The sequence below is a fragment of the Symphalangus syndactylus genome, chromosome 1, assembly GCF_028878055.3.
Source record: "Symphalangus syndactylus isolate Jambi chromosome 1, NHGRI_mSymSyn1-v2.1_pri, whole genome shotgun sequence".
Lineage (NCBI taxonomy): Eukaryota > Metazoa > Chordata > Mammalia > Primates > Hylobatidae > Symphalangus > Symphalangus syndactylus.
In genome coordinates, this window is record NC_072423.2 from 66,376,753 (window position 1) to 66,497,764 (window position 121,012).

General features: G+C 43.9%; 3 protein-coding genes and 2 long non-coding RNA genes across 14 annotated transcripts; 2 read left to right on the top strand and 3 right to left on the bottom strand.

Annotated features, from left to right (window-relative positions):
* Positions 1-22,246: 22,246 nt before the first annotated feature.
* Positions 22,247-54,950, top strand: CLUL1 (clusterin like 1). The gene is made up of 8 exons (XM_055236795.2): positions 22,247-22,369; positions 27,116-27,234; positions 28,345-28,493; positions 34,010-34,177; positions 36,277-36,709; positions 42,642-42,779; positions 50,916-51,130; positions 54,759-54,950. The coding sequence occupies exons 2-8, from the start codon at positions 27,129-27,131 to the stop codon at positions 54,948-54,950; spliced, it is 1,401 nt and encodes a 466-aa protein (XP_055092770.2). The 5' UTR covers positions 22,247-22,369; positions 27,116-27,128.
* Positions 40,449-51,037, bottom strand: LOC134736856 (uncharacterized). Its single transcript, XR_010121248.1, has 3 exons — positions 50,864-51,037; positions 41,842-41,895; positions 40,449-40,520 (listed from the first exon to the last, which is right to left on the bottom strand). It is a non-coding gene; the product is annotated as an uncharacterized lncRNA (long non-coding RNA).
* Positions 54,951-66,486: 11,536 nt separating the features above from the next.
* TYMS (thymidylate synthetase) lies at positions 66,487-78,964 on the top strand. Of its 3 annotated transcripts, XM_055236869.2 has the most exons (7): positions 66,487-67,567; positions 69,272-69,345; positions 72,006-72,180; positions 74,542-74,643; positions 76,174-76,349; positions 76,861-76,932; positions 78,341-78,964. In XM_055236869.2, exons 1-7 carry the CDS (start codon positions 67,363-67,365, stop codon positions 78,476-78,478), a joined length of 942 nt encoding a protein of 313 aa, XP_055092844.2. In that variant the 5' UTR covers positions 66,487-67,362; the 3' UTR covers positions 78,479-78,964. The 3 variants fall into 3 exon arrangements, with proteins under 3 accessions (XP_055092844.2, XP_055092848.2, XP_055092857.2); XM_055236873.2 differs by lacking the exon at positions 74,542-74,643 and having other exon boundaries at positions 67,251-67,567; XM_055236882.2 differs by lacking the exons at positions 69,272-69,345; positions 72,006-72,180 and having other exon boundaries at positions 67,251-67,567.
* Positions 68,861-72,074, bottom strand: LOC129459748 (uncharacterized). The gene is made up of 3 exons (XR_008650051.2): positions 71,971-72,074; positions 70,889-70,949; positions 68,861-69,671 (listed from the first exon to the last, which is right to left on the bottom strand). It is a non-coding gene; the product is annotated as an uncharacterized lncRNA (long non-coding RNA).
* Positions 78,965-79,380: 416 nt separating the features above from the next.
* Positions 79,381-118,795, bottom strand: ENOSF1 (enolase superfamily member 1). 8 transcript variants are annotated; one of them, XM_055236828.2, is made up of 16 exons: positions 118,473-118,795; positions 112,671-112,779; positions 103,410-103,525; positions 100,434-100,520; positions 100,069-100,095; positions 97,397-97,469; positions 97,261-97,299; positions 96,708-96,790; positions 94,741-94,775; positions 92,085-92,172; positions 89,064-89,198; positions 84,177-84,218; positions 83,225-83,354; positions 82,827-82,926; positions 80,794-80,875; positions 79,381-79,867 (listed from the first exon to the last, which is right to left on the bottom strand). In XM_055236828.2, the coding sequence occupies exons 1-16, from the start codon at positions 118,488-118,490 to the stop codon at positions 79,766-79,768; spliced, it is 1,266 nt and encodes a 421-aa protein (XP_055092803.2). In that variant the 5' UTR covers positions 118,491-118,795; the 3' UTR covers positions 79,381-79,765. The 8 variants fall into 8 exon arrangements, with proteins under 8 accessions (XP_055092803.2, XP_055092784.2, XP_055092793.2 ...); XM_055236809.2 differs by having other exon boundaries at positions 118,624-118,784; XM_055236818.2 differs by lacking the exon at positions 84,177-84,218 and having other exon boundaries at positions 118,624-118,780.
* Positions 118,796-121,012: the final 2,217 nt, after the last annotated feature.

A 121,012-nucleotide genomic window follows, 5' to 3' on the forward strand; every position in this document is an offset into this window, starting at 1 on the left:
CCTGCTCTTTCCAGGATTGATGGAGTTTAGTGTAGATCACTTGACATCAAGAGACTGGCTGGTCTCCTTGAGGGATGGTGCTGTTCTGCATTCATCATCCTTGATGAATGAGGGACCCTGCTATTGGACTCATGCACAGCCCCCATCTCTGCCACAATGAGCGCTCCATTCACGTTCTTATTGTGCCAACACTAGGGTGTCTGTAATCACTGAAAACGTTATTGCTATCATTGTTATTATTTTTTGAGACAGAGCCTTGCTCTGTTGCCAAGGCTGGAGTGCAGTGGCACGATCTCAGCTCCCTGCAACCTCTGCCTCCCGGCTTCAAGCGATTCTCCTGCCTCAGCCTCCAGAGTAGCTGGGATTATAGGCGTGCGCCACCACACCTGGCTAATTTTTGTATTTTTAGTAGAGACAGTCTTTTGCCATGTTAGCCCTGCTGGTCTCGACCTCCTGACTTCAGGTTATCTGCCCGCCTTGGCCTCCCGAAGTGCTGGGATTACAGGTATGAGTCACCACTTGCTATTATTATGTTGAGCAAACTGTTTTCAATTATAAATAAGAAAAAATAAAAGATTATATTTTGCCTTTATTCCTTCTCTAATGCTATTCTTTATGTAGGTGTGAATTTCTGAACTACATACTTTTTCTTTACTCTTGAGAGCTTGTTTGGAGGTTCCAGCAGGGGACCACAGCTACTCGTATACCCTTGACCAAAGACTGGTCCTCCTCTATCAAGGATGGTCGTCCTCTTCCACCAAGCAAGCAGCTTCTGGAGGGATGCACATGGAGTGGTGAGGGAGGAAGGGGACACCCGCCTAGCCAGCCAGATCAGCCAAGCAGAATCAACCCTGGTGGTCAATGGGGTGACAGTGTTGCAGCCAGATTGCCCTCACATCCAACTCTTAAAGATCTTCTTTTAACATTTCTTGCAAGGCAGGTCTACTGGTACAAATTCTCTAATTTTGGTTGTTTGAGAAAGTCTTTGTTTCTTCTTCGCTTTTTTTTTTTTTTTTTTTTTGGAGACAGAGTCTCCGTCTGTCGTCCAGGCTGGAGTGCAGTGGCCTGATCTTGGCTCACTGCAACCTCTACCTCCCAGGTTCAAGTGATCTTCATTCCTCAGCCATCTGAGTAGCTGGGGTTACAGGCATGTGCCACCATGCCCAGCTAATTTTTGTATTTTTAGTAGAGACGAGGTTTTACCATGTTGGCCAGGACAGTCTCAAACCTTCTTAAGTTTTAAAGGATAATTTCATGGGGAGAATTCTAGGTTAGTGTATTTTTCTTTCAATACTTTAAATATTTCACTCCACTTTCTTCTTGCTTGTGTGGTTTCTGAAGAGAATGATATAATTCTTATTCTTGTTTCTCTACAGGTAAGGTGGTTTCATACCTCTGGCTTCTTTCAAGAATTTCTCTTTGTCTTTGATTTCCTACAGTCTGAATATGATATAATTATGTATAGACTTGGGGCTGTTTATCCTGTCTGGTGTAGTCTGAGCTCCCTAGGTCTGTGGTATGGTGTCTTTTAATTGATTTGGGAAAATTCTCAGTCATATTACTTCAAATATTTTTTCTGTTCCTTTGTGTTTTTTTAACTTGTGCCAACTTTTTAATTGATACATAATATTTTACATATTTATGGGGTACATGTGATACTTCATTACCTGCATAGAATGTGTAAATGATCCTGTCAAGGTGTTTGGACTATTACCTTGAGTATGTATCGTTTCTATGTGTTGGGAGCTTTTCAAGTCCTCTCTTGTAGCAATTTTGAAATATACAATGCTTTGTTGTTAACTAGTCACCCTGCTGTGCTCTCAAACACTAGGATTTATTCCTTCTAACTGGGGGTTTGTACCCATTAACCAACCTGTCTTCATCCCCTCTACCCACATACCTTTCCCAGCCTTGGGTATCTATCATTCTACTCTTTACCTCCATGAGATCAGCCTTTTTAACTCCCACATATGAGTGAGAACATGTGGTATTTGTTTTGCTGTGTCTGGCTTATTTCACTTAAGATAATGACCTTTTGTTCCATCCAGGTCACTGCAAATAACAAGATTTCATTGCTTTTTCTTTTTATGGCCTAATAGTGTTCCATTGTTTATATAGACCACATTTTCTTTATCCATTTGTGCATTGATGAACACTGAGGTTGATCCACATCTTGTGTGTTTTGAATAGTACTGCAGTAAACATGGGGGTGCAGGTATCCCTTTAATATACCAATTTCTTTTCCTTTGGATAAATACCCAGTAATGGGATTGCTGGATCATGTGGTAGATGTATTTTTAGTTTTTTGAGAAACCTCCATACTCTTCCATCATGGCTGTATTAATTTACATTCCCATCAACAGTATATGAGTTCCCTTTTTTTTCAGCATCTTCACCAGCCTCTATTATTTTTGTCTTTGTAATAATGGCCTTTCTAACCAGGGTAAGATGATATCTCATTGTGGTTTTGATTTGCATCTCCCTGATGATTAGTGATGTCAACCGTTTTTCCATATGCCCGTTGGTCATTTGTATGTCTTCTTTTGATGAAGTCTGTTTGTGTCCTTTGCCCACTGTTTATGCTCCTTTTTTTCTTCTCTCTCTGATATCCCCCTCACACATATATCAGACCTTATGTAATTGTCCCACAATTCTTGCATTTCCTGTTCTTTTTCATTCTTTCTTCTCTTTGTATTTCAGTTTTGGAAGTTTCTATTGATATTCAAGCTCACTGATTCTTCCTCTGTCTCTGTTCAGTCTATTAATAAGCCCTTCAAAGCCTTTCTCTTTCTTTCTTTCTTTCTTTCTTTCTTTCTTTCTTTCTTTCTTTCTTTCTTTCTTTCTCTCTCCTTCTTTCTTTCTCTCTTTCGTTCTTTCTTTCTCTATTTCCTTCCTCCCTTCCTTCCTCCCTCCCTCCCTCCCTTTCTTTTTCTTTCTTTCTTTCTTTCTTTCTTTCTTTCTTGCTTTCTTGCTTTCTTGCTTTCTTGCTTTCTTGCTTCTTGCTTTCCTTCTTTCTTTCCTTCTTTCTTTCTTTCTTTCCTTCCTTCCTTTCTTCCTTTCCTTCTTTCTTTCCTTCCTTCCTTTCTTCCTCTTTCTTTCTTTCCTTTCTTCCTTTCTCTTTTCTTTCTTTCTTTCTTTCTCTCTCTTTCTTTCTCTCTTTCGTTCTTTCTTTCTCTATTTCCTTCCTCCCTTCCTCCTCCCTCCCTCCCTTCCTTTCTTTTTCTTTCTTTCTTTCTTTCTTTCTTTCTTTCTTTCTTTCTTTCTTTTTCTTTCTTGCTTTCCTTCTTTCTTTCTTTCTTTCTTTCCTTCTTTCTTTCTTTCCTTCCTTCCTTTCTTCCTCTTTCTTTCTTTCCTTTCTTCCTTTCTCTTTTCTTTCTCTTTCTTTCTTTCTTTCTTTCTTTCTTTCTTTTTCTTTCTTTCTTTCTTTCTTTCTTTCTTTCTTTCTTTCTTTCTTTCTTTCTGCAATATTACATACCGAGTAAGTGGTAAAGGAAAGATTGGAACCCATTCTGGCTCCATAATCCAGGCTCAAAGCCAATATACTATCAACCACCCTAACTCTTTAGTTTAATCAACTTGTCAGGAATGATTCAAAAATTATTTTACAGTTATTTATCTGTAAATTAAGGGGATAATTGCCCAGTCAATAAATGTGTCCCCTTCAAAGGTCACATACTTAACCAATGGTGCTACTGTGCTCAGAACATTTTTGGAACTACGATTTTGGTGACAACCAAAAAACCTCCAGTACATTCCTCTGAACATTCTCCAGAGGCAAATCTTTCTCCATGGAGACTGGGCTTCATTTTTTGAATTAGCCTGAAGTTGTTTGAGGTCAAATCTGATGAAAAGAGCGGCTAGGGAAGCTGGATATTTTCGTCTGTGAATTAAAACAGTAAATGCCACCTAAATGAGGAGGCTACTTTCTTAGAATGTTTTATAAACTGGCTTTGAAGGTACTTCTTTAAAAAAGAAGCACAAGAAAGATGGTGACTGGCAACAGCATCACTGGAATACATCTCTAATCATCAAGGCAACCCACACTCATTTGGATGTGTGCATCTGGTGATGTTATTATTTTTGAAGTTATGTGCCACAAAGATGCATTCTTTGCTATATAAAAGAGCTGTTGTTACATTTATAAAGATATAAAAAGGGGAAAAGAGAAGGCACCAAATGGAAGATTCCTAGGCATTAAGTGCTCAGACAGCATAGATCTTCATTAGGTGACAACAGGGAGAAAAGACACAAACTTTGCCATCTCAGGTAGAAGTAACAAAGTCATCAGCCTCCTAGTAAGACAGACCTGGATTTGAAGCTCTGCACAGCCATTTCCTAGCTGGTCTGGGAGAAAATTACTTCTTCAAGCCTCAGTGTCTTTATCTGTAAAATAAGGGGAATTATATTACCTTGTCAGGATGTTGTCAGAATTAGAAATAATTTAAAAAGGTCCAACACAAGTAGATCAATCAAGAGAAGATGTTAAAAATAACAACAGGTGAAATGTACTCCCAAAAGATAAAGTGGATACATAGATGCATCTTTCTCACACACAGAGTACAATAACCTCAGAAAAATATTGCCTAGAGTAAACATGCCTGCCAAGCCAACGTTCACCATCCAGGAATACGGAGAGGATGTTTGGGATATGGGGGGCGTGAAATTTTACAATTGTATGGCCCTTTAGCAAGGGTAGACTTGCAAGTTGCACTGCCTTTCCTGCCCTCCGGCTACCTGTTCCAGCATCCAGAGTTTGTGAACCTGGGGCCCAAGGACAGCATCTGGCATGGGCAGGCCCAATTGGCGGCTCTCTCAGGGCTGCTGCAGCTGTGTCAGTGTCCCCACAAGGAGGCTGACATCCAGCCATGACCATCGCATTAAGCTCAGCAGTCGGGCAGGGGAGCAACTGCTCAGAGGCACCTTTGACCCACCACTTTTTTCCCCTCCTGCTTTATCTGCCCAGAGCGAGGCTCTCTTTCTAATGTGTACAAGGGGTTGTACCTACGACTCGTGGTCCTGCCATAGAAATGCTTTTTTTATAAATAACTGAATTAGGTTGCCAAGTTTGAAAAATCAGGAATTTCACATAAGCATCCCTATTTCTGGCTTCTTTTGAAAAACTGAATGTTCTTTCCACAGTGAGCCCACATTCCTTCCTGACAACCATCACCGTTCAGCTGGAGCAGAGAGGGCTCTGCTGGCTTCAGATCCGGACTCGCAGGTCCTCTGCAGGCCCCGCCCACCTGGTGTCACCTGCAGGCCCGGGCCGCGGGGTTGGTTTCCACCTTGGAGGTTGCTGACACCCTGTGCCCTCGGCTTTGACTTCCAGCCGGTGGCACAGACGCCTCCAGGGGGCAGCACTCAAGTGCATCTTAGGAATGACAGGTGAGAACATCCTCCGGGCCCCAAATTTCTCTCCTCGCCGCTCTTGCCCGTTTCTCCGGAGAGCCAGAGAAAGCCGCTCCCAAGTCCAAGGCCGGGCTCCGCAGATGCCCGGCCTCTCCGACGCGGACAGAACAAAGCCACTGTTCTTGCCAGGGAAGGTAGAAATACTGTGGGCTGCTTCAGAGGCTGCCAGCAAAACTCAGGCAATCTCCTGGGCTGTTCCAATCCATTTATTCTCTTTTTCAAAACAGGAGGAGGTAGAGGCGGGGAGACACACCATCCCTGCAAAACTACTGGCAAAAACTAAGCGGAGCCGGGTGCGGTGGCTCATGCCTGTAATCTCAACACTTTGGGAGGCCGAGGGAGGCCGATCACTTGAGGTCAGGAGTTGGAGGCCAGCCTGGCAGGCATGATGAAATACAAAAATTAGCCGATTGTGGTGGTGCATGCTTGTAATCCCAGATACTTGGGAGGCTGAGGCAGGAGAATCGCTTGAACCCGGGAGGCGGAGGTTGCAGTGAGCCAAGATTGCACCACTGCACTGCAGCCTGGACAACACAGTGAGATTCTGTCTCAAAATAAATAAATAAATAAATAAACCCAAGCAGAAAAAGAATCACTCTGAAAACGATCACATCCAGGGATCAATGCTCGTACAGTTTATGGAATTATCAGCCCAACTTGATAAAATCAGTATTTGAGGAAACTGTGGATGAGCCCCCTGATTTCAATCCCCATTCTGCCAGGTCCTGGTTAACTGAGGTTAATGAAGTAAAGAGCTGTAGACACTATTAACTGCTACCTTAAACCGATTACTCTAGCTTAGCCTACTTTCCACGTACAGATTTTACCAGTGGACAACATGATGCTTTATCTTGTTTTTCTCTCCCTGGGACTTTTCTCCAGACATTGAAAACAGAAATACTAATAAGGCCACTTTTACCTGTCTGATGCAAGAACAGAATTTTCAAACTCAACATTAATGCAACTCCTCAGTCCCTGACAATGGTGGGTGGGAAAGTTTCTAAAAATATGCAGCAGCACAATTATCAGGAAGAGATGAGATACTGTTACCTAATAAAAATGCCATAAATAGAGAAGGATGAACTACCATGGGAACTGAATCCATAGAAGAGGACATGCTGGAATGTGGGACAGTAAAAATCACTTAAACTTTGTGTGACCTTGAAGAAAGTCACGACGATCTGTTTTTCCAGGTCCCTCAAACAGCATGGTGAGATGTGGCTGTTTCCCAAGTCTTCCTCTCCAGTGCACTGAATTTAGACCCTTTGTGAGTCTTCCTTCTTTCGACAGCCTGGAGTCTCTCTTGAGTCTAAAGGCTGCCTCAGTTCCTCTCTAACATCCTCTAGGCAGTATCAGCTAATGAGACAATGAATTCCATGGAGGCAGCAGTGGGAACAGAAGTACCTCTCTTGGATAATTTAGAACACTGGTGAGCAGAGGGTCAGATCACCCTGGGGTTGGTGTCACAACCAAAAAAGTGGCTGTGGCACTGAGTTCTTGGATGGTTTTCTACAGCTGGTCCAGATTTTCCATGGGCTCACCTTTAAATTAAAAAAATTTCTGCACTTTGAAGAATTTGAAAACAAAGCCATGTGTGAGAATATGAGATCCACTCATATGCCCTTTCAAGAAATAGGTTGCATTCCTTTTTCTGGACTTAAAAAAAAAAGCACCTCCTCTTTTTTTTTAGAAGGCATATATGTAAATGATTCCAAATTAATCTTTAGCATGTGCCCATATTGTTCTGATTTACTGAACTTCAAGAATATGTTCATTGTTCTCTGTTAACAGCTTTTGGCAACTTTTTCAGAGATTGAAATATGTGAGCGAATTAGAGAAATGAGTACGATTATTAGATAGTACCATTCAACAAGCACTAAAGATACAAATACCTCTACAATACATAAAAGGAATGATTGTAGTAGATTTTATAACGCCATATAAGGTTTCTTATTTAATTTCATTCTTAATTCTCAAAATAAAATGAAATTACATAGAAGCAAAGTAATATAGTTACCAGAATAGTGTTTTTACATGTCTTTAAGGGTTTTTTTTTGTTGTTGTTGTTGTTGTTTTTAAGGTAATTATGCGATGTTGTGGAAAGAACAGAGACCTGGGTTAGATAAAATTCCGGTTGTCTACCAGTTTGTGATAGTGAGCAAATTACTTAACTTCTATGATCCTTATCTTATTTATCTATGAAATAGGATTGGTAATACTCGTATCATAAGGTTGAAAGGATTAAATGAGGCGCTATGTAAAATTTCTAACATGGTGCCTGGGACAGTAGAAGATGCTTAATAAAGATAGCTTTCATTATGATTATTAGCTTTTTCAGGTGATGGTGATTTTAAATGTTTAGGTAATTTTTTAAACTTTAGAAATAGTTGATTTTCAAATGATTAAGACTGCTTATTTTAATCATTTATCACCAGATTTATTTTTATTACCCAAAATGTCAATGACTGTCATAAAGATAAAAATTAATAATAATGGGCCAGGTGCGGTGGCTCGCGCCTGTAATCCCAGCACTTTGGGAAGCTGAGGTGGGTGGATCACAAGGTCAGGAGATCGAGACCATCCTGGCTAACACGGCGAAACCCCATCTCTACTAAAAATACAAAAAATTAGCCAGGCATGTTGGCAGGCGCCTGTAGTCCCAGCTACTCGTACTCCCAGCTACTCAGGAGGCTGAGGCAGGAGAATGGTGTGAACCCGGGAGGTGGAGCTTGCAGTGAGCTGAGATCGCGCCACTGTACTCCAGCCTGGGTGACAGAGCCAGACTTCATCTCAAAAAAAAAAAAAATTAATAATAATTTAAACCCAAAGTATGAACTGAATTATTTCCCTTCATAGCACATCACATAGGCTGATGATAGTTTTGGTAACTGGTTTATCTATTCTTCCTGAAAGCAAACTGTTGTTAGATGGATGATCACTTGCATGTTGTGACTGAACTCAGCAGTTGGATTTTATTTTTTATTTTTTATTTGCTTCAGTAGCATTAGCCTTTCCTACCAAGACTCGAACAATCCATTTGCCTTTTTTTCCCTAGAATCTCTCATATATTATAAATACTATATACTGGCTAAATATTTCCTGGACAGACATAAAGGACACATAAATCAGTCTCTGTATGATGTTTCTCACTGTAAAGAAGTTTATCTGGTTCAAGACCAAGACATTTATTGCATATCAGGTTTCTACAGTTCAGGCTAAAGTTTGAGGTTAAGGACTTACTGCAAAAAGTCTTCTATTGTTCTCAACCATTTTCTTGCTTAGCATATGCAGAGATTTGAAATGGTCAGTGGTACAATAGTTGTGTCTGCATATTTCTCTTGTAGAATATTAGAACAAGGGATTTGCAGTTGACAGAGAAGAAGGCTGGCAAGGTGTTTGGAAATACACTCAGAAACCTGAGGAAATTTGTGGAAAGAGAGGCTTATTATTTCTAGAAATATGTAAGAGTACGTTTTGATTGTACACCTGAGGAATTAATAGATTAAGTAGTTTTATAAGGATTGGGGTTAATAGAATACCGGCAGTGAAGTTTGTCTTAGGACTTCTTAATTGGATAATCAGTGAAGTCACCAGATCCCAGTTAGAGACAGTTCCAAGTTTTACAGAACTCAAGATAACTGTTCAAGAGCTGTAATGGCTTAATCATCTTTGAATAATACCTCTCAATTAAGCTATATCATAAGAAATAAAAATCTACATTTTAAAAAATTGGCTGTAATCATAGGGTGACTAACTGCCCCTGTTTACCCAGGACTCAGGGTTTCCCAGGCTGAGGGACGATGGGTACTAAAACCAGGACAGTCCCAGGCAAACTGGGATGGTTGATCACCCTACCCAATGGCCTCATCTGTCTCATTAAAATATCTGGATTACTTCATGCCTCAAAAATATCCTTGGCTTACCTGACTCTAGACAGTCAAGAGGCTTTTATTAATTGCCTACGGTATGCCACTTTCTGGAGGTGATATTGTTCAACTGATAGACGAGCATCACTGATTGAAATATTTTGTGGTTTTCACGCTTTGTATCTTGTGCTGATAGCCCCACATGGATATTTCTGTTTCCAAGTTTGTGTCACTTCTGGAGATATTAGCCTGAATTCAGCAAAATAGGATGATCAAAATGAACCTTTCCAGTGAATTCTGTTCCTGTTGTGCTGTTGTCATCTGACTTAGATATACTGGCTGGGCGCGGTGGCTCATACCAGTAATCCCAGCACTTTGGGAGGCTGAGGCGGGTGGATCACTTGACATCAGGAGTTCGAGACCAGCCTGGCCAACACGGTGAATGAAGCCCTGTCTCTACCAAAAATACAAAAATTAGTTGTGCATGGTGACGTGTACCTGTAATCCCAGGTACTCAGGAGGCTGAGGCAGGAGAACTGCTTGAACCAGGGAGTCGGAGGTTGCAGTGAGCCCAGATCACACCACTGCACTCCAGCCTGGCAACAGAGTGAGACTCCATCTCGAAAAAAAAAAAATTAGCTGGACGTGGTGGCACATGCCTCTAATCCCAGCTACTCAGAAGGCTGAAGCAGGAGAATCGCTTGAACCCACGAGATGGAGGGTGCAGTGAGACGAGATCGTGCCACTGCACTCCAGCCTGGGTGTCAGAGCGAGACTCCATCTCAAAAAATAAAAATAATAAAAAATAAATAAATACATAAATAAATGAACACATAAATTAGATATACCAAGACAAGTATAAAAAAGTCTTGTGTGAACATAAATGAAAATTGGCCAAAATAGGTAACAGCCAGGGTCAGACATGGTGGCTTATGCCTGGAATCCCAGTACTTTGGGAGGCTGAGGTGGGAGGATCACTTGAGGCCAGGAGCTCAAGACCAGCTTGGGCAACAAAGCGAGACCTCATCTCTATGAAAGAAAAAAAATTTTAAAGAGGTAATGAGCAACTTGCTTGCCTTCCTGCCTGCCTTCCCTAAAATACTGTTAAATGCAATACATGCCCTGACATTGTAGTTTGCTTTCACAAAGACTTACTGAATACTTACTCTAGGCTAAACCTTGTGTTACATGTGGGGCTACAGGGATGAAAGAGAATTGGTCCTGCCCTCAGGAACCTTTCATTTAGTACAGAGATTTAGTGTGTGCTGGTTGGTCTCTGTTGTCCCCCTCTCCAGATCTATTCTCTATTTCTTCCCCTCTCCCTGCCTCCAGGAAGGGGGGCTGGATCACTGTGGCTCATTGCTCTGTGGCTTCTGATTGAGTTCAGCCAATGGGAGGCATCATTTTGGCGTGGCAGCTCTGGCGGTTCCTGTGCAATTGCAGTTCCATCCTCCAAGGCTCCGGCACTCACTGGGTTCCTGTATCCAATAACAGACTCCCTTAACTGCCCACTTCTGAAAATAATTTCTTCATAAAGCTATTTTCATAATTTCCTCTGAGTGTGCCTTCTGTTTCCTGTGCAGACCCTGATTCAATAGGAAAATAAATTATTGAAATAGAGGAAGATAAGTGTAATAATAGAGGTATACACAAGTGGAATGGGGCAATAAATGGCTCATTTTCACACCATCGAGAGTGCCCATATAACAGAGATAAGTAAATACATCTTGAGCTGAACACTGAAGGATAAGAAACAAATGGGAGAAAGACCTAGAAGGGGCAATATAGAGTAAGTAGGAAAAATAAACTATTGTGCATTCATGCAAATGTTAGCATTTAGGACATCTGGAAGCTAGAGGTGAAGTGGAAAAGGAGAGAGTGATAGGAGCTGGGGTCAGAGAGTTTCAGGGTGGGGAAGGTCTTGCAGGACCTTGTAGGTCATTGTAAATCATTTGGATTTTATTCTGAGGGTCACTGGGGTGTTGTTAGAGACTTTTGAGCAAAGAGGTGCATGCTCTGACTGAACTTTATTCTGTGAACAATGAGAATCAACTAGATGGATTTAAATATGGGTATACCCCGAAAGAAAATTACTTAAGATCCTTGCTACTCGAAGTATGATCCAGGACCAGCTACACTGGCATCAGCTGGGAGCTTGTTAGAAATGCAGAATCCCAAGTCCCTGAGACAAACCGAATCAGAACCTGCACTTTAACAAGATCCCAGGTGGCCCATTTGTATGGTAGAGTTTAAGAAGCATTGGTTTAAAAGATCCCTCTGATAGGAGGGTGGAAGATACATTTGAGACAGAATAGACAAGTCAGAGAGAGGTGGGAAGGGCCTAAAACGGGGAGCAGTAGGGAGGTAAAAGAGCGGACAAATATAAAAGAAGAAAATGCGCAGCACAACGTAGACAATTCCTAAATACTTCAAAAAAATTTTTTTGACATCCTGGCCAACACGGTGAAACCCCGTTTCTACTAAAAATACAAAAAAAATTAGCTGGGTGTGGTTGGAGGAGCCTGTAGTCCCAGCTACTCGGGAGTCTGAGGCAGGAGAATGGCGTGAACCCAGGAGGCGGAGCTTGCAGTGAGCTGAGATCACGCCGCTGCACTCCAGCCTGAGCAACACAGTGAGACTCCATCTCAAAAAAAAAAAAAATTTTTTTTGAAATAATTATAGATTCACAGGAGGTTGCAAAGAAATGTGTAGGGAAGAACAATGTACCCTTTACCCAGCCTCCTCCACCATTAACATCTTACACAACTATATTACAATATCAAAAACAATCAAATGACATTGCTACAACCCATAGAGTTTATTCAGATTTCACCAGTTATTAGATGCACTCATGTGTGTGTATGCATATAGCTCTGTATAATTTTATCACAGGTGAAGCTTTGCTACCACAATCAAGATATTCAAGCCATTAGCAGAAGACTTTCTGGTGTTACCTCCTTATAGCCACACCCATCCCTCCATCATTAACCCCTGGGAACAACTAATCTGTTCATCTCTATAATTATTCTATTTCACAGATGTTTTATAGATGGGTACGTGCAGTATGTATTTTTGGGATTGGTGACAGAGCAAGACAGGATCTCACTCTGTCACCCAGGCTGGAGTGCAGTGTCGTGATCTTGGCTCATTGCAGCCTCCATCTCCTGGGCTTAGGTGATCCTCCACCCCAGCCTCCTGAGTAGCTGGGGCTACAGACATGCGCCACCTTGCCTGGCTAATTTTTTGTATTTTTGTAATGATGGGGTTTCACCATGTTGCCCAGGCTAGTCTAGAACTCCTGGGCTCAAGTGATCCGACCGCCTTGGCCTCCCAAAATGCGGGGAGTACAGGCATGAGCCACCACCCCCACCAGCTTTTTTCATTCATAATTTCTTTGAAGTTCATCTAAGTTGTGTGTATCAATATTTCACTCCTTCCAATTGCTGAGTTGTATTCCATGGCTTGGATGTACTAGAGTTTATTCATCACATTCAACCCATTAAAGGACATTTGGTGTTTTCCAAGTTTCCAGTTTCGGGCTATTATGAACACTATGAACATTCATATACAATGAATACTTTTTGTATGAATGAATGGAATAGAATGGATAGGATATTTAGTGATCAGCTACGTGGAATGAAGAGTGGCATAAGTAGTAAAAAGTAACCCTCAATGCAATGTGCAGCCAGCAAGTACCACAAAAAGAGTTTATTTTGTTTCATACATATATTTCTATATATACATACACACAATTTATTAATAACCAAATAGTGTCCTTTTCAAATGAAAACAATAATTTAGCATAAACTATGAACTTAAAACCTAAAGTAAAACTTGACAACAGTGATGCAGGATTTTTTGCTCCTTAGCTCAGTTAGGTCTGTGTTCTTATCTTAGGACCAGGAAGAACTAGGTACCTGGACATCAAAGAATGAGTGGTGTAGAATTTATTAAGCAAAAAGGAAAGCTCTCGGGAAAGGGTGGGGTCCTGAAAGCAGGTTGCTGGTTGCCCCTTCGTAGTTGAATACAAGGGCTTTTATATAAAACCTGATGGGGCCGAGTTCCCTGTTCGTATAAGGCATGAATTCCTGGTGGCTCCACCGCACTCCCCCAGTGCGTATGTGGGCCCTTCGTCCACTAGGGACATGTTTAGGCGAGCCCCCTGTGTTCCCTTATCTGCACAAAACATGGGTTGGAGCTTCTCCGGGGACCCTTCCCTTACTTTCTGCCTAAAGCGAGCTGGCTAACTCCTTTCAACAATAATAAAGACATACAGACAATGGTTCTCAGTACAATCATTGTAAATATTTAAGTAAACTTACAATGGTGTTTGTTTTGATTTGACATTTTAAAATATATTGCTGTTCTAAAAGTTCTGTGTTTTTAGTTGTTTGGGCTCCTATTCTACAATGTGCTATTACTATTAAGCATTATTGTATCATGGCATTCCTCAAATAGTTTTTAAATTACTTTTAATTTGAAGAAGGAACATTCTATACAGTCATGGAACGTGTCAAAAATGAAAATGAGGCAGGGTGTGGTGGCTCACGCCTGTAATCCCAGCACTTTGGGAGGCCTAGGTGGGTGGATTGCTTGAACCTAGGAATTTGAGACCAGCCTGGGCAATGTGGTATAATGCTGTGTGTACAAAAAATACAAAAATTAGCCAGGTGTGGTGGCCAAGCCTGTAGTCCCAGTTACTTGGGAAGTTAAGGTGGGAAATGCTAGGTGACAGAATGAGACCCTGTCTCAAAAAAAAAGAAAAAAGAAAATGATAAAGGAAACATATCAGGAAAACATGCGTGCTATTTTGTATCATCTACTTTAGAGTAATTCCAGTATAGTGGTTTTTTTGTTGCTGTTTGTTTTATTTTTGAGAAAGGGTCTTGCGCTGTTACCCAGGCTGGAGTGCAGTGGTACGATCTTGGCTCACTGCAACCTCCGCCTACCAGGCTCAAGCCATCCTCCCAACTCAGCCTCCTGAGTAGCTGGGACTACAGGCGCGTGCCACCACACCCAGATAATTTTTGTGTTTTTTGTAGAGATGGGATTTTGCCATGTTGCCTGAATGCCTGGCCTCAAGCAGTGCACCCCCCTCAGCCTCCCAAAGTGCTGGGATTGCAGGTGTGAGCCACCATACCCGGCCCCAGTATAGTCGCTTTTTCTTTTCTGTTTTATTCTATGTTTTAATGAATTTACATGTTACCCAAATGTTCCCTAGTTTTTCTGCCTTCCAAGATCACTCTGGAAGAATATTTAAGAATATACCAAATAAGAATATTCAAGTCCTCCCCTATGGGTGGCAGGAAGAACACCCCTCCCCCAGATGGTATTTAGCGCCTCTGGCTGGGAACTGCTTCCCGATGCTCCTAGGTCAGGGTCCTCTCTTGGCATGATGCTACCACCACAGTGCAGACCCACAACAGGGAGAAGGATGGCCACAGTCCCTCAGTCCCCTGTCTCCAGGGTGTGCACCGCCTGACTCCTAACTCCCCACCACTGACTCTAGGGGAAAAACAGCACAGGGTAGGAAACAATTTTCCATGTCACCAACCTTTCTCTGAGGGAACCTACTGGCCACCTCCCTCTTAGGACCAGCCCATCATCCACAAAGTGGAAGTCCAGCTTCCCTTCAAATCAGAGTTCTTAGGCTGGGCGCGGTGGCTCACGCCTGTAATCCCAGCACTTTGGGAGGCCGAGGCGGGTGGATCACGAGGTCAGGAGATCGAGACCACGGTGAAACCACGTCTCTACTAAAAAAATACAAATAATTAGCCGGGCGCGGTGGCGGGCGCCTGTAGTCCCAGCTACTCGGGAGGCTGAGGCAGGAGAATGGCGTGAACCCGGGAGGCGGAGCTTGCAGTGAGCCAAGATCGCGCCACTGCACTCCAGACTGGGCGACAGAGCGAGACTCCGTCTCAAAAAAAAAAAAAAAAAAAAAAATCAGAGTTCTTTCTTCATGACATTTCTTTGCAAAGCCCCGGAACCCACAGCTCTGAGACTCTGGCCGTCCCCCAACCCACCCCATCTTCCTTGTCCTCACCCTTGGTCAGGAGAAGCCAAAACATCAGTCAGCCTCCCAGTAATCAAGCCTGGCTTTCTCACCCAGGGTGCGCCCCAGATCAGCCACCGCTTCTTTCAGTGTAGCCAAAAGGCTATTGGAGTCTTCTCAAATGAAAGATTTTATCAAAGGCTTGGAGAGCAAAAGAAAAAGAGGATTATATAATAAAACATAAAACAACAAACATATACACACAAACAAAAATAAATGTGAGATATGATTCTCCCAGAGTGTTTAGAGCAGGAATGTTCTTGGGCATCTCTCCTTAGCCTTCCCCCACCAGCATCCCCGCAAGGCAAGGCCAGTTCACCCTCAGTGTTCACTACTTTGCAGTGTTCATAGAATATTTGTAATAATTTTAGTAGGCTCCCTAAAATTTCTTTTCTTTTCTTTAGAGTTGCATCCCTCTCCATTGCCAGGCTGGAGTTCAGTGGCATGTTCATAGCTCACTGAAGTCTCAAATTCCTGGGTTCCAGTGATCCTCCCACCTCAGCCCCATGAGGACCTGGGACTACAGGTATGCACTGCTATGCCCATCTATATTTTATTTATTTATTTATTTAGAGACAGAGTCTAGCTCTGTCACCCAGGCCAGAGTGCAGTGACACGATCTCAGCTCACTACAACCTCTGCCTCCCAGATTCAAGTGCTTCTCCTACCTCAGCCTCCCTACTAGCTGGGATTACAGGCTTGCACCACCTACGTCTGGCTAATTTTTGTATTTTTAGTAGAGACATGGTTTCACCATATTGGCCAGGCAGGTCTTGATCTCCTGACCTCAAGTGATCCACCTGGCGCGGCCTCCCAAAGTGCTGGGATTACAGGCATGAGCCACTATGCCCAGCCTGTTTTATTTTATAATTTTGTTTTAGATAAGGTCTAGCTCTGTTGCCCAGGCTGGAGTGTGGTGGTGCAATCACGATTCACTGCAGCCTTGATCTCCTGGGTCCGAGTGATCCTCCCACCTTAGCCTCCTGATTAGCTGGTACTACAGGTGCACGCCACCACCCAGCTAATTTTTTAAAATTTTTTTGTAGAGATGGGGTCTCACCCTGGTGTCCAGGCTGGTCTCGAACTCCTGGGCTCCAGTGATGCTCCCACATTGGCATCCCAAAGTGCTGGGATTATAGGAGTGAACTACTGTGCCCAGTCTTTTAAAAAATTTTCAAGAGATTGGGCTCTTGCTATATTGCCCAGGCTGGTCTCCAGTCCTGGCGTTAAGCGATCCTCCCACCTCAGCCTCCTTGAGTAGCTGGGATGACATTACAGGCACACACTGCCACCCCTGGCTCTAAAACTTCTTTTGTTCCATTTGTACACTTCACCCAATTGCCTCTTTATAGTAATTAATTAGGATCTAGGGTGAAAAAGAAAAGTCAACAGCTGTATATAGTCCTCAAAGTTTTGTACGTATCTGAGCAGTTGTCAGTTGCACAGTGCAGAATGATGAACTGCAGTCCCTCCACCTAAAAAGCATTAGTGACCATCAGGGAACCGTCAGATGTGTGCCAGACTAAAGCAGAGTGAGGCTGTGCTGGGTGCTCTATTTGTGGCTGCCCGTGCTCTCACTTCTCTGTCTTGCTCTGTGCCTTTGGGAGGTTGACCCTAAGCTGGCATCACCAGGTCTCAGTCTGCTGGTTTCCTGGGTTCCCCTTGAAGGCTACGGCTCCCACGAGGCAACCATGGTCCCAGCTCTAGCTCTCACTGAGCTCCAGAATCATTGTTTCCTCCCCTTACCCAAGTGAGAATAATTATGTTTTATTCCAGGACCCTGACAAATGGACAGGCCAAAAAATCCCCTAGGTATTATCTGATCTTGGTGATCAGGGAGGTGTTTGTTTTGTTTTTTAATGCAGGTACATAATTTTAAAAATTATTCAGTTTCATCTACTGTAAGAAAAGCCATATTAATTCACAATTTTGATTAAAACAAACAAACAAACAACTTCTGTGACATTTTGGCGAACAAGTGGTTCAATATTAAAGCTTTGTCCGCCAGGTGCAGTGGCTCATGCCTGTAGTCTCAGTGCTTTGGGAGGCTGTGGTGGGACGATCACTTGAGGCCAGGAGGTCGAGGCTGCAGTGAACCATGATCTCACCACTACACTCCAGCCTGGGTAACAGAGTGAGACTCTGTCTCTAAACAAACAAACAAACAAATAATAAGTCAAGTTTTTTCAAGCATGGCAGACAATCTGTCTCCTTTGGCCTGGGTCTCTCACTGCCTTTTAGATAAAAATCTGGCAATAACCAAAGAGTTTTCATAAGGCCTGTTGATCTACTTATATGATATGCATATAATTTACTTCACCATTATAATATCATTATAATAATCTAAATCTATTGTCTTTATCTTCCAATAATCCACAGATTCAGCACATAAGGATTCTTTTTCCCATATATAGGCTGAGTATTCCTTATCTTATATGCGTGACACCAAAGTGTTTCAGGTTCTGGATGTTTTGAGATTTTGAAATATTTGCATATACACGAGATATCTTGGGGATAGAACCTACGTCTAAACACAAAATTCATTTATGTTTCATATACACCTTATACACTAGCCTGAAGGTAAATTTACACAATATTTTTAATAATTTTCCACATAAAACAAAGTTTGTATACATTAAACCATCAGGAAGCAAGGTGTCCCTGTCTCAGTCACCCACAAGGACAGTCTGTAGTTGTCTTTCATTCCTGATTCCGAATTTATATGCTACTGATAAGCAATCATTTGCTTACACTTATTCACACGTAAGCACTTAGTAAAAAATATGACATATATATCTGGCATGCTCAGAAAAGTTATTTTGCAGCAGAAAGGAGCTGGGAGGGTCCTTTTTTTCCCTTGGGGACACTGAATAAATTGTGTATTATGTGCCTGCATTTTGACTGCGACCCCATCACATGAGGTTAAGTGTGGAATTTTCCACTTGTCTCCCTGTGCTTAAAAAGTTTAGATTGGCCAGGCACAGTGGCTCATGTCTGCAATCCCAGCACTTTAGGAGGCCAAGGCAGGTGGGTCATTTGAGGTCAGGAGTTTGAAACCAGCCTGGCTAACATGGTGAAACCCTGTCTCTACTAAAAATAAAAAAGTTAGCCTGGCGTGTTGGTGCATGCTTGTAATCCCAGCTACTCTGGAGGCCGAGGCAGGAGGATCTCTTGAAGCTGGGAGGCAGTGATTGCAGAGAGCAGAGATCACTCCACTGCACTCCAGCCTGGGTGACAAAGCAAGACTGTCTCAGAAAAAAAAAAAGGTTAGATTTTGGAGCATTTTGGATTTTGGATTTTGCATTAAGTATGTTCAAGCTGAAAAGAAAATCCGATTTGCTCGGGACAAACTTAACAAAACAAGTGAGATATTCTGATACTATATATATGCTCCTGTTTATATTTCCTTAATTAATTTGGACTTGGAACAACTTAGCCAATTATGGATTAGAGGATGAGACTTAAATGTTACTATACAATGGATAGAACGATTCATTCCTCTATGTTATCATCAAATACTTATGGTATTTTACCCATCCTGCTGTCATGCAGATCAAGAACCAAATTAAAACACATTTGCCAGGGTCATAATAATGTGGCCAGAATTTAAAGAAAAACTTGATTTTTAATTATGTATGATTTTGCTTGTTTAGTCTACCGATTTCTATTTGCTTTAGCTTACTCAGAAATAAAACGCAGCACTTCGAAGGCTATTGACTCATGTGGGCCTTTATAATGCACGGGCCCAGATGCAATACATCTGGTGGTCTGCTTGGGTTGGCCACTGGATTGAAGGAGAGAGAGAAGTCTGGGACGATTCCCAAATGTCTGGATCTGGTGACAGGGAGATATGGCAGGGCGAGCTTGAGGGGAAAAAGCTGGGTTAGGAATTGTTGAAACTGAAATCCCTGAGGGCTGTGCTGACAGAGAGACAGCCAGTAGAAGGTTGCCTTTGCCCGTCTGTGGTTCTGGGTAACTTCATCGAAAGAGAGTTCCAGGCAGTAGAAATAAGAGTACCCAGGACAAAGCCCCAGGGAAGAGAAACATCTGATGGAGGACAGAGGAAAGAAGGGTCAGGAATGAGCCTGAGCAGGTGTCATGTGTCTGACACCAGAGCCTGACACATAGTACGTAGTAGATACTCAGCAAATACCATAACAGAGATGAATCCAAGGCTGGGGGAGGTGGCTCATGCCTGTAATCCCCACACCTTGAGAGGCCTAGGTGGGAGGATCCCTTGAGTCCAGGAGTTCGAGACCAGCCTGGGAAATATGGTGAGAACTTGCCTCTAAAAAAATAAAAATTAAACATTAAAAAAAGAGATGAATGCATAACCTGGCTGCTGGAGCCAACATGGGTTGGGTGGGCATAAAAACCCAGCCCACTCTTACCAGCAGCTAATCAAAAATTTGCCTGGAATTCTGAGGCTCCTGTCCTATGTCTTGGCTGCTCCTCTCAGATCACCTTCTGGCCGGTCCCAAGTCCACTTCCCATGCTCCTTGCTCCCTTCATCCTGGTCTCCCTCACACTTTCCTTTCCTACTCCCCTTCCCCCTGGGGCCCTGGCTCAGCCCAGCACAGGGAGAGCCCTGTGCCACCTATTATAGCTCGCCTGCACCTTTGCGTCTTTCAGAATGGAGCACCTAGGCCGGGCGCGGTGGCTCACGCTTGTAATCCCAGCACTTTGGGAGGCCGAGGCGGGCGGATCACGAGGTCAGGAGATCGAGACCACGGTGAAACCCCGTCTCTACTAAAAAATACAAAAAATTAGCCGGGCGTGGTGGCGGGCGCCTGTAGTCCCAGCTACTCGAAGAGGCTGAGGCAGGAGAATGGCGTGAACCCGGGAGGCGGAGCTTGCAGTGAGCCGAGACTGCGCCACTGCACTCCAGCCTGGGCGACAAAGCGAGACTCTGTCTCAAAAAAAAAAAAAAAAAAAGAATGGAGCACCTACAAGATAACCCTCCCCCTACTCTCCCTTTTTTTTTTTTCTTTACCAGTACAGATTGCCTCTCATAGCATAATTGGGCTTCATTATTATCCTTAAGGACTCTCTTTCTGTGGCGGATTGGAATGGATAAGATAAAGAAGATTGACAGGATGAAGAACCCATCCTGTTTTGCCAGTGAGAAAGGGGTAGAAATAAAAGGATTAGGAGGGCTCAGGCATGGTGGCTCCAGCATGTCATCCCAGCTACTCAGGAGGCTGAGGCGGGAGGATCACCTGAGCCCAGGAGTTTGAGACTACAGAGTGCTGTGATTACACCTGTGAATAGCCACTGCACTCTAGCCCGGGCAACATATCAAGACCCTGTTTCTAGGGAAAAAAAATATTTTTTAATAAATTTAAAAATTAGGGGAGAGGTAACCACATCCTGCTACAAATAAAAGAAGTTGGAGAGGTAAGAGGAGGACCAAGAGCTAATGGCATCATTTACACAAAAAGAGATGCTTTGAAATCAGTTGCTCATCCAATTCCACAAGGACAATAAGTAAGAAAGAGGATAGTGAGTCACCAGTGGATTTGATCATCATTGGCTTCTTGATGACTTTAGCAACAAAAATTCTTATTGGTAGTGAGAGTTAGACCCTGGTGGACTGGGTAGGGGGTTCCTGGAGCATGAGCCAAGGCCAGTGCCAGCCAATGGCCCCCACTACACTCTGCCCCGGCCTTTCCCATCTCAGAAAATGGCATCCCCCATCCAAACCTCAAGTCAAGAATCCAGCAGCCGCCCTTGATTCTGCACTTCCCCTCACCTCACAGTGCAGTCCCATCTCCAAAATAAGTCCCAAATCTCACCACTTCTCACTCTCCAAAGAGCCACCATTATCTCTTTCCTGGTGATTAGAACAGCTTCCTAACTGGCTTCCCTTCTACCTTACTTTCCCATAGTCCATTCTTCTCAGGACAGCAACAGTGGCCTTTTAAAACCAGCACATTATCGTTGCCCTTTGGGAAATCCTCCACAATTATCCAGTCTTACTTCAAAAAATATATGTATTTCCGACTTCTTACCCTGCCCTACTTATAGGATATGCATGTTTCTGATCTGCAGCTAATATCACACTTCTTCTCTCACTGTACTCTGCCACACTTGGCCTAGTTTGTTCCCACGTTTGTTCCCACTCCTCCTGCACTTGCTCTCAGATCTCAGAAGGGGCGTGCTCCTTGTCTTTCAGGCCAGCCGGCTTCACACATGTGCCATGTGCACCTCTCGCTCAGAAGGGATCTGTACTTGGTTTGGATCTATTGTTGCCATCTTGAAATTCTTAATACTCTTTGAACACGGGGTCCGTATTTTCATTTTGCACTGGGCCCTGAAAATCGTGAAGCTGGTTCTACTTTCAGGGATTGTATTAGAAGTCTCCTCCTCAAAGAGGCCTTGGCCACCTATCCTCAAGTAGCCCCTCCCCTTCTAAGTTACTCGCTATCCCATTATTCCCATTTAATTTTCTTTGTAACAGTTGTCATGCTTTTATACATTCTGTCTTCTATATTTATCTGTGTATTGTCCAATTCCCTCCCTTTGAAACGCAGCATGAGCACCTACAATGCAGAGACCACTCTATCCCCAGTGCAGAATGTAATGAGTGCCTGATACATTTGCTGAATAAACTATTCCAAGGATTGAACTTGCTGGAAGCAAGAGAAGCACTATTCTGGGTAAAATGGAAATTTTAAATGTACTTGATATTTATATACATCCTAATCAATAATTAAATTTGTGTAGTACTGGTCTAAACAGATAAATTCTGGCTTCATGATGAAGGTTAAGTGGAATATAATTTTCTCATTTTGTATTCAAACTAGATCTTTTTCATGAAAGGGTTTGAAGTCTAGATTCAATGCCTACTTTTGCTACTTATTTTACATGAAGCTAAAACAATTATTTTATTTTATTTTATTTTATTTATTTTTTTGAGACGGAGTCTTGCTCTTGTTGCCCAGGCTGGAGTGCACTGCTGCGATCTCAGCTCACTGCAACCTCCACCTCCCAGGTTCAAGTGATTCTCCTGCCTCAGCCTCCCAAGTAGCTGGGATTACAGGTGCGTGCCACCACACCCAGCTAATTTTTGTATTTTTAGTAAAGATGGAGTTTCACCATGTTGGCCAGGCTGGTCTCGAATTCCTGACCCAAGTGATCCGCCTGCCTCGGCCTCCCAAAGTGCTGGGATTACAGGCGTGAGCCGCCATGCCAGGCAATAATTTTAGTTTAGTCTGAACTTTTTTTTTTTTTTTTTGAGACAGAGTCTCGCTCTGTTGACCAGGCTGGAGTGCAGTGATGCGATCTCAGCTCACAGAAGCCTCTGCCTCCTGGGTTTAAGCAATCCTCCTGTCTCAGCCTCCCGAGTAGCCAGGATTACAGGTACCTGCCACCACCCCCAGCTAATTTTTGTATTTTTAGCAGAGATGGGGTTTCACCATGTTGACCAGGCTGGTCTCAAACTCCTGACTGAAGTGATCTGTCCACCTCAGCCTCCCAAAATGCTGGGATTACAGGCCTGAGCCACTGTGCCTGGCCTAGTCTGAATTTTTTTAAAAGGTTATTGGTCTACCTTCCAATGACATTGCACTCTGTGTGGCTCAATAAAACATTTTCATTTATAATAACTAATTTGACCTGCTCAGCAATCTCTAAGCGAGATAAAGTAGCTGTAATTCTTCATTTTACAGGTCACATCAAATCATTTCGTACATTCCAGCTATGTGGAAGCTTGGTGGGAATATGTGAATAATAATCACAGAACTTCAGAGCTGGGAGTAACAGTTGGAAATATTTCTTCCAATAATCGCATTTTTTATGAGAGGATGATGAGGTCGACCATGAGACAATCGTGTGGCAAGGAAGTTGATGAAACTTGACCTCTTAAGTCAGTGATCTTTATGTCCATCGGTCCTTTCCAGCAAGTGAGTTAACCAACCTTTGCCTGCAAAGGGGGAAATTTTTAATTTAGGATTTACACTCCGCTTCTAAAATTTTGCTTATTATTGTGAATCATCTTCTTTAAGTTTATTAAATGAACGGCTGAATAAATGGACATAAGGAAAGAAGGAAGGGAGAAAGGAAGGAAGGGAGGGAGGGAATGGAGGGAGGGAAGGAAGGAAGGGAGGAAGGAAGGAAGGGAGGAAGGGAGGAAGGAAGGAAGGAAGGAAGGAAGGAAGGAAGAGAGGAAGGAAAAAGAAGACAGGAAGGGAAGGAAGGATAAGTCTGATGACAGCTGCTATTATATTCTACGGATAATCTATTTAGATTTTTATACTTTATCTTTTGTTTTACTTCTCTTATGCATATTCTCCTCAACTTTTTTTCAGTGGGCCAGAGGAGGAAGACTGCCTCTTGTGACTGTGGAAGGACTTCTACCAGGCTAACACCCCTGGCCTCTCACCCTCCCATTTCTCACCCTGCAAAGCAGAGTGTTATTTGATTCATGTTCTTAGTCTGTGGATCTCAGTTGAGGAGAACTCGTTAGAGATTTGCCCTCTTTCCATCTTTTTGAGACCTTACTGGTGCAAGACAGCAAATCCTAGCTGGTGTCTACAGGACACATGCCCTCTTAGGTTACATAACTGCAGGGACCACTGTCATTATATCCTGGAGCTGGTTCTATATAAGACACAGCCTGAGTAGTATACAGGCTTCCTAGTCTGCTCACGGCCAGATGTCCCAGTTGGAAGCCCAGAGGTTGTCTGGCTATGCCAGCAGCAGGATGGGCAAGTCTAACTCAAGGGTGACATATTAGCAAGACCATTATGGCCATGCATCTAAGACGCTCTGTCCAAGCCTGAACTTAGCAACAATAAACCTGACATTTTGAAATCCACCTGATTCCTCTATTTTCCAGTTGATGCCACATGCATCCTCTTGCCATCTTTCTTAATTAAGATGACTTTGCTTCTAAATCTCCTTAATTATCAAGCAGCTATCTGTAATATTTTGTAATCCCCTTAAATCTTGAGCATAATGATGTCATAATTATGAAAGTGAGCGGATTCACATGAGGTATTGCTTAATCTTAAGAACAAAAATGGCAGCTGTGAAAACAGATGAAGTAATTAGAGGAAGAGCCTTTTTGGAAGCTTCCAGATATTTTCAAAGTAATTAGTATCAGTTAGCAATAAAGTTCTGTTCTGAGAAATCGCTCTTAAAGGAGGAACATGGATTAAAGAAAAAAACCTGCTACTAGGAAGTAAGCCACTAGACTTCCTAAAAACTGGTTCCGTTTTCAACAAAATTTGGGTCTGTTGAAAAAGAACATGCAGATGCCAGCCTTGACGTCAAACGGGCCCAAACTTGGACAGTAGTAAACTAATGAGCAACAGTGCACAGAGTCAGGGTAGAGCTGGGCAATTTCCTATGACCAACTTTTCCAGGACTCTGCTCTGCTCTTTCTGAGAAAAATACCCAAAGTGCTGCCTCTTCCATTGGCCAACCATGCATCTTTCAGGATAGGACACATCTGTTTATAGGTGTGGATTGTAGTTGCTCATAAATTACATTAGGCTGTTTAAAATAATAATAGTTCGAGTTTTGCTATGAGCTGATCTGTTTTCCAACAGAGCTAAGAGGTTTCCAGCTAAAAGAGGGAATTAGTGGGTAATCAAGGCAGCTGATATGGGGTGTGGCTGGGCCTTGAATGTGTGTCACTCTCTGTGCCCAGGCAGAGCAAAGATAAACTCCAGACTGCGTGTTGCTCAGAGACCAGGACCAACGTCATAGGGGGCCTAAAAGGCAGGTGGCCCAGTTCAGAATTGTCAAGGTCTGACCTACTTAGACAAGTGCTGAGTACATAGTAAGGATGGATTGGCTAGTCTCTCAAAACTTGCAAACAGGGCCCAGGGTGATCTTGAGATTTCAGTTGTCAGAGAGACCCATCGTGTAGATTCCAGAGCTGGCTATCATGACTAACAGCTGTCTAAGTTGTTTTTAAACGAATCATTAAGGGCTACATTTTCAGTTCAGCTAATCAAGTAGCAAATTACGGTGGGCCTAAAATACTCATCTATTGCATTGTGTATGTGCTAGGCTTTATCACTTTATTTCGTTATGTCGCTTCATATACTAATAGTTAAAAAATGCCAAACGAGAAAACAAACAAACAAACAACAAAAATGCCACATGACTGTGTAAATACACTTCTTAAACTGTTTTATCTAAGAGTTTACTCACTTTCACATTGTGGCTTATAGTATTTCCAATCTAAGAGACTTATTTTGCTTACATAGGAAACTACATATTTTAAATTGAAAATTTAAAAAATATTTTTAAGGTTTTAATGAGTCCTATCAGAACACATTTGTATAAAGGAAGGTAGCCCAAGGTCACTGTTCCCGATTGTGTATACAGCCTGCCCTCTAGTGTTTTCTTTTAAACAGTACCAAATTTTAGATCATAGTTGTAAATCTCAAAATGTTGGGTTAATAGGATTAAACACTGTGTCATCAAATTGATAGGACACAGCTAAATCCCTGACACGGATGGAAATTAAAGCAGAGAAAAACGAAGGTCCTTCCAGAAGCTGGTGGCAACTTCACTGGGGAGATATTGCAAAGTTAGTGGTAAATATACTATATTAATAAGTTTTGTTTTGTAAATAGAGTAATGATAGAAGAAGAGTTAGTTGAAATGATGTATGTAAAATGTGATAACTATATAATTAGTAGTACAGTTGCTAGTTTATGATTGTATTAAAAAGACACTCCAAATGTTGATCAAATAACAGAGGTTTCTGTGGTTGTTTTCTTTTTAAAATAGTAAATATACGTAAAGCAGATAAATATCCCCTTTGTGGGAGTTAAAATAATCTAGCTTATTTTATAGTTTTAACTTTATTAAAGCATACGGCTATTCTAACTTATTTAACTTTTCTTAGTAAAGTTTTAACCTCTGTATTTAGAATATTTGTAACTAATGTGTATCAAATTAAACTCAAAGGGAAATTCATTAACTGAGAAGAAAAAATTTTAACCCTGCACTATTCACATAGCATAATGGGTTTTATAAGGAGTATGAGAAAAATGTGTGCGGTTGGTTTTGCTTTCTTAAAAAAACATAGCGAACCACGTAGGTAAAACTCACTTGAGAACATAGAATTTTGGAGGGAAATGCTGGGTGTGGTGGCTCATGCCTGTAATCCCAGCACTTTGGGAGGCCGAGGTGGGTGGATCACCTGAGGTCAGTAGTTCGAGACCAGCCTGACCCACACGGAGAAACTCCATCTCTACTAAAAATACAAAATTAACCAGGCTTGGTGGCGCATGCCTATAATCCCAGCTACTTGGGAAGGCTGAGGCAGGAGAATCGCTTGAACCTGGGAGGTGGAGGTTGCGGTGAGCCGAGATCACGCCATCGCACTTGCATTCCAGCCTGGGCAAAAAGAGCAAAACTCCATCTCAAAAAAAAAAAAAAAAAAAAAAAAAAGACTTTTGGAGGGAAAAAAAATCCCTCTAACAGATTCGAATCCATTCTGTGTTTCAAGATGTTTACAAAATGAAGCTTGGACTCTGAGAGGATGTGATCTATCCTCTCCATTGCATTGAGTTTCAAGTACTTCACATGGCGGGCTTTTTTAACTGTCATGAAGAATTTAAACCAAATAGGGACTAGAATTTGTTTGTTTTTTTAACTTACATTTCAAGCTTCCTTATGTGTCAGGCACATTAGCATAAGTTGTCTAAAGTCATAAGGAAAAATTGACAGAAAAATGCTTTGGAGCCCCAGGTGTTTTCAACTGATGCCAACAGAAACTAACCAAATGGAAGGCATTTGATGCGGGTTTATTTTTCCTTTGCAGTAACAGCGGGAACATGAAGCCGCCACTCTTGGTGTTTATTGTGTATCTGCTATGGTTGAAAGACGGTCACTGTGCACCCACTTGGAAGGACAAAACTGCTGTCAGCGAAAACCTGAAGAGTATGTTTGGTTTCTTATCTGTGCTGTGTCCTGTTTGCATGTTGGTTGTCCTGCTGGTATTTATAGTGAGGCGCAGTTGAGAGATAACCATATTCGCTGTTTTCACGGTGAAACGTTCTCAAGGCACTTAAACCAAGTCATCATGACGCCAAACATCTGGGTAAAAATAGAAAATTCCAATCACGGCTCTGCAGGCGTTCACATTTCCAGATGTTTGTATCATGTAGATACAACTTGCCAATTTTTTCACTGCATTTTTTTGTATCATCCAGATGGTTGGTGTCATCTCAGCACAGCTCTAATGAACAGTGAAATACTTTTCTAGCATTTGAAAAATTTAAACCATTAGAGTAATCTGTGCAATTATTCTTAAACTAGTGAAAGAATGGGCTATAATTACATTGAATCTGGTTGTTCTGTGGCCATTAACTTGCAACTTTTGCTTGGTGATATATGCTTTGGGTACTTAATATTTAGAAGAACAAATTAGCTAAAATGTAGCTGATTTAGGGTCTGTAATTAAAATCCGAGTCAAGAATAAGCTCCTTAGTAGGCCACATTAGCTATTTTGAACAGGGAATGACAACGAATTTTAAACTTACTAAGGGCTTATTAAAGGTGTATAAGACATGTCCATTAGGTTACTAAGGAAGCTTGTATTACATGGGATACTTTCTAGGTCTCATGCCTCCTTATTAGGTAACTGAAGCTGAGAGAAAGAGAAATTGCTGACTGTGTTTGAGGTCCCCAGCTGGGCACTTACTATAAATTGTGAAGAAAATGCAAAATTTTCTCTAATATAAACACACTTGAGTCTTAAATGAAAGAAAAAAATGGATGAATGAAAACAGGGCCTGAGCAAGATGACAAGAATGAGGCTCAGTGAACTCTACTTGTCTAGGAGCTCACAAGTAAGGAACAGAAGGTATGGTCCGTGTGGCAGCTGGGTCCATGTGGCAGCTGACAGCTAATTCATTATGATCTGCTTTCAGAATATGAGCCTATAAAAGAACAATTAAGCCTCTCCTTAGAAGACATGAAAGGTTGGTGAACTCAGTGTTTTTGCAATCTGATCAGATCTCAAAGAAAAAATTGCCACGTGTCTTTTAGGTTTTTCTGAGGTGGGGGAGATAGATGCAGATGAAGAGGTGAAGAAGGCTTTGATTGGTATGAAGCAAATGAAAATCATGATGGAAAGAAAAAAGAAAGAACACATCAATTTAATGAGCACCCTGAAGAAATGCAGAGAAGAAAAGCAGGTACAGTCATTGAAAATAATGTCTGTTCTTACACAGATCTGGACTGGAAATATTGCACTTGTTAGTGCGATTGACGAATTACTTATTTTCCTTAATAATAAATTTTATGGATAGCTGCTTTTATTAGAGGAAAAGTTTGAGGGAAGCTTCATATTTCCTTGAAGAACATATTTCATGTAGGATAGGCTTCTGCAAGACTCCATCCCGGAATCTGGGGGATTCATCTCTGTTTAAGTGCTGCTTTCTCAAAAATAGATTATTCTTGGTCTCTTCTGAGTTAAGATATTGAGTAAAAGTATTTGAAGAATTTTTTTTTACTAGATCAGTGGTCTCCAGAGTTGGTTTTTTGTTTGTTTGTTTTTGTTTTTGAGACAGAGTCTTACTCTATCACCCAGGCTGGAGTTGATTCCAGCTCACTGCAACCTCCGCCTCCTGGGTTCAGGCAATTTCCTGTCTCAGCCTCCCTAGCAGCTGGGATTACAGGCTCCTGCCACCATGCCTGGCTAATTTTTGTATTTTTAGAAGAGATGGGGTTTCACTATGCTGGCCGGGCTGGTCCCGAACTCCGGGGCTCAAGAGATCCTCTGGCCTAACCCTCCCAAAGTGCTGGAATTACAGGCATGGGCCACCGTGCCTGGCCCAGAATTTTTTGGTCTCTCATTCCTATGACTAAAAAATCTGTTAGCACTCACTCCTAAATATATACATATTAATTTACTTACAAATTAGATACATGAATTGCTACCATTAATATCTCAAGGCACAATATGTATTTAAGGTGAGATTCATCATTAGCAAGTGTGGATATAAGTCCATATTTCAAATAATCTTCTAGATATTTTGAAACTTTTAGCCGACTTGCCAGATCTAATTAGATCACCATAGTTTTCCTTTGTCACATGGCCAATAAAGAGCTCATAATGATCAAGTGTCAGCTCTGCCATTTGCTTTTGGTCCACTTGAGCTTAAATTATTCATTTTTAAAAATCTGCCAAGTTTTTTTTCTTTTCAAGAATCTTGTTAAGCCTCCTGTCTTTAGTGAAGATTAGTTTAGTTAAAACTAGATAATAAAATCCATCAGTCTACCTGAGTTCTCTTACATGGCAACTCATTACAATTGGCTGCATGTGAATAGAGCAAGGGACTATAGTCGATTCTTCTGGAATGTAGAGGATCCCCTCTTTCCCAAGGTCATCACACACAGTTGGGCACATACGATATCTGACATATGCATCCCAAGAGAGTACCATGTATATCCAATAATGCATCAGCCTAATCACTTTTTAAAATTCAAATAGCTTTATTTAATAGCTATAGCTTGAACTACATATTTGAACTACATATTTTATCAATGGAGAATACATATTATATTCAAATGTCTTTGGAAGATGTAAAAAATTGTTTGTATGCTACAGTATAAAGTTCAGTAAATTTCTAAATTATAGACATTGAATAGCTTGCAGTTGAATGACATTAATAATTAACATCACACTCAAAACAATGCTTTTTTTTTAAAAAAAGTTTATCTTCAAACATTACCCTTAAATCAAAGAGGAAATTAAAACTGTAACAAAAATAATTTGGAAAATATTTTCAATTTTAATGTTGAGACTAAATTACTTTTTAAATTTATTTTTATTTTTTGAAAAATGTTAAGTTGTAAAATACATATAACAAAATTTACCATCATAACCATTTTTAAGTGTACCATTCAGTAGTGTTAAATACATTCATACTGTCTTGCAACCAATCTCTAGAATTCTTTTCATCTTGCAAAAACTGAAAGTCTATACATATTAAACAATGCCCCATTCCCCCCACCCCAGTCAGATTTTTAATTTAAAAATACAAGTGGAAGTTCTAATATTTTCTATCTATCCCTCTATCTATAAAGTTGGGGGCCACTGAATTCCAGATTGCTGCTTGCATCTTTTTACTTCTGAGCATCATGGCCTCTGGGAGTCCGTTAAGCAACTGGAGCCGGGTAGTGTGACAGGCTGACCCCAAAGCTGTGTGCCAGCCTGTCACCGGACTGGTTGATGTTGCAGCCCCACCTACTGCCCTGAGTCAGTCAGGGTTCTGGCAAGGAAAGGAGAATGCCTGACCAGCAGCTGCAAACCCTTCTCCCTTTTGGCAGCAATCAAAAGATTTTGAGGAAATCTAAAATAGCTCCTCATCAGGAAAATGTGGAAGCCCCTCCAGCTGGGATCTTCCCTGGTGGGCTTGTGAGCCTGGCCATCTGGGAATAGAGACACTAGATAGCACTAATACACTCTTCACAAAACACATTATCACATGGAATGCTTTGAACATCTGGGTAAACCACTACTTTCATTTTATAGCTAAGAAAACTGGGGTTTGAGATGTTTGTTAATTAACATGTTACTCCAACACTGTAATGAATGAACTGAGATAAAGTCAGCAGATGTGTGCACGGGGGACTCAGTGATTTTCCGCTTTTCTCACTTCCCTGAACCTCCTGGCAAGGAGGACAGGGTATACAGCTTTAACAAGAATATTCCACTTTGGGTGGGTCAAGTAAGCAAATGTGGATTTCACTTCTGGCCCTGAAGAATCCAAGCAACTAGTAGAATTTTTGTTTATTCTTAAAAACCTTATTGTACAAAAATTCATTGAATTAAACTCTGAAGTTTGAAGCACTCAATTAGAAAGTTAATTGGAAAAGAAAAATCTGTTTAACCCTGAGTATCCCTCCCTAAAATTACTTAAAGCCTAGAATAAAGGTCAGTTTAGACAAATTATGAATTGGCAAATATGGTGTTAGCAACCCCAGTCTCCCAGTATTGAGCCCCACCCATTCTCAAGAGTACTGCTCAGTGGTGACCCAGCAGCACCAATGCCCTCTTCCGCCACCCCTCCTTATTAATATTTAGTGAGACTATCTGAAACTTATTAAGTAGGAAACCCTAGAGAAGGTTAGAGTGACTTGACCCCCAAATCAGGTTTTATTTGTATTTGTTTTTAATGAAATGGGGTCTTGATATGTTACTCAGGCTGGTCTTGAACTCCTGGGCTCAAGGGATCCTCCTGCCTCACTTCCCGAGTAGCTGGGATCACAGGCACTGGCCACCATGCCTGGCTCAATGCTAGGTTTATATAGTACTTCTGATAAACTGTCAACTACAGGAATAGAGTTATAAGAGTGAATCTGCCAGTTGGTACAATGCCTAGCAGGAAATGGAAGGCGTCGATAGGATATTCCTTTAGGAATGTTTACCAGACAGAGGTCTACTTCTTCCACGGCAATGTTTCACTTCCAAAACTTGGGACCTGTGATTTGGTAACTGTTTTTTGTTCTGCTTCCGGGCAGTGAACGGAAGGAAGCCTGAGAGATACTAGTTATTATACTGGACTAGTTATATTAGATGTCTCGCCTATGATAATGGATACTAGGTATAATAATAGATGCCTTGCTTGTTTAGCTCATTTAATGCAAAGACCTTGAGAAGTAGATACTATTATTCCTATTACTCTTATTTGCAAATGAGGAGACTAAGGCTTATACATATTAAGTAATTTGCTCAAGGATACATAGCCACTGTAGTTTGGAATTGGGAATATTAGGATTTTGGCTTATGAGGACAATGAGCACAATATGTAAAATTGGGACTGATTGAGAAAATCCTGGAGGTATTGTTTCTTGCCTTGGAGAAATAACCTTTTTTTTTTTTTTTTGAGACAGAGTCTTACTCTTGTTGCCCAGGCTGAAGTACAACGGCATGATCTTGGCTCACTGCAACCTCCGCCTCCTGGGTTCAAACGATTCTCTTGCTTCAGCCTCCCAAGTAGCTGGGATTACAGGCACCCATAATCACGACCAGCTAATTTTTGTATTTGTAGTAGAGAAAGGGTTTTACCATGTTGGCCAGGCTGTTCTCAAACTCCTGACATCAGGTGATCCACCTGCCTCGGCCTCCCAAAGTGCTGAAATTACAGGTGTGAGTCACTGTGCCCTGCTGAAAAACAACCACTTTAAGATGTAAGATTCAGCCGGGTGCGGTGGCTCACGCCTGTAATCCCAGCACTTTGGGAGGCCAGTGTGGGTAGATCACTTGAGGCCAGGAGTTCGAAATCAGCCTGGGCAAAATGGTGAAACTCCGTCTCTACTAAAAATACAAAAATTTCTCAGGCATGGTGGCATGCACCTGTAGTGCCAGCTACTCGGGAGGCTGAGGCAGGAGAATCGCTTGAACCTGGGAGATGGAGGTTGCAGTGAGCTGAGATTGCACCACTGCACTCCAGCCTGGGCGACACAGCCAGAATCTGTTTCAAAAAAAAAAAAAAAAAAAAAAAAAAAAAAGATGTAAGATTCCAAAATTGTTCTACAAAGTCCAAGGACACACACACACTCCTGTCTGGGTCAAAATGTGTACTGGCAAGCTGGGGCCATGGCAGTTTTCTTATGTGGATCATAGCAAATGCTACCTGGCTTAGCAGCCGAACTTTACAATGAGGACAACTGACAAATCCTAGCCAGGCAGAGAAGATGTGGAAGATTGTCAGTGCCCAGGTGATTCTTTGGGCTTAATACTCCAGGAAAGGGTCATTTCCATGAGCTCTGAGGCTGTCTTCTTATGGCCAGATCCACCATACTCACTTCATTCCCCTGCATGATATCTCGGCATGGAGGGGACTGGGGTTCAGAAATCCACACTTGCAGGGAAGCCAGAGGTTTAGGCAGGGTCACAGGAAGAAAGGTCTGTTGCACCATGGTGCTGACCCGTGAGGCACTCCAGGGGCAGGGCTGAGGCTGGCAGGGACAGGTGACACTGCTGCTGGGCTCCTCACCACCCAGAGCAGGACTTGGCCAAGTACAGCAAGCACCACAAGGGGGAGTGCTGGGAATATAAACAAGAAGAACAAAGCTTGTTTACATTCCCATTTATATTTATTTAATATTACATTATATATAAATATATTTATTATATTACATTCTAATTGCAGAGATGCCATCCTGCGTCTTGGCAATTAGAATGTAACTCAACGGGAACATTTAACTTGACATACAAGAATTGCACTTTCTTGCAGTGTTTAAGGATATACAGCAATTAAAGACAGCATAAATGAAAGAAATAAAATGTGCCAGCTTTATAAACTGTAAAGCCCATTTTCCCCATGCCCCAGTGGATGAGAATTGAAGACAGACTTACCAGTAAATAGTTAAATCACAGTTCTTCCCAGATCGGGATGGCATCTTCATTGTCAGGTCACCCACACCTAGAGTAATGTCTGTCACATAGCGAACACTCACTAAATATTTATTGAACAAACGAATGAACAGATGAATAAGATTTACAGTCTTCAATAGGAATCAATCAGTGCTCTTTCCTTAAACTAAACAGAAAGCTTTGGAGGAGATCTGACAGCTGCGAGCCACCTGAAGGAGAAAGAATGAAAAAGAGGGTTAGAATGTGTACATTTCAAAGGGTGAAATCAACTAAGGCGCACATAGATCATGAAATGGAAATTGGACTTTTGTTTCTACTTTTAATTAGGAGGCCCTGAAACTTCTGAATGAAGTTCAAGAACATCTGGAGGAAGAAGAAAGGCTATGCCAGGTGTCTTTGGCAGATTCCTGGGGTGAATGCAGATCTTGCCTGGAAAATAACTGCATGAGAATTTATACAACCTGCCAACCTAGTTGGTCCTCTGTGAAAAATAAGGTAAGAGAAAAAGAGAGCTCAAGATTTCACAATTCTTAAGGCACCTATTTCAGCTTACTTTTTAATTAATTTATGTTAATATTTAGAACGGAGATGCCTGATCTGATAGAGGCCTTTTGCTTTCTAGAATCTAATACTAATGTTTACATACCATCACCTGTGTATACACGATTTATAAGGTAGAGCATCCATTCAGCGGACACTGAATGCATCTCTTAAAATATCCTGGCTTTCTGCCTTGTATTTGTTACTTGTGAACATGTTCCCATAGATAGTAAGCTCTTTGAGGGCAGGGATCATATCTTATTTGTCTTCATTTACGCATTGGTGGCATCCAGTAAATGTTTACCAAATTGCATTTGGAATCATAGCATTGCAGTCTCTGATTTCAGTCCACATTAATTTTTCCTTCTGGAGGCCAAATATTTAAAGATATTCCCTGCCTCCCAAATCTCACCTTCAACATGCTTGCCTCCTTATGCATAAAACACACACACACACACACACACACACACCCCTTCACGTCCCCTTTTGCCCTACCAATGTATGTAGGACCGGCGTGTTTTCTTTTTTGTACCCTTTGGTTATCTTCTGAGCAGAGGGATCACAGAGGGTGGTGACCTGAATAGGATGAGCTCTGCCCCACTAACGGCTCCAATTAAGCTAGATTTTCCTCCCCCTTCAAGAAGTGAGCTGAATACAAAATTGAGTGGAATTTCACGCTCCATATTAGAGCACATACTAATTAGAGCATGCTCCTGTCTTGGCAATGCCATACTCAATTACAAAGGGAGCAACTACTAAGACAATGAATGCGCCAAGTTAATTTGCCTCCACTATTAATTGCATCTGCTCTATTTTTAGAGCTACTGTCACCTGCTAATACACCAGAATATGGTGTAATGAGCACCAGCAGGAAGTCAGGAGATTTGGGGATGATTCCCATCTGGGTCAGTTGTGTGATCTTATGAACATTTCTTGGGGCTTTAAAGGTTTGTTTTTGTGGATGAAGAGTCAAGTAAACAGACGCTGGTAGAGGGAGAGGCAGACAATCAACCCAAATTCTTTTCTTTATTTTTTCATGAGACGAGGTCTGGCTCTTTTGCCCTGGCTAGAGGGCAGTGGTGCCATCTTGGCTTACTGCAGCCTCCACCTCCTGGGTTCAAGTGATTCTCCTGCCTCAGCCTCCTGAGTAGCTGGGATTATAGGTGCCTGCCACCACGCCCAGCTAATTTTTGTATTTTTAGTAGAGACAGGGTTTTACCATGTTGGCCAGCCTGGTGACCTCAGGTGATCCATACGCCTTGGCTTCCCAAAGTGAAAACTTGACCTTTTTAGGCTATTGGTGGGCAATGTAAACCAGGAGAAATTTCAGATCCTGTTTCCATAGGCAAAGGCAAAGTCAGGTATAAGAGGGTTAAGAAATTATCTTAAAGTTAATTGCCTCATCCTAGCTTGCCCAGAATTATTCTTGATTTGAAATGACTACTGTAAGTTGACTTTAAAGTTTGCAATAAGAAATGGTCCAGGGCCAGGTGCAGTGGTTCACCCCTGTTATCCTAGCACTTTGGGAGGCCAAGGCATGTGGATTACCTGAGCTCAGGAGTTCGAGACCAGCCTGGGCAACACAGTAAAACCCTGTCTCTACTAAAATACAAAAAAAAAATTAGCCAGGCATGGTGGCGTGCAACTCTAATCCCAGCTACTCGGGAGGCTGAGACAGAAGAATCACTTGAACCCAGGAGGCGGAGGTTGCAGTGAGCCGAGATGGTGCCATGGCACTCCAGCCTGAGTGACAGAGCAAGACTCCATCTCAAATAAGAAAGAAAGAAAGAGAGAGAAAGAAAGAGAAAAGAAGAAAGAGAAAGAGAGAGAGAAAGAAAGAAAGAGAGAAAGAAAGAGAGAGAGAAAGAAAGAAAGAAAGGAAGGAAGGAAGGAAGGAAGGAAGGAAGGAAGGAAGGAAGGAAGGAAGGAGAAAGAAAGAAAGAAAGAAAGAAAGAAAGAAAGAAAGAAAGAAAGAAAGAAAGAAAGAAAGAAAGAAAGGGTCGAGAAAGAAAATAATTTTTTATTCCATTTCTGTCCCCTACTCTACTCCACAGATTGAATGGTTTTTCAGGAAGATATATCAATTTCTATTTCCTTTCCATGAAGATAATGAAAAAGATCTCCCCATCAGTGAAAAGCTCATTGAGGAAGATGCACAATTGACGCAAATGGAGGATGTGTTCAGCCAGTTGACTGTGGATGTGAATTCTTTCTTTAATAGGAGTTTTAACGTCTTCAGACAGATGCAGCAAGAATTTGACCAGACTTTTCAATCACATTTCGTATCAGATACAGACCTAACTGAGCCTTACTTTTTTCCAGCTTTCTCTAAAGAGCCGATGACAAAAGCAGATCTTGAGCAACGTTGGGACATTCCCAACTTCTTCCAGCTGTTTTGTAATTTCAGTGTCTTTATTTATGAAAGTGTCAGTGAAACAATTAGTAAGACGCTGAAGGCAATAGAAGATTTACCAAAACAAGACAAAGGCAAGTATTAAAATATTACTTTTACTTAGAGGTTTACACTAAAGTCAAGTTTTGTTTAGCTTCAGAAATGGTAGACATTTCTGAGTCACATTGTATAGCGTTTCTTGAAGAGACAACTTATGGAAAATGTTTCAGAGCCTCTTAAAAGAAGCTTTGAAGTCTGCTAAACACCATCCCTCTTCCATCATTGTTGAGAACTGAACTCTTTCTAGAGCAAATTTTCAAAGCAGAAAGAAAAAATGCTAATAGGTTGAGAACTTGAAAAAAAGACAATTCTCTCATTTATTATTTCTTTATTTATTTTATTTTGTGACGGAGTCTCACTCTGTCACCCAGCCTGGAGTACAGTGGCGTGATCTTGGCTCACTGCTACCTCTGCCTCCCAGGTTCAAGCAATTCTCCTGCCTCAGCCTCTCGAGTAGCTGGAACTACAGGCGTGCACTAGCACGCCCGGCTAATTTTTTTGTATTTTTAATAGAGACGGGGGTTTCACTATCTTGGCCAGGCTGGTCTCAAACTCCTGACCTCAGGTGATCCGCCTGCCTTGGCCTCCCAAAGTGCTGGGATTGCAGGCGTGAGCCACCATGCCTGGCCATTTCCCTCATTTACTAAAGCTCATGCAGATGCTCAGCTGTATTCTGCTAAAGCATCAGAGAGCCTCTTTAAAATTAATCTGGAGTCCTCAACTCCCAGTTTGAGAAGCCCACTCTCACATATAACCAGAGCAATTTAGTGCCCTCCTCTGAATCACTACAATCATTCCTTAAATCATAAAGTGTATGCATAAAACCACAGAAAATGCTCATAAACCCCAAACTACAGAAATATTAGATTAGAATTGCCTTCTACCAACACTAATCATGCCTCATGGCATCCATGTTGGAGACACAATGCTGCTTTATGTTTTAAGGCAGCATATATCTTCTGTGGGTTTCTATGGAGTAAATTAGATGCAGCATTCGAGAAATGAGAGTTGCCATGAGGGTCAAGTGTAGGATCTGCATTTCCTTTGTTACTGTATTGACCACTAAGCCAGGTTGAAGGCTGCTTCCCTCTGAGATGAAAAATAAAATGGGCTCCTTCTATCTATTTTTCTTTTTCTTTTTTTTCTCTTTTTTTTTTTTTTTTTTTTTTTGAGATGGAGTGTTGCTCTGTTGTCCAGGCTGGAGTGTACTGGTGCAATCTCGGCTCTCTGCAACCTCTGCCTTCTGGGTTCAATCAATTCTCCTGCCTCAGCTTCCCGAGTAGCAGGGATTACAGGTGCCCACCACCACGCCTGGCTAATTTTTGTATTTTTAGTAGAGACGGGGTTTCACCATGTTGGCCAGGCTGGTCTCGAACTCCTGACCTCAGGTGATCTGCCCACCTTGGCCTCCCAAAGTGCTGGAATTACAAGCATGAGACACCACACCCAGCCAGCCACCACACCCAGCCAGCCACCACACCCAGCCAGCCACCACACCTGACCCTATCTGACTATTTTTCAATTATATTAGCTGTAGCTGGCAACATCTGAATCAGATTCTCAAAATCGCCATGACATTACATAACTGGCCTCTACATAGGAGAGGTTTACCTTTCAGAAACTGAAGCTAGGAAACAGTGCATTATATCCTTCAGGTCCCATCGTTCCATGAACAGAGAACAGCCATCATTACTGGAAGTGTTGGGTTCTATTTCAGAGTCCAGTGGACTTTTTTTATAAGTCAAGTATTTGGTCTGGTAGTCCATTCTGAGGTTCCAAATTCATCAAATATTCAGGATAAACACCAGGCGAGTAGACTAAATCTCTCCAGGCTGGGTGGTATTAAGTGATTTTAGCCTGACTGTTTAAATGGATATCAACTGTCTTGGAATAACATTGAGAATGTGTTCATTAGAACAAAAGGGCTCCTCCCTTCCATGTTGTGTAGCAGCCTTACACAAGCATTGGTTACATTCTCATGTGCACAGGACTGTCAGCAGTGATCAGACATGCCAGAATCTAGATAATTTGCCAACCACTGTAACCCTCTCCCGCACACCAGCTACGAACATGGGTTTCCACTGTCTGCCACCATTGCCTTCTCATTCACACAGCTGGGGGCCAGCCCTACTCTCAGCTGCCTCACACGCACCCTCTCCAGACCCTCCATGCCACTTCCATCTCAGTGATGACCTGGAAAGCCAAAGTCCCCTGTGAATGCAAATATTAAAGACAAAAACAAAATAGCAAACAAAAAAGTCTGTGTTACGCTATTGTACTCTTCTTTCTCCAGTATCCCTCCCCTAGCCAGACAGTACACAGAAGCTACCGCAGAGGAGACATTGTCTTCCCAGATGAGCAAATGTGGACTGTTTATCAAGAACAGTCAGGCAGGGGCTCTACAGCACTTGAATGCGGTTTCCATCACTTTTCTGGACAGGTAGTTGGTGAGGAATAAGCCTACTGCCCCTAGAAAATCTGCCTAATGACTTGACATTTTGAGTTTTGCCCCTTGTGGTAGGCAAAATGACTGCCCAAAATATCCCCACCCTAATCCCCAGAACTTGTGAATTTATGTTATGTGGCAAAGGGAAAGTAAGGTTGCAGATGGAAATCAATTTGTTAATCAACTGACTTTATTTTTATTTATTTATTTTTTGAGACAGAGTCTTGCTCTGTCACCCAGGCTGGAGTGCAGTGGAATGATCTTGGCTCACTGCAACCTCTACCTCCAGGGTTCAAGTGATTCTCCTGCCTCAGCCTCCCGAGTAGCTGGGATTACAGGCGAGAGCCACCATGCCTGGCTAATTTTTGTATTTTGAGTAGAGGCAGGGTTTTGCCATGTTGTCCAGGCTGGTCTCAAACTTCTGACCTCAAATGATCCGCCCACCTTGGCCTCCCAAAGTGCTGGGATTACAGGCATGATCCATTGTGCCCGTCCTCAACTGATTTTAAAATAGAGAGAGTATGCTGGATTATCCAGATGGATTCAACATAATCACAGGGTCCTTAAAAGTGGAAGAAGGAGGCAGAAAAGAATTAATAGCAGTGGCCACAAGAGAAGGACTTGGCTCTACCTTGATGGCCTTGAAGACAGAGGAAGGGGGCCAGGAGCCGAGGAATGTAGGTGGCTTTGAGGAACGGGAAATGGTATAGAAATGAATTCTCCTCTAGAGCCTCCGCAAAAAACTAGCCCTACTGACATCTTTTTTTTTTTTTTTTTTGAGACAGAGTCTCGCTCTGACTTCAGGCTGGAGTGCAGTGGCGCCATCTTGGCTCAGTGCAACCTCCGCCTGCCAGGTTCAAGCGATTCTCCTGCCTCAGCCACCTGAGTAGCTGGGACTACAGGCGCGTGCCACCACGCCCAGCTAATTTTTGCATTTTTTTTTTTGAGACAGATGACATCTTAATTTTAGCCCAGTGAGACCCACTTCAGACTTCTGACCTAAAAGACTAAACAGTAATGAATCTGTGCTGTTTCAAGCCACTGAATCTGTGGTAGCTGTAACAGAGCTAATAATAACAGTAACTGACCAACATTTACTGAGCAAGTTCTGTGTGGCAACCTTCATGGATGGGCCTTATTGGTCATGATTGTTTAAAGGGCCAAAATTAGAAAAATAGCTAACACTGAATTATGAACACCAGGAAAAGGAGAGCGGAAATAAAAATAATCAGAAATATCTTGATAATTAATTTTTTTTGCTTTTTTTGAGTATAGGTTCATTTTGGTCTCATATTTCTTTCCTACCTTGGTCTTTCTGGACCTCAGTTCCTGAGTCTGTTGAAAGCGAATAGGTCCAGGAAAGTAGCTCTTGGAATTGTCTTCATTTGTCTCATGAATCCCTGGAAAGAACAGATGAGATCGTGTTCTACTGTAGCTTGACCAGTGCAGGGTACCGGGAGACCTGGTTCTAATCCTGCCTTAGAGAGTGTTAGTTGACATTAATTTTTGCATGGGAGAAACAGACAGGCAGGTGGGAGAGTAGATGATTTATCTCAGTGACTGCACTGGAAGTAGCTCCCTGGAAGGGTTTTGAGGTTCTGTCAAGGCTAGACTTAAGTGAGGTGATGGATTGTGCTGTGGCTGCGGCATGGGGAATTAGTGTCATATGGGCCTAGAATTTGTCATCCTTGGTGTACATACCAGGTATTAATCTAGATGCTAGAGATAAAGTGATGATTACGACACAGCCTCTGACTTCCAGGAGCTCAGTCCAGAGAAAGGAAAGCAGATTAGTGAACAATTACATCACCATATCGTGGGTAAAATGGCAGAAGAAGGTACTGAAGAATGACAAGATTAAAATGGCAAGACCAAGTCCCTTCCCTCAAGAGGCTTAGAGTCTAATGGCAAAGATAAGAAAGCAAACACTACATAAAGCAAGAATTAATTCTACACTGGAAATTCTCACAGGGGGCTATACAGGGCAGAGAAGAGGGTCCAAGAAGGCAGCTGGGAGAAATTGACTTCCTAGTCACCAAAGGGGATGGGTACCTTACATGCCATTCCATCGAACAATGCTTCGCTGTTTTTAAACTACGGACTTTGCAATTTATCTCAAAATAAAATGTTTCATTTTTAAATGCTGAGGATTTAATCTAACAGAAAATCATCAGGTTGTAAATTAGTAATACATGTTTCCTAATGTCAAACACTCTATCAGGAACTGCCAATTTTCTGTTGGATAGACTTCTCTTTTACACATTTTTATATGGATTGTTAATTCTCCTAGGGGAAAAAACTTCTCAAAACTTGATCTGCTTTAGGTATTTTCCTAAATCTTTGACCCCTTGTTCATAACAGTATATACATCTCCACACACACATACACACATATGTGTGTGTATATATATGTGTGTGTGTGTGTATACTCATATATGAGAAATGCAAAAAAAGAATAGTAATAAAATAAACACCTATCACCCACCCACAAGAAACAGACATTTCTAATATCTTTGAAACTTCTTCCCAATTGTAGCTTAAAAAATTAATTATTAAAAGATTTTCTAAAATACAGAAAAGTCCAAGAGAAAAAGTGGTTCACAATCACCTATTTACTTACTCCTATTGAAATCAGAAATACTGATGATATAAATAAGACACACGATTTTTAAAGTAATCAAATATATAAAAGAACAAATAAATGAAAGCTGCCCTCTCCTACCTTATCAAGTCCTTATTCTAAAAGATAGTTATTAATAATTCTTCATGACTCCTCCTAGAAAATAAAATTACATGCATTAATATATGTGTGTATATACTACTAATAAATTTCTAGTAATGAGATTCTTGGATTCAAGAGTATGTGCAATTTTTAATAGATGTTCAGTTATCCTAGGAAATTATTGCACCAACATGCATTTCTGTGTCTAAATACAGGAAAAAGGGCTGGGCGTGGTAGCTCATGCCTGTAATCCCAGCACTTTGGGAGGCTGAGGCGAGTGGATCATTTGAGGTCAGGAGTTCAAGAAACCATCCTGGACAATATGGCGCACCCCCACCTCTACTAAAAGTACAAAGATTAGCTGGGCGTGGTGGCTCTCACCTGTAATCCCAGCTACTTGGGAGACTGAGGCAGGAGAATCACTTGAACCCGGGAGGCAGAGGTTGCAGCGAGCCAAGATCCTGCCACTGCACTTTAGCCTGGGCAACAGAGCAAGACTCTGTTTTCCATCTGCAACCTTACTTTCCCTTTGCCACAACAGAGCAAGACTTGATTTCCATCTGCAACCTTACTTTCCCTTTGCCACATAACATAAATTCACAGGTTCTGGGGATTAGGGTGGGGATATTTTGGGCAGTCATTTTGCCTACCACAAGGGGCAAAAATAAATCAATTAAATACATACATAAATATAGGAAAAAGATTTTGAAAGCACTGGTAAGAAAAAGCAGTGGCATTGTCTCCACTTCTTTAAAGTGAAAACTTATGACACTAACGTGTAAATGTTATGTTCCCTGTAGCCCCTGACCACGGAGGCCTGATTTCAAAGATGTTACCTGGGCAGGACAGAGGACTGTGTGGGGAACTTGACCAGAATTTGTCAAGATGTTCCAAATTTCATGAAAAATGCCAAAAATGTCAGGCTCACCTATCTGAAGGTAAATAATTGCTATTTTTTTGTATTATACTGTAAGTTCTGGGGTACATTTAATTACAAAGTTTTGGTGCCACAAAAGAAATAGCACTTGAATATAAAATTTTCTTTTTAATTCTCAGCAAGGCAAGTTACTTCTATAGGAGGGTGCGCCCTTACAGATGGAGCAATGGTGAGCGCACACTTGGACAAGGGAGGGGAAGGGGTTCTTTTCCCTGACGCACGTGGCCCCTGCTGCTGTGTCATTCCCCTATTGGCTAGGGTTAGACCGCACAGGCTAAACTAATTGCGATTGGCTAATTTAAAGAGAGTGACGGGGTGAGTGGTTTGGCAGGAAAAATGGTTATGACAGAGCAGGTAATCGGAATGAGTCAGGGCGGAGCAGGTAATTGAAAAAGGTTGCTTTACAAGGAAATTAAGTTTAAAATTAGAGGGCAAAGAATTGAATGTACTGACATATTGATTCTTTGAAAAGAAATTTAGAACCCATATCTAACTTTTTTTAGGATTTCTTTAGTATTCTGGACAGAGGACAAAATCTCATGTCACAAGCATGGTGGATTCATTTGCTTTCCTCCAAGCACTTTTCTGCAGGCTCATTTCCATCTGTGGACGCTCAATGTAGGTTTATAAACTGTTTTTTTTTTTTGAGATGGAGCCTTGCTTTGTTGCCCAGACTGGAGTGCAGTGGCGCAATCTCACCTCACTGCAACCTCCACCTCTTGGGTTCAAGAAATTCTCCTGCCTCAGACTCCTGAGTAGCTGGGACTACAGGCATGTGCCACCACGCCCTGCTAATTTTTTTGCATTTTTAGTAGAGACAGGGTTTCACCATATTGGCCAGGCTGGTCTCGAACTCCTGACCTTGTGATCCGCCCACCTCAGCCTCCCAAAGTGCTGGGATTACAGGCATGAGCCACTGTGCCCGGCCTGGTTTATAAACTTTTATTATTCCAAAGTATGTCATTCTTTCACTTTCTTTAATTCCCTAATTGTTCTTGTGATGTTTTGTTTTTTATGATTAATGACCAAACACTAATGTGTGCAAAAGAAAAACCTTGAGCAAATTAGGGCAACTCCTTCCTTCTTACCGCCAAGAAAAAGAACCCCCCCACACCCTCACCCACCCCCACCCCCTCCACCCCCACCATGAAAGAAACCTTTTCAATGAAAGAAACCTTTTCAATCAATGTTTAGACAAGTGAAATTTTTTTTTTGAAAGTGGCATTGGCTCTTTCCCATTGGTGGGTTAATTAACTAATTAGCATTTAAACAGGGAAAGTGGCTTCTTCTCCCAAGCCCCAGGAATCCTTTTCCCTCCCAGAGTGGCCTTTCTAGTCCTTCCCCAGGTAGAAAATCATTCTCCCTTTCCTCCATCCCTCCCTTCATTCCCTTTTCCTTCTCCAGACTAAAGTCACTCCTCCCACCCGACCAGGGCCAAATTACAAATTTTCTTATATAAAACAAGAGCTTTTGATTCCTATGCTTCTGCATTTTATCTCACTAAAGCCCTAAGGGAAGGAAATTTTGAAAGTGTGGCTAATGGCTTAGAGTAGGAAATTGGAAGATACAGGACGGACAGAAATCAACATGTCAGTAAATTCTACAACACTAGCTAGAGATCTGGGGCAAGTCATTTATGCTGTCTAGGCCTCAGTTGAGTAATTTGTAAATAAAGGACCCAAGATAATCTTTGGGTTCTAACACAATTCTGTAAAGCAGTGGTCCCCAGCCTTTTGGCACCAGGGACTAGATTCATGCAAGACAATTTTCCAAAGATGGTGGGGCAGAGGGCACGTTTGGGGATGATCATCAGGCATTATTCTCCTAAGCAGCGCTCAACCTAGACCCTTTGCATGCACAGTTCACAATAGGGTTCATGCTCCTCTGAGAATGGAATGCCTCCGCTGATCTGACAGGAGGTGGGGCTCAGGCAGTCATGCTTGCTCACCTGCCGCTCACCTCCTGCCGTACAGCTCTGTTCCTAAGAGGCTACAGGCTGATATGGGTCCATGGCCCAGGGGTTGGGGACCCCTGCTATAAAGGAAGTTCAGAAAAATCAGATTATAATTCATTTACTACCAAGTAATAGCTCTTGTGCCCTTAACTTCCCACAGTGAAGACCACTGGAGTAATTTATATAAACACAAAGAACAAAAAGCATAGTCAGTGGAAACTCCTGTCCCTCCCTTTGCTTTCCCTCCTCAATCTAACAGTGAGCAACTTGCAACAAATTTTGCTGTTCAGAGAAAAGGGAGAATGGAATTGTTACAATCTTTTCTGTCACCTAGGCCGGAGTGCAGTGGTGTGATCTTCGCTCACTGCAACCTCTACTTCCTGAGTTCAAGCGATTCTGCTGCCTCAGCCTCCTGAGTAGCTGGGATTACAGGCATGTGCCACCACACCTGGCTAATTTTTGTATTTTTAGTAGAGGTGGGGTTTCACCATATTGTTCAGGCTAGTCTCGAACTTCTGACCTCGTGATTGTCCACCTCAGCCTCCCAAAGTGCTGGGATTACAGGCGTGAGCCACCGAGCCGGCCAACGAATTGTTACAATGTTAAACAACATAATATCCTAAACATATTGGCTTTTAAAGTATCATTAGATACACCACAATACTAATAAAAGTTACCTTTGGGTTTTAAGATTAAAGATGATTTTTAAAAATACTTCTTTCTGTATTTTCCAAACTTTTAACCATAAACATAAGATATTCCTTGACTTAGGATAGGATTATGTCACAATTAACCCACCATAAGTTCGAAAAACCGTAAGTTGAACCATTGTAAGTTGGGGACCATATGTACATGTATGCATATATGATATTAAAAATTATTAGACATCTTTAAAATTTGACTTTTTAACATATTACTTTTATTTAATCACCTTGCTCAAGGAGCCTGTAAATTACATATTAATATTCTCCATTATGAAATAGGTCTTTCCATTGTGCAATTTAATGCACTGTAGAGGTTCTAAACATCTATATGCTTTGCAACTCAAAAGGAGTAAAGTTCCCTTTCTAATTTTTTTATTCAATTAAATAAAAAAACATGAATTTAATAGAGTCTATTAAATTAGATCATTATTCGAGTGGTTAGTAAATCTATTTAGAGTCAACAACACTCCCTTTCTCTTTTTTTTCTTTTTTGAGCTGGAGTCTCGCTCTGTCGCCCAGGCTGGAGTGCAATGGCACGATCTTAGCTCACTGCAACCTCTGCTTCCCAGGTTCAAGTGATTCTCCTGCCTCAGCCTCTCGAGTAGCTGGGATTACAGGCACCCGCCACTATGCCCAGCTACTTTGTTGTATTTTTAGTAGAGATGGGGTTTCACCATGTTGGTTAGGCTGGTGGCGAACTCCTGACCTCAAGTGATCTGCCTGCCTCCGACTCCCAAATTGCTGGGATTACAGGTGTGAGCCACCATGCCCAGCCCCTTTCTCCTTTTGAAATATCATTAGCCTGGGTTCTTTGTTTGTTTGTTTGTTTGTTTGTTTTTGAGACGGAGTCTTCCTCTGTTGCCCAGGCTGGAGTGCAGTGGCACAATCTTGGCTCACTGCAACCTCTGCCTCCCAGGTTCAAGTGATTCTCCTGCCTCAGCCTCCGAGTAGCTGGGACTACAGACGCCCACCACCACGCCCAGCTAAATTTTTGTATTTTTAGTAGAGACGGGGGTTTCACCATGTTAGCCAGGATGGTCTAGATCTCCTGACCTTGTGATCCGCCTGCCTTGGCCTCCCAAAGTGCTGGGATTACAGGCTTGAGCCACTGCGCCCGGCCTCCAGCCTGGGTTCTTTTTTTTTTTTTTTTTTTTTTTTTGAGACGGAGTCTCGCTCTGTCGCCCAGGCTGGAGTGCAGTGGCGCAATCTCGGCTCACTGCAAGCTCCGCCTCCCAGGTTCACGCCATTCTCCTGCCTCAGCCTCCCAAGTAGCTGGGACTACAGGCGCCCGCCACTACGCCCGGCTAATTTTTCTGTATTTTTAGTAGAGACGGGGTTTCACCTGTTAGCCAGGATGGTCTCGATCTCCTGACCTCGTGATCCGCCCGCCTCGGCCTCCCAAAGTGCTGGGATTACAGGCGTGAGCCACCGCGCCCGGCGCCTGGGTTCTTATTGTCACTGAATTCTCAGGTTAGTTGGGCTAGTGAGGAATTCAGGTTACACGGGCCACAGAACAAGAACAAGGATTGTTCTTTCTCTCCCTCTTCCACTTCATTCTCTCTCAGCCTCTCCCCACCTCAGTAGTTGGTCTTTTCTCCCCCTTCTTTTGAAAGCAGAGTCCATTATACAAATGGACTTGTCTACTTCTCCACATCCCTCTTGTGCCAAATTTTCTGCCATGGACACATCTACCCCACCTTAGAATGTATATTAGACAATTTTGACATCTAGAATGTCTTGTTGGGCAGGAAAGGGTTTGGAAAGCGTTGCTCCAGGTAGCTTTGATTATAAACTGGACCTTTTCGCGGGGTTACCTAGAGCAGTTGAGAGTGCTCTTTCTCCTGGCCACGTGCGGTGGCTCACGCTGTAATCCCAGCACTTTGGAAGGCTGAGGTGGGCAGATCACCTGTGGTCAGGAGTTTGAGACCAGCCTGGCCAACATGGCAAAACCCCATTCTACTAAAAATACAAAAATTAGCCAGGTGTGGTGGCATGAACCTGTAATCCTAGCTACTCAGGAGGCTGAGGCAAGAGAATTGCTTGAACCTGGGAGGCAGAGGTTGCAGTGAGCTGAGATCAAGCCTCCAGCCTGGGCCTCAGAGCAAGACTCCGTCTTGAAAAATAATAATAATAATAAATAGATAAATAAAAGTTAAAAAAATAAAAAATGAGTGCTCTCTCTCCTGAATTGCTGACTCAAGGACTCTCTCAGCCTGTTTTATCATTTGGAAGGGGGAGTAATGTATCTGCTTCATACACATCTTTAGAAGATTAAATAAAATGTCTGAAGTATCAATGATTCTCATTATTCAAATATTTGTTTTTTAAGTCACAGTTGCAAGGTTATATACAGAAGCATAGGTTTTTGTAACAGAAAAATATACGCTTAATATACTGACCTCTTACAAAAATAGTTCTGCTCAAGCATCCCATCTATGTATCATTAACATCTATTTCATTCTACCCAGCTAAAATAGTTTATTAATAATTCCTGAATGTCACAAGATAATACAGAATAAATCAGATAATACATTAAAATGCACCTGATAATCAATATGCACCAGATAATAGATACAGTGTACATCAGATAATACAGTACAAATTCAATGAAAGTTTAGTGTTGCAAAGGTAAAATGTAAAGAATGTCCTAATGTGCTCCCACACTGCTGAAAACTGTTATTATAAATTGCTTTTTATTATAAATATATAAAGAATGATGTAATAGGCCAGGCATGGTGGCTCATGCCTGTAATTCCAGGTCTTTGGGAGACTGAGGCAGGAGAATCACTTGAGGTTAGGAGTTCGAGACCAGCCTGGCCAACATGGTGAAACCCCGCCTCTACTAAAAATATAAAAATTAGCCAGGTGTGGTGGTACACACCTGTAGTCCCAGCTACTCTGGAGGCTGAGGCAGTAGAGTTGCTTGAAACCAGGAGGCAGAGGTTGCAGTGGGTCCAGATCGAGCAACTGCACTCCAGCCTAGGTGACAGAGAGAGACTTTGTCTCAGGAAAAAAAAAAAAAAAAAAAATTCTCAGTCACCTAGATTGAGAAATAGAACATTACCAAAACAGACAAAGCCCCACTGTGTCCCCCTCCACATCACATTCACTTTATCTCCTCAAAAAGAAAGTGCTATTTTGAATTTAGTATTAATTATTTCCTTGCATTTCTTCCTACTCATATCGTGCCTATATACATATAATATATACACACGCCTATATCATACATAGCAATGTTTTACATTTTTATTTTTGCATTGTTAATGTAGAATTTTTAAACTTAAAAATATGCTTCATACAGCCAGGTGTGGTGGCTCATGCCTGTAATCCCAGCACTTTGGGAGGCCGAGGTGGGCAGATCACGAGGTCAGGAGTTCGAGACCAGCCTGACCAATATGGTGAAACCCCATCTCTACTAAACATACACACACACACACAAAATTAGCTGGGCGTGGTGGCGTGTGCCTGTAGTCCCAGCTACTCAGGAGGTTGAGGCAGGAGAATTGCTTGAACCCAGGAGGCAGAGGTTGCAGTGAGCCGAGATCACACCATTGCACTCCAGCCTGGGCGACAGAGCGAGACTCCATCTCAAAAAAAAAAAAAAAAAAAAAGCTCCATACAAACATGAAATGTGCACATGTCTGGCTGGGTGCGGTGGCTCATGCCTGTAATCCCAGGACTTTGGGAGGCCAAGGTGGGCAATCACTTAAGGCCAGGAGTTCGAGACCGGCCTGGTCAACATGGTGAAACCCCGTCTCTACTAAAACTACAAAAATTAGCCAGGCATGGTGGCGTGCGCCTGTAGTTCCAGCTACTTGGGAGGCTGAGGCGCAAGAATCACTTGATCCCAGGAAGCAGAGGTTGTAGTGAGCCAAGATTGTGCCACTGCACTCCTGCCTGTATAACAGAGTGATACTCTGTCTCAAACAAAAAAGAAAGAAAAAGAAAAAAGAAATGGGCACATGTCAAATGTTAATTTGACTATTTAACTTATTAATGAAGGAACCAGCAGGGTGTTAGAGCTGGGTCAAAGAAGTATAAGAGAGACTGGAGTGCTTACAGTCAAGGAGAGACAGAATGCTGAAAGATTATGAAATTAGATATGTTAGTTAATATTCAAAAGGGCAACTAAACTGTAAATCTTGCCATTATCTTTTGTATCAGACCAAAATAATTTACATCTCTACTAGACAAACATTTGCCACTTTTCAATCCATAATTTACGGGTAATTTCATGGAGTCCGGCCCTAATCAACAGTACATAGTGAAGCCAGCAAAGGATCTCTTCCCTAGACCTTGAAGTGATCTTTGGGTGGACCCCTTAGACAATAATTTAGTATGACATCGAAAGGACACGCACGCCTGGGCAGCATAGTGGGACCCGCCTCTACAAAAAAATTAAAAATCAGCCGGGCATGGTGGTGTGAGCCTGTAGTCCCAGCTACTCAGGAGGCTAAGGTGGAAATAGCACTTGAGCCCAGGAGTTCGAGGCTGTAGTGAGCTATGATCATGCCACTGCCCTCCAGCCTGGGTAACAGAGTGAGAAACTGTCTTGAAAAAAATAAAAAGAAAAGAAAAGAAAAAGAAACAGAAGGAAATGCAGCCATTCTTTTGCCTTATTTCCAAGTTCCGGATAATTTTTCTTTCTTAACAATATAAGTATTATCACTTATGTATTCTTTTGCAATATGGCTTTTCACTCAGTGTAGTTTGCAAGGGTTATAGCCATGTGAATGCGTGCTGCTCTAGTTCATTAATTCACTGTTGTATGTTGGTGTATGTAGGCATATCACAATTTATTTATTCATTCCCTAGCTGAAGTACATTTGCTTTCAAGGTTTTGCTATTATAAACAAATATCATACCTTTAATCAAATAACAATTTTGTCTCTTCAATCAGCTTTGATTTACTTTGTTCTAATACTAAGCACACAACTATAATTATAATTTCATTATTGATAAATATAAAATATTTTCCAAAACATCACAAATCTTTTTTTTTTTCACTATTTACTATACACTTTTGGTCTTAATTTAAAGCGGCTTCACTATATGTGGTTCTTTTCCTCTTTTCCCATACTAATTACTGGTACTGGACTTATACATCCAAAATCAAATAGTAGTGTCCTTTTTAAGGGATAAATGGGATGTGATGTAGAAGGGGCATAGTAGGGACTTCATCTGTTTTGGCAAATTTTTTCTTAATATAGTTGGTAGGCATGTGGAATTTATAACAGAAAGTTCTGTCTCCAGCCCAGTTTCTGTTACATAAAACCATATAATTAACAGTTAAACTGGATCTGGTTTGACACAGATGTAGGCGATATTAATAATTACTCTAGAACAACAGACATAACTAAAAACTCCTACAGGCAAAAGGGGAAAATAGAGAATGTAAGGGCTGGGATGTAAGCCCATGTTGCCCACCTCCAAGTTTCATGGACTTTTTCCTTCTCCACGTTACTTTCTTCTTTGCTAGACTGTCCTGAGGTACCTGCTCTGCACACAGAATTAGATGAGGCGATCAGGTTGGTCAATGTATCCAATCAGCAGTACGGCCAGATTCTCCAGATGACCCGGAAGCACTTGGAGGACACTGCCTATCTGGTGGAGAAGATGAGAGGGCAATTTGGCTGGGTGTCTGAACTGGCAAACCAGACCCCAGAAACGGAGATCATCTTTAATTCAATACAGGTAAAGGCGAGACCCAAGAGCAGATAAGGAGATGACATGTGTATACCTTGATTTCACTGTTAATTTACTTATGAATTGTGTCTGAATTTGAAAACAAGCTTTAGGAGGTATTCATATTTCCATTGTGATTGCCTTCAGGCCGACTTGATTTAATGTAGCTCATGGTCTTTAGAAAACAAGAAAGTCCATAAAGAAAATCAATTTAAAACACAAAATGCTTTCTAATCTGGAAATGGCTATTTCTGCTTAGAGTTATAGGGCTATAACTAATAGAGGTAAACTTGAAGAAATCTCGCCAATGTAGCTTTTAGGAGAGAAGACTTACAAATAAAGCAATTTGAGTTCAAAATTTGACTCTGAAACTTACCAGCTGAGTAAGCTTGGGAAAGTACCTCAACCATTCTAGGCCTCAGTGTTCACCTGTAAAATGGTAACAATCATAGCTATCTTAATGTGTACACCTATAAAGTGATTAGTATAGATTTCTTATACAAAACAAGAGCTCTGTAAATTATAGCTCTTATTAGTTGCTGACACAATAAAGCCACTGAGTTATCTTGAGAATTAAACATTTATATGTTACTCTTCACATAAAAATACATTGCCAGCTGGTCGCGGTGGCTTATGCCTGTAATCCCAGCACTTTGGGAGGCCGAGGTGGGTGGATCACTTGAGGTCAGGAGTTCGAGACCAGCCTGGCTAATGTGGCGAAACCCCGTCTCTACCAAAAACATAAAAAATTAGCTAAGTGTGATGGCGCACACCTGTAATCCCAGCTACTCAGAAGGCTGAGGCAGGAGAGTCACTTGAACCCGGGAGGCAGAGGTTGCAGTGAGCTGAGATCGTGCCACTGCACTCCAGCCTGGGTGACAGAGGGAGACTCTGTCTCAAAAAAAAAACAAAAATAAAAACATTTTGCCATCTTAAATTCTACCTATACCATGACTCCCAGATTCAGTCAATAACTTTTTGCATAACATGCAAGTGACTTTTCTTCCTAAGACATCCCCCCTCCAACACACACACATTACTTTAATCTACAAATGCACCAGGCTAGTGATTCCTGATGAGGCTGGTATTGAGGGGTTCCCAAAAAGACCTGGATACAAAAATTACTGGGCAGAGCAATTGAAGATGCAATATTCTGTGTAGTATGTCAGTGCCCTATCCAGATCCCTGGGGATCCCTTTTACCAGCTCCCACTGGTGCTGGTGCTGCTGCTAACTGCTTATCTCTGAAACTTTCTCCCAAAGATTGCCCTTGGGGCACTTATGCCCCAGAGCTTCCTGCATGATCAGGCTGAGGCTAACGGTCATCTGAAGCCATATCCTTGCTTAGCTCCTTTCACTTCTCTAGTTTGCTTTCCTCATCCCCTTAAAAGTCGCACCTGAGAGCACTACTTTATAAACCACTTCTGTCAGAATTTTAGGCACTGCTTCTAGGAAATTAGACTTACGACATTCTATAATCCAGCATTTCCCTCTTTTTTCAAACTACAAAGCTGTGGATCATGCATGATTTGAGAAATAAGTTTAGAAAGTCACAGCAAGCTCATTAAAAACAAAATTAAAACCCATACAAAAAATAGAATAGGACAAAGTAGAAAATATTAGCATGCATTGCATTTCATAAGTCATATGCACATCACGGAATTTCATTTCCATTTTGTATGTAGACATACATGTGTGTTTTGAGTAATGATATCAAGTGTATTCATTACTACAGACCACAGTCAAAGGGTTTTGAAAGCCACTGTTCCAATCCCTGCCAGCAATCTGATTCTATAACTCCATTAGATCATACTTGAGGAAGGTAAAATAATGCAACATATTTTGTCATCCTCCCATATATAGACTTTAGTTTAACGAAGAAAAAATCTTGTCTTGAAGAATAAGACTTGAAGAAAAACTTTAGCAGTGCTTTCAACCTTTAGAAATCTACAGTTAATATTTAGTTGTTTTTACCGTTGTCAGTATTTTATATTCTGTGCTTCAATTTATTTCCATTCTAGTGTCTCTGAGTAACACTAACAGATTTATCTAAAATTCTTTATGCTGATAACAAAGGCACATCTATATAAAAACCTCTAGATAAAATAAAATTATGGTTTTCAATTACACATTTTTATGACTATTATTACCACTAAAGAGCATTTACTAGGTGTCAGGCAATGTTCTAAGAACTTTTTCCACATATCAGATCATTTAATACCCTCAATGACCCTATAAGGGAAGTAGAATTCTTTCCCCAGTTTTTCAAATAAGGCACAAAGGAGGTTAAGCAACTTGTCTGAGCTCACACAGCTAGTAAATGGTAGAACTAGAATTCAAACTCAAGCAGTATTTCTCTAGAATCAGTGAACGTAACCACTTTGCTAAACTGCCTGTGAAGTTACTTTTCTCAAAACAGCTCTCTTTTTTTTTTTTTTTTTTTTTTGAGACAGAGTCTCGCTCTTTCACCCAGGCCGGACTGCAGTGACGCTAGCTAGGCTCACTGCAAGCTCCGCCTCCCGGGTTCACGCCATTCTCCTGCCTCAGCCTCTCGAGTAGCTGAGACTACAGGCGCCCGCCGCCACGCCCGGCTAATTTTTTTTTGTATTTTTAGTAGAGACGGAGTTTCACCATGTTAGCCAGGATGGTCTCGATCTCCTGACCTCGTGATCCGCCCTCCTCGGCCTCCCAAAGTGCTGGAATTAGCGCACGGCCCTCAAAACAGCTCTTATTTCACCATGTAAAGAAAAGTACAAACCCATAAAATAGCAAGTGCTGAAGAGAAGTCTTTGAAAGAAATATACAAATTCCAGCAGGTGAAAACGGTTGTGGCCCCTGGTTGTATAATAGTTACATGGGTGTTTACTTTACAATTATTTAAACCAAACATAAATACTTTATGCAGTTTTTATGTATGCTATACTCACCGAAAGAGAAGGGAAAATTTTTTAAATCATTCTCTTAAGGTTACATCAAGTTGCGTATCAGTTTAGTTCCATTTAAATGATTCAAATCAAAGTCTATACATTTGAGAATTCATTAAGAGAGTAACATACATGCTATTCATTAAGAGTAACATAAATTTTGCATTGATTCTTGCCAAAATCACACCTACAACCATAAATTGTAAATTTCTAGGAAAACTCAGTACAAAACTTGGTGCAATGCAATAAAGTTTGTGGCACAGACAGTAATACTCAGCAAACATTCCACCTCCTCTCTCATATTTTCCAGCTCCCCTTGTGGTTAAACATTGCCATGTGGCAAGTTCTGGCCAATGAAGCGTGGCAAAACTGAAAAGGGTTCTTTGTAGACTGAGACAGTGAAGAGCCTATGTGTGCTCATCTATTCTCTTTTTCTGCTGAGGGCACAAAGAAAGTCATGAATTCATCTGCTACAGCTATGAGATAATGCGCCTCTGCCTACCAGGCTCCTCAGTGTTTACTGGTGTGGAGCCCTTGTAACGGACACCTAACATGAACAAGAAATAAATCTTTGTTGCATGAAGCCCTAGGAATGCCGGGACTAATCTGTTACCTCAGCACAACCTAGCCTATCCTGACTAAGGTGGTCTTAAATTACTATTGAATGTGTATTGGGATTTAGTAATCTTTTACTGTATAATCCTTCTTCTGTAGGTAGTTCCAAGGATTCATGAAGGAAATATTTCCAAACAAGATGAAACAATAGTGACAGACTTAAGCATTCTGCCTTCCTCTAATTTCACACTCGAGATCCCTCTTGAAGAAAGTGCTGAGAGTTCTAACTTCATTGGCTACATAGTGGCAAAAGCTCTACAGCATTTTAAGGAACATTTTAAAAGCTGGTAAGCAGAGTGCCTGGTTAGGAATGCCTTGTTGACAGGAATAGTTAATTCTCAAAAGGGAAAAACAAAACTTGTTTCAAAATACCTGGAAAATATGTTTAACCTCATTAATAAAGACATGAAAACAAACAAGATGGCATTTTCTGCCTATCAAATTTGCAAATTAAAAAAAACCCAAGAAATCCTGATAGGAATGTGATGAAATGGGAATTCTCATATGTCATGTATTGGTGGGAACATAATTGGTTTTGCATTTTTGAAAGCTATTTGATTATGCATATGAAGAGCCATAAAATTTCTTTTTGATATAATAATTCCACTTCTGAAATCAATCCTAAGGAATAAACCTAAATTTGATGAAAAGTTCTCCCTCCAAAATCTAAATTTGCAGCATTATTTAAAATATTAAAATGTTGGCCGGGCACAGTGGCTCATGCCTGTAATCCCAGCACTTTGGGAGGCCAAGGTAGGCGGATCATGAGGTCAGGAGATTGAGACCATCCTGGCTAACACGGAGAAACTGCGTCTCTACTAAAATAAAAAAAATTAGCCGGGCTTGGTAGCAGGCACCTGTAGTCCCAGTTACTCAAGAGGCTGAGGCAGGAGAATGGTGTGAACCTGGGAGGCTGAGCTTGCAGTGAGCCGAGATAGTGCCACTGCACTCCAGCCTGGGCAACAGAGTGAGACTCTGTCTCAAAAAAAAAAAAAAAAAATATATATATATATATATATATATAAAAATGTTAAACATACTCAATGTGTAAAAACAAGAGAGTGGTTAAGTAGATTATGACTAAATACACTCAATACATTTTATGAAACGTTAAAAATACTCAAAAAATTTAAATAATGACTTGCTAACTACTTTAACAAGAGCTTTATTATAAGCTAGCCTTGGAGGTAATATTATTATCATGATTTTACAGAAAAAGATCCTGAGGCTCAGTGTCCAAGATCCAATGAACTACTCAGGTCGGAGGTGGTAAAGCAGAATGTGGAGCCAGTTCTCTCTCTGACTCCATCATCACACTGCACTGCTTCCTGTTACAATATTTGCTCAAAAAATGCGAGATATAAAAATCTGGGTAATATGACTAATCTTAAAGAATAATTACATTTTAAGTTATTCATAAGGGACCTTGTTAGTAGGTCACCATCAATGTGTAATTAAGCCAGATGTGACAGGATTTGCTGCCTCTCCCTTTACTTCTGAATTTTGGAGGCCTTTTTTTTTTCTAGTTGTATCAGTCAAACAACCAATATCTTTTTAGCATCGACTAAGTTTAGATGTGGGAACTAGGTACTCTGAAAGAGAAAATGAGAAATTTGACAAGATCCTGTCCCCAAGGAGCTTCCTATCCAACAGGGGCACAAGACAGATAGACACACACACAACTATAAAGCAAGGCAAGATTTAGAGAGTGCACAGGAGCGGGCTCTGGGAGTTCAGGGGAGGGTTGTTCACATTCTGGTAGGGAAGATATTTCTGAGCTGGATATATTCCCTTTCTCACTGGCCTTCTATCCCCTCTCTTCCTCTCCTCCTCTCTTCTCCTCTTTCCTCTCCCTCCTCCCACTCTCTCCTCTCCCTTTCTTTCCTTTTTTTCTTTCTTTTTTTTTTTTTTTTTTAAAGACAGAGTCTTGTTCTGTCACCCAGACTGGAGTACAGTGGCACAATCTCAGCTCACTGCAACCTCGGCCTCCCAGGTTCAAATGATTCTCGTGCCTCAGCCTCCTGAGTAGCTGGGATTACAGGCGCACACCACCATGCCTGGCTAATTTTTGTGTTTTTTAGTAGAGACAGGGTTTCACCATGTTGGCCAGGCTGGTCTCGAACTCCTGACCTCAAGTAATCCACCCACCTCGGCCTCCCAAAGTGCTGGGATCACAGGCATGAGCCACCACACCCGGCTTCCTCTCCCTTTCTTAAAAATACATCAATTAATTAAATATATAAATGTAGATACACACACAGGCGGAATCAAAGTATATAGGTTGGAGAGGAGACTATTCCAAAAACGGGGACGGCATGGGCAAATACGGCAGGAAAGAGTAGAGCATCTAGGTATTGGGGGTGCTGGGAAGTCCTGCCAAAGTGGTCCCCTCCCACTGTGGGGCCTTTTGAGTTTCCCTGTGTCAGGGTACCTGCCCTCTGTGAGTTGAGTTCTTTGGTTGCAAGCAACCAAGACAGCTCAGCTAAAACAAATGGAAGGATACTGACTCACGAGTCAGAGGGGAAGCTGGATGACTATGCCCAGAGCCAGGCAGAAATGGGCCGGATCTAGAGTCTGGGAGGAGGAAACCGATGGACAGCTGCTTCAGGGCCCAGCGCTCAGGATGAAGCAGCTGCAGTTGTTTTTAGTTCTCAGATCACTCTGCTCAAGATGTGACTTGCCGGGAGGAATCTGGCTGGCCCAGCTGGGACATGTGTGTCTACCTCTAGACCAGGAGAGAGGAGAGTCTTGGTTGACAGTCCCCATGTAGTACCTCCTTGTTTAGGTTACTGAGTCATCAACAGATCTCAGTTCAAATAGTCACTTCTTCAGGGGCAATATACCCTCTTCTACCCATAAACTAGGGGCAACATACCCTCTCTCCCCTTTCATACATGACCATAACACCATGTAGCACTCAACTCTTGTAAGTTGACATTTACCCACGTGGCTCTTTATGAATGTTCATCTCCATCCTGAGACCTACAGTCCATGAGAGTACCACCGTTCTAGGGTTTTTGCTCTTCTCTTTGTCAGTGGGGACTTAGGACTGTGCCTGGCACAGGGCAAACCCTCAATATTTGTTGAATAAATTAATTAGTAAACACGTGTAAATGAATATTAGTAGAATACAACAAGAGTAACAGGCGAAGGTGGAAGGCAAAGGTGGGAAGAGGTCAGGGCTCTGAGTGCTGGGCTATGGAGTCTGAGCTTCACTCTACAGTGCTGGTGAGACACGATAGGTTTTAGAGAAAGGAAGCCTCATGCTGGTGCCCCAGTGGGTACTGACTATGCATTTGTAGCCAAATCAAAGTATTTCCCATAAAGTCATCTATCTCTTCCCAGATGCTGGGACTTCCAATGGCAATGGGAAGTGAGATACTGAGTAATTGGGAGATCAAGCAAATTATTTACTAACAAGGCACATGAAGTGATTTTTCACAGGCAATGTTAATGTTTTTCTTTTTTATGTATAGTTTTGAAATTCTAAAAGTAACAAAATCACAACTACCAACATGTAGACGACAAAAATTATCCATAATCCCACCATCTTAACACAACCACTATTATCATTTTACTGTTTTCTTTATTCATATTTTCTACCTATTTTCTTAGATTCCAAGAAATAATTACTTGTTTAAAAGTTACTAACACCTTATTGTTCTGGATATATATATATAGCTATATATATAGCTAAATTTAATAACAGCAATGTCTGCAGTACCAGTTTCTCAAATACTAACTGGCATTTCAATTTTTTGAGACAGTTTCTCTCTGTTGCCCAGGCAGGATTGCAGTGGCGTGATCTTGGCTCACAGCAACCTCCACCTCCCAGGTTTAAGCGATTCTCATGCCTCAGCCTCCCAAGTAGCTGGGATTACAGGTGTGCACCACCACACTTGGCTAATTTTTCTATTTTTTAGTAGAGATGCGTTTTCACCATGTTGGCCGGGCTGGTCTCAAACTCCTGGCCTCAAGTGATCCTTCCGCCTCAGCCTCCCCAAGGGCTGGGATTACAGGCATGAGCCACTGTGCCCGGCCTGGCATTTCAATTTTTAAAATCTTCAGTAATAAATGAAAATTTTTATCGTATTGTTATAATTTTTATGGTTTTTATTATTCATGAGAACAAACATTTTCCAAGTTTGTTTACTAACTGAATTTCTTTTTTGTGCATCTTATTCAGTACCATGGATAAAGTTTTGTCAATTTTCTGATTATATCAATGCATTCAGGGTCCCAAACCTGCCGAAGTTTAAAGAGAAAGATACTAAGGGAAAAAACAGGAAAAGATGGTAGAAAAGAATCGCCCTGGCATTTTCAATCACGTAAACATTTGCTAGGTGCCCTAGCTGCAGGTATACAGCTCACTGAAACATGAATTCCAATTTTATAGGGTGAAATATATATTTAGAACCCTTTTCTGGAACTTTCTTCTAGTTATCTAGCATCCGAAGTGCCTGGACGTTCCTGACTGGTTTGCAATGTGTTTTATTTCCCATCCCCAAGTTTCACAACTGCAGGCCCTGGGACCAACAGTCACAGGCTGTAACACAATGTCTTGCACATCCCGAGTATTTAATAAGCTTTTGTAGATGGGCTCTTGCCATCATCATCATTGTGAAAGGCAAACATACAAAATTTGTTGACTAATGTAATGAGTCATGAGTAACAGAAGTTTATTAACCAAACACTACGTGCATGTAGAGTATAGAATAAACACTTTATTATCACATCAGAGGAAAAGACCATCTAGAGGCTCAACAACCTAGGAAAACTGTGAAGATTTCTTCAAATTGTTAAGAATATCCATGTATATGGGTTTCACATTATTTTGCTATATACAGTATCAATTTTTCCAAAAGCCAAGAGCATTTATTCTACTAACCATCCTGGACTTTTACTCCAAGAAAAAATACACTGAGTCTGTAAGTAATTTATTAGTATTTTGATCATTGCTGCCTTTTTTTTTTTTTAAGGTAAGAAGATCTAATGCATCCTATATCCAGTAAGTAGAATTATCTCTTCATCTGGGACCTGGAAATCCTGAAATAAAAAAGGATAATGCAATAAACACAGTTGCAGGAAAGTATGTTAGCTATATACTATGAAGTACTCTTAGTTTACTTATGTTGAACAGCTTAGCTATTAATACTCAAATTGAGTTAAAATGAAAATTCCTTCTTAAAAAATCAAATGTAATATGTATTACATTTCACGGTATATTAGTAGTTCTTTGTACACTGAATAAATACTAAATCACCTAGGTGTCTATGTTCTATCACATCTACAAACGTCACTTCCTAATTAACAAAATGTTCTTCCTTTAGTTTGCTTTTGCACTTAAAATATATACAATTGACTTTTTGGGAAAAAAATCTGAGATTCATTGCTTTGTTTTGTAAAGACCAATAGCTTCTGTATAGTCTTTGTTTAAATTGTGGTAAAATATACATGGCATTAATTTACCATTTTAACCATTTTAAAGTGCACAATTTATGGCATTAAGTACACTCACATTGTTGTGCAACCATCACCACCAGAACCTTTTTATCTTCCCAAACTGAAACTCTGTACTCGTTAAGCATTCACTTCCCGTTTCCCCATTCCCCAGCCCCTAGCAACCACGACTGTACTTTCTATGAATTTGACTACTCTAGGTACTGCATGTAGGTGGAATCATACAGTATTTGTCTTTTGTTTTGTTTTTTGTTTTCTAAGACAGGGTCTCACTCTGTTGCCCAGGCTGGAGTGCAGTGGTGCAATCACAGTGTCCTTTTGTGACTGGTTTATTTCACTTAGAGCAATGTTTTCAAGGTTCATCCATGTTGTTGCATGTGTCAGAACTCCTTCCTTTTTTTAGGCTAATATTCTTGCACATATTTACCCAGTTTTGCTTATCCATTCAGCCACTGATGGACACTTGGGTTGTTTCCATCTTTTGGCTATTGTGAATAATGCTGTTTTGAACATGGGTGTACTACATAGCTACTTTTTAAAATTGACACAACAGCGCTGTCTTTTGACATACATATTTTATGGAAAACATACGATTTTTCTGGCTGACGCTCAACCTTGTAATTTGGACCTTGGTGCAACACAATAATAGGAGAGCTATTTGTCAGTATTTTAAATTATAAAAAGAAATGTAGGCCAAGCACGGTGCCTCACACCTGTAATCCCAGCACTTTGGGAGGCCAAGGTGGGTGGATTACCTGAGGCCAGGAGTTCGAAACTAGCCTGGCCAACATGGTGAAAACCCGTATCTACTAAAAATACAAAAATTAGCCAGGTGTGGTGGCTCATGCCTGTAATCCCAGCTATTTGGGAGGCTGAGACAGGAGAATTGCTTGAACCTGGGAGGCAGAGGTTGCATTGAGCCAAGATTGCGCCACTGTACTCCAGCCTGGGCAACAGAGCAAGACTCTTTTTTAATAAATAAATAAATAAATAAATAAATAAATAAATAAATAAACAAAAGAAATGTAATGAAAGAGAGAGAACTCTGTACTTTTAAAGAACTTTTCACCCAGTCTTGATCTATCTGATAGAAAGGCTTGTCAGAGAAAAGAAAGTTAGAGTTCAGAGGCAGCCAATTAAATATAATTAACTCCAAATGAAGATAAACCTTTTCTAAATCATAACTGAAGGCTATAAAAAAATGAGAATTATATTATTGTTATTTTTTGAGACAGGGTCTTACTCACTGATCTGTGCTCACTGAAGCCTTGACCTCCTTGGCTCAGGTGATCCTCCCACCTCAGCCTCCTGAGTAGCTGGGACTACAGGCACTATCATGCCTGTCTATTTTTGTATTTTTTTACTAGAGATGGGGTTTCTCCACGTTGTCCAGGCTGGTCTCAAACTCCCGGGCTCAAGCAATCTGCCCGCCTCAGCCTCCAAAAGTGCTGTAATTACAAGCATGAGCCACTGCTCCTGGCAGGGAATGATTGATAGAATCCTGCGTTCCTCAGTGTGCAGCAAATCTCAAATACAGTCTATTCAACCATAGATTTTATATATTTGTTAGTGAAGGTGACAAAAAATAAGTGATTAAGAGAACGTATTTTCTATCCAATGAACTATCAAAAGCTTATAGAGTGGAAAGAGAGTGGGGGAAGTCAGGCTCAAAGCAGCTAAATGGAAAGAAGATTTTGCATGCAGCCTAAACTGGATTTTCATCCTGCCTACTATATTTTCTAGATGTGTCACTTTGGCCAAGATCCTTAATCTCAGTGTCATCTATAAGGTAACTAAAGTACTACTGCCCCGCTAATCTGTGGTTTTGCTTTCCAAGCTTTCAGTTACCCGAGATCAACTGCGGTTTTAAAATATTATGTGGAAAATTCCGGAAATACATAATAAGTTTTCAATTGCATGCCATTAAATCTCATGCTGTCCCTGCCCCCTTCCTCTCCGGAGGTGAATGCTCCCTTTGTCTAGCGGCTCCACGATGACGATGACGACACTCCCCAAGTTGTTCTCTTAGGAACCCTTTCTGTGTTCAAGGAACCCTTACTTTACTTAACTATGGCCCCAAAGCACAAGATATGGATGCTGGCATACTGTTATAATTGTTCTATTTTATTATTAGTCATTGTTGTTAACCTCTACCTGTGACTAATTTATGAATTCAACTTTATCATAGGTATGTATGTATAGGAAAAAAACATGGTATGTATAAGGTTCAGTACTATCTGTGGTTTCAGACATCCCCTGGGGGTCTTGGAACATATCCCCTGTGGATAAGGGGGAACTACTGTAAAAGTTTGTGTTTTATAGAGTAGTTGTGAGAACTACATTAACCCATAATGTGTGGCTCATGATACTCATTGATAGATGGTAGTTGCAACAATAACAAATAATATTATCAAGTAACTGATTCATAATTAACTCTCAAAAACATTAATTTTTTGCTTTCCTTTACCTAAGTTTACTTACATGTTTGAAATTGTAAAGGGAAGGTTTTTCTAGACCAATAATTTTCAAATGTTTTTGCTCTCTCATACTTCCTCAAAGGAAACTGAAAAAGTTGCAACATACTTGCATGTCATTTTTCTATATAAGTTGAAAGAATAGCAAATTGTTATTTTCCCATGTGTGTAAATATTAGCAGGTCATCCCTCTTTAAAATGTACCAAATGGAATCTAAATATCATTGCAATTTGACCCAGCATCATCCATTGAAACAAATATACAAGTTTTTCTTTAACAGTGAGAAATTTTATCTCATTCCATTTTCTCCCTAAACTCTTATTTCAATCTACATTCCTAAGAATTTTATCCTAATGTAGTATATTTTTATGCTTAAATATCTTCTGTTGATCCATAAAATTTTGATCATTTTTAAATTTTAAAAATTAAGAATATCCTGTGACATCAAATTCTAGGTATGAAATATTTATTCCAGATTGGGCGATCATTATAATTATTTTTGTATATACTTGATCAAAATAACATAAATATACTACAAATTTCTATGACTACTAAACATATAAAAGTAAAATTTTAAACAAATATATCTCTTAATGAGAAGGAAGAGCTTTTTATACTCCAATAAGTTAATGTATCCACTAATAATTATTATTTCTTCCTAGAACAAGACAGGATTAAGCATCATGACTGTCCCTATTGGGGGATGTTTTTATAGATGCAAGCACTGTGGCACCTACTGGCATAAATGCACCTGCTGACTGGAATGTTCTTTCCCCAGATCTTTCCCTGCTGGTTTCTTCCCAGTATTCAAGTCTCAGTTCAAATGTGACTTCCTCAATGAGGCCTCCTGGTGATCAGATCTAAAGCACCCTCTACACAATCACTGTTTAGTGCTATACCCATTAATTTACTATCATCACACTTGTCACTATCCGCAGATATCTTGTTTGGTTACTTTTGTCGTGTTTGTCGCTGCCAGAATATCAGTTCTATGAAGAAAAGGACCTTGTCTGTCTTGCTGTTTGTAGAAACGAGGAAGGCACCATGATATAAATGTGTGTTAATGAATGAAATTTGTCTGAGAGAACCATTCATTCTAACCAACATTTATGGAGTAGCCACTTTGAAAAGAACCATTCTGTCTTTACTATCAAGCCAAGATACTCAAGGAAGGCAGCAGAAGTGGAAGCTCCATGTGGGCAGAGGAGCCTCGTCTTGAGATGTGATTTAGCTGGTATTTGGGTGGAACAAATAAACCAGCCTCAAAATAACACAAGGGGCCGGGTGCAGTGGCTCACACCTGTATCCCAGCACTTTGGGAGGCTCAAGGCAGGCAGATTACTTCAGGTGAGGAGTTCGAGACCAGCCTGGGTAACATGGTGAAACTCCGTCTCTACTAAAAATACAAAAACTAGCTGGGCATGGTGACGGGTGCCTGTAATCCCAGTTACTCGGGAGGCTGAGGCAGGAGAATTGCTTGAGCCTGGGAGGCACAGGTTGTGGTCAGCTGAGATTGTGCCACTGCACTCCAGCCTGGGTGACAGAGCAAGACTCCGTCGAAAACAAAAAAAGAAAGAAAGAAAAAAAACACACAAGGATGTGCAACTGATGCAGGGCAGGTAAGCCCGGAATTGGGCTTAGCCCAGGAGGGTTCTTGGTTTTGCTCAGGAAAGAATTTAAGAGCTACCTGGTAGAAGAAAAGCTCTACTGATGTGGCAGTATGACAGCTCCCTGAGTGCTCCTGCAGAGCAGGGCTACCCTATAGGCAGTGTGCTGAGAGCAGTAGCTCAAAGGCAGGTCTGCAGTCATATTTATAACCTACTTTCAATTACATGCAAATTAAGGGGCAGATTATGCAGAAATGTCTAGAAAAAGGGTGGTAACTTCCGGGTTGTTGGCTCATTGCCATGGAAAGGGGCAGTAAGCTCTGGGTGTTGCCATGACAATGGTAAACTGACATGGCACACTGGTGGGCATGTCTTATGGAAAACTACTTCTGCCCCATCCTTGTTTTGACTACTCCTCAATTTGGTCCCATGTCGGAGCCCTGCCTCCAGAGTCAAGCCCTGTCTACCTCACGATTATTATGTATCAGGTTTTAAAAAAATAACACAAGTAAGGCTGGGCATGGTGGCTCACGCCTTTAATCCCAGCACTTTGGGAGGCCGAGGTGGGCAGATCACTTCAGGTCAGAAGTTTGAGACAAGCCTGACCAACATGGTGAAACCCCGTCTTTCCTAAAAATGCAAAAAAAAAAAAAAAAAAAAATTAGCTGGGCATGGTGGCAGGCGCCTGTAGTTCCAGCTACTTGGGAGGCTGAGGCAGAATTGCTTGAACCCGTGCAGCAGAGTTTGCAGTGAGCTGAGCACCACTGCACTACAGCCTGAGGGGCAGAGCAAGATTCCACCTCAAAAAAAAAAAAAAAAAAAAAAAAAAGAATAACACAAGGAAATTAAACACAGATAATGTGCATCTGGATAATCTGGAATATTTTCAGCCTGGGATCTTGCTGGTGCTCGGAAACGTGTAGAGAAATGTGTAGGGACAGTTTTTAGCTGGTGTGGGGTGGGGGAATGCCAACATATGGTTGGCTTTCCACAGTCCTGCTAAAGCCCTGCAATGTGCAGAACAACCCGGTCCAGCTAAGAAAAGTCCCACCCAAAATGCTGAAAGCACCTCTGTACTCAATCAACAGTTGAGGCAAAAGGATGCTTGCAAGTACAACACATGTATCAGTGCATTTTAAACTCATTATAAAATCGTTCTGTAAACCAAAAATAAAATTCTAAGCCCCAGAACTATCTGAAAAGACCCCTCCTCTGTGTCAGGGGCATTCCAAAATAACCTCAAAAACTAGTTCAGGCCATGATGGGAAGGGGAGCCAGACATGCCTCATTATTCCCTCCTCCGTTTGGAATTTAGGCAGAGCTGACCAGCATTGACATCGACACAGGCCTTAAGACAGGTAGAACACACTCTTTAAGTCTGACAAGAAACATTTAACAATCTGTCTCTCTAAAGCCTGCTACCTGGAGGTTTAATCTGCATGATGAATCCATGGTCTCCACAACCCCTTATCTTAACCAGATATTCCTTTCTATTGATTCAAATCTTTTTTTTTTTTTTTTTCCCATATGGCTCTGTCGCCCAGACTGGAGTGCAGTGGCGCTTTCTCAGCTACTGCAACCAACCTCTGCTTCCTGGGTTCAAGCGATCCTCCTACCTCAGCCTCCTGAGTACCTGGGGTTACAGGTGCGTGCCACCTCGCCCCACTAATTTTTGTACTTTCAGTAGAGACAGGTTTCACCATGTTGGCCAGGATGGTCTCGATCTCCTGACCTCGTGATCTGCCCGCCTCGACCTCCCAAGTGCTGGGATTACAGGCGTGTGCCACTGCGCCCAGCCCTCTATTGATTCCAAATCTTTAGATAACAATTCTTTCAACCAAATGTATAAAAAATCAAGTTGTAGCCCAACCACCTTGGGGACCTGTTCTCAGGATCTGCTGAGGGCTCTATCACCGGCCATTGGTCACTCATATTTGGCTCAGAGTAAATTTCTTCAAATATTTTACAGAGTTTAACTCTTTTCGTCAACGGTTCCCACTCCCCAGTGTTAATGTTATAAACAATTCAGTAAAATTGGAAAATGTGGTATTAAAAACTGGGGCCAAGTGCGGTGGCTCACACCTGTAATCCCAGCACTTTGGGAGGCCAATGCGGGTGGATCACCTGAGGTGAGGAGTTCGAGACCAGCCTGGCTAACATGGCGAAACTCCGTCTCTACTAAACACGAAAAAAAAAATTAGCCTGGCGTGGTGGCGCGCGCCTGTAGTCCCAGCTACGCGGGAGGCTGAGGCAGGAGAATTGCTTGAACCCAGGAGGCGGGGATTGCAGTGAGCCGAGATTACGCTACTGCACTCCAGCCTGGGTGAGAGAGCAAGACTGTCTCAAACAAACAAAAAACCTTGGAAAAGCCCTGGCGGTCGTTTTTTTTTTTTTTTTTTTTTTTTGAGACAGAGTCTTGCTCTGTCGCCCAGGCTGAAGTACAGTGGTCGGATCTTGGCTTACTGCAACCTCTGCCTCCCAGGTTCAAGCAATTCTTCTGCCTCAGCCTCTCAAGTAGCCACCACGCCCAGCTAATTTTTGTATTTTTAGTACAGACGGGGTTTCACCATGTTGTCCAGGTTGGTCTTGAACTCTTGACCTCAGGTGATCCACCCGCCTCGGCCCCCCAAAGTGCTAGGATTACAAGCTTGAGCTACCGCGTCCAGCGCCCTGGCGGACTTTAATCAAGTAGAAAAGCTGCATTATACCACTTACTTCGGTTGCCTTCAGTGAGAAAGAAGAAATGGAAATGCAAATCACTTATTAGTTGTAGGAAACAGATCTTAAATAGCAGTTTTGTTGATAAGACCGCAGGAAAACGTGGGAACTGTGCTGCTGGCGCGGTCGACCAGACGGTTTCCAAAGGGAGCAGTCCTTCCCAGCCACCGCACCTGCATCCAGGTTCCCGGGTTTCCTAGGACTCTCAGCTGTTGCCCTGGGCTCGGTTCTGTGCCACACCCGTGGCTCCTGCGTTTCCCGCTGGCGCACGCTCTCCAGAGCCGGGGTCGCTGCGACCCCGCCGAGCAGGAAGAGGCGGAGCGCGGGACCGCGGCGGGAAAAGAGCGCGCGGAAGCGGTCCTGCCACTGCGCCACTTCGCCTTCCTCAGTCCCGCCGCTCGCCACGCCACTTCGCCTGCCTCTGTTCCGCCGCCCGCCGCGCCATGCCCGTCGCCGGCTCCGAGCTGCCGCGCCGGCCCTTGCCGGCCGCCGCACAGGAGCGGGACGCTGAGCTGCGTCCGCCGCACGGGGAGCTGCAGTACCTGGGGCAGATCGAGCACATTCTCCGCTGCGGCGTCAGGAAGGACGACCGCACGGGCACCGGCACCCTGTCGGTATTCGGCATGCAGGCGCGCTATAGCCTGAGAGGTGACGCTGCGGGCCCCTGCGGGACCGGTGGCGGGAAGGAGGGAGGCGCGGCTGGGGAGAGCGCTCGGGAGCTGCCGGGCGCTGCGGACCCCGTTTAGTCCTAACCTCAATCCTGCGAGGGAGGGGACGCATCGTCCTCCCTGCCTTACGCCGAAACTGAGGGTCCCATTAGGGACGTGATTGGCGCAGGGTAACACACACAGGAGCGACAGCCGGGAGGTGAGCTGGGTCCCAGCGGCTCCACGGCCAGGGCTCGCAGTCACCCCAGCGATGCTGTGGCCCCTAAGGCGGGCGTGGTCGGGCAGCGTTTGCCCCATGCTGGAGAGTTAGGGAGAGCTGCCTGGGCTTGACCGCGCGCTGGTCTGAAAGTCCTGGCTTTTGCCCCTCCTCCTTTTTCTCCTGTTGACCATTCCGCTTTGCAGAGTTTTCAAAAACTGGAGCGAAAATGATGTGGGCGGGGCAAAGGCGGCGGGAAGAGGAGGGAACTGAAGCTGGCGCGGGAACTTGGTTTCCTGACGGCCTCCCATCTAATCCCCATCAACCAGCTTTCCTCTTAAACCTTGAAAAGAGAAATTCGGGAGTTCGAGTATAAGTTCTTATTCGTCCTTTCCTCTTTTCCTTTCAGACAGGAGCACCCCAGGCAAAAAATGTCTCGCGGGTTATTGGCGCCAGGCTTTCAGGGGACAGTGGGGCGCAGTGGGGCGCGGCGGGGCGGGGCGGGGCGGGGCGGGGCGGGGCGGGCACAGGACGTTAGGCAGCCCATGGCTGCCGTCCTGTCGTCCTGGATCCTGCGCCTGCTGCGAGGGGAAGGGGACTCCAAGGTGTGTAAGCCAGGGGCTGACCTTGACCTCTCAGATAAATGGAGCGCAGCCTTGACACAGGGGTGGAGGTGGTTTTGAATGGGGAAACCCATTCTTGGTGAAGCAGATTCACTGTAGTTAGCGGAAAAGCCCTCCAGCCCACGGACCCATCTAGAGACGAATACTCACCAGCTGCTGTGGCTGATCCGCGTGGGACAGCTTGGGGAGTTTTGTCTGAGGAGAGGGATCCACTTTTCTGCAGCTCCAAGCCCAGGGGCCTTTGATGAGCCATAGACCTCATTTTTAACCCACCTTTCTGCTTAGACATTGAGCAAGTTACTTCTCATATAGCTTCCCTATATGTTAAAAATGGAGGAAATAATGCTTGGTAGGCAATTCTGATAAAAGCAGGTGCTTGCAAAAATCTCTCTGTTGTCTGAATATAAACTATACCACAAGAGAGTGTGGGATGAACGAGTACTGCATTTAAAGATAAGTTTTTACACTTTTATTTCTCTGTGGCTCGACACTTCTGATGCCTCCCTTTTTGTTCCTGGGACACATGCTTGGTGTTGTCTTCACACCTTTGTGACAGGATGAGCACTAGTGGGCAGTGGACGATAGCTCCTCCCTTTTTCCACATGGTCATCCCTGCCCTCACCACCATCTCAGTGTGTGGAATTCCTGTGTCCAGTGGTCACCGGGGCACAGAAGTGCTGTCTCAGCCTGAATTGGGTCACTGATGTGACTTGCAGCCTGGGAGCTCCACCCTGACCTCTGGCCCACTTTGCGGGAGTCTAGGCTTTCTGGATGCTCCAGGGCCTCACGTCCCAGGGCAGTTTTCTTCCCTGGATGGCATGATCTGTCTTCCCATCTTGAAACCGTATGGCAAATTGTTTTTCAGATGAATTTCCTCTGCTGACAACCAAACGTGTGTTCTGGAAGGGTGTTTTGGAGGAGTTGCTGTGGTTTATCAAGGTAAAGAAGTCGCTGCTATTAGAAGTCAGTAGTCTGTTCTCAACACAGCAGCCAGTGAGATCCTTTCAAAAGCCAAAGCGGCCAGGTGTGGTGGCTCACGCCTGTAATCCCAGCACTTTGGGAGGCCGAGGCAGATCACCTGAGGTTAGGAATTTGAGACCAGCCTGGCCAACATGGTGAAACCCTAGTCTCTACTAATAACACAAAAAATGAGCCAGGTGTGCTGGTGCATGCCTGTAATCCCAGCTACTCAGGAGGCTGAGGCGTGAGAATTGCTCACGAGGCGGAGGTTGTAGTGAGCTGAGATTGTGGCACTGTACTCCAGCCTGGGCAACAGAGGGAGAACCCATCTCAAAAACAAAAAAAGACAACACCAAAAGTCAAAGCATATCATTCCTCACCCTCAAGCTCTTAGTGGCTCCATTTCACTCAGTAAAAACCACGGTCCTTATGGGGTCCCTTTTTCATCTTTGGCCTTAGCTGCTGCTCTCTGTGCTAGCCCTGCTGTTCTTGTGAGTTTTTGAGCACACGGGGACATCCCCACTCCCTGGAACCTTGGCTTCTTCCTTTGAGTCTACTCCACTCGGGCAAGCCTTGCTGGACTTCCTGATTTAAAACTGTGACTCTCCCCCAACCTCCTTGGTTTTTCTCCATAGACGAACGTCACCATCTGATGTATGTCAACCTTTCCCTTCCCCTGTTAGAAGGGGGACAGCAGATAGTAAATAAATAGGTGAAATGTGCTGTAAGCTTTATGAGGGCAGAGGATTTGTTTCTCGTGTTCACTGTTGTATCGCCAGGGCCTCAAACACAGCCTGCCACATAGTAGGAGTCAACATATGTTGATCACTAAATATAGATACCACCTGTGTTCCCATGTTCATGTAAACTCTAGAAGAGTCTCTTCAGTAACAAGGTGAACCCCTTCCAGAGGACTGAGTAGGTACCTCAGGCCGGGGCCAGAGTGCTGTGAAGACAGGCAGCAGCCCAGCCCAAGCTTCTCTGTGTTCCGTGTCCTGGCCTAGAACCAGCGATGTTCTGACCAGTGCTTTTTGGAAGGTGGCTGAGGTCTGGGCTCAGGTCTGGGCCATGCTAGAAGCTGGGATCCCTTCTATAGAGCACTTGGTGTGGCTTGTATGGTCTTGAGGCAAGCCAGACCCAAGTCCTCTTATCCCATTTTAGAAAGGGCTTAAATTTGGATCCAGCCCCAGTCTGCCTTAGCTCTGTATTCTTGGGGTATTTTGTTCTGTATTGGCCTATCTCGACCAACAATGAGCCTTGGATTTGAAACATCATCAGAAACCTCAGAAGACAACATTCTTAAACTGGCTAGAGCCTGGTCTGAATGGATGAAAAGGAGAGACTTTTGAAGCAATATGTAAAAGATTAAGAAATGATTTGTTGGAAATTAAGAAAATCGAGACAAACTCAACAATAGAAAGGGAGGAAGCAAGATACTCAGAAATAAAATGCATTCCCCTGTTTCAACTTAATGCTTCAATTCAGGATTCTAAGGAATCCTTGCCAGGAATGTCAGACTCACCTTGATAGTTGGAGTTACTCCATTGGTGACTCGATCAAATACAGGAGTTGATGCACCTGCACTGTAAAACACTGATTAGTCTGATCATTAGGAATATCCTGTATGCCAGGTAGAAGTTACACTGAACAGATTGCATGTAGGCATTAAATTCATTTTGGGTTATTACAAGTAGACAACACATTTCATTAAGAAACATAAAACTGTCAGATCGGTGGAATACTCAAAAGCACTTGGAGGTGTTTAGTCTAGAAAGCTTAGTTGAGGGGAATGGAAGAAAAGATGTGAGAGGGTGGTTCCAAAGAAGGGATCAGACTAGGCCGGGTGCGGTGGCTCACGCCTGTAATCCCAGCACTTTGGGAGGCCAAGGCGGGCGGATCACGAGGTCAGGAGATCGAGACCATCTTGGCTAACACGGTGAAACCCCGTCTCTACTAAAAATACAAAAAATTAGCCGGGCGAGGTGGCAGGCGCCTGTAGTCCCAGCTACGCGGGAGGCTGAGGCAGGAGAATGGCGTGAACCCCGGGGGGCGGAGCCTGCAGTGAGCCGAGATCGCGCCACTGCACTCCAGCCTGGGTAAAAGAGCGAGACTCCTTCTCAAAAAAAAAAAAAAAAAAAAAAAGAAGGGATCAGACTGTCCTAAAGCCCTCAGGAATCTGGGCTGGGACCAGCCTGCTTAAAGATAGGATGGGCAGCTGGGTGTGGTGGCTCACGCCTGTAATCCCAGCACTTTGGGAGGCAGAAGCGGGCGGATCACCTGAGGTCAGGAGTTCGAGGCCAGCCTGACCAACATGGAGAAACGCTGTCTCTACTAAAAATACAAAATTAGCTGGATGTGGTGGCCCATGCCTGTAATCCCAGCTACTTGGGAGGCTGAGGCAGGGGGAGGGTGGCTTAGGGTGCCATGAGCCACGATCGCGCCATTGCACTCCAGCCTGGGCAACAAGAGTGAAACTCTCAAAAAACAAAAGGATGGGTTCCATATGGGTGGTGTCAAGTGCCCACCTCCCAGCAAGTCAGCAGGGGCCAGAGGCCCTTGTAGGTGGTGTCTCGGGGGGATCAACTGAGATGGCTTAGGATTTACCTGGATGCCTGTTCTGCTCTCCCCATCTCTTCCAGGGATCCACAAATGCTAAAGAGCTGTCTTCCAAGGGAGTGAAAATCTGGGATGCCAATGGATCCCGAGACTTTTTGGACAGCCTGGGATTCTCCACCAGAGAAGAAGGGGACTTGGGCCCAGTTTATGGCTTCCAGTGGAGGCATTTTGGGGCAGAATACAGAGATATGGAATCAGGTGAGGAGATAGAACAATGCCTTTCATTTCCCGAGTGCCCTTCCTAGCACGTGTTTGCTCCGTTGTTTTAGATAAGGTCTGGGGGATGAGTCAGTGTCACAGGAGCTGATGTATAGCTTTGACCTTGCGAGGGGTGGTGCCAGGGTAAGCCACAATTAAGCCTCATGAAGGCTGTTTCACACTCTTGATGATTAGCACTTACTGGGCACTTGGCACTTTCCATACATATGTCATCAGCAGATAGCTGCATGGTTGGTGTTCGTGTTGGGGAATGGGAAGTTCCTCAGTGGGACAAGGGACAAAATGCCCCCATTGCTTTGTGGTGGCTTTAATCTCCCTTTCGAGGCTGAGCCACAGCGTGCTGTAGGTGGCGCTGCTGTGAAGCGCAGTGCCAGGGTCACACCCCACTCCCAGCCCTGCAGAGGTGGAGAAAGAATGAAACATCTCACTCCTAGACTTCCACTTTCCTGTCACTGTTGGTGTCACCTCTTGCTGGATGTCACAGAGCCCAGCCCCTCCCACCTGTCCCTAGGAAAAGCAGATGCCACCTTGGGATGTGGGGTTTGTGTGTGCAATTTACTAGCTGGGCAGAGACCAGCAACCTGGAGAGCAGGTGTCTCATCTAAGGGGAGTCACATCTCACCTCCAGCTACCTGGAGGAATTTGGGCCTGGTGATGTCAGAATTCTTCAATAAAAGCCTAAAACCTACATTTTATGTGCTATCATGAGATCTGTTAAATGTTAGCAACTTCAGGAAGTTTAAAAATGCTGTGTGGACCTAGAATAGGCAAGTTCCTAAAGGCGGAAAGTGGAATGATGGTTGCCAGGGACTAGGGAACAGGGAGGAATGGGGAGTTCATGTTTAATGGGCACAGAGGTTTTGTTAGGGATGACGAAAAAGTTCGGGAGATGGGTGATTGTGATGGTTGCCCAACATCAGGAATGTGCTTAATGCTTCTGAATTGCACACAAAAATGGTAAGTTTAATGTTACGTGTACTTTATCACAATGAAAAAAGTTGCTGTGTGGGCCAAGTTACTTGTGCAGGTAAGTGTTCTGCAGGTCGTTGCCTGCACCTCAGTTGTAGGGTGTCCTTAGGATGTGAGGCCAGTCCCCTGGCTTAATGATGCTTTAAATCCTGCCTAGTATTCAATTATTTCTTCTTGCTTAAAAGGCCTAATAAAATTATGGTCTTAGTTTACAGTGGTGTGTACGCTTAGCTGTTGGATTTTAGTAGGAAAGTTTGTCCCTCTTTGTTTTTAATTTTGTTTTACAGATTCACAGGAATTTTTTTTTTTTTTAAATGCACAGAAAGTTTCCCTGAACTCTACCCAGTTTCCCCCAGTGATAATATCTTGGGTAACATCCTGTATAAATTCACATTGGTGCATTCCTCAGAGTCGTCAGATTTTGCTAGTTTTACGTGCACTTGTGGATGTGTGTATTTGCAATTTTAGCACGTGTAGATTCTTGTAACCACTACAATCAAGTTACAGAACTACACCACCAAGGTTCATCTTTTTAAAATCTTTGATGTTACCTTTTTCGGAACTGTGACCATGAGAGGACTTTCCTCCCAAAATTTTGAGAACTACTGAACCAGAATATAGTCTGACACTAATAGGTAGAAATTTAACCAAAGGAGATTATGAAGCTCTGCACTTCAGTTAACAAATCACTTCTCAGCTTCCAGTTCCATCTCAGAAGGAAGGAAAGGGATTAAAATCCAGAGACCAGAAATGGGAGCAAAGTACAAGGTGGTGTAATCATTATAGAGGTTTCCTGATGTTTCCAAGTCAGTCGTGTGTTGAGCTGCTAAACTCTAAAGTAATTTTAGGTGGAAGTGTCGGAAGCCTGCTGCTGAGGTGATAGAAAGGAATCCATGGTCCTCTGTTAGTTGGAAAGTATATGGAATACTATATTCTGCATAAGATACAATACTTTCTGTGAGACAAGGATAAACTAGATTTTGTCAGTGAAATTGTGACAAGAATCGCTGATGGGTTTAGAGCCTAAGTTCGTGGGGAGCACTAGAAGAAATTAAGATTGTTGAGATTGGAAAGGGTTAGCTATGGGGGGAACAGGAGGAGGTGACTCCATGACAGACCAAATATTCAAAGGACTGTGTAGAAGAGGAAAAAGACTTTGTTAGGGCTCCAGGGGACAGAGCCAGGAGTCAGACAGGGCCTTGAACTCAACCCACCGAGATTTGCAAACTTTGTGGAATGCACCAGATATCTTGTAGCCATGGGTCAAGGGGGGACCCTGGGTGACAGGCTGTAATAGATGACCTCTAAGGCCATCTCATGACGTGTGTGATTAATGTATGTACCTGTCCTCTCTTTTTGACAATTCTACAGATTATTCAGGACAGGGAGTTGACCAACTGCAAAGAGTGATTGACACCATCAAAACCAACCCTGACGACAGAAGAATCATCATGTGCGCTTGGAATCCAAGAGGTTCAAAGAACCCCATCGCCTTCATTTATACTAACCATACTCTTAGAGGGAAGCAATGTGGTTTTGTGCAGAGGCACCTGAGGGAGGCAGGACCCTGGGAACTTCTCCCAGCCACATGGTTGTGTGACCTTGGGCAAGTCACATTTTGCTACACTTTGATCTTCAGATCATGAGGTTGGGTCCAGATGAGTTTGGTTTTTTTTTTGTTTGTTTGTTTTTGTTTTTTTTTTTGAGACAGAGTTCTGCTCTGTCGCCCAGGCTGGAATGCAATGGCGTGATCTTGGCTCACTGTAACCGCTGCCTCCCGGGTTCAAGTGATTCTCCTGCCTTAGCCTCCCAAGTAGCTGAGATTACAGGCATGTGCCACCATGCCCGGCTAATTTTGTATTTTTAGTAGAGACGGGGTTTCACCATGTTGGTCAGGCTGGTCTTGAACTCGTGACCTCAGATGATCTGCCTGCCTCAGCCTCCCAACCAGATGATCTTAATTTGTGTATTTATACTCATTCTTACTCCGAAAAGGGCTTTAAATTGCCTAGAAACTACATGTAAGATGTTAACATTTTAAATGGAAGCAGATGAAGTTCCAACTCGCTGCCACCTCACTAACATTTTTAATAATTATATTGTAAAATTCAACTCTACCAGGGTGTAGAGCCAGGTGTGGTGGCTCACACCTGTAATTCCAACAACTCCAGAGGCCCAGGTGAGAGGATTAGTTGAACCCAGGAATTTGAGGCTGTAGTGAGTCATGATCACGCCATTGCACTCCAGCCTGGGCAACAGAGTGAGACCCTGAATATTTAAAAACAACAACAACAACAAAACTCTATCAGGATGTCATAAGTACTTAGGGTGAAATATTTCATCTGTAATAGAGACTTCTTTATTTATTTATTTTTTTGAGACAGTCTCACTCTGTTGCCCAGGCTGGAGTGCAGTGGTGTGATCTCGGCTCACGGCAACCTCCACCTCCCAGGTTCAAGTGAGTTCCCATTCCTCAGCCCCTGAGCTGGGACCACAGGCGCAGGAATTTTTGTATTTTTAGTAGAGACAGGGTTTCACTATGTTGGCCAGGCTAGTCTCGAACTCAAGTTGGCCTCAAGTGATCTGCCCACCCTGGCGTCCCAGTGTTGGGATTACAGGCATGAGCCACTGTGCCTGGCCATGTAATAAAGACTTTTAATATTGCAGGGTGTACCAGAAGCACCAGTTTCCTGTGGCAAACAGAATTATTCCTGCTGTATTTGTAATTTGGTGCCACGAAGGTAGTCCAGATCCCTTCAGCTCTGATAAGAGCATTGCTTCAGCCATAAATGGACATCTGCAGAAACCTTGCACCGATGGATAGTCTCCCTCAGCTCCATGCCATCGCTGCAGGGGCTGTGGGTTATGGACATCACTGCCGCCCAGTGGCTCTCCTGGTCTCCACCATATGAGTTGGCTTCTGTTTCTCTCCTGTTTTACTTTGCCTTTACCTGTGGTCTTTCAAACCACCACCCCTCATCTTCCTCTGTGCTGGTTCCTCAGATCTTCCTCTGATGGCGCTGCCTCCATGCCATGCCCTCTGCCAGTTCTATGTGGTGAACAGTGAGCTGTCCTGCCAGCTGTACCAGAGATCGGGAGACATGGGCCTAGGTGTGCCTTTCAACATCGCCAGCTACGCCCTGCTCACGTACATGATTGCACACATCACGGGCCTGAAGGTGGGCTGTCTCGGGAAGGGTGACTTGCCAGCCTAACACACTGAGCTCTTCAGTTCTTTAATATGGGAAAACAAATTGTACAGTTTAGTCTCTGATTAGCTTTTAAATTTGATATGTGTAAGTAAGACATGAACCGGTTTTTACTTTGAAACCTTCCTTGTCTGGAAGGTTTTCTGGCCCTGTGGTATATGCACTAACAGACCTATACAGGTTGTTTGTGATATAGCTTCTGTGGATTTTCTCAAAAGCTATGCTGAGGTTGGGTGTGGTGGCTCATGTCTGTAATCCCAGCACTTTGGGGGACTGAGGCAAGAGCAATTGCTTGAGGTCTGCAGTTCAATACCAGCCTGGGCAACATAACAAGATGCTGTCACTACAAAAAAATGGAAAAGCTACACTAAATTATTTTTTTTTAAAGCCTTGCGGTGTCTGCATATTCTACTGTTTTTAAATGATGTTTTAAAGGAATTGAAACTAACATACTGTTCTGCTTTCTCCCCCGGGATTATAGCCAGGTGACTTTATACACACTTTGGGAGATGCACATATTTACCTGAATCACATCGAGCCACTGAAAATTCAGGTAAGAATTAGATGTTATACTTTTGGGTTTGGTACCTTCTCTTGATAAAAGGTTGATTGTGGAACAGGCATCTGCTCAATGCTGTGTCCAAGATAAAGATGACTGCTCCGAATGTGGGGCTTCAGTTTAGGGAGAAGTGGTGGGTAGGTGGGCAGGACAAGGCAGGCATCTGCCTCAGCAACCATGGGCACTTAACATGTCAGGTGCTGTGAGGTACTAAGCACCAGTACCAGAGAGGGAAGAGCCACATTCAAGCCAGGAGATTGTCCAAAAGGGGGCATTTTAACTCATTTTAACTTGAAGGAGAATTGAAGTGCAAATGTTTTTCCTTTTTTTTTTTTTTTTGAGACGGAGTCTTTCTCTGTCGGCCAGGCTGGAGTGTGCAGTGGTGCGATCTCAGCTCACTGCAACCTCCGCCTCCCGGGTTCAAGCAATTCTTCTGCCTCAGCCTCCCAGGTAGCTGGGATTACAGGCACATGCCACCACACCCAGCTAATTTTTGTATTATTAGTAGAGATGGGGTTTCGTCATGTTGGCCAGGCTGGTCTCAAACTCCTGACTTCAGGTGATCCGCCTGCCTCAGCTTCCGAAAGTTCTGGAATTACAGGCATAAGCCACCACCCTGGCCATAAATATTTCTTGTTAATTTTACATTAAGTACAATATTTAGGTCCAAACCTCAAAAGTCTGTTGAAATCCCTAAGTTATAGCAGCCAACAATTGATTTGAAATGGCAATAAAAATGTAAGTTCATCTGCTTCATGAGCCTTAAGGAAAAAAACTCAGAACCAGAAACTTTTTAGCCCCTTTCAGGTTAGATCCAGGTTTTAAAAGTTACTCCTTTGAGGGAGTTTGGCTGCTCTTGAGTGGAGGGTGACTTCAGGCTGATTCTCTCTGGCTCTCTGCTCCAGTCGTTTTTAGACATAGTAATAGGTTGTGACCTGTCTTCACATCCTAATTGCCACTGTCTGTTCATCCCAGGAATCCTGGCTTTCATCCCTTTCTGTTCACTGTCCATGCATGTCATCTTTCCTTCTTTCTGCCAGGGACAGATGGGTTAGGGATTGTGGAATTCAAGTAAACTTAGAGCTACTATGAGTTACAGATTGACTGTGTTCCTGTCTTTAATAAATTTGCCAAGAGTGATTATAAGAACTTACACCTGATAAGGCACCAGGCTCCTGACACTATAATGTCACAAAATACCCTTCACTCTTGATCTGTGCAAGAAAACAGCTGGTTGTGCTCCAATCATGTTACATAACCTACGGCAAGGTATCGACAGGATCATACTCCTGTAAAATAAAACTTTGTTGATCACAACCTGTGTACTTGTTTCATGGACATGAGGAGCAATTACAACAGGTTGTACAATTATGGCAAAATAATGGTCTTATTTTGGTTTTAGCTTCAGCGAGAACCCAGACCTTTCCCAAAGCTCAAGATTCTTCGAAAAGTTGAGAAAATTGATGACTTCAAAGCTGAAGACTTTCAGATTGAAGGGTACAATCCACATCCAACTATTAAAATGGAAATGGCTGTTTAGGGTGCTTTCGGAGGAGCTCAAAGGATATTGTCAGTCTTTAGGGGTTGGGCTGGATGCCGAGGTAGAAGTTCCTTTTGCTCTAAACGAAAAAGGAACTAGGTCAAAAATCTGTCCGTGACCTATCAGTTATTAATTTTTAAGGATGTTGCCACTGGCAAATATAACTGTGCCAGTTCTTTCCATAATAAAAGGCTTTGAGTTAACTCACTGAGGGTATCTGAAAACGCTGAGATTATGAACAAAGTAAGGAGAATGAAATGTGTGTGCTCTTAGCAAAAACATGTACGTGCATTTCAATCCCACGTCCTTATAAAGAAGGTTGGTGAATTTCACAAGCTATTTTTAGAATATTTTAAGAATTTCACAGGCTATTCCCTCAAATCTGAGGGAGCTGAGTAACACCATCAATCATGATGTAGAGTGTGGTTATGAACATTTAAAGTTATAGTTGTTTTATATGTTGCTATAATAAAGAAGTGTTCTGCATTTGTCCACGCTTTGTTCATTCTGTACTGCCACTTATCTGCTCGGTTCCTTCCTAAAATAGATTTAAAGAACTCTCCTAAGTAAATGTCCTGTATTCTGGTTTGGATGCTACTTAAAAGTATATTTTAGAAATAGTGAATATATTTTGCCCTATTTTTCTCATTTTAACTGCATCTTATCCTCGAAATATAATGACCATTTAGGATAGAGTTTTTTTTTTTTTTTTTTTTTTTAACTTATAACCTTAAAGGGTTATTTTAAAATAATCTATGGACTACAATTTTGCCCTCGTTAGCTTCAGCATGGTGTGACTTCTCTAATAATATGCTTAGATTAAGCAAGAAAAAGATGCAAAACCACTTCAGGGTTAATCAATGAAATCTTTTTCCCTTCGTTGCATACCAGATACCCCCTGGTGTTGCACAACTATTTTTATTCTGCTAAGTTATGACAAGTGTTAAATAGAACAAGGAATTATTCCAACAAGTTATGCAACATGTTGCTTATTTTCAAAGTACAGTTTAATGTCTAGGTGCCAGCCCTTGATAGATATTTTGTAAGAACATCCTCCTGGACTTTGGGTTAGTTAAATCTAAACTTATTTAAGGATTAAGCAGGATAATGTGTATTGATTTGCTAAAAGAATCAAGTAATAATTACTTGATTCCTGAGGGTGGTATGACTTTTAGCTGAACTAATCTTGATCGGTAGGATTTTTTTTAATCCATTTTTGTAAAACTATTTCCAAGAAATTTTAAGCCTTTTCACTTCAGAAAGAAAAAAGATGTTGGGGCTGAGTACTTAATTTTCTTGAGCAGCAAGGAGTTTCTTCCAAACTTCACCATCTGGATACTGGTGTTTCTTTACAGATTCCTCCTTCATTTCTGTTGAGTAGCCGGGATCCTATCAAAGACCAAAAAAATGAGTCCTGTTAATAACCACCTGGAACAAAAACAGATTTTATGCATTTATGCTGCTCCAAGAAATGCTTTTACGTCTAAGCCAGAGGCAATTAATTTTTTTTTTTTTTTTGACATGGAGTCACTGTCCATTGCCCAGGCTGCAGTGCAGTGGCGCAATCTTGGCTCACTGCATCCTCCACCTCCCAGGTTCAAGTGATTCTGCCTCAGCCTCCCATGTAGCTGGGATCACAGGCACCTGCCACCATTCCCGGCTAATTTTTTGTAGAGACAGGGTCTCACCATGTTGGCCAGGCTGGTCTCAAACACCTGACCTCAAATGATCCACCTGCCTCAGGCTCCCAAAGTGTTGGGATTACAGGCGTAAGCCACCATGCCCAGCCCTGAATTAATATTTTTAAAATAAGTTTGGAGATTGTTGGAAATAGGGCAGAGGAACACATTTTACTGGCTATTTACCAGTTAGTTAACTCATCAAACTCTTTGATAATAGTTTGACCTCTGTTGGTGAAAATGAGCCATGATCTCTTGAACATGATCAGAATAAATGGTCCCAACCACACAATTGTAGTCCAAACTTTTTAGGTCACTAACTTGCTAGATGGTGCCAGGTTTTTTTGCACAAGGAGTGCAAATGTTAAGATCTCCACTAGTGAGGAAAGGCTAGTGTTACAGAAGCCTTGTCAGAGGCAATTTAACCTCCAAGCCCTGGCCCTCAGGCCTGAGGATTTTGATACAGACAAACTGAAGAACTTGTTTGTTTCTGGATATTGCAAATAAACAGGAGTCAAAGCTTGGTACTCCATGGTCTAGTTCACGAGAGAGGCATGGTAGTGGCTGGCAGCATCTCTTCTGCAAGGGCCACAGCATTTATGGGCAGGGACACAAATTACCTTGGCCACAGCTTACCTTGGGAGGCATGTAGGAAGCCTGCTGGATCATCACGGGATACTTGAAATGCTCGTGCAGGTGGTCAACATACTCACACATCCTAAGAGGAGGGAATCAGATTGGGGCAATGATGCCTGAAGTCGGATTATTCACATGGTGCTAATTTAAAGCAGAAAGAGCGAGTACCACTCAAATGACAGTGTTGGCCGAGGCTTAGCTGTGTTACCATGCGTTTCTAGGCAAGTCTCTAAACCTCTGTGCCTCAGGTCCTTTTCTTCTAAAATATAGCAATGTGAGGTGGGGACTTTGATGACATGAACACACGAAGTACCTCTAGAGGTTTTGTGATGCCATTTAAAAGGCATCAATTCAGACTCTGTAAATATCCAGAATCATTTGGGTTCCACTGGCCAAAAGTTAGATGAATAGATTACAATCACCACATTTTGTGATCTATTTTTCAAGAAGCATTTGTATTTTTTCATATGGCTGCAGCAGCTGCCAGGGGCTTGGGGTTTTTTTGGCAGGTAGGGTTGGGAGGGCCATTTTGTCACTGCCTCAGCTGGGCATCTAGGAAGCATTAGCACTGTGAGGCTTTCTCAGTGCACTCTGCACCTGGAAAACAATCCGAACAGGTCCATGGGACCACAACTGAGGAAAGTGGGACACACCCACCTCCATCCAAGAACCGAGACATCTAAGGAACCAAACCCAGATGCAGAACAATAAAATACATTCCATACTCCCCACCCAAAAAATAAAATCACCAAATGAGGTACCTTTCAGCTATACAAATGATTTAGATGAAGAGCAGAGGATTTAGAATCAGGCCAATCTGTGTTCAGGTTCTGCGTCAGCCACTTTGTAGTTCTGAGGCTTGGGGCAAGTGACTGAGCTCTGCTGCCTGACTTCCATAACCTGTTATTGAACAGCTGTGACAGGCAGGCTGATATGGTTTGGATTTGTGTCCCTGCCCAAATCTCATGTTGAACTGTAATCCCCAGTGTTGGCGGCGGGGCCTGCTGGGAGGTGACGGGATCATGGGAAGTAATCCTTCATGAATGGTTTGGCACCCTTTCCTTGGTGCTATTCTCAAGATAGTTATCACAAGATCTGTTGTTTAAAAGTGTGTAGCACCTTCCCCCCTCACTCTCTTCCTCCTGCTCTTGGCCATAAGAAATGCTTGTTCCCCCTTCGCCTTCCACCATGATTGTAAGTTCCCAGAAGCTGAGCAGAAGCCGCTATCCTTCCCGTGCAGCCTGCAGAACTGTAAGCCAATTAAACCTCTTTTCTTTATAAACTACCCAGTCTCAGGTATTTCGTTATAGCAGTGCAAGAATAGACTAATAGTATAAAATAGTTCAGCTATATTAAAAGACAGCACCTGTCTACTCACTACCCCTCTGAAGAGAAAAACAGTTACCATTATTACTGAAGCCTCCTATGTACCCTCAAGGGTCCCATTTATCACTCACAGTCCCGAATTTGGCATTTCCCTTTCCCAGTGAATGCTTTTGTGCCTTTGCTATATACTTGCAGTGATCTTTCTGTGAGACATTTAATTCCAGGAGACAAGAAAAGTGTAATAAGCAAAACCCTATGTGTGCAGATGACTGGAAGGAGATTGTCCTAATTTAAAAGCCCACCCGGGGCGTTCTGAGAAATAAGATGAAATAAATGTGCATCTAAACCATGGAAGACTCCAGTACTGGGAAGAGGAGATGGGACAGAAGTACAGAATACACGTGATGAAAACGAGGTGGTTAAGGGAGTAGTGTGGCTGCAAGCCTCACCTTCAATGTACGTAAAAAATAAAGTGAGTCAGCTACCAGACCCTATCTTAGGAGGCAAAATGACTGTTCATTGGTGGGTCTCTGCTGTTACTGCCCCGTGTGGAGAAGTGGAAGCAAAACCAACTCCGCCTGAGAGTTATAGGACATGCCAGCAGACAAGGTCTTAGTGTGTTTTGGTCATGAAGGCAGAATTTACAAGCTCTGGCCTGGATTGAGAGACCCTACTGAAACAGAAAGTATTAATGCCACATTACTGACCTGTTTTCAAGGCTTGCAGAGACTGATATGTAGTCAAATAAAATCAGGTGCTGCACCAGTTCACAGAGGCCAACTCCACCAGCATGGGGGCAAACAGGAACTAAAAGGAAATTGTTTCTATTTAATACCAAGAGTAGGGCAGGGAGAGGAAGGGGTGAAAGAGAACTTTCTGGTTTTTCTTATTGCCCACAGGTGATTAAATCACTCATTAATATTTAGGAATGAAATTCCAAGATGAAAATCATCAAAAATTCCCGGAATAAAGCTAAATGAGAGTTAGAAAAAAATCAAAATGGCAAACTACAGACTCCCACGCATGTGAATTGCAAACCATCAAGGGAGGTGCCTGATTAGTGGGGAAATGAAGGTCTGGTCTGCAGCCGCTGCAGCACACTTACTTTCAAACTTTTTGGCCATCAGCAGTACTGAGAGGTTCTCATTGACACTGCCCAGTCTGCAACTGTCAATCTGGAGGAACTGCAGGGCCTTTGCCTGTAGGAGTTGCTTAAATATCACTCTATTGTGGCACTGGAAATAGAATTGAAAATAACACCAATAGAAGAGTCAGCCTTGGCCTTCAGATCTCTAAACCTGGCAACGCAGCCACTCTATGCCAATCACTATTCATCAGTGGCCTTCAGGAAGCCCAGATTGTATTTCTTCTTTGTTCTCGCTGGGCATGAGGCAAGCTTTTATAGCGTGGGCAGGGACCTTGTGCTCACTTCTTTACAAATCTGCTAATGCAACAGTGTGAGTCAGGTCAAAATCACACTGGCTCGCCATTTATGAGGGAATGACTGTCACAGCGACTGATAAGTGGGAGATGAAGCATCAGGATGAAATACGGTGACAGTGATGAGCAGGTGGCACAGACGACAACACGGAACCACGGCAGAGCAGTATTGCTCCTTTTGCCGGGAAAACTGAGAATCAGCTCCTCACGCTGCTCTGCTCGTGGGCTGACTGCAGCAGGTTTTGGCAGGCACTTGGGCTTCATTTATAAGCTCAAAAAGTGAATGCAGTCATGTTTATTCAATTTGAAAGCTGGCTTTCTTAAGACCATTTTCTGCCCTTGCAATAGCAACTTTAAATTGCTGCCTTTTCAATTTCAATTAGACACTTTGAAAAAGATAACTGACCTTAGTCATATAAATTGGAGAAATAGCCACAAACTTTTTCTATATCTGACTCTAGACTCTGATAAAATGACCCAGTTTCTAAGATGATGAAAATTTCCCAACTCAAAATACAGCAGGTGATGGAGCCTAACACACAACTGTGTCCTCGGTCACTGGTCAGTGTGTACTGACCCCAAGGGGACGTCACCTACCTGTTGGGGGCATCACTCACCTGTTCTCCTGTGGCAATGCCAATTCCTAATGGGACCAGTGCCTATAAAATAGAAGGCAGTCTGGTGTTATTTTCCTAAGTTTTGAACTGCAACTCCTAATGTTTAAAAACATTTATAGCTGAAGGAGGAAACGGCCCTGCTGTTAAGCCATGTGAAGACTCAAGACTGGCAAAGGATGTCCCCAGGGCTCTGTGTATCTGCAGAGGAGAAGGTGAGCGCTGCTGAGCTGCCGCCACCAGCCCCGTTCCTGACCAGGGCTCTACAGATCTCCATCTGCGGTGTCCTGGCCCATGCTGCAGCTACGCTCCTCCCAACGTGGACAGCACCTCCCTCTCCAGCCTGCGCAATGGCATAAGGACAGGGCCATCTGGAGTGGCTCATTGTGGACTCACAGGGTCCAACCTTTGGCCAACTCCTTCCTGTGGGTCATCACTCCGTCAATTCCCTTCTTCTTGCCTCCCTGAGAAATCTCCTTCTAGAACCCTCTCATATCTTTTTTTTTTTTTTTTTTTTTTTTGAGACCGAGTCTTGCTCTGTCACCCAAGCTGGAGTGCAGTGGCGTGATCTTGGCTCACCGCAACCTCCACCCCCCAGGCTGAAGCGATTCTCGTGCCTCAGCCTCCCAAGTAGCTGGGATTAGAGGTGCACGCCACCATGCTGGCTAATTTTTGTATTTTTAATAGAGTTGGGGTTTTGCCATGTTGGCCAGGCTGGTCTCAAACTCCTGACCTCAGATGATCCTCCCGCCTCGGCCTCCCAAAGTGTTGGGATTACAGGTGTGAGCCACTGCACCTGGCCTCATGTCTTTGTTAATTCCAAAATCCTCTTCCTTAAGGCAGGAAAAATACGTGAAAAAAACAAAAAAATCCTCTTCCTTCCAGCTCAGTGAGTGGCCTTAGACCTCAATCTGCAGGTTAGGCTGAGACCGTTGCTCACCTGGTAGACTCCTCACCTGGTGAGGTACTGGACTCTGCACCTGAACACAGCCCTGCTGCTCTCTGTCCTCTCACCTGGCCCCTGAACACTACCTCACTCACCTGCCACCTGGACTCTGGGCGCTCCCATCCATCCTCTACTGTGACTGCGACTCCATAGCTACTCTGCACAGGCATCCTTGGTTTCTCCCTGGTTTCCCTTCCCTTTGTTTAGGATAACAGCAATCACACCAAGAGCTAACATTTTTGGAGCTCTAAGTACCTGTCAGGTGCTGTGCAAAACACTGACTTAAATGATTCCTGGTCTCAATCCAATGGGAGAGGAGCCATCGTTATCCCCATTTTATAGACGATGAGAAAACAGGTGTGCTGGGTTTGAACTGTTCCCGGATCACAAAGCTAGAAAGTGGTAGAGACTGGGTTGGAGCTCCACTGATTCCAGAGCCAGAGGAGGCATCTGAATAATCAGACTAAGCCAACTTCTCAGCAGAAAAATCCCTTCACTCAGCAGCCAAGTATCCCTGATTCCGGTGCTGGCCCTGCATCTCACGGGATGTGTGGCCTTGGGTTAGCCCTGCCTGTGCCACCCAAAGCCTCGGCCTCCTCATCTGCAGAAGGTCTTAGTTTGAGCAGATGGTCTCTAAGGCACCTTTTCAAGCCAACATTTTATGCTTCTTAAAATTTCTAATTTAAGTACTCTTGGTTATTTATCTCAAAAGAGAAGAGAAAGGGAGAAACGGAGGAAGGGGGAGGAGGAAAGGCCATTTGACTTATTTGTTCTACCATTTTAAGCATATATGGCAGACTGGGGCCAAATGTTTTTCTTCCTTTTCAATATTTCCTGAATCTGCTCTATTCAAGCTGCCCTCTCCCTTTTTCTCTCCCAGATTCCTGGAAAAGCCCTCTCACTCCTGTCCCTGCCTGGGTTTCTCTCTGCCCGTTCCTCACCTCCCACACACCCTCTGTCTCAATGGACTCTACACGTAGCCACCAGTTACATTACCTGTGCTTCAGCTGTCACTATGCTGTACTTTTTTTTTTTTTTTTTTTTTTGAGACGGAGTATTGCTCTGTCCCCCAGGCTGGAGTGCAATGGTGCAATCTTGGCTCACCGTAACCTCCACTTCCCAGGCTCAAGCCATTCTCCTGCCTCAGCCTCCTGAGTAGCTGGGATTACAGGCACACACCACCACGCCCTGCTAATTTTTTTTTTTTTAGGTGGAGTCTCGCTCTGTCACCCAGGCTGGAGTGCAGTGGTGCGATCTCGGCTCACTGCAAGCTCCGCCTCCTGGGTTCACACCATTCTCCTGACTCAGCCTCTCCGAGTAGCTGGGACTATAGGTGGGCGGATCACGAGGTCAGGAGATCGAGACCAGCTAATTTTTTTATTTTTAGTGGAGACGGGGTTTCACCATGTTGGCCAGGCTGGTCTTGAACTCCTGACCTCAGGTGATCCACCCACCTCGGCCTCCCAAAGCGCTGGGGTTACAGGTGTGAGCCACCACGCCTGGCCACTATGCCGTTCTTTCATCGGAGAAGCTGCAGTGGCTCACTCTGACTGGCTGCATCCTCTGAGTGGACACATCCAGCCCCATGTGGCAGCCTGTCTGACAGCTCCCTGGTGTGTGCCCTGAGCTCCCTGGGGCAGCTCCACTGCCCCCGCCTGGACCTGCAGGCTCTGCAGCTGCTCCTTTCTCAGATACTCCTAAGGGGATGGCCTCCCTCATGTAAGCAAAACCTGGGAGGGTTAAAGCCCAGAGGAGCTTCCTGGGAGATGCTCAGGTGGGCAGAGATCAGGTTGGTGCTAGGCCAGCTGGCATTCAGCAGGGCACAGCCAACTTGAAAGAGCCCTAAGGAGGAAAAAGCAAGTGGGACCCAAGGTGAAAAGTCTTGTTTCCCAGGAGCTCGTCACCTGAGATTCCTATTGTGGAATGATTCCTCGGAAAATTTGGGCTCTGTTTAAATAACGAAGGCTGTGGTCGCTCCATGGCTGCTGCTCACCCTTCCCTCACCTGAGGCTTAGCTTTCCTTATGGAGTCAGCTCTGGCCATCCCCCTCGTCCCAGCCCACACCCAACGTTCTCCTCAATGAACTTTTCTTTTTTTTTTTTTTTTTTTTTTTGAGACGGAGTCTTGCTCTGTCGCCCAGGCTGGAGTGCAGTGGCGCAGTCTCGGCTCACTGCAAGCTCCGCCTCCCGGGTTCAGGCCATTCTCCTGCCTCAGCCTCTCCGAGTAGCTGGGACTACAGGCGCCCGCCACCGCGCCCGGCTTATTTTTTTTTTTTATACATTTAGTAGAGACAGGGTTTCACCATGGTCTCGATCTCCTGACCTCGTGATCCGCCCGCCTCGGCCTCCCAAAGTGCTGGGATTACAAGCGTGAGCCACCGCGCCCGGCCCTCAATGAACTTTTCTACTGTGCTCGGCATTCAGTGCCCTGGCCCAGTATCCTCCAGTCTTTGTTTCACGTATCTCAGCTTTTCTCTCCAGCGAGGCTGCAACGTGGAAGGGGAGGGTATTTCTGAAACCCAGGCTTTGGCAGAGCATCCCACATAATGTAGATCATGTGCTGATTTGCTGAGAGAAACAGAGAACTGGTCCCTGAGCCCCCGACTCCGCACCTCCAGTATGACCCGTGAATTTATGTGGGATGCATGAAGGTGTCCCTCCTAGAACTGGAACCAAGACTGCACCATCAGAGTTAAAGGTGTAAGATCAACATAGAATGGGGAGTGTATAGCTATGCAAAGTCACCTCAGGAAAAAATGTTCCTAGGCAGGCAGGATGTGGCTATAAGCCACATGAATGTACAGTCGTGTCAACTGAATGACAAGGATACCCTCTGAGAAATGTGCCGTTAGGCGGTTTCATCATTGTGTGAACACCATAGAGTGTACTTCCATGACCCTAGATGGTAGAGACTACTACACACCCTAGGCTATATGGCATGGCCTATTGCTCCCAGGCTACAAATCTGTACAGCATGCTACTGTACTGAACGCTGCAGGCAATTGGAACACAATGGCCAGTACCTAAACATGCTTAAACATAGGAAAGGTAATGCGTTGTACATTACAATCTCTACAACGTCACTAGGCAATGAGTTTTTCAGCTCCATTATAACCTTATGGGATTACATATACTGCGCCATTATATATGCAGTCTTTCACTGACTGAAACATTGTTATGTGGCACATGACTGTGCCAAACCAGTTAACGTGTAGGAGAAAAAAAATTATCAGATGAAAACACAAGGCCGGGCACAATGGCTCACTCCTGTAATCCCAGCACTTTGGGAGGCCAAGGCGGGCAGATGGTCTGAGGTCAGGAGTTCGAGACAGGCCTGGCCAATGTGGCGAAACTTCATCTCTACTAAAAATACCAAAAAAAAAAAAAAAAAAAGGTAGCCAGGCGTGGTGGCACACATCTGTAGTCCCAGCTACTCAGGAGGCTGAGGCAGAAGAATTGCTCGAACCTGGGAGGCAGAGGTTGCAGTGAGCCGAGATCGTGCCATTGCACTCCAGCCTGGACGACAGAGTAAGACTCTATCTCGAAAACAAAACAAAACAAAACAAAAAACAAAACAAAACAAAACAAAACAAAAACCACCAAAAAACAACAAAAAAAATGCTGTCACATTTCTATATTTACAAAGCATAGGAACCATGTCTATTAACCTTCAAATTGCTGGTAGCCCTTCAACTTTTAGTAGCTTACTTTATCTAAAACAAACAGAAATAAGGGCAAAGTATAAGCTGAAGTAGATAAAGGAAGGTCAGGTCTGTAACCCCTGTATTTGTCACACATTACAATTATTTCAGCTACTTCATCAGGAAATGCAAGAGGGAACAAGTGAAGAAATTTTAGGATCTGTCCCCAGCACTCTGGAAAATTAAACGAAAAAATAAGCTGCCACAGCAGCAGCAGCAGCAGCAACAGCAGCCATTTTCCTACCTTGGAAATGGTGGCGTGCCCCAGAATGTCATCAGGGGAAGTTGGCTCTTCAATCCACAATGGCTTGAACTTGGCCAGCTTGGACATCCACTCCACCGCCTCAGGCACATCCCAGCGCTGGTTGGCATCCATCATCTGCAAAAAGAGACTCTTCACAGGGAGGTCTGCCCTGAGCCAACCTCGCTACAGGGCTGTGGCTCCCAGGGGGGAAATGCTGTCACTCAGTGCCACCAACAGCTGAGTCAGACCCCCTAACACCTCTGTTGAGGCCTAGCACACGGCCCTAACAAAAAAAGCCAGAGAGCAGCCGCTGAGACGGGGACTCTGGCTCCAGGTACAGTCTTTAGGAGGAGCTGTGAATTGCTGGAGGAGCCGCTGGGATGTCCAGCAGTGCCCTGGGCTGGGCCATGAGAAGTGCTCGCTGGCCCTGGGCTCTGGTCCAGTCTCCATTTAGATGCCACCCTAATACATGTGTCTTGCAGTGTTGGTTCTGTTTGTAGAAACTATTTTGTCACATTCTGAATCACGCACAATCAACATTAAGTTTGTTCAATAGTCATTTATTGACTATTGCCCCCTGTGTGTCTGGCACAATAATAAATAGCCTTAACTCTCCCCTAATGGCACACCTACTCCACTAGGCACTTTATGGATTTTGCTCCATTTAATATTTATAATAACTGGCCAGGCATGGTGGCTCATGCCTGTAATCTCAACACTTTGGGAGGCTGAAGCCCGTGGATTTCTTTTCTTTTTCTTTTTTTTTTTTTTTTTTTTTTTTTTTTGAGACGGAGTCTCGCTCTGTCGCCCAGGCTGGAGTGCAGTGGCGCGATCTCGGCTCACTGCAAGCTCCGCCTCCTGGGTTCACGCCATTCTCCTGCCTCAGCCTCTCCGAGTAGCTGGGACTACAGGCGCCCGCCACAACGCCCGGCTAATTTTTTTTGTATTTTTAGTAGAGACGGGGTTTCACCATGTTAGCCAGGATGGTCTCGATCTCCTGACCTCGTGATCCGCCCGCCTCGGCCTCCCAAAGTGCTGGGATTACAAGCGTGAGCCACCGCGCCCGGCCTCTTTTTCTTTTTTTTTCCTTTTTTTTTTTTGAGACAGAGTCTTGCTCTGTCGCCCAGGCTGGAGTGCAGTGGCGCGATCTCGGCTCACTGCAACCTCCGCCTCCCAGGTTCACGCCATTCTCCTGCCTCAGCTTCCCGAGTAGCTGGGACTACAGGAGCCCGCCACCATGCCCGGCAATTTTTTTTGTATTTTTAGTAGAGACGGGGTTTCACCATGTTAGCCAGGATGGTCTCGATCTCCTGACCTCGTGATCCGCCCCCCTCGGCCTCCCAAAGTGCTGGGATTACAGGCGTGAGCCACTGCGCCTGGCCGAGCCTGTGGATTTCTTGAGCCCAGGAGTTCAAGACCAGGCTGGGCAACACAGCAAAACCCTGTCTCTACAAAAAATACAAAAATCAGCTGGGTGTGGTGGCTCTCACTTGTAGTCCCAGCTACTCAGGGGGCTGAGGTGGGAGGATCTCCTGAGTCAGGGGAGGTCAAGCCTGCAGTGAGCTGTGATCATGCTGCTGCACTCTAGCCTGGGTGACTGAGTGAGACCCTATCTCAAAAAATAATAATAATAACACCATGAGGCAATTCCTATTAACCCATTTTACAAATAAGAAAACTGTCATGCACAGAAATTAAGTAACTTGCTTAAGAACAATAAGTCTAGTGAATGGTGAGTTCAAGTCCAGTCCTCTCCCTCCTAGGCCCTGGCTCTCTGTGTACCACTATCCTTCTTGGAAGCCAGGTGCTGGCTGTGCCCAGCTTAAGGGACAGCCCCTCGTCCCTGATCTTATCGTGCTTGGAGAAATGGACATCTCTATAGAATGTGCTAAGTGATAAGAGCTCCCTCCTGGGACACTATGAAAACCAGAGGACAGTATGTTCAGAATGAATTTTTTTTTTTTTTTTAAAAAGAGGCTAGATCTCACTATGTTGCCCATGCTGGAGTGCAGTGGTATTACTGTAGCTCACTGCAGCCTCCAACTCCTGAGCTCAGTGATCCTATTGCCTCATCTTCCAAAGTAGGAGGGATCACAGTCATGCACCACCACACCTGGTTAATTTTTTTTCTTCTTTCTTCTAGAGATGGAGTCTCACTATGTAGGCCGGGCTGGTCTCTAACTCCTGGCCTCAAGTGATCCACCCGCTTCAGCCTCCCAAAGTGTTAGGATTATAGGCATGAGCCACCGTGTTCGGCCCAGAATCAATTTTTTTTCTTGTATTTTTTGGTACAGATGGGGTTTTTCCATGTTGCCCAGGCTGATCTCGTACTCCTGAGCTCCGGCAATCCACTCACCTAGGCATCCCAAAGTGCTAGGATTACAGGCATGAGCCACAGTGTCTGGCCAGCCCAGAATCAATTTTTATCATAAGTTATTTGGATAAAGGTGACCTCATTAAAAAAAGCAGCATTAATTCATGTATAAATAGTGATCCTGGGTCAAGAATTCAAAATTTCTATTTTAACTTACGCAAAAAAGCCTCTGAAGCCTCATAAAAACATCTTACTGTGACTTTCTTTTATGAAAATATTTTACACATAAGAACTGGTTTATAAAAATACAAATCAGAAATGACTGATCCTTACATTTATCTCAGCTGAAGTTCCAACATTTCTTCAGTAATGGCCCCCTGACACCCTCCTACCTGAGGAGTTAGGAGGGGAGATTAAATGATTGACACACCACAGCATCAATGGGAAAACTGTTTGCTCAGGTGCATCTGTGTTAGCAAGAAAGGATCCTTAACCCCAAACTTACTTAACTAGTTCTGCAGAATTAAAAAATGTAAAACTATTAGTCCCTTTGCTTATTTTTGTTTGAGCTCACCTACTGCAAGACTATAGAAGTGTACTTCCTCTGACAATTAACTTTTTAAATTCCCAATGTTTTTAATCTCGAAGAGTTGTATTTAGCCCTGGACAAAGGCTGCTGCTTCTCAGTGGTGTGAGAGGATATTTACCAAAGTCTTCTCTGGTCCAATCATGTCTCGGATGATTTGGCATCTTCGCACGTCATCCTGGAGATCAGCACCCACCTTTACTTTAAACCTAGAAAATGCATTTGGTTTGCTAGTTTAGACCTGTACCTGGACTTGGCAAGGGCACCTGGAGTTTCTGCAGAAGCGACCGTCTGTGTCAACAATTCACAGACCATGTTTTCTAGTAACATCTTGCTCTTTCCTCATCTTCAGATAAGTCACTTGAAATAAACCTGTGAACTTTATCTCTTCATTCAGTATCAGGGCAATGACTCTCAATTATCTGCTGACCTGGAGTTAAGAAGCTAGACAGGGAAGTCAGGTCTTTAATACAATTAACTCCGTTTTTGCCGGGCCATGGAAAGGAATTAAGAGCAAAAAAGCCACAGTGAGAACTGAAGAGGAGAGCGGGGCTGACAAGGGGTGCCGAGTGAGCCACACCGTGATAGACTGAATGGAAAGGGTCTGGTTTACAAAGGAGAGCTTTGTCTTGAATTAACTCAGTGAGAGGAAGGCCAGAGGGATGGTCTGTCCCCTGCAGTGCAGGGGCCTGAGGTTCCGGGAGGGAAAGTGATGAGATCAGGTAACTAGGCAATAGCAGAGTGCGGCTGGAGCCTCCGTGCAGAGGTCTCCTTTACACCACATCCAGACACTAGTAGCGAGCTCCTTAATCTCTGTGGATGTCCAGCTGTTCTCTTGAGACATGGGCCTCTATGTCCACACTCTATGACTGTGCTGTCAGAAGAGTGTGTTGCTGGCCTCATTGTGGGCACTGGCAGGGGGAGGAGGGGATACCACCACGGGGAGGCCAGCATCTGCCCCTTTGAACACCAGCCTATCCTCCTTGTGCGCCTCCTTGGCTGAGGTCCTCCTGCTGCTTTGCAAAGAGCCCCAGCTTGCAGAGTGCCGTACATTCTCAGGCACCTGCCGTTCTCTTCTGTACCAGCTGGGGGTTTCACCTACATGATCTGTGATGCTTCAGAGAGGGTGGCTGGCCTTAGGCTCTGGGTGCCAGGCTTCCTGTGCTGGGAAGAGACCCTTTAAATCTCCCCACAGCCTTCTCTGACTCACCAGATACATTGCTGCAGCCTCCCCCGGGTATGTAGAGGGAGGGCAAACAGCCAGCACTTACAGCAGCTGCTCTGAATCCTGCCCTGTGCTGGTCCTTCTGAGATATGGCAACTTTGAGGAGGACCAAAGCTCATATTATTTCTACTGAGAGAAAATGAAGTTCAGAGAGGTTGAGTAATTGACCCATGATCACACAGCAAGTACTTGCAGGGGATGAGGGGAAAAGGCAAGATGTGATTTCAGTTCTATCAGATGCCAACACCTCTTTCCGCGGCTTCATGCTGCCTCCTGCAAGTTCTCACTCCTCAAGCCTTTATTTAGCTGAGGCATTAACAAGAATTCAGTGCCTCTCCAACTTAAGAGCGCATAGGAATCACTCGGGGATCTTGTTCCAATGCAGATTCCCACGCAGCAGGTCTGGGGAGAGGCCCAGGCTGCATTTCTCACAAGCTCCCAGGTGATGCTGGAGCTCCTGCTCCACAGGACACACTGAGTAGCAGGAGGCTCAGAGACCAGAGTGGCTGCAAGTCAGATAGGAAGCCTGGTGACATGTCACAGGCAAAAAGTGCCACCGTGAGCTGTGTTGAGGGACACACAGTGACTGGGCCAAAAGAGATGATGGTCCCTCTGCATCCTGCCCTGTGTCAGGACGCAGGGTCATCAACCATCGAGATTCATCCAGAGAAGGTCTTAGGATGGCCAGAGGTCTTTACCTGCACAGGCGAGAGTTAGAAGGGAGAAGTGCAGATGAGCAGTGTGGAAAGGAGGTGGCCTGGAGGGAGAGGAGGCCACTCAACTGGAAGAGGAACAGCCTGGCTCTTGGGAACTGGGGCCTCTGGCTGGAAATTACATGGAAGCAAAGGGTTCCTGATATTAAAGACCCACCTGGCTGGGTGCGGTGGCTCACGCCTGTAATCACAGCACTTTGGGAGGCTGAGGCAGGCGGATCACCTGAGGTCAGGAGTTCAGGACCAGCCTGATGAACATAGCGAAACCCTGTCTCTATTAAAAATACAAAAATTAGCCAGGTGTGGTGGCGGGTGTCTGTAATCCCACCTACTAGGGAGGCTGAGGCAGGAGAATGGCTTGAACCCGGGAGGTGGAGGTTGCAGTGAGCTGAGATTGCGCCACTGCACTCCAGCCTGGGTGACCAGAGTGAAACTTCATCTCAAAAAAAAAAAAAGAGAAGAAAAAAGACCCACCTAATACTCAAAGCCCTCAAAGAATGGAAAGTGCCTCACCAAGTTAAGCTCGCTGCCTCTGCAGATGTTCATGCAGAAACTGAATCAATGCTGTTACTGACGGTAAAGACTGGATTTCTATTCTAGGTTAGTGCCTGAAATAAACAATCTCCCAAGCCTCTTTCAACTCTGATGGCCTATAATTCTAATGAGCACTCACATCCTGCCTTTAGAGAAAGAGCCTGGCCTAAGGGGAAACTTCTCTTATGCAACCCTATGAGCCAGAGTGATCCTAGCCCATGGGTGCCTTTTACTTCTTGGCTCCCTGCCAGGACAGACTGCCTGAGTCTCCCAACTGGGAAAGTCAGGTCCATCATCATACTCACCTGGTCCAGCCATCCTTCAGTGCCTGGGCACAGAGCTGTGGGAAAGGAGCACAGGGTCACACACTGGAGAGAGCCCCTTGGTCTGACCAGGACGTCAATCATTGCTGATCCATTTCACAAGCATTACCATTATAACATAGACCAGAGTAACACCCATGTGTTGTTGAAATGAACAGCAGAAACAGCTTGGCTGACAGAGATAACTTTTTACTTGTAGGGTGACTTTCTTTCCTCATCTCTATGGGAACCATTTTTTAATGGTCACAACCTTCCCGGAAGGGGAATATAGCATTGATCTCTCTCTTTTTAAAGCTAGAATATTCTGTGGCATCCATAGAATGAGTGGATATAAGAGTAACATGCAGAAACCAGCCTCTCTCTCTACTCTCTCTAGAAGTGGCCACAGTGTAAGGAGAAACAGTAATAAATCAACCATGTGCCGACTGCATGCCATGTGCCAGCCATGGTGCCCTGAGCATGACACAACTTACAGCATGTATCTGAATCCTCAAAACCACCCCATGAAATAGGCATTACTTCTCAATCTTGCAGTGGGTCTGCCACTGGTGCTGCCCAGGAATCATACCCTAGGCTGTCACCTTCCAGAGCCCAAGGTGACTCACTAAGTCACAGAGTCCTGTGGTCCACAAGGTGAATGGCTTTGCATTTGCTTGTGTACTTTCAGAATGAGGCCTTGGATCCAAAATAATTTTTTTTGTTGTTTTTTGAGACGGACTCTTGCTCTGTCACCCAGGTTGGAGTGCAGTGGAGTGATCTCGGCTCACTGCAACCCCTGCCTCCTGGGTTCAAGTGATTCTCCTGCCTCAGCCTCCTGAGTAGCTGGGACTATAGATACACATTACCACGCCCACATAATTTTTTGTATTTTTAGTACAGATGGAGTTTCACCATGTAGGCCAGGCTGGTTTCGAACTTCTGACCTCAGGTGATCCACCCACCTCAGCCTCCCAAAATGCTAGGATTACAGGCGTGAGCCACCGCCTTCAGCCAAAATGATTTAGAAAGGTGAACAGGAAAGTATTAAATTTCTCCCAGAGAGGCTGGAATCGAAAGCCCATGTGACATAAGGGAATATATATTTGGTCTCTGCCCCCATTGCTGACCCCCTATTTCCTAGCACACAGCCCCTAAAACCCTTGGCATCTCCTGAGCGATAGGAGTGTCTTTTGCATGTGAATGAGAGAGCCCTGCTGAGGTCCCCTGTGTAGCTTCAGGATGGGGCTGGGGACCAGAAAGACCTGAAAGGCATGATTGTGGGGTTGGAAACTTTAGCCTATTCCCAGATATCTGGGGAGGCGAGGGGGCTGAAGGTTGAATTGATGGCCAATGGCCAAATACTGAATCACACCTAAATACTGAAGCCTCCATAAAACCCCCAAGCAACAGGGTTCAGAGAGCTTCCAGGTTGGTGAACACGTGGAGGTACTGGGAATGTGGCTCACCTGGAGGGGACATGGAAGCTCTGTACTCCCTCCTCACACCTTGCCCTATGTGTCTCTTCAGTTTGGCTGTTCTTAAGTTGCATCCTTTATAATAAATGAGTAAGCATAAGTAGTGTTTCCCCGAATTCCGTGAGCCATTCCATCAAATGATTGAACTCAAAGCGGGGTTTGTGGGAACCTCTAATCGGAGGCAAAGCCAGTCAGAAGCACAGGTGACAACATGGATTTGTGATTGGCATCTGCCATGGGGCAGTCCTGTAAGACTGAGCCCTTAACCTGTGGGGTCTGAGGCTAGTTCCAGGTGTGTGCTGTCAGAATTGAGTAAAATAGCAGGACACCCAGTTGGTGTCCACAGAGAAGTGTAGAACTGGTTGGCGTGAGAAGGAAAACCATAACATCTGGTGTCAGAAGTGAGGTACTGAGAGTAGTGGTATGAGGACAGAAGGAAAAACAGGTTGGTTTCTCCCCATTCAGCTCTCTACAAAGCCAGGTTAAAATGCCCACCTGCTTCAACGTGTCATCTGAGTACCCCAGCCAGGCACACGATGTCGTGTAAGCAGGGTAGCCTTGTGCCAGCATTTGCTTCTCTGTGAAAACACAGTGCCGTCAACATTTTGCACTTTCCAGGGCCCTTCGGAATTGGAAGTGCCTGTAGCTAAGCTGCTTACCCTGGAGAGTCCAGCTGTTCTCCTGACCCAGCCCTTCACACACACCCAGCCCTTCACACACACCTAGCCCTTCACACACACCCAGCCACAAATTACTAGGATGTCAAACCCAGGCGATCAGGATACTCTCACGGACTGCCCTGCTCCCCAAGGGCCCTCCCTACAGTGTAAGCCTAAAGCCAAACTTCCTTTCAGCAGTGGCTAAAGCAAACTCTGCAGTCAGAGGTCATACCCAGGAGGCTTCACTATGCAGACTTGAATGTTGATTTGAGGGCCTAGCTGCTCAGCACAGGGCATTTGGGAGGACAATGTGTACCCCAAAAGGACAGGGGCACTCAAAAGAGGACAATGTTAGCAAAAACAATGAAGAAAATTTTCTTACAACCCACCTCTTTCTTTTTTACCAACTTGACCTTTCTGCAGTATTTCTGGAAGAAATGAAAAGCACCACTCACTCTTTTAGGAAACAAAGCATGCCACTACTGTGTGTGCACATCGTGTATCCCAGAAAGCTTCCAAACTCACCTAGGGCATCCTCCTCAGTCAGGACGTCGGTGATGTACCGGAAATCTATGCAGGATACCAGCGTCCTGGGATCCTGGCAATGTGACAGGAAGGGAAGAGGCCTGAATCAATTCTAAGGTGGATTATATTTTGTTTTTTAAAATTTATTATTTTTTTTTAGAGACAAGGTCTCACTCTGTTGCCCAGGCTGGAGTGCAGTGATGCCATCATAGCTCACTGCAGCCTCAGTCTCCCCGGCTTATGTGATCCTCCTGCCTCAGCCTCCTGAGTAGCTGGGACTCCAGGTGTGTGCCACTATGCCCGGCTAATTTACTTTTATTTTTGTAGAGATGGGGTCTCACTATGTTGACCAGGTTGATTTTGAGCTCCTGGCTTCAAGCAATCCTCCCTCCTTGGCCTCCCAAAGTGCTAGGATGACAGAGGTGGGTTATGTTTCTAAGAAGTTGCTTATGGTGATACATGGGGCTCATTCTTTCCTGGCAGGAACCTTTAGGGCTTTGTTAAATTGTTTGACTCTGTCATTCCTAAGTGTAGCGTCCTTTAGAGGCTCCTCACTGCCCCTGACGAAGCCCTTAGACGCTCATGCTCTGATCCCCTGCCACCCGCCCCCACCCTGTTCTTTCCAGCTAACATGACTTCCCAGAAGGAGGGTCTGGCCCCAGGCAAACACTCAGCAGGAGCTCAGCGGGGAGATGAACCCCTGGCATCACTCTGTACATCAGCGCCACACCGCAGGGCTGTCCACGGTGAGCTACGAGGCTGGAGATGGTCCTGGAGCAGTGAACTGCAGAGGAAAGAAGGCTGTCCTACCCCTGGGCCACCGCTCACTAGCAGTGTGACCTTCGGCAGCTTCTTCTCCTGCCAAATGGGGACGTTTGCTTCACTGACAGGAACACAGTGGGTGAACCGGGAGCGAGCTGCCCACTTGGCTGACCACCCACCAACATCTCGGCGGGGCCCTCGTGCTGAGACCTCTCCCCACCCTGACGGAACAGTCAGTTGGAAAACAGCCAGTAGTTCCATTCCCACTAACATCTTATAGTGACCAATAATACTCTACCATAACTGTAGAAAATCCTGAAAGCTCTTTCGACCCTGAGATTCTACTTCTAAGAGTTCTGGGCCAGGCTCGGTGGCTCACACCTGTAATCCCAGCACTTTGGGAGGCTGAGATGGGTAGATCACCTGAGGTCAGGAGTTCGAGCTCAGCCTGACCAACATGGTGAAACCCCGTCTTCACTAAAAATACAAAAAAATTAGCTGGGCGCTGGGCATGGTGGCGGGTGCCTGTAATCCCAGCTACTCAGGAGGCTGAGACAGGAGAATTGCTTCAATCAGTTGCAGTGAGCTGAGATCATGCCACTGCACTGTAGCCTGGGCAACAAGAAGGAAACTCCATCTAAAAAAAAAAAAAAAAAGAAAAAAGAAAAGAGTACTGGCATTGAAAGTGAACAGGATCCAAAAATGGAGGGTCCACAGGTGGGACCTCAGGCACATTTCTGGTGGCCTGCAAATCATTCCCTTTTGGTGGCTACCTCCTCCACCCCTGTAAAAGGCCGACCTTGAGTCTAGAAGGGGGCTCAAGAGCTCTGTGTCCTTCTCCTATGGATGGCCCCAAAGCCACTCTCCATGTCAGAGACGATGTGACAGCCTCCTGTCTTCACCTTCCTCCAGAGGAGGAGCAGTCTCCCGCCCAACACTCTTCAACGCCATGGTGTTCTTTGTTTTTCCTTAATTTTTTGCCAACTAATAACAAGGGCCTTCATTTGTGGATCACGAGGTTTTTAACCACCACCCAGGTGTCGCACTGAGGCCACCGCAGCTCAGAGTGGGGGAGTCACATGCTCAAGGTCATGCAGCTGGTGAGCAGTGAAACCCGGACTCACAGCCAGCTCTGCATGGGGTCTGAAGCTCATTCCCCTTTAATTTGGCCAGTTTTTTCCTCCTCAGCATCCAGTTGCTCACCCCTGCTATGAAAAGGTCAAGGAGAAAGAAAACAGTCAAGTCATAGCTTTGGAATTCAGTGTTGAGCTCCTTCCCTGCTGGAATTGTACAGTAGAGGCTACAACGGCCTGATCTTACTCTTGGTGTCAAAGTGACTGGATAGTATCTTTTCTTTTTTCTTTTTTTGAGACAGGGTCTTGCTCTGTCACCTGAGTGCAGTGGTGCAATTATAGCTCACTGCAACCTGAAACTCCTGGGCTCAAGCCATCCTCCAGCCTTCCAAAGTGCTGGGATTACAAGCTTGAGCCACCATGCCTGGCCTGGATAGTATCTTCATAATATTATAACATCTGGCTTTTCAGAGTTTATGAGGTGCTTTTCTCATTGATCTTTAATTTTGTGAGGTTCCTAGAAAAGTTAGGATGATCCTCTTCTCATAGTCAGGCAACGGAGACCCAGAGAACTGGCACCGTGTCTTACAGATGCACGGTGGGGGAGGCAGGACCCCCTCACTGCTTCCCCTCGTGCCACCCTGCCTGCATGAGCACAGCCATCCGTTACGTCAGATATCAGAAAAGGAACGTCATATTTTATTGGCTTTTTGCTTTATCATCACTATAGTGATCAACAGATAGTCCTGAATATATTTACTGATCATCAAAAGGCATGTCATCCATAAAATCCATTTCATTTACAGAAACAATTGTAATATTAACGATTCTACTCACCATGTCCACAAGTAACTTCCAGACAGGCTTGAAATAAAAAAGAAAGGATTTGTAAGACATATGTGTAAAGTCCCCATTTTTTTCCTGACAGTAAATGCACTGGCAGCAAATGCTGGCTATCAGCCACCAGGTCCCCACACCCCCCTCTACTGCTGCCTGCGCCTTCCGCCATCCCGTCTCCTCTTTCTCCTTCTCCTGCAGTTCCCTACCTACTGCCAAAACCTCTCAGGGGAGAAAAAAACACCAGAGCAATTATCTGTATTTCCTTTTGGGGGCTGCAGTGTGTCTGTCTTTCCTCTGTGCATAGGGAAAGTCAGTGTCGTGCAGCTCCCAGGAGCCTCCTAAGCGTTTGTGAGAGGAGTTACCTTTCCCTCCTGCTTGGCCCACAAGTCCCACACCGCGTTTAGGACGGCCGCTGTCGCCAGGTGCACCACGCCCTTCTCTGGACCAATCTGGTTAGGAAGCAAAGTACAACAGCACTTTTTAGAAATGAAAAAGAGGGCTGGGTGTGATGGCTCACACCTGTAATCCCAGGACTTTGGGACCAAGACCAGCCTGGCCAACATGGTGAAACCCCATCTCTACTGAAAATAGAAAAATGAGCCAGGCGTGGTGGTTTGTGCCTGTAGTCCCTACCCGGGAGGCTGAGGTGAGAGGATCACTTGAACCCAGAAGGTGGAGGTTGCAGTGAGCCAAGATCGCACCACTGCACTCCAGCCTGGGCAACAGAGCAAGACTCTGTCTCAAAAAAAAAAAAAAAAAAAGAGAGAGAGAGAGAAAGATATTTAGGTCTTCCATCCAGGGACACATCTCAAGAATTAAAAGGCAGCAATAGAAACCCATCTAAAGGTTAAGTTTAAAAAAAAGCAGTTGCTAACCTACTGAAGAGTTTTAAGAATAGTAGGAAAAACACCTGTGTTTTCCTCTCTTCTCTCTCTCTCTATATATACATATATATGTATGTATGTATATACATATAACACACACACACACACGTACTTCTTTTTTTCTGAACCGTTTGAGTAAAGTTGCAAATATCATGCTCTTTTAACCCTAAATACATTAGTGTATAGTTCTTGAAAACAAGGATATTTTCTTACATAACCTTAGTACAATGATTACACTCAGGTAATACAACATTGATAGAATATTGTTATCTAAAGGCCAGTCCATACTCAAATGTCACCAGTTTTTTCCAATAATGTATTTTATTTTACCCTAATCCATATCCCATCTGGGATCACGTATTGCATTTAGTCGTCATGCCTCTTTAGTCTCTTTTTACCTGGAATAATTTTTCTTCTTTTTTAAAAAATGTTATTAGCATTTTAAAAGAGTACAGGCCAGTTGATTTGTACAGCACCCCTCAATTTGGGTTGATCTGGAGTTCCTTCATGACTAGATTCAGGTAATACATTTTTTGGCATCAATACTACATAAGTGATTATGTCATTTTGTTTTATTATTAGGATTGTTAACTTTTACCACTTGGGTAACTTAGTGTCCATTTGGTTTCTCCACTGTGAAGTTACCATTTCATTTTCCAAGTAAGGAGGTTATTATTGTCCCAAAATTTGGGCATCCCTTGATGACACTTGCCTCAATTAATTGTAGCTATGACAGTTATGGTGATTTTCTGATATTATCATTCCATTTATATTTATTAGATTTTAATCAGCTGTAATGGTGGGCTTGACCTTGTTGTTTATTACCTCCTTAAAAATTTTTTATTTTATTATTTTTATTTTTAAAAAGTACAGATGGGGGTCTCAACTATGCTGCCCAGGCTGGTCTTGAACTCCTAGCCTTAAGTGATTCTCCTGCTTCAGCCCCAAGGTGCTGGGATTATAGGCGTGAGCTATTGTGCCCAGCCGATTGTTCATTATCTGAATGGACTCATGGATTTTATTCAATGGATTATAAGCCATTATGATCATATTTATATGGATGCTCAAATTGTCCCAGATTCAGCCAATGGGAACTTCTTCAAGGTGACATCTTTCAAGGTAAGTTTAATATTCTCTGTATAAAGTAAAAGATGAAATCCCAGGCACTATTGAAAGTATGTTCTCTTGTGCCCTTCTCAGTTCATGGATGGGAGACTGAGCTGGGTTAGGAAAAGACAAAATCCAGTATCACGGGACAAAGGGCAAGGTCAGGGTATTGAATTCACCTTGCTGTGTTGGAATCCTTTCTCCAGAGCCTCACTTTTTCATGCCTTGAATGTATAGTTCAAATACCAAACACATAAAAGGTACAAGGTCTTCCATCTTTTTAAATTTTCTCTTCTCTTACTGTTTTCTCTTTAATGATCTTCTCTTACATCTCTCTTTTTTTTTTTTTTTTTTGAGACAGAGTCTCACTCTGTCTCCCAGGCCCAAGTGCAGTGGTGCGATCTCGGCTCACTGCAAGCTCCGCCTCCCAAGTTCGGGCCATTCTCCTGCCTCAGTCTCCTGAGTAGCTGGGACTACAGGCGCCCGCCACCACGCCTGGCTAATTTTTTGAATTTTTAATAGAGACGGGGTTTCACCATGTTAGCCAGGATGGTCTCGATCTCCTGACCTCGTGATCCGCCTGCCTTGGAATCCCAAAGTGCTGGGATTACAGGCGTGAGCCACCACGCCCGGCCTGACCTTCTCTTATATCTCTAATACTACTCACATTATTTCTCCATAAAAAGATTGCCCATTTAGTACTTTATCCTCTAGACCACTTTCCAATTCAGGGAGGAGGAGATGAGGTCCTTAGAGAAGAGATAGCTCTCAGAACCCAAATCTCAGGACCTTATCTCCTTAGTAGAACATTTTATTCAGCTAAATTTGGGCTTGAGTCATTTACATCATCAGTCTTACTTATTTTGAGTTGTTTACCTCAAAATACTGATGATGTAAATGACTCAAGCCCAAATTTAACTGAATAAAATGTTCTACTTTAAAATTATAAACCCATCTCTAGGCTGGGCGTGGTGGCTCACGCCTGTAATCCCAGCACTTTGGGAGGCTGAGGAAGGTGGATCACTTGAGGTCAGGAGTTCGAGACCAGCCTGGCCAACGTGGCCAAACCCCATCTCTACTAAAATTACAAACATTAGCCGTGCATGCCTGTAGTCCCAGCTACTCAGGAGGCTGAAGCAGGAGAATTGTTTGAACCCAGGAGGCGGAGGTTGCAGTGAGCTAAAATTGCATCACTGCACTCCAACCTGGGTGATAGAGTGAGACTCCATCTCATAAAATAAATAAATAAACAAACCCATCTCTATCTTCACATTTGTTGCACTCAAAGGATACCTCAGACCTTGATAATATTACTTATGTAAGCATTTTACAAAATAGGTCCCTTACCCATCTGAGCTGCCCATCACTTGTGAGCTGCCTATAGAAGCCTCTGAAGTCACCAACGATGTCCTTGAGGTCCTTGTTGAGCACATGGTGGGCGAGGGCATTCACAGCACAGACAACTATTTAAAAAGGATTGAACTCTTGTTTATGTTTTTATATTAGGTCAAGAAATTAACACCTGAGAACATCACAAACAAACGAATGTGAACATTTTATGAAAAAATTAAATCTAGGCCAGGCGCGGTGGCTCATGCCTGTAATCTCAACACTTTGGGAGGCCAAGGCGGGCGGACCACTTGAGATGAGGAGTTCCAGATCAGCCTGGCCAACATGGTGGAACCCTGTCTCTACTGAAAATACAAAAATGAGCAGGGCGCAGTGGTGTGCACCTGTAATCCCAGCTACTCAGGAGGCTGAGGCAGGAGAATCGCTTGAACCCAGGAGGCAGAGATTGCACCATTGCACTCCAGCCTGGGCAACAAGAGCGAGACTCCAACTCAAAGGTATATTCTTTTTAAAATTGCATCGAATATGTTTTCTTTTCTTTTCTTTTCTTTTTTAGGCAGGGTCTCACTCTGTCACCCAGGCGGGAGTGCAGTGGCATGATCACGGCTCACCGCAACCTTGACCTCCCCGGCTCAGGTAATCCTCCCACCTCAGCTTCTTGAGTAGCTAGGATTACAGGCATGTGCCGCCACACCTGGTTAATTTTGGTATTTTTTGTAGAGACGCAGTTTTGACATGCTGCCCAGGCTGGTCTCAAATTACTGCGCTCAAGTGATCCACCCGCCTTGGCCTCCCAAAGTTCTGGGATTACAGGCATGAGCCACTGTGCCTGGCCCCATATGTTTTCTGTGGTTGTCATAAGAAATATTACACAAGTAGAACACGTGTTAATCCATATACTGAGCTAAACTTCCTCAGTAGAGAACACATTGTGATTGGCTGTCACGTGAAAAACAGAATCATAGACTGACGAGTTTAAATAATGTTCCCAAATTATTTTCCTATTCACTTCGTAAAGTGTTTGAACAATCAGATTCAAAACCAAACCATGCCAGTTCATGTTCCTAAGGAATAAGAAGGCTGACTTACTAGAATTTTTAAAAAGAGAAATGCCTTTTCATTATTGACAAGTATAGAAAATGCCTTGAATTCATAACATAAACTATTAAACATTAAATAAAATGAATTTGCAATTAGCATACCATTTATATGTAAAATGTTAAAATATATGAAAACACTGTCTTAACAAACATGAAACTTCTTACTATTGACTTTCTTATGATATACTACATTTTTCATAAGTAATTTGAAGGTTAAACTTAATTTGGGTCAGCATTACCATCAATTATTTATTTTTGGTACCTTTAATTATTATTATTATTTTTTAGAGACAGGGTTTCACTCTGTCACCCAGCCTGGAGTGCAGTGGCGGGATCTAGGCTCATTGCAATCTCCGCCTCCTGGGCTCAAGTGATCCTTCCACCTCAGCCTCCTGAGTAGCTAGGACCACAGGCTCGAGCAGCCATGCCCAGCTAATTTCTTGTATTTTTGGTAGAGACAGGGTTTCACCATGCTTCCCAGGCTGGTCTTGAGCTCCTGAGCTCAAGTGATACACCTGCCTCAGCCACCAAAATTGCTGGGATTACAGGCGTGAGACACTGCACCCAGCACCTCACTGTAATCTTGAATGCCTAGCTTCAAGCAATCTTTTTGTCTCAGCCTCCTGAGTAGCTAGGACCTACACGCAACACCACATCAGCTAATTTTTAAATTTTTTGTAGTGACAAGGTCTTGCTATGTTGCATGGGGCAGGGAGGGTGGGGAGGTTCTGGAACTCTGGGCTCAAGCAATCCTCCCACCTCGGCCTCCCAAAGTATTGGGATTACAGGTGTGAGCCACCATGTCCTGTGGTATTTTACTTTGAAAGGATTTCTTGGACCTGGCACTCACTCCCATAATGCCAGCACTTTGGGAGGCTGAGGTGGGTGGATCACTTGAGCTCAGGAATTTGAGACCAGCCTGGGCAGTGTGGCAAGACATCATCTCTACAAAAAATACAAAAATTAGCCGGTTGTGGTGGTGCGCCTGTGGTCCCTGCCTCTCGGGAGGCTGAGGTAGGAGGATCACTTGAGGTAGGAGGATCACTTTAGCTTTGGAGGCACAGGTTGCAGTGAGCTGAGATTGTGCCACTGCACTCCAGCCTAGGTGACAGAGCTGGGCCCTGTCTCAAATAATAATAATAATAATAAAAAGGCTTTCTTGTGTTATTTAAGATGATGAATAAGTAACCCTTTGACCCTTTGCCAATTCTAGGAAACATTTAGCCTATGTTGTGTAAATGGCCACAATAATTGAATCAAGCCATCAACTTAGCTGCAAAGAAAGGAATGTATTCCAAAACGTTTTGATAAATTTGTTTGGTGCTGCCGTGGATTCAATAGTAAAAGTTTTCGGTCATTTAATAGGACAGTTGTAGAGGTACAGTTTTACTATCAATAAGATCTTGAGAAGGACAGTTTGAAAGTGGTGCCCCAGGCTGGGCGCGGTGGCTCATGTCCGTAATCCTAGCACTTTGGGAGGCCAAGGCGGGTGGATCACCTGAGGTCAAGAGTTTGAGACCAGCTTGGCCAACATGGTGAAACCCCATCTCTACTAAAAATACAAAAATTAGCTGGGCATGGTAGCAGGTGCCTGTAATCTCAGCTACTTGGGAGGCAGAGGGAGGAGAATCACTTGAACCCAGGAGGTGGAGGTTGCAGTGAGCTGAGACCATGCCATTGCACTCCAGCCTGGGCAACAAGAGTGAAACTCCGTCTCAAGAAAAAGAAATAAAATGATGCCCCAAGCTTTTAGCACATGCCTGGCTAAGGGTGAAACAGCTCTCGGATGATTGCACACTTTTGGCCAGATATAGCACTTAGGGCTGAACCAGCCATTCCAGGTTCTCTAGGGCTTTTGTTAATGGGATACACAATCATTCTGGTTCAGACATTCATTCCCTAGAATTGTGAGAAGACAGAATCCTCCTCACTTCTTGAAGGTTGATGCTCTTGAATTAAAGAAAATCTGAAGTAAGTCAGTGACTCACAGTGAGGTACGTTATTATTGACATCAAACCACCGTCTCAGGGATTTGATTGTTGCTATAAATCACTGACTGAAGCATACCTCTGCTTCATGTCACAATACCAAATGCACTTAACAAAAGCTAAGGATGATCTCATTTTTATGACTCTCAGAGTGCACAAGCAGCACTTATGTATTCATCTACAGCGTATGGATTTTTCTTGCTCAACAGGAAACTAGAATTTGTTGCATTCAATAGAAATTTGGGTTGTGAGGCCAGGCACGGTGGCTCATGCCTGTAATCCCAGCACTTTGGGAGGCTGAGGCGGGCGGATCACCTGAGGTCAGGAGTATGAGACCAACCTGATTAACATGGTGAAACCCTGTCTCTACTAAAAATACAAAAATTAGCTGGGCATGGTGGCGCATGCCTGTAATCCCAGCTACTTGTGGGGGCTGAGGTATGAGAATCGCTTGAACCTGGGAGGCAGAGGTTGCGGTGAGCCAGCCAAGATCACGCCATCGCACTCCAGTCTGGGCGACAAGAGCGAAACTCCGCCTCAAAAAGAAAAAAAAAAAAGAGAAATTTTGGCTGTGGCAGGAAATTGACTTGGAAAAGAAAAAAAAGGCCCTTGAAAGCAGCTTCTTGGCAACTAAACCCAGGAGGTTTTCTCTTATGATTCTATCTGCTCAGGGACTTCAATTCTCTGGAGCCTCTAGCACTGGAAGGACATTGAGTAAAGTCTGTGGGTGACTTGTGGGTGTCTGAAGTAAGAGTGGTGTCATAAACTCTTAAGGCTGGGTTTTTTAAAATTTTGTCTATTTAAAAATTCTTTCTTTGTATATCTTTTTCTATATTTTTTTTAAAAACTAACTTAGTCTACATTGTACATATTATTATACATGTGTCCAAACCTAAGAGTGACCCCTATTGTAAACTACAGACTTTGGGTGATCATGATGTGCCAGTGCAGGTTCATCAGTTGTACCAAATGGGCCACTCTGGGCAGAATGTTGATAATGAGGGAGGCTGTGCCTGTGTGGGGACAGGGGTATGTGGGAAATCTTTGTAACTTCCATTCAGTTTTGCTGTGAACCTAAAACTACTCTAAGAAAATAAAGTCTTAAAAAAAAAAAACAAGGCTGGCCACGGTGGCTCACGCCTGTAATCCCAGCAGTTTGGGAGGCCGAGGCGGGTGGATCACCTGAGTTCAGGAGTTCGAGACTATGCTGGCTAACGTGGTGAAAACCCATCTGTACTAAAAATACAAAAAAATTAGCTAGGTGTGGTGGCAGGCACCTGTAGTCCCAGCTACTAAAGAGGCTGAGGCAGGAGAATGGCGTGAACCCAGGAAGCAGAGCTTGCAGTGAGCCGAGATCGTGCCACTGCACTCCAGCCTGGGTGACAGAGCGAGACTCCGACTCAAAAAAAAAAAAAAAAAAAAATTAGCTGGCGTGATAGTGGGCACCTGTAATCCCAGCTACTCAGGAGGCTGAGGCAGGAGAATTGCTTGAACCCGGGAGGCGGAGGTTGCAGTGAGCCGAGATCACACCACTGCACTCCAGCCTGGGTGAAAGAGTGAGACTCTGTCTCAAAAATAAATAAATACATAGATAAATAAATAAATAAATAAAATAAAACAGAAACAGGCCAGGCATGGTGGCTTATGGCTTATGCCTGCAATCCCATCACTTTGGGAGGCTGAGGCAGGCAGATTGCTTGAGTTCAGGAGTTCAAGACCAGTCTGGGCAAAATGACGAAACCCTGTCTCTACAAAAAATACAAAAATTAGCCCAGCGTGGTGGCAGGTACCTGTAGTCCCAGCTACTTGGGAGGCTGAGGCAGAAGAATCGCTTGAATCCGGGAGGTGGTTGTTGCAGTGAGCAGAGATTGTGCTACTGCACTCCAGCCTGGGCAACAAGAGCGAAACTCCAACTCAAAAAAAAAAAAAAAATTTTTTTTTAAGAAAAAAAAAAAAAAACCCAAAAAAACCCCAGGTCAGGTGTGGTGGCTCACACCTGCAATCCTACCACTTTCAGAGGCTGAGGTGGGTGGATCACCTGAGGTCAGGAGTTTGAGACCAGCCTGGCCAACATATAGTGAAACGCTGTCTTTCCTAAAAATACAAAAATTAGCTGGGCATGGTGGCACACATCTGTAGCCCCAGCTACTTGGGAAGCTGAGGCAGGAGAATCGTTTGAACCTCGGAGGTGGAGGATGCAGTGAGCCAAGATTGCACCACTCCACTCCAGCCTGGGCAACACAGCAAGACTCTGTCTCTCAAAAAAAAAACCATTTAGCTAGGCATGGTGGCTTGTGCCTGTGGTCCCAGCTACTCGGGAAGCTGAGGTGGGACAATCATTTGAGTCTGGAAGGTCAAGGCTGCATGAGCCATGATTGCACCACTGCACTCCAGCCTGGGCGACAGGGGAAGACCTTATCTCAAACAAATTAATAAATAATAAAAACTTTTAAAACATAAAGAAAAAAGGATAAAAATGAATATTAATTAAGTAAATTTAATAAAGTCATGCTTTTAAAAAATACCCAACCAAAAACTACATTGGTGTATTCTATACATTTGAAAAACAACCCTCTGTCTCTGTCACACACAAACACTCTCTTCACAGTAACCCTATTTTTTTTTAATCATAAACGGATGATTAGGTAAGTAAGCAGAAGAACCAGGATGAGCTAATGGAATTTTTCATCTTTAGCGTGAGTGCTGTGTAACACATTCAGTGAGACTGCAGTGAGTCACCTGAAATATGTAGCAAGGTTAAAGTTAAAATGGGTTCTGTCATGTTGCGGTCTGAAAAAGGCGGAAGCCAAAACCCTTAGCACAAAAGAGTCATTAATTAAAGTCATGGAGAGATGGAAATTGATGTACCCATGCCTGAGACATCCACCAGGACAGCGGTGTGGGGCTGGGAATGGGGGAGGGGAGGGGAAGTGAGGGCCCTAAACACTGAGCTCAGCACCCATCCCAGAAGAGCTTCTTATCTGTCTTAGTGCCCAGGGCCCCTCCACGAAGTGTGCCCAAGTCAGCAAAGTTTAAAGTCTTGGCTGTTAACAGAGAGTGGGTCCAATGGCCTGTCTAACATATCTTGTAAGCTCACTGAGTTTTATGCAACCTTTGGGGGCTGTGCTGTAGGGTTTGCAGTATGGAGAAAGACAGTGGCTTCATAAAGTACTCAACTTACAAACAAGGGACAATTAAAGTTGCAGAATAAGCAGAAACACAGCTCACAGCTCTATCTTAGTAAGTGGTTACTACTTTGGGGAAAACTTTAACAGTAAATTGTTTACTTAATGGAGAAAAGGGGGACTGATTCACAGTATGGTCTCCTCTCTCTGCCTGGCAAATTCCTGTTTGCTCTTCGAGACTCACCTCAAAGCGTTACTTCTGCTCTGAAGCCTTCCCTGAGCCTTTTGGACAGAGTGATGTTACCCCTGATATGGTTTAGACATTCTGCACAAATTTCATGTTGAAATGTAATCCCCAGTGTTGGACGCAGGGCCTGGTGGGAGGTGATTATTAGATCTTGGAGGTGGATTTCTCATGAATGGTTTAGCACCATCCCATTGGTACTGTCTTTGAGATAGTGAGTTCTCGTGAGATCTGGTGGCTTAAAAGTGTGTATCACCTCCCCATTCCTTTTCTCTTCCTCCTTTCGACATAGGACGTGCCTGCTCCCCCTTCACCTTCCACCATGATTGTAAGTGTCCTGAAGCCTCCCTAGAAGCTGAGTAGCTGGCATCATGCTTTCTGTAAAACCTGCAGAACCATGAGGCAATTAAACCTCTTTTTCTTTATAAATTACCCAGTCTCTGGTACTCCTTTATAGCAATGCAAAAACAGCCTGGCTCAGAGTGGTGGTTCATGCCTATAATCTTAGCACTTTGAGAAGCCAGAGTGGGCAGATCATTTGAAGTCAGGAGACCAGCCTGACCAAACATGGTGAAACCTCATCTCTACTAAAAATATAAAAACTAGCCCGGCATGGTGGTGTGTGCCTGTAAACCCAGCTACTCGGGAGGCTGAGGCATAAAAATTGCTTGAACCCAGGAGGTGGAGGTTGTAGTGAGCGAGATTGCACCACTGCACTCCAGGCTGGGTGACAGAGCAAGACTCTTGTCTCCAAAAAGAAAAGGAAAAAAAAAAAAAAAAAGAACAGCCTAATATATCTTCTCTCTGTAAAACTTGCACATAATTTAAAAAAATAGTAATTCTCAGACTGCGCTATGATCATTTCTTTTATGTCCACTTCCCCAATAAGTTTGTGTGCTCCTTGTATGTGAGATTCTGTCTTCTTTATCTTTTTTTTTTTGGGGGGGGGGGATGGAGTCTCGCTCTTTCACCCAGACTGGAGTGCAGTGGTGCAATCTCGGCTCACTGCAAACTCCAACACCCAGGTTTAAGCAATTCTCATGCCTCAGCCTCCTGAGTAGCTGAAATTACAGCCACACATCACCACGGCCAGGTAATTTTTGTATTTTTAGTAAAGACAGGGTTTCACCATGTTGACCAGGCTGGTCTTGAACTGCTTGACTCAAGCAATCTGCCCGCCTCAGCCTCCCAAAGTGCTGGGATTACAGGCGTGAATTACCACGCCCGGCCTATCTTTCTCTTTTTAAAATTACTTTGGTGCTTGATGCATGGCAGCACTCAGGAGAAGTCTGTAGAAGGACTGACTTGCTGGACAACTGACTGCCAGCCCTGTGAAGAGCAGAAACAGCAGCCACCCGGGCAGTGTCCATTGAAAGTTCAAGGAAGGTTCCCTTGCCATTCACACATACACACACTCACAAACTCACACACTTCTTTTATATGCTTAACAATTTAAAATCTCTCAATGGGCCAAGATTTTTTTCTACAACTACTGAGAGTGCTGATGGTGCAAATATCCACAGGAAAGGTGTCACACTACCACTGAAGTTAGAGAAACTCTTTTCCCTCCTTCTAGACCCTTACCCTTCAATCTATCATAATTTGGCTTCAGGCCCTAATAATCCACTGAAATTGATCTGGCAAAGGCCACTGTTTTGTATTTCTTGAATTTTGTACCATGTGTAGGTATTATGTATTCAAAAAGAGTTGCATTTAAAAGTTCTGAAGAGAAAGTGCTCCGGACAGTCAGGTGGTTTTGCCATGACTTGCTGGGTAGCTGCCTGTGCCTCAGTTTTCTTCTCTCTAAAAAGTTAGATGGCTCAAGATCACCATTGAGATCACATCCAGCTCTGAAAAAAGTTATGTTCTGTGTCTTCTGTTTAAGAAAATAGAAAATGCAAATAAAAAAAGAATGACGTATACACAGCTCGGTACGCATCTTAAAGAATCTGCTCTTCCCCAAAGGAGACTTCCGATACTGGGTGGGGCCAAAGCCCTTTTTCGCCATGAAAATAGTGAACTTGAAACCGATTTGGTGTGAAATATTTTGAAAAGGCCAGGTGTGGTGGCTCACAACTGTAATCCCAGAACTTTGCGAGGCTGAGACAGGAGGATCGTTTGAGGTCAGGAGTTCGAGACCAGCCTGGCCAACATGGTGAAACCCCGTCTCTATTAAAAATACAAAAATTGGCTGGGCATGGTGGTGGGCACCTGTAATCCCAGCTACTCGGGAGGCTGAGGCAGGAGAATTACTTGAACCTAGGAGGCAGAGGTGGCAGTGAGCTGAGATTGCACCACTGCACTCCAGCCTGGGCGACAGAGTGAGACTCTGTCTCAAAAATATATACATATATATATTGAAAAGCAAGTAGACTCGCTGTGCACATCACAATGAGCCTTTTTTGCTGTGGGAACTCACGTCTCCTCCCTTTCATTGCCCTTGGTTACTTGCCCACTGCAGGTTGTCAAAGCTTGACAGTGGCCCCAGGTGAAAGGCAGGTGAAAAACATCCTTGTAGCTGTCATTGGACACAGAGAAACAGACTAAGAGCCAACGATTTTCTAACAGGCTAGAGATGACTGCAAGGAGAGAGGCCAAATTCTGTCACTTTTAAATTTCTCCCAGTGAAATAAATAACAAACCATGAAACGCTGTTTTTACTCACTTTGAGCGGTGTAAATACAGAGAAAAACAAGATCAGAACTGAATCTAAATCAAGATTCTAATGAATCTAAGAATCTAAATTAGAATCTCATCTGAAAATTAAGCATTCTGGAACCTCGAGAGAATCTTCAACTCACCAACTTCAGTGCCTTTTCCCAGAGTGAAGGTAATTCCACACCCCTTGATTCCATCTTCTGCATCAGTTTCTATGACGACATAGGCAGCTGAGTAGTCAGGGTCCGTGTGCTGCAGGAGAGAAATTCCCCCCCGAAACAATGCCAGTGTGAGAAACCCAAAAAGAACCATGAGAATGATGTCACATGAGGACAGACAATGCCACAGGGGCCATGCTACAAGAGCTCCCATAGAAGGAACTGTTGTTATACCCCAAAGAAAACAAAGGGCTCTGAATGGAGAAAAGGAATGTCCTCCTGAAAGATCCAAAGTGTTTCAACAAGAGCAATGTATATATATATACTTTTTTTTTTTTGACAGTCTTGCTCTGTCACCTAGGCAGGAGTGCAGTGGTGCGATCTCAGCTCACTGCAACTGCAGCCTCCCAAGTTCAAGCGATTCTCCTGCCTCAGCCTCCCGGGTAGCTGGGATTATAGGCACGTGCCACCACACTTGGCTGATTTTTGTATTTTTAATAGAGACAAAGTTTCACCATGTTGGCCAGGCTGGTCTTGAACTCCTGACCTCAGGTGATCTGCCTGCCTCGGCCTCCCAAAGTGCTGGGATTACAAGTGTGAGCCACCGCACCTGGTTGCAATGTATACATTTTTATCACCCATTTTCAATTAGGTCAAAAAATGAGGCTCAATTTTATTTATTTATTTTTTAAATAAAAAAATACAGATGGAGTCTTGCATGTTGCCCAGGCTGGTCTCAAACTCCAGAACTCTAGTGATTCCCCCGCTTGGGCCTTTTAAAGTGCTGGGATTACAGGCATGAGCCATCATGCCCAGCAGGGGCTCAATTTTAAGCCAAGGAGTTTTCACTCGCAGCTATCTCTGTCAGCTCTTTGAACGAAGTTACATTCACAAGCAGCCTCAAATTGAACAAGCCAAAGGTTCAGAAAACTGTTGCATAAAATTGGAGTGATCTCACTTACAGCAGTTTATAGCAGGGCTGAAAATACATTGGCAAAAGTTCAGACACCAGTGGGGGAAAATGAAGAAGTAAAGCTTCGAGATTAATTCACTCATTTTTTGTTTTGTTCTATGTTGTGGAATAATGGAGACCCCAAAAAGCCAGGCAGAAGATCTGAATGCATTCATAAAGAAGAATTTTGCATAAGGCTATGACAATTTATTACTGTTATTATTCTATAATATTTATTGTGCCAAACACACTATATTCTAAGAGCTCTATATGGTTTAATTTAATCTTATAACAGTATTATAAACTAGGTGCTCTTATCCTTATTAGAGAAGAGGAAATGAAGTTTTAAGGAGGTTTAGTAATTTGCAAAAGGTCACACCACAAGTAAATAATGTTTTATTATTATTATTATTATTATTGAGACTGACTCTCACTCTGTTCTCCAGGCTGGAGTGCAGTGGCATGATCTTGGCTCACTGCAACCTCTGCCTCCTGGATTCAAGCGATTCTTCTGCCTCAGCCTCCCAAGTAGCTGGGATTACAGGCACCCACCACTATGCCCACTTTTTTTTTTTTTTTAGTAAAGACGGGATTTTGCCATGTTGGCCAGGCTGGTCTTGAACTCCTGACCTCAGGTGATCCACTTGCCATGGCCTCCCAAAGTGCTAGGATTATAGGTGTAAGCCACCATGCCCAGCCACAAGTAAATTATGAAGGCAGACTTTAAATCCCTGTATTGGGGGTGTCGTGGCTGAGGGAGCTGTATGTGATGGCTGGGAGCCCTGAGTCTGGTGTCACAGCCCAGTGGCAGGAAATCAGTGTGATGCATCGCTGAGCACCAACTACGTGTCAGAGCTGGTGCAGCTTGCTAGGGGGTTACAGATATGGCTGCCCTTGAGGAGGTTACATTTGAGAAGACCTGGTTATAGGACGGGCATGGTGGTTCATGCCTGTAATCCCAACACTTTGGGAGGCCAAGACAGGAGGATTGTTTGAGCCCAGGAGTTCGAGACTAGCCTGGGCAACAAAGCGAGACCCCATCTCTAAAATAAATAAATAAAAAGCCATGGTTAAAAAAAAACCTTAATAATACAAGGCAGAACATGATAAGGCCTGGGAGAGATGCAAACTATGAACGACCAGCAGAGAGCACTGTTAGCTGAATGTGCTTCTTGAAGAGGGAGAAGGCTTTACCATGAAGACAGAATCTGAGCTGGCCGGTCGAAGAAGGGGAGCTCCTCAGCAGTGGGAAGGGGAGTGAAGGGTCTGGGAGGGAGGAATATCTCAGGCGAGGTAGCAGCAGCAGTGCAGAAAGTAAAGAGGTCAGAAGAGGGAGAGACTGGAGTGTATTCAAGTGTTGGTGCCCATCCTGGGTTGGCTGAGCCATTGGGTTCCTGAAGGAGTTGAGCGATGAGGCTGAGAAGGAGACTCCAAGAATTAAAGACCCATAGGCAGTTTCTGGGTTCCAAGAAGAGGAAGTTTCTTGGAACTTCCAAGAAGAGGAAGTTCTGGGTTCCAAGAAGAGGAATTAAAGACCCATAGGAAGTTTCTGGGTTCCAGGAATGGAAAATGGAAAACTTTCACTGAAGCCTCAGATGAGGGTCAACAGGATGAGATGAGCCAAAAGTGACTTGAAGCTTTTGGGTCCCTGTGATTAGCGGAATGATCCAAGATGGGTCAGGAGGGAGGGGCGGCAGGGTATGGAAGTTGACTTCCGATTTAGACAAACCGCGTTTAGCATGAAGGTGAAAAACCCAACAGGAAGTATCCAGACCTGTCAGTTAAGGAGGCAGATCCGGAAATGAGATCTGGGAGTCTCCGGCATAAAGGGTGGCACCGAAGTCAGAATGCGGAGAGGGTCTTCATGGGAGTGTGTAGGGAGACCGGAAAGATGCTGAGGCCTGAGCCTCAGAGAGGGAAAAAGGGGCCAGTGGAGGAAGAAGGAGCTGTCAGAAAGGCAGGAGGCCATGAGGGGAGAGAGCACACGAAGAGGAGGCGGCCGACAGCAGAAAATGTATCCGAGGGTAAGGACAGCCGAAGGAGAAATAACAAGGGCAATTCACAGAGAAGAAAGGAACAGAAGTAGATTTCAGATTAAGAAGGAGGTAAGCCCGGCGTAGTGGCTCATGCCTGTAATCTAGCACTTTGGGAGGCCGAGGCAGGTGGATCACCTGAGCTCAGGAGTTCGAGACCAGCCTGGACAACATGGTGAAACCCCGTCTCTACCAAAAATACAAAAATTAGCCGGGCGTGGTGGTGCACACCTGTAATCACAGCTACTCCAGAGGCTGAGGCACGAGAATCATTTAATCATTTGCACCTGGGAGGCAGAGGTTGCAGTGAGATGAGATCGCACCACTGCACTCCAGGCTGGGCGACAAGCGAGACTCTGTCTAAAAAAAAAAAAAAAAAAAAAAGCAGGAGTCTTTAGCAGATTTTGAGGACAGCTTTACCGCTCTTTCTTGAAAATATCCTACTTCTGATCAGGGAGGCTCACTTTGCTGCTAAGTGCTGATGGTCCAGCATGCCTCGAGGGCATGTGAAGCCATCTCCATGGTGAACTGCAAAACAGCTCATTCTAATAAGAAGGCACTTGAGAGTTGGCACACAACATACGCCCTATCTCCCTAAGATAAAATGCTTAAGTATTTATGAGCTTGCAATACTGGTGTTAGATAATGTCTCCTCACCCTGTGTTAGACACCACTCAGGCCCAGAGGCAAATTCCATTTCTTGAATTATTCTACAGTAAACCAGGCTGTCTTTTGAGACAGGGTCTCTCTCTGTCACCCAGGCTGGAGTGCAGTGACACAATTACAGCTCACTGCAGCCTCGACCTCCTGGGCTCAAGAGATCCTCCCATCTCAGCCTCCTGAGTGGCTAGGACCACAGGTGCACGCAACTACGACCAGCTAATTTTTGTATTTTTTTGTTGAGACGAGGTCTCACTATGTTGCTCAGGCTGGTCTCGAACTCCTGGGCTCAAGCGATCCACCTGCCTCGGCCTTCCAAAGTGCTGGGATTATAGGCTTGAACCACCAAGCTCAGCCAAACCAGGCTGTCTTAACATTTCACAAATTCAAAGTCAAGTCTAGATTAGGGATTCCTTCTGCTTCAGTTTCCTCCGAGTGAATAGTAATTACAGCCAACCCCTCCTTTTTTCTTTAGAAACAGGGTCTCACTGTGTCATCCAGTGCCCAGGCTGGAGTGCAGTGGCACGATCATAGCTCACTGTAATTGAACTCCTGGGCTCAAGTGATCCTCCTGCCTAGGCCTCCACTTAGGATTACAGGTGTGAGCCCTCATGCCTGGCCTATAGCCAACTTTACTGACGGCCTTCTCTGAGCCAGGCTCTTTACAGGTATCTCATTTACATGTATACAGTGAATATTATTATACCCATTTTACAGATGAGAAACCTAGGCTTGGAAAGATTGTGTGACTTAGCCACAGCTGCTAAAGCTTCACAGAGGCAAAGGCAGTTGCATGAGATTGAGTGTTTGGATTCTACAAGCCAGTAAAATTTCCAACATTTATTTTGAGTTTCATAAATGATTCCCTGCTGGGTGTTTAAGTTATTTACCAACATCATATAAGAAAGGAAACATGAAGATTTTAAAGAGGATGACAGCCTGGGCCCTGTCTCTACAAAAAATACAAAAAGTAGCTGGGTGTCATGGTGCACACCTGTAGTCCCAGCTACTTGGGAGGCTGAGGTGGGAGGATTGGTTGAGCCAGGGAGGTCAAGGCTGCTGTGAGCCATGATAGTACCACTGCACTCCAGCTTGGGCAACAGATAAGAGACCCTGCCTCAAAATAAATAAATAAATAAATTTTTAAAATAAAATGGAATAAAATAAAAATTTAAAAATGCAGGATGAACTTAATCTCAAAAAGGACATTCTTTTGCATTTAATAACTTTAACGAGAGGTCTATTTTTATAAAACATTTCAGGTACAAAAAGAGTACAGATAATGTAATGAACACCAGCTTGCCATCCACCCAATTTAGGAAGTAAAACATTACAATGGGAATTAGAGACCTCGTGGTCCCCTCCGTGACCCCATTTCCTTCCCTCACTACTGGTAACCATTTTCCTAACATTGCCGTTCCTCACTTCCCAGCATACTTTCACACATTCACTACATACCCACACAACTCTGCTTTTCCAGCGCGGCCAATCTCATCAGTGGACTAAGACGGACAATGAGGACACAGTGGGGAACAGGCTCCCTGAAGACCCTGCACAGAACCCACTGTATGTGGGAAACACCGCTCTCGACGGGGGAGGGGAGGGAAGGCCTAACACTCTAACACCCTCAGTAAGCAAAAAAGACCTTCAATATTTAGATAGGAGTCAGAGTTCCTGCCCTTACTTTATTACATCTCTTAAGACGAACTGGCATTTGCATCAATCCTTTCTAACCGTGTTTGCAGGTAATTTCATGAGAGCGCCCTCTCATGTGACGCAGTTATCACGCGCTTGGTTTCTCAACCCGACTGTGACACCTTCATTACGAGACCCAGAGAGGTCTGGAACTTCTCCAAGTCACACAGCAAGTTGTGGAAGCGGGATCACTACTCAAAACTCCCAGCCTCGGGCTTCCCATTCTCCCTCACCGCGAACCCCGTCGCGTTCAGGGTACAGAGGAAGCCACCGAGCGCTGTGCTCTAGGGTTTCATTGGCGGGAACCCAACAAAATCATTTTGCTGCTATTGCCTATTATGCATTCTACCATTTCCAGCAAAATGTGAGTCGTAAAAGTAAAACCAGGATATTCTAAACTCCAGCAAAGAAAAAACCCAGGAGAGTGGAAAGTTTCTGGATACTTACACAATTGCTCCAAGGCATGAAAAGCGAGTGTCTCCCCCAGGCGCGCCTCCCACTTTACAGAAGCAATGGGTTCGAAGTCGGGAAGCTACCCGGGGCCTGCAGATCTGCAGTCGGTAGGGCGGGAGGGACCCGGGGCGCAGGCCGCGCTTACCATGGCGTCCGAGCCGTGGCCCCCAAGCGACGTGGGGAAGCGCACGTCCCGGACCGAGAGCCGGGAGATCCTGCCGCGCACCATGGCCCCTGCGCCCCGTAGCCGCGCCACCCGTGCGGTCATGACTGGTCGGGATACTGAGTGCGCGGCGGGAGGGCGGGAGCGCGGCGAGGCGGGGCACAGTCAGGGCATAGAGGGCGCTCATTGGCCGCGCGGCCGCACCCCGTGAACTTGGCCCCACGGGAGCTCCAGTCCCAGCTCCCGGCTCCCCGGGGCGCACTCCGCCTTCCGCCGTTCCCTTCTCAGCCTATAAGGAGCTGACCCCGGGAGGGTTCCCTCAGGGCTGCCGGGGAACCTGGGCAGGCAGGAGGCCTCGCGCCAGGTCGGCCCTCCGCAGGACCCTGCTCTGCCCGGATTGAAGACTCGTGAAGGGACCTGCCTGGGAGCGGCGCCCTAGAGGGAGAAGTCGGGTCTGAGCGGGTGCATTAGCTCAGCGGCAGATTCCGGCCAGTGGCTCAGCTCCCGACCCGAGGCCGCTGGTTGTCACCAGCGTACCCAGGAACGCAGTGCGCTAGAAAATGCTAGGTCTCTTTAAGTGCCCACAGCCTCAGTTTGCCACCTGATAAATTAAGAGGCAGGTCATCATTTATTATACCCGTACCGATGCAGATGAGGTACCCGTACCGTACCTCAGCCTGTAATCCCAGCACTTCGGGAGGCCGAGGTGGGCGAATCACCTGAGGTTAGTAGTTCGAGAGCAGCCTAGCCAACATGGCGAAACTCTCTCAAAAATACAAAACTTAGCCGGGCATGGTGGCACACGCCTGTAATTCAAGCTACTTGGGGGATTGAGGCACAAGAATTGCTCTAACCTGGGAGGCAGAGGTTGTAGTGAGCCAAGATCGCACCGCTGCACTCCAGCCTGGGCGACAGAACGAAACTCTGGGGGGGAGAAAAAAATTGGAGTTTTGAATATTCCCAAGATTTGGTATGCTCTCTGCACAGTTAACAGTTTTGTAACTTTACATGTAATACAATGTTGCATATATTGCTGAAGTTTTGTATACACAGCACTGAAAATGTTTTGTATAAACTATCACTTTTATGTGATAATTTGAGTTTCCTAGTTTTTACTGATACAGCTGTTGGTATAATGAGTATCAGTCAGGGTCTCAACTGGAAGCAGATGGCATGCTCAAATTAAGATAAATCAAGAGGCCGTGCAATGGCTCACACTTGGTAATTCCAGCACTTTGAGAAGCCAGGGTGGAAAGATTGCCTGAGCCTAGGAGTTTGAGACCTGCATAGGCAGCATAGCAAGACCTCATCTCTAGAAAAAATACAAAATTTGCTGGGCATGGTGGCCTGTGCTGTAGTCCTAGCTACTTGGGAGGCTGAGGTGGGAGGATCCCTTGAGCCCGCGAGTTCGAGACTGCAGTGAGCTATGATCGTGCCACTGCACCCCAACCTGGGCGACAGAGTGAGACCTTGTCTTTAAAAAAAAAAAAAAAAAAAAGGCAAATCAAGGATATTTATTTACAAAGAGGTGGGCAGGTTAAGAACCACAAGGATTAATGCAGTATTAGTAGCAGCAAAACTGTCATCACCCCTGAAGCAGAAAACATACGGAATGGAAGCTGCTACCAGTCTCCAAAAGGAGGTGTATGAGGGAGGCCATATTGAGAACGTCTGCTTGACTGAAGGACATACCCAGCCCAGAGTCTCAAGGAGGGAGCCAGGGGGAATCGAGAGAGCAAGGGAGCCCCCAGATAAGTACAAGTCAGCCTTCCAGGAGCAGGTAGAGTCTGGATGTGGAGGGCAAGCAGATGACATTGGGCACAGACTGCTTATTTTAATCAGAAGTATTCCTTTCCCTCTTAACAATTTGAAAATTAATCAGGACTATGGTCGCCAGTGGCAAAAACTCAACTTGATGTAGTTTAAACAAAAAAAAGGAGATACTGAAAGACAGGGAGGAGCTGATTTTAGGGAAATAAATGCTACTGGGGCACAGTTTTTCAACTCTGCATGTTGGTTTCTTTTGTACCAAAATGGGAACCTGGTCTCCAGAAGCACTGGAATGGCACCCTTTGAGCAGTGTAATCAGACACAAGATGAGACTAATTTTCCAACTCCACACAGAAAGCTTAGAGAAAAACTTGATCTAAATGAAGACTTGCACAAATGGGATGAGAAGCCCGATGGAAGATGCAAATTTTTACCAAATTAGTTTATAGGCATAATGCTATCCCAACCAAAATCTCACATATTTTACAGGAATATGAAAAATAAAGGCTACAGTTAATCAAGAATTTGTCAGGATACTAAAATTTTAAGAAAAGGCATAGCAAAGGGAACTTGCCTTATTGATTATTCAAATGCATTATCA

Excerpts from the sequence above, each read along its gene's own strand:
- CLUL1 (XM_055236795.2), top strand. The coding sequence starts at position 27,129 with ATGAAGCCGCCACTCTTGGTGTTTATTGTGTATCTGCTATGGTTGAAA. Across the intron at positions 28,494-34,009 it reads AATGCAGAGAAGAAAAGCAG|GAGGCCCTGAAACTTCTGAA; the intron begins GTACAGTCATTG and ends ACTTTTAATTAG. Across the intron at positions 34,178-36,276 it reads GGTCCTCTGTGAAAAATAAG|ATTGAATGGTTTTTCAGGAA; the intron begins GTAAGAGAAAAA and ends TCTACTCCACAG.
- TYMS (XM_055236869.2), top strand. The coding sequence starts at position 67,363 with ATGCCCGTCGCCGGCTCCGAGCTGCCGCGCCGGCCCTTGCCGGCCGCC. Across the intron at positions 67,568-69,271 it reads GGCGCGCTATAGCCTGAGAG|ATGAATTTCCTCTGCTGACA; the intron begins GTGACGCTGCGG and ends ATTGTTTTTCAG. Across the intron at positions 72,181-74,541 it reads ATACAGAGATATGGAATCAG|ATTATTCAGGACAGGGAGTT; the intron begins GTGAGGAGATAG and ends ACAATTCTACAG.
- ENOSF1 (XM_055236809.2), bottom strand. The coding sequence starts at position 118,746 with ATGACCGCACGGGTGGCGCGGCTACGGGGCGCAGGGGCCATGGTGCGC. Across the intron at positions 112,780-118,623 it reads GCCACGGCTCGGACGCCATG|CACACGGACCCTGACTACTC; the intron begins GTAAGCGCGGCC and ends TCTCTCCTGCAG. Across the intron at positions 100,521-103,409 it reads GTGATGGGCAGCTCAGATGG|ATTGGTCCAGAGAAGGGCGT; the intron begins GTAAGGGACCTA and ends CTTCCTAACCAG.